General features: G+C 33.6%; 9 protein-coding genes across 36 annotated transcripts in view; 7 read left to right on the top strand and 2 right to left on the bottom strand.

Moving 5' to 3' along the window:
* The window catches only part of LOC121210995 (histidine kinase 4), a 6,766-nt gene extending 2,917 nt beyond the window's left edge, over positions 1 to 3,849 (top strand). For all 4 annotated transcript variants that reach the window (XM_041083100.1, XM_041083099.1, XM_041083102.1 and 1 more), the window contains exons 6-12: positions 88 to 274; positions 359 to 410; positions 516 to 745; positions 1,003 to 1,101; positions 1,484 to 2,196; positions 2,633 to 3,139; positions 3,268 to 3,849. In XM_041083100.1, coding sequence (XP_040939034.1) covers positions 88 to 274; positions 359 to 410; positions 516 to 745; positions 1,003 to 1,101; positions 1,484 to 2,196; positions 2,633 to 3,139; positions 3,268 to 3,529 — 2,050 coding nt within the window. In that variant the 3' untranslated portion in view covers positions 3,530 to 3,849. The remainder of the gene's footprint in view (positions 1 to 87; positions 275 to 358; positions 411 to 515; positions 746 to 1,002; positions 1,102 to 1,483; positions 2,197 to 2,632; positions 3,140 to 3,267) is intronic.
* Positions 3,850 to 9,112: 5,263 nt separating this feature from the next.
* Positions 9,113 to 12,516, top strand: LOC107918098 (receptor protein kinase TMK1). The gene is made up of 2 exons (XM_016847607.2): positions 9,113 to 11,651; positions 11,808 to 12,516. Exons 1-2 carry the CDS (start codon positions 9,383 to 9,385, stop codon positions 12,329 to 12,331), a joined length of 2,793 nt encoding a protein of 930 aa, XP_016703096.1. The 5' UTR covers positions 9,113 to 9,382; the 3' UTR covers positions 12,332 to 12,516.
* A 200-nt stretch (positions 12,517 to 12,716) lies between these two features.
* Positions 12,717 to 20,058, bottom strand: LOC107918099 (anthranilate synthase beta subunit 2, chloroplastic). Its single transcript, XM_016847608.2, has 8 exons — positions 19,767 to 20,058; positions 19,524 to 19,687; positions 18,490 to 18,560; positions 18,307 to 18,344; positions 18,099 to 18,209; positions 17,818 to 17,917; positions 15,288 to 15,423; positions 12,717 to 13,009 (listed from the first exon to the last, which is right to left on the bottom strand). The coding sequence occupies exons 1-8, from the start codon at positions 19,879 to 19,881 to the stop codon at positions 12,902 to 12,904; spliced, it is 843 nt and encodes a 280-aa protein (XP_016703097.1). The 5' UTR covers positions 19,882 to 20,058; the 3' UTR covers positions 12,717 to 12,901.
* Positions 20,059 to 21,735: 1,677 nt separating this feature from the next.
* Positions 21,736 to 27,993, bottom strand: LOC107918100 (uncharacterized). Of its 18 annotated transcripts, none has more exons than XR_005906344.1 (5): positions 27,709 to 27,974; positions 27,099 to 27,205; positions 26,655 to 26,755; positions 26,429 to 26,556; positions 21,736 to 22,570 (listed from the first exon to the last, which is right to left on the bottom strand). XR_005906344.1 is itself a non-coding variant. In XM_016847612.2 (5 exons), exons 2-5 carry the CDS (start codon positions 27,150 to 27,152, stop codon positions 22,532 to 22,534), a joined length of 312 nt encoding a protein of 103 aa, XP_016703101.1. In that variant the 5' UTR covers positions 27,153 to 27,205; positions 27,709 to 27,979; the 3' UTR covers positions 21,736 to 22,531. The 18 variants fall into 18 exon arrangements, 8 of the variants coding, with proteins under 8 accessions (XP_016703101.1, XP_016703103.1, XP_016703102.1 ...); XR_005906345.1 differs by having other exon boundaries at positions 26,439 to 26,553; positions 26,655 to 27,016; positions 27,709 to 27,972; XR_005906343.1 differs by having other exon boundaries at positions 26,429 to 26,553; positions 27,709 to 27,972.
* Positions 27,994 to 29,366: 1,373 nt separating this feature from the next.
* On the top strand, positions 29,367 to 32,381 carry LOC107917559 (cyclin-J18). Its single transcript, XM_016846886.2, has 9 exons — positions 29,367 to 29,564; positions 29,657 to 29,733; positions 29,818 to 29,920; positions 29,992 to 30,090; positions 30,279 to 30,296; positions 30,521 to 30,591; positions 30,692 to 30,818; positions 31,058 to 31,118; positions 32,188 to 32,381. Exons 1-9 carry the CDS (start codon positions 29,478 to 29,480, stop codon positions 32,271 to 32,273), a joined length of 729 nt encoding a protein of 242 aa, XP_016702375.1. The 5' UTR covers positions 29,367 to 29,477; the 3' UTR covers positions 32,274 to 32,381.
* A 15,957-nt stretch (positions 32,382 to 48,338) lies between these two features.
* Positions 48,339 to 60,911, top strand: LOC107918102 (IAA-alanine resistance protein 1). The gene is made up of 11 exons (XM_016847616.2): positions 48,339 to 49,055; positions 50,265 to 50,348; positions 50,494 to 50,543; positions 50,728 to 50,779; positions 51,687 to 51,806; positions 55,531 to 55,760; positions 56,124 to 56,276; positions 56,363 to 56,470; positions 60,019 to 60,120; positions 60,199 to 60,243; positions 60,343 to 60,911. The coding sequence occupies exons 1-11, from the start codon at positions 48,746 to 48,748 to the stop codon at positions 60,496 to 60,498; spliced, it is 1,410 nt and encodes a 469-aa protein (XP_016703105.1). The 5' UTR covers positions 48,339 to 48,745; the 3' UTR covers positions 60,499 to 60,911.
* A 16,314-nt stretch (positions 60,912 to 77,225) lies between these two features.
* LOC107917613 (aluminum-activated malate transporter 4) lies at positions 77,226 to 79,766 on the top strand. 2 transcript variants are annotated; one of them, XM_016846930.2, is made up of 5 exons: positions 77,226 to 77,849; positions 77,941 to 78,078; positions 78,172 to 78,441; positions 78,523 to 78,659; positions 78,731 to 79,766. In XM_016846930.2, the coding sequence occupies exons 1-5, from the start codon at positions 77,507 to 77,509 to the stop codon at positions 79,484 to 79,486; spliced, it is 1,644 nt and encodes a 547-aa protein (XP_016702419.1). In that variant the 5' UTR covers positions 77,226 to 77,506; the 3' UTR covers positions 79,487 to 79,766. The 2 variants fall into 2 exon arrangements, with proteins under 2 accessions (XP_016702419.1, XP_040939030.1); XM_041083096.1 differs by having other exon boundaries at positions 77,227 to 77,849; positions 78,382 to 78,441.
* An 18,947-nt stretch (positions 79,767 to 98,713) lies between these two features.
* On the top strand, positions 98,714 to 101,911 carry LOC107917041 (dol-P-Man:Man(5)GlcNAc(2)-PP-Dol alpha-1,3-mannosyltransferase). 7 transcript variants are annotated; one of them, XR_005906331.1, is made up of 8 exons: positions 98,714 to 99,070; positions 99,167 to 99,201; positions 99,314 to 99,451; positions 99,539 to 99,607; positions 100,041 to 100,103; positions 100,318 to 100,372; positions 101,067 to 101,488; positions 101,597 to 101,911. XR_005906331.1 is itself a non-coding variant. In XM_041083095.1 (7 exons), exons 1-6 carry the CDS (start codon positions 98,902 to 98,904, stop codon positions 100,363 to 100,365), a joined length of 522 nt encoding a protein of 173 aa, XP_040939029.1. In that variant the 5' UTR covers positions 98,721 to 98,901; the 3' UTR covers positions 100,366 to 100,372; positions 101,067 to 101,911. The 7 variants fall into 7 exon arrangements, 1 of the variants encoding a protein (XP_040939029.1); XR_005906334.1 differs by adding an exon at positions 99,876 to 99,949 and having other exon boundaries at positions 98,721 to 99,070; positions 100,041 to 100,372; XR_005906335.1 differs by having other exon boundaries at positions 98,721 to 99,070; positions 99,876 to 100,103.
* A 25,052-nt stretch (positions 101,912 to 126,963) lies between these two features.
* LOC107946306 (zinc finger protein SHOOT GRAVITROPISM 5) lies at positions 126,964 to 129,282 on the top strand. The gene is made up of 3 exons (XM_041083094.1): positions 126,964 to 127,303; positions 127,411 to 127,813; positions 128,305 to 129,282. Exons 1-3 carry the CDS (start codon positions 127,195 to 127,197, stop codon positions 128,933 to 128,935), a joined length of 1,143 nt encoding a protein of 380 aa, XP_040939028.1. The 5' UTR covers positions 126,964 to 127,194; the 3' UTR covers positions 128,936 to 129,282.
* Positions 129,283 to 130,179: the final 897 nt, after the last annotated feature.

Here is a 130,179-nt window from a genome sequence, read left to right as displayed (position 1 = left end):
AGTGTATGACCAGCTACTTATTCACAAGATTCGCAGAACGAAAGCAGTTGTTTTTAGAAGTGCTTACTAGTTGCCCATTTTGAGCAGATATCATCAGAAGGCGCCAACATCATGGACGGCACTCACCACTGCTTTCTTATTCTTTGTTATCTGCTTATTAGTTGGTTATATCTTATATGGTGCCGCAATACACATTGTTAAAGTCGAAGATGATTTCCATGAAATGCAAGAACTGAAGGTTCGAGCAGAAGCTGCAGATGTTGCCAAATCACAGGTATTTCTTTCAAAATACATCTATCAACACTTTGTTGACTACCGATTCCGAGCTAAAACTAATTATGATTTGTTCTTGATGCAGTTTCTGGCAACAGTTTCTCATGAAATTAGGACGCCCATGAATGGCATCCTTGGTATGTTCTGTGTATCTCCTTAAGTTTTTCTTGATGAAGCATACATTTGAGGGCATTAACTGATTTCAATCATCAATGTTCTAATGACTTTTTGAATGGTTTCAGGGATGCTTGCTTTGCTTTTAGATACGGATTTAAGTTCAACTCAAAGGGATTACGCTCAGACTGCTCAAGTGTGTGGAAAGGCACTGATAACATTGATAAATGAGGTGCTTGACCGGGCAAAAATTGAAGCTGGAAAGTTGGAGATGGAAACTGTCCCCTTTGATCTTCGATCTATCCTAGATGATGTGCTCTCTTTATTTTCCGAGAAGTCTAGAAACAAAGGTGTTGAGGTAAGTCTGGATAAAATTAATGGAAAATCTAATACTTCATTTTTCGGGTTGTTTTTAATTCCTATAGGCTATAGGCTTATAGGGTATGCCTGACTGGTAACGGAAAAATCTTATGGTTTATAATGCTTGAACTAATTCAATGTCTTCTTTTTTCCTGCTTTCTTTTCTCGGTTCGATGGATTCTTGACTTCAATAAATGGTGATGTACCTGATGCTGATGATGACTCAAATGCGTTGTAATTGTTTGGGAACTGTAGCTGGCGGTCTTTGTTTCGGATAAAGTTCCGGAAATGGTTATGGGGGATCCTGGAAGATTCAGACAGATTATTACGAATCTTGTTGGGAACTCTGTTAAAGTAAGTGGGTTGCTTTATCTTTATTTGTTTAACACTCATTAGGTAGTATATGTCTATGTTGTTCTGACTTTCCATTTTTCTTGAAGGACTCATGTCCGACACATATCCAGATATAAGTATTCAACCCTCTAAGGACCCTCAAAATACATAGAAAAACTTGGAAACATCGTACATACCCGTGTCAAACACAGATCCTTATCTGACACTCCCACCTGATTCCGAGTAACTTAAGTATATGTTAATTTTCACCATGCCCCTTTTCTTGTGGTTCTTATCTACTTAATTGGTTGAGGTTTTTGAATCCAAAAAGAAATTTTGTTTAGTTTTTTTTTTCTTGGATCAATTTGCATTAATTGAGTCGTTTAAATTGTATGTTTGACAGTTCACAGAACGGGGACACATATTTGTTAAAGTTCATCTAGCAGAAAAATTGAAGCCCATGGCAGAGGCAAAAGCTGAAACTTGTTTGAATGGAGGGTTAGATGAAGTTGTGCTGGTATCAAGTGCGCACCAGTTCAAAACCTTAAGTGGTTATGAAGCAGCTGATGAGCGCAACAGTTGGGATTCCTTCAAGTATTTAGTTGCTGATGAAGAATCGCGATATAATGCCTCGATAAACATGCCAATTGCTGGTGAAACTTCTCAGAATGTCACTTTGATGGTATCTGTGGAAGATACAGGTATTGGGATCCCTTTAATTGCCCAGGATAGGGTTTTCATGCCATTTATGCAGGCAGATAGTTCGACTTCGAGAAATTACGGTGGGACAGGTATAGGCTTGAGCATTACCAAGTGTTTGGTTGAGCTAATGGGTGGTCACATAAGCTTTGTTAGCCGGCCACAAGTTGGAAGCACATTCTCATTTACTGCAGCTTTCGGGAGATGTAAAAAAGCTTCATTTAGTGATACCAAAAAATCCAATATCGAAGATCTTCCTTCCAGTTTCCGAGGATTGAAAGCAATAGTAGTTGACGGGAAACCAGTTAGAGCTGCTGTAACCCGATACCACTTGAAGAGGCTCGGTATGCTGGTTGAAGTTGGAAGTAGTGTAAAGATGGCAGCTTCTGCAGGTGGGAAAAATGGCTCTTTATGCGGGTAAGTCGAATTCTGGTTTAGAATTATTTTCATTTGGAAGGTTATTCATAAATTCAATTATGTCTTATATTTCGGGAATTTTGCATGGTGGCCATCATTTACTTGATGATTCAATTGTTTTCAAACATTTTTGCTGGGTTAGAGTGGGCTTTTCCTGGGAAAGACAGTATTTTAGGGAAATATTAGAGATGTTTTTCATCATTTAGAAGTTGAAAAAAAGCTTACCAAGCAGAATGCGATACTGAATGCATGGCAGTTTTACGACATGAAATACTTGTTTTTTGCTTATAATGAACGCTAAAAATGTAAGAGATGGTTTTAGAAATCGAAACCAACCATCAAATTGCTGTAAGAAGGCCAAATACTATGGATCATTTAGGGGGGAGGGGACCAATATAAATTTTAACTTCAGCTAATTGCTTCATTGAATATGCAGAAGTAAAAACCAGCCGGATGTAATTCTTGTCGAGAAGGATTCATGGCTTTCTGGCGAGGATGGCGGTTTGAGTTTAGGGATGTTGGACCGGAAGCAGAATGGACATGTGTTGAAGTTGCCTAAGATGATTCTTCTTGCGACGAATATTACGAATGCCGAACTTGAGAAAGCAAAGGCAGCTGGTTTTTCAGATACTACAATTATGAAACCAGTGAGGGCAAGTATGGTGGCTGCATGTCTTCAGCAGGTGCTCGGGATAGGGAAGAAGAGGCAGGCAGGAAAAGATATGTTGAATGGATCCTCGGTCCTTCGGAGTCTACTTTACAGGAAGAAAATATTAGTAGTCGATGACAACATGGTAAATCGGAGAGTTGCCGCTGGTGCATTGAAGAAGTTTGGAGCTGCTGTAGAATGTGCCGACAGTGGAAAGGCTGCACTAAAACTGCTTCAGATTCCACACTATTTTGATGCTTGCTTCATGGACATTCAGATGCCGGAAATGGACGGGTACGTAATTATGTATTATCATATCTTTTGTGGTAAGAAGAGTCAACAATCAGGATATTGAAAAGAAAGAAAAAAGAGAAGTCTTATCTAGTGCTATGTCATCAGAATAACATGAAGTTTTATTTCAGGTTTGAGGTAACTCGTTGGATACGAAAGATGGAGAGCCAAGCAAATGAACAGATCAATGGAGGCAGCATAGATGAAGAGTCTGCCCGGAAAGGCAAGTGGCATGTCCCGATATTAGCCATGACAGCCGACGTAATACATGCCACCTATGATGAGTGCCTGAAATGTGGGATGGATGGATATGTCTCGAAGCCCTTCGAGGAAGAAAATCTCTACCAGGCAGTAGCCAAGTTCTTCAAAGCCAAACCAATCTCGGAATTGTAGTCAAAACACCTTGCACCATCATTGGAAAGTCAACAAAACCAAAAGCTGGTTGGACTTTTTCAGCGAAATTTTCCCAATCCTTCTGGTGCATTTTGGTTTTAAAAAAACTACGTATAGTTTCCTGGAGCTCCCGAGAATTCTGGACTGCATCGAAAGCAAACATGCATGCATGTTCGGGGAATTAGAGTTAGAGTATTTGTATACTACCCCAGGAAACTGCATCCCCATCTGTTTGTATAGATCTTTACAAAGGGGATGCTTTGATTCTATTTGGAGACTTGGGATCTTTTGTTCGAAAATGGGGTTCTGATTTTTATGAATTTTGTTGTAAAAGCTTCGTTATTGAGTTTTCAAATCTCAAAAAGAGGTATCTTACAAATTCAACACTGAGGTATCTTACAAATTCAACACTCGGTTTGTATTTATAGTTATATTTTAAAGCTTAATGGCTAAAAAGACTCTAAGCAAAAAATCAAAAAAGATTTACCTCTAATGGAGTTTTTAAAGTTGAAAAATTTATCAATCAAGTACTTTTAATAATAAAATGTGAACGTATTGAGAGATGACTAATAAAAAGGCTAAGGAGGCAACATTGGATATTCCTATTAGCTTTAGGTGCTAATGTGGCCAGATTGTAAGAATAGAGAGTACACTGTGAAATCAAGGTACTTTGCATTAAAGGAGAGTTGTTATGGATATGATGCAAATAGATTCGATATGAATGTATAGGAAGAGATATGGTCTCTAAAGGTACCTAGTAAAATTAAGGCCTTCTTTTTTTGGACTTGTTCTCGTCTACTACTGCCTACCTCTTTGGAAAAGAAAAGGTTAAAAGCTCTCCAATTTGCCCTCTATGTAATGAAGTCGAGAAAAGTGATCTTGAGTTGTGAGTGAAGTAGATGCATCTGGTTTAAAGCATGCATGGGATTAAAATTTGAGAGAAGTGGAATTAGGATTTTTTTTTTCTTATATTAGGATAGAAGGAGAAGGATTAAGAAATAAGGAATATATTATTTCATGTAAGGTATTCTAAAATCTTGTTGCATGCCGGTCTGCGTAAGGATGTTGTCTATGAGAGATTACAAATGTCTGTTTGTATAAACTTTTCTTATATGAAATACAAGTTTTACCTTTCTAGCCCCCCCAAAAAAAAAAAAACTTCAATGATCAAAATATAGTTATGAAAAGTGACCAAAATAAAATTTAACTAAAGATAGATGATTAAAACTGCAATTTACTCGTCTATGATTTCTCATTAATTAAACATGTAGTATTAAAACAAAAGTAAATGAGCACATGTGACCATACATAAACAAATTACTTCATTTTCCAACTACTAAATAAATATCTAATTTATATAAATGGCAATAATGTGAATTTAATAAATCAAATCACGATAACTGCAAATTGCTAATTAATTTTAACAGTCAAATTAGTAGAAAATTTTATTACATTCTCCTTAATTTATGAATAAAATGGATTATCTAAGTAAATAAAAGGATTAATTTCTATATACAATAAAATGGAATTGGGAATATTTGATCACACCAAAAAAAAAAAGTAATATTAATCGAGAGATTCATATTTTCTAGGGAAAAAAATAATTAAGGAAAAGGTTATGTATTTATGCTTCATTTTTTAAAAAAAAAAAGTTTAGTACTACAAATTGAGTTTAAAGTTTTTAAAAGTGATTCTATTAATCATGAACTAATTTTGTGGAAAAATAATTGAGTTTTAAGACTTATTTTATTATACAAATTCAAATATCTTTAAAGAATTTTTTTTAAAGTTTGAATATATATAATAATATATTTGTGACTACCCATATATATATATGTACATGTACGTTTATTTATATAATATATAAATAATTAAAATTTTTGGTCGAGTTGGTGTCATAAGTTAATTAGGCACCAATTTAGTTGAAAAATGACTAAAATATCATTTTTAGCAAATAAATAATATTTTTATAAAGATATTTATATCTTAATAGTTTATGTAAAATCTTTAAAAAAAAACTACAATATCAAAGTTTGAGCATGTAATTTTAAGATATTAATAAAAAAATTCATTTGATATTTCAAGAGGATGTTACGTATAATTTCTCATAATATATATATATATATATATATCGATATTGTGAGTATCAGATAATCTAATATACATATATAATGTGAGTGGACAAAAAGAAACTTAAAATAATAAATATAAAATTCACAAAATAATCAAGTTCTAAAATATGTATATATACATGCATAATTGTTCAATAGTTGTTTTTAAAAATTAATATTGGTAATAAAATTATTTTAGATAAAAAATAAAAATGTTGAATACTAGAATTAGATTTTTGTGTTTTTACCTAAACTTTAATTGGAGAGTTTTAAATCCAACCAACCAACCATTCCATTTATCTAATTAGATATAATAATGTAACAGCAGATTTAAGGCCTACCTAAATCTAATAAATTGTAAACATCATGATTGAAGCTTAGTCAAGATTCAAATTGAAATTTGACATTTCAATCATAATGTTTCCTCTAATTGCAACTAAACTCTTACTTTTTCTAATCATAAAAACTAACACTTTAATTTAATTATCCTTTTTAAGCTTTTTTGTTTACACAAATTTTCTGTGTCTTTCCCTTAAAAATTTATTTACAATTTGAGTTTTAACTTTTTAAAAAAAAAGTGAATATAGGAAAAACAATTCTAAGCAATACCTTAATTTCTAAACAAATGTTTTATAATTGGTTTTATACCTTAATTTCTAAATTTTAAAAAAATGATATTTGAAATATTAATTTTCATTAATAAAAAAAAGTCATTGATAAGATTGAGAAATGTTACATGTTCTTATTGAATTGCATGCATATATATATATATATATATATATCTTTTGAGTAAAATAAAATAAAATAAATAATTTAGAGCTCTATTTAAAAAAAAGTTTAAAAATTGCTATGAAAATTGAGTATAATTTAAGGGTTAACCTATTAAGAAAACCTTAGATATTATTAATATTTTAACAGATATTAATTTTTTGTGTGGATTTAAAGGATGGTTATTGAACTTAGATGTAATTGCACTACTATGCATAAATTTTGAACCAATTTTATATTTATACAATATATATAAAATGATTGATGAAGTTGGTATTATGAATTGAATTGATATAAATTTAATTGTGAAATTATTAAAATGTCCTTAAAATTAGTACTATTATAATAGTTTAACCCACGACTTGATACTTAAGCTATACTATTTTTCTCATTTTGGTTTCTAAATGTTAAACTAATTTTTTTCCCAAGTTGGTATCTCTATTAGCCCAACTGTTAGTCAAGTCTATTTAAAAAAGAAGGTTTAACTTACAAATTAGTACCTAAACTATACTCTTTTACCTGAGTTAGTACCTAAACTTTCTTTTTTAATCACAAGTTATATTTAAACTATTTTTTCGTTACTCATTTTATACTAAAACTTTGTATCCATTAAAAAAAGTTTCAATCCATAATAGATTGCCACATCAAATACTTTTAAAAAATACCTTTTTTAAAAAAAATTGTTTTTGTTTTCATTTTCATTTTCTTTCTTCTTCCTTTACGATGTTTCGCAATGCTAACAATGCTCAAAATTCACCCTCCGAAGTGGAGATGTTGATGATTAATTCTATTTTCAAATTGCACCGCCTGTTTGCTCAACCTAATAAGATCGAATTTTTTTTTCATTGATCAAAATCAATGCTTTCAAAACTGGATCAAACTAGCATGTAGGACCAATTGGACCGAGAACCAGTTAGGGAATCAAACTAGATAGAGCGGCTGAGTCAGTTGAACCGATTGAACCAATTTTCATTATTTTTATTTATTTTATTAATTTTTTAAATAATTCATTTGATTGAATTGAAAACTGATGGCCTGAGTGCTTCAACCACTAGACCAATTCTAAAAAACCTTGGTCAAAACCATAAAGCCTAAAGTACTCACATTTTTACAACGATCTCACAATGGGAGATAAAAGAACAAAGAAAAAAAAATATATATATACATTCATAAAAAGAGAAAACAATACTTTTTTTCCCTTCTTTTTTTTAGACATGGAGATTTTTAGTTGGCTATCTTTTTAAACTACAACTTTTAACGTGTTTGAATCATAATTGGATTAACAAAAGTACTAATTTGGAGAAAATAATAGTTTAAATATCATTTTTAATTAAAAAAATATGTATTAAAATAGGAAAAATGGTATAATTTAGGCACCAATTTGTAAGTTAAGTTTTATTATAATTGTATTTTTATCTTTTAATACTTTTATATAATATTTCAAATAAAACATGAAAAACATGATTTGGGAATAAAATATAAGACTAGCAAGATCAAATAGAAATATTTTACTATTCCACCAATAATCATTTGTTGAATAATTTTATAAATATGATTTTTAATATAAAATACTTCCGTTTATGTGATAAAATTTAATGTATATAATTTATAAAAAATTAAAAATAATATTTTTAAATAATAAATATTAACTCTATTTTAATTTGACCTTATTTAATTATTTTTATTAGTGTAATGATTAAATTTATTAGCAGACTAATTTAATTACGTCCTAGAAGACCTCTAAGATGCAATCACCTAAAAGAAAATATGCTTTCAATTTTTGTCTAAAATAAGAGCAATTTTATTTTGTCCAATAGGAGATCCTTTTGAGAAAAGGAGAGCACAGAGGGGGATTTTCACCTTTTATGGTAGTTAAGGTAGGACCATTTGCATGTGCAAACTAATTTGCTTTCCCTTTCTCAGGAACCAATCACAGGCTTGGAACAAAAGCAACACTTTTTCACTTTTACTTCCAAATGTTAATTAAAGTTCAGAATTTTCAAGTCTAGTAAAAAAGTATAAATTTTAGGAGTAAAATCATTAGTAAATTTATAAAATAATTATTAAATTATTTAAAAGTTTATTTAAGTTGTGAAATTATTATTTTTTAATAAAAAGTTTGAAAAGCGGTAGGATGGATTTATTCCCATTAATTAATAGAAGAATAATAGCCAATGCTGAAAATTGAAGAATTTTTTTTTTAGATTTTGATTAACAAATTTGTAACTTTTAAAATTGTTTTATGAAGAAAAATTAATCTGTAAAAGAAAAAGGGAAAAAAAGCTTTTAATTTGAACAGATCGTGCGAATAATGAAGGCTATATATAACAATGTTTTTAACTACTTAGTAACTTAAATGAAAATTTTTGAATAATTCAGTGATTATTTTGTAACTTTTTAAAGTTGAGTGACTTAAACTTAAACTTACTAATAATTTAGTAACTTTAGGTATAGTTTCCCCAAACTTCAAAAAAGCTTGATTATTTTATTATGGGTTAATATGTAATTTACCCCTAAACTTATACAAAAATACTTAAATGACACTTGAACCTTTTTTTTACCTAATTTATACCCCCAACTTATATTTTATCACATATATTGCTTCAATTTCACATTACCCCAATTTATTAACTGTATTAATTATTAACAATCAGCACAAAAACTGCTAATATTGATGCGAAAATATGAAATTAAATAACAACTAATTCAAAAAAAGAAAGAAAGAAAGTATCGAACCTTTTGTCATTTTCCTCATTCCCCGCCGTTTCACTCTCTCAATCACCCTTCTCTTTTCTTTCTTCTTACGTCTATCCTTTCGAATTTAGTTGATCCTATCCTATATCATCATCAATGCCACCGTAAACCCTGGAAGAAAACCATTTATCTCAATAGTAGCATAAAGCTGGCAACATTCCTTCCAAATCCCCCTCACTTTCTCTCTCTTTTTTCTCACGAAAAACAAAGGATAACTACAATGAAGAAACCCCATTCTCTCGGTTGTCTTGTTTTACGTTTTCTTTCAGTCATTTGCTTCTTCACTTTGAAGGTCTGTTCTCAACCTAGCCCGGACTTGTCAGCCATGGAAAAGCTTAAAAAAAGCTTAAAGATCCCATCTTCACTTGACTGGTCTGACCCTGACCCTTGTCAGTGGGCTAAAGTGGAATGTCAAGAGAATAGGGTCACTAGGATCCAAATACCGAGCAACAATATTGGTGGAACCCTTCCTCCTGAGCTCAAGAACCTGACTCAGCTCACCATCTTTGAAGTAATGAACAACCAAATCAATGGTCCAATCCCAAGCCTTGCTGGTTTAATCCAGTTGCAAGAAGCTAACTTCCACAACAACAATTTCTCATCTTTCCCTTCAGATTTCTTCACCGGTTTAACATCATTGACTTCGATTCACCTTGACAACAACCCTTTTGAACCATGGGAGATCCTAGTGAGCTTAAAGGAAGCAACTTCTTTGAAAACTTTCTCAGCCAACAATGCTAATATCAAAGGCAAATTCCCAGGTTTTTTTGACCCTGAAACTTTCCCATCCTTGACTGAACTTCATTTGGCTTTAAACAAACTTGAAGGAGAATTGCCTGCTGAGTTCTCTGGTTCAATGATTCAGTCTTTATGGGTAAATGGGCAAAGTTTGAATGGCACAATTGAAGTGATTCAAAACATGTCTTCTTTGACAGAGGTATGGTTACATGAGAACAAGTTTTCAGGTCCTTTACCTGATTTTTCAGTGTTAACTCAGTTGAGGAACTTGAGTTTAAGAGATAATCACTTCACTGGTATTGTTCCTTTGTCTTTGGTTAATTTAAAGTCGCTTTATATTGTGAATTTGACTAATAATGAACTTCAAGGGTCAACCCCTCAATTTGCTGATAATGTGATCGTTGATATGAATGCTGGTAGTAATAGATTTTGCTTGGATGATCCCAATGTTGCCTGCGATCACCGTGTTAATATATTGTTATCGATCCTCCAATCTGTTAACTATCCACATAATTTTGCTGATGAATGGAAAGGGAACGATCCTTGTGATAATTGGCTTGGCATTGTATGTGCTCAAGGAAACATTGTTTCCCTTCTTTTCGCAAGAAAGGGGCTTACCGGTACGATCTCTAGCAACTTTTCGATGCTTACTTCATTAAAAACATTGGATCTTTCAGATAATAATCTTACCGGCGTCATTCCTATGGAGCTCGCTTCATTGCCAAATCTCGCTCGATTAGATGTTTCGAACAATCGGCTCTATGGGAAAATACCATCTTTTAGGGATAATGTCGATGTAGTTACTGCTGGAAACCATGATATCGGAAAAGATAAGGCCCCTACACCAGAAGCCAGGTCCCCTGGTGGAGAGAGTGCCGGCACTTCTACTGGAAATGGTGAAAAGAAATCCAATAAAGGTACAGTTTTGGGTTCTATAATTGGTGTTGTTGGTGGCTTGAGTCTTCTTGGTTCGGTTATCTGTTTGTGTGCCGGAACACGAAAGTATACTAGTAAGGTACAAAGTCTGACTGCTGTACGCGTTCATCGTCATCATTCCAGTGACCAAGGAGTTAAGATAACTGTTTCCAGATCAAGTATCACTGGTCCAAGTGAAACTTTCAGCAAGGCAAGCAGTGGACCTACTGATGTTCACATGGTTGAGTCTGGTTGCATGGCGATCTCAATTCAAGTTTTGAAGAACGTTACAAGTAATTTCAGTGATGAAAACGTATTGGGAAGAGGTGGTTTTGGAATAGTTTACAAAGGGGAATTGCATGATGGGACAAAGATTGCCGTGAAAAGGATGGAATCTGGTGTTGTAAGTGCCAAGGGTTTGGCCGAGTTTAAGTCAGAGATTGCGGTTTTTAGTAAGGTTCGTCATCGCCATTTGGTTGCAAATCTTGGGTATTGCTTGGATGGAAATGAGAGGCTTCTGGTTTATGAATACATGCCTCAAGGGACCCTTAGTAGGCACCTATTCAACTGGAAGGATGAAGGGTTGAAACCACTTGAATGGACTCAACGACTTACAATTGCCCTTGATGTGGCTCGAGGTGTTGAGTATCTACACGGACTGGCACAACAGAGTTTCATTCATCGAGACCTTAAGCCATCAAATATTCTTCTTGGAGATGATATGCGTGCCAAAGTTGCAGATTTCGGCTTGGTTCGTCTAGCTCCAGCTGATGGTAAACAGTCAGTTGAAACAAGACTTGCAGGAACGTTTGGGTATATGGCACCGGAGTATGCAGGTAACTTGTTTCGTTTTTCTTTCATTTTGTGATGGCGAACGCCTGCACATTGCCTTTTTTTTTTTTTCAATATTCTGTTAGTTTGTTTTGCTTCCATCGAGGCTTCAAATTTACGAAACCAAAGCATTAGAACTGACATTGCTCACACTTTGACAGTTACCGGACGCGTGACCACGAAGGTGGATGTATTTAGTTTTGGTGTGATCCTCATGGAGTTGATCTCAGGCCGTAAGGCGCTAGATGAAACACAGCCTGAGGAGAGTTTGCACCTTGTGACATGGTTTCGTCGGAAGTACATAAACAAGGACACATTCCGGAAGGTCATCGACAAAACCATTCATCTCGATGATGGAAAATTTACCAGTATTAGAACAGTGTCTGAACTAGCTTGCCACTGCTGTGCAAGGGAGCCCTACCAGAGGCCGGATATGAGTCATGTGGTCAATGTGTTGTCATCACTAGCCGAGCTATGGAAACCAGAAACTCCCAATTCGGCCGACATATATGGGGTCAACCTTGAACTGACATTACCACAAGCAATGAAAAAATGGCAAGTATTTGAGAATAGCAATTTGGATGACTCTTCATCATTGCTAGATAGTACAGGCACTACACAGACCAGTATAACAGGCCTGCCTTCCGGGTTTGCAGATTCGTTTACATCAGCTGACGCTCGATAAAAGAGCACAATTTCTGATTTTTGGATTTGTTCATTTCTAGTTGTAAGATTTGCTCTCTTTTGCTATATCTCTGTAGTCTGAAACAGTTTCTAAGTTTTCTGATTTGTTTAAGTTTTCAAAATGAATTCAGAAAAATGGCAGATCTTAAATTAACTCAAAATGGATAAGAAATGGTTTAATTATTATATTTAATTTTCAATACTTTATTTCAGGTGTAAGTAAATGATTGTTAGTTGGAGCAAATAGCTAGTTATTCATATAATACTAAGATCGATAAGAAGTGGCTGACTAAGATTTTCTTTTCTTCTATTTTATTTTTTCCTAAAAAAAAAGAACTGCAAGAAACATAAATGATAGTCCAAAAGCATAGACATCTGGAAGATGATTTCCACAAAGAAAAGGAGATGCATTCTGAAAATTTTTCAAAACATGAATATGAAGCCACCGAGTTTCAAGTTCTACGCTTACATGACTGAAAGAAAAGGAAATGGAGAAAGGATTCCAGGTTATGTTGCCATGCTGATATGCGACATTCACAACTCGAGAATTTCTATATGCAGAAGAAGACCTCTAATTCTTGGATCCTGCCACCTCCTTTCTCTCGATTAGTTTGATGAAATTCCGAACAATTGTTTTTCCTTCAGAGGTTATGATGCTCTCTGGATGGAATTGAACACCCTACAGGTTTCAATCAATTTGTACATCAAAGTTAATTAGCAAAGAACGTAGAAGAATAAAAAATAATCAAAATATCTGATAAAAACAGCCATCTTAAAGATTCAAAAGACATGGTAAGCAGCAAAAAACCATAACAATCAGGGAAGACATAAATTAAAAGCTATGCTACTTGGATCCAAGGGTGAGTATCGGATATTGATATGACACGGGTGTACTTAATTTTTCCTTTTTTCATATATTTAGAGAATCATACCCCCATATCCATGTCCAATTAGGTGTTTGATACACGTGTCAAATAAGGATACTCCAATCAAAATGAAGAGTCGGAACAACATAGTATAAAAGTATCATATCCAAGGAAGCCTGTTGGAGTTTTACCACAGCCACAAAGGGCCAAGTTTGTATGGAGTTTCTTCTTTCATAAGGTGGTGTTGATACAAGAATACACTAAATCGTAAATTTAATCAATTTATAGATTCTTGATGGCATCTTTTGGGTGGCTTGAACGCATTTAAAAGTGTTTGTTTTCCCAGTGCCTTTTTAGATGGTAATATGGCATTCAAAATAGAATGACACCAGCATATGCTAAAATTGGACGATGAAATGCACATGATATTGGCAATAACATTTGGAATGTTGGTGGAAGATGTGAAGATATAATTGTAAACAACATTATTGGCTGTCTTGTGAAAACGATGCTAGGTAGGCAACAAAAATCCTAGTAGTGATGGGGGGTTGAAGATGTAAAAATAGTTATGCTAGTTTCCATGTACGCTGCAAACACGGGTGTTGATGGTGTTAATTTTAAGACACTGAAATTGTAAAGATCATTCCCATTATGGCATTAAAGATAATTTTTCGGGTTTTGTTGGAACAGAGGACACTAAAAAGATGAGAACTAGCCTTCACTACATGAACTTTTGGATAAATACAGAAACTTGTGACAGGCATGAAGACCTGGTATATGTTGCCACCTTTTAGGGCTTCACCAAGGCACAATACCAAAGAGGATATGTATGGAACTGATGAAAAAAAGGGCCTTTATTGGAGAGGAATATAACTGTCCCGAACAGAAAAGGAAAAGGGTGGTGACATTGTTATGAGAGGACGCTGAAGACAAAGAGAGAAGGAAGAGAATTTGAGAGAAATAAAAGGAAGAGAAGCCTAAAAAACGGAAATTAATTTGATTTCTGAACATTAAACAGGTAGCTAATTTAGCATTTTAGTGCTAATAGTTCTCGTAAAATTTAAAAGGTGCAAATGCTCAACATGCACAACATGACATCATTAAAAATTCAATACCAAAGACAAAAATGTTTGGTATCAAATATCATTTGATAAACTTTAAAAAAAAAAAAAAAACAGAAGATTAGAACACATTGAAGAAACGATAAGAATTCAAGACTCTGATTCAAGCATTCTTAAATCAATTACATAGTTCCAATACTATGATTCTCCAAGATAAATTATGCTCACAGGCTGTTACTCCAACTCAGAAATGAATGCCAGATACGGATATGTATTTAACAGGGTTATGGTTACATATTTCTAAGTTTTTCCTACATTCCCATATTCATGTCTTTCGAACACGGATACTTCAAAAAAAAAAAAATTTGAAGAATGAGAGCAAATTGGGAATTTATACCTAGGTTATCATACAGAATAATATAGGTCTAATTCTGAATACCATTCCTCTACTTTATGAAAACCGAGAAGTTAGTCCCTCTACTTAAATTTGTCAGAATTTGATTCTTGTACTTCACAAAGACTAAAATGTTAGTCCAGTTGTAAGTAAACACCAGAACTTAAATTGCTGATTTTTGTTAATTTGTAGCACATAAATCGTTGAAATGCTGATTTAACTAATTCTTCACATATAAATTTTTGAGTTTTCTGTTAGGAAGTTAATGGCAAGGTTAAGTAGTATTATCTAATTAGACTAACTTTTTTAGTTTTCATAGAAGTATGAGGACCAAAAATTGACAAATTAAAATAAAGAGACTTTAACTTTTCAGTTTTCATAAAGTAGAAGAATAAAATTCATAATCAGACCAATAACATACTCCAATTATTCTAGACACAGGGTAGTTACAGTATAATCACAGTAATTTTTTGCAGTTATTACTGCAACTAATTTAAATGAAGAAATCGGTTCTATTGCAGCAAATAAATTCTGACCAGCCAACCTGTTTAGTAACCAAATTGATGGAAGGCAGACCTTCTAATTCAGCAAATCATAGTGCTAACTTTTTACAAGTAAAAGAGAAGGCAATCTTACCTGCAGATGCTTATAAACTTTGTGCCTAGCAGCCATTATCAGTCCATCTTCTGTCCAAGCAGTAACCTCAAGTGCTTCCTCAGGGAAACTGTCCTTTTCAATCACGAGGCTATGATATCTGCCAGCATTGAAAGGGCTGGAAAGGTGCAATAATAGTAAGAACTGAGAATAACATGGTGTAATTAATGAAAAGAAATTGGGAATTGTTTTAACTTATAAAGTAATTTGACAGATGCTTCACAAGTGTCTAGCAAAAAAGGAAAATAACATAAAAGAAAAGGTAGGTTTTGATCAATGCATTGCATTCATATGGGCACTAAGGGCCGCAATGAGGAGCTATTTGTGATGATTATTTTCTTAATATGAGCAGTGCAAAATGCTCAATTAGAGGTGTAATCAAGCCGAGGCAATCCCAAATACTGTCAAGCTGAGCTTGAGCTCAATTTGAAATTCAAAGCTCAAAACTAGGCTCGAGCTAGATCGAACATCTATTTTTAAGCCCGAGATATAATCGAGCCACTTGAGCTCGAGCTCGAGCTCGATTAAGCTTGTTTACCAATTTTTGTACTCAAGCTCGAACTTGAGCTTGACTCAATAATTAAGCTTAGGGTTAATAATATATACTAAGGGCAATAACATAATTTAATAATATAAAAATATGAAAAGTTCGATAAGGCTCGCGAGCTGTTCGAGTCAAGTATTACTAAGCTCGAATTCAGCTCGATTAGCTCGAGCTCGGCTCGAAAATTACCAAATCGAGCTCAAAATTTTTTCGAGTCAAACTCAAATAGCTTGCGAGTACTAGTGTCTCATTTATACTCCTATTATGAACTTTAATGATTGGCCTTCTTTGTCCGTAGCTTTATTGACTCCCCACTCCCAGATACCCCTTGCCTTGCCTTGCCAATCTCATACCTATAATGCTAGACCACGGCCAGGAAGCAGCATGATGATTTTCATGACAAACATAAAATTTAGTAATAAATAAATGCTGTTCCTTACCTTTCACACATTCCTTTTGCTAATATGAGGTTTTAATGAAGATCAGATTTCTTTTATATCTCTGGTTATTTCAATGGCCACAAAAAATATAGGAAAACAATAAGTACATATTATTTAACTATGCATGTTATGTGCAGCATGCGGTATTGCATGAACAACATGTCTAACTTGCTATGTAAAGAGCTCTATTGACCTTTTTGAGTCCTAAACAGTTGAACCAGAGATCTAAAACATTGATGAAACAAAAGCTTAGAGGCTCTAAACTGCTTTGTCAAGGAGTCAAGATTGTTTATCTCATATAGAAGTAAAGGGAGGCTTATGAAATGACTCCACAAGAGGTAAAGACAAACGAAGACATTTAAAATAAAGATAGATAAAACAATAATTCAAAACTAGGATAAAAGATGATAACAAATATATTTGAATCTTTCAAATCCTAAGCGCAAGATTACTGGTTGGTTGAGCAACAATCTTGGATCAATGATGACAAGAAAAATCCTAAGTACTGATGGGAAAACAACAATCTTGAGCAACAATCTTGGGAAAAATTCTAAACGATTACATTTAGAATAAAGATAAGATAAAACAACAATTCAAAGCTAGGATAAAAGATAATAACAAATATATTTGAATCTTTCAAATCCTAAGATCATTAGACCCCTGCAAAATTGATGGTTTGTTGAGCAGCAATCTTAGATCGATGATGATAAAAAAAATGCTAACAAATGAAGGGACAAAGGTGAAGTTTTCCAATGAGAATGTTGTGATGGTGAGCTCTTATGAGTTATGGCAGAGAAGAACTAAATCAGGAATATTATCAACTAAATTGGGAGCATTGTGATTTTGGATACTATGCATATCGTGATGTATTTGAACATGAACCTCACCACTTTGAACTAGTAGACATGAACCGATGATTGGCTGGTAATTAAGAAAGCCATTTAGTTGGCTTTGGTGAGCACGAGTTGACATTGTTTCAAAGGAAAAAAAGTAAATAGTTGGAGCTATATGAAGATCCAAGAATATGTTCATTTGAGCAAAAGGGTAAAAAAAAGATCAAAAACCATGTCTTAGACGAAGGCGTATGACATGACTCCCCTAAAAGATAATAACAAATATAGTTGAATCTTTCAAATCCTAAGAGTACGTTATTAGAGAGGTACTGGAAGAAATAGTGGAATTTGAAACTCTTTGAAGTTAAAACTAGAATATACATGGATTTTATTTGTCCAGACTATCCTACCCATCGAACTCTTAAGCCTTTTATCTCTTCCTCCTGCTTCTTTTTCCTTTGAGAATGATTTTGATGCCTTGTCTACTATTTTGCCTATAGATCACATAAAATTTCCTCAAGGTTGAAATTTATTATGAGAGAAATGCTGTTAAGGAATATTGATCCTAAAAAAGGTAGAAGAGATATAAAGAAAAAGAAAATTGAACAAATTGATAGTTTGACCAAAGATGGCACATAAATTAAGCACGCGAAAAATTTTAAAACGGAAATCATGTATGAAGAAGTAATATATACTTTGACAATCCAGATAACAAACCGTCTTCCCCCTTTTCGTCATAATATACAGGGGAACTTTTGCCATGCATAACACCATAGGGAGAACGCACTATCTTTCCTGCATTTTGCAATGAAGTCAAACAGATTATTTTAAAATCCCACCAGCAAGCAGCTGAGGTTCCGAGATAAACATTTACAAATATGAATTAATCTCCAATCTAGCTTTCTTAAAATAAACATTGACATAATGTAAAAAAAAGAGGGAATAAAAATAACTTATCGCATCCTAGAACACTCACCTCCAAAAGCCTCACCAATGCACTGCAAACCCATACAAACACCAAACAAAGGTACAGTAGGTCCAAGTTCCAAAACAGTCTGCAGTGATATTCCGGAATCTTGGGGTGTTCCTATAAAAAGGATATAAAGTGTATAACATGCTTAAATATGACAGATTCTTATGCTTCATTTGTTTATAGTTTAAAATGTTATATAGCAAACTATTACCTGGACCAGGAGAGATAAGCACTCCCCTAGGGTTTTTCCTACAATATAAAGAAAAAGTTGTCATTTATTGAACCAAATCTTTAGAGATTTGTTAATAAAATAACCTTTAACCACCTGAGAGATTATCATGTAACACAGCTAAATTAATAAACAATTCCGCTCTTGTCAAAAGTTAATTCTTACATTTTTAAGTCTTCTACAGTTAATTCGTCATTTCGAAAAACCTCGAAGTAACATCCAAGCTCTCCAATATACTACAAAATTACAGGTAAATTGAGAGGATATTCTGCTCGTATTCAAGAATACAACTCGGAAAGTAGTAAGAGATTAATCATACAAAAAATAAAACTTTAGAATAAAGAAGAATAAAGCATTTGGTGCCAGAAAAATCTTTAATTAAGGCGACAATCAAATCTGCCTTGTCTGCTGCTTAAAAGGAGAAAGATAAGAGCCAAATGAAGTCGATTCTCTACATTCAGTGCCAGATGTCACTGTATTCCCTAATGGACAGTTTCTCAGCAGTTATTCTTGTCGGGAGATAAATCGCTTTTGATCGCATGGTAATAATCTCTGATCAAAGAATTTTCTGTACCATAAATATAAAAAATTGTCCCCTGGTATTAACTTTCATAGGTCAATATCATCAAACCGAGTAACCACTGGTATCAAAGATGCTATTGGACTCCTCCCACCATACGATTATTCAGCAGGAATCACTTTTTATATATCATATTTCTTCACATTTGCTTTCATTTGACAATCATAGCCATAAAAATGTTACATTTATGATTACGCACCTCAATTGAAATCTGAATCCTTCCCTCGTAAAGAAAGAACTAGAGAATTATAGCAAAAACAATAAATTTTCTCTAGACCATATACATACATGCATACATATGAATGTATGCATGTATCTTACCTGATTTCTTATCAGAAGGAAAAAATCTAAGCACGACATTTTCTTCCTATTATACTGGGTTTAATCGGGTTTCTTAACTTCAATTAAATTATCAAGTCTTCCCTATCAATCAAGATATATCACATGCAAGTACAATAATCATGTCCAGTTATTCTGTTTTCTATTGTTTTCCAACAGATTTGTAAGCAACCAAACATCAATTCAGAATTAAGTCTTAAACCATAAACAAAACTGAAAGAAAGCAACAGATTGACCAAATAAAATGATAAAAAAAAATTTAAAAATCAATTAATTAAACCTGGCAAAGATTGTAAGTGAAACTGTCGTAATTGTCAATGACGACAATGGGATTCTTGCTGTTTTTCTTGTTCTCCAAAACTGACGAGGTTGAGTCCGATACAGCCGATTTTAATGGAGCTTTTCCAACAATCCCCGTTTTCTTTTCCAGAAAAAAGCCAACCCCTGTAAAACCAACGAATAAATCATTTGATAGTTTTTACACCAACAAAAGATCCAAAAAAAGAGAGAGAAAGAGAGAAACTTGATGGAGGAGGGAGGCCGGATAAGCGATGCAGAGATGGGATTTGAAGGGTTTTAGCAGAAAGAGCAGGTTTTGGCTGAAGCAGAGATGATTGGGTTATAATATTAGCTGCCATTTTTCTTGTGGTGAGAAAATAGAGCAAAGATGGCGCTGAGTTGAGTTGAGTTGAGTAGAGTAGAGTAGTGCACAGTTGTTTCAGTCTTCCAAAGAGAATCTGCTCCTGCGTTTTATTTCTCCTCTTAAATAGGTGTGATCAAAGACGTCGCAAATTGCAACTAGGGCCTAAATGAACCGCGTGTAACGTACACGTTTTTGTTTCTTTCTAATTTATTTAGATGTTTATTTTGAATTTTAAATGTGTTTACTTGGATAATATATAATTTGGTTTTAAATTTGTTGATTTGTATTTAGGATCTGTTGAAAATTACTTTCAGAAAATAATTTCTGAAAAATAATTTATTTTTCTGAAAAAATAAATATTTTCTGGTGTTTGAATAAATCTGTGTAAAATATTTTCTGTTAGTTTGGTAGATTTCTTATTTTTCATTGTTTAATTGAATTTATTTTTATCTATAATTTTATATTTTACATTGTATTTGCATATATTAAACATATTATATTAAATTCAGATTCATTACAACTTTATTTTTAATTACATGACTACTAAGTGGGTATTTTTTATTTAAAAATGTGACATCAACAAAATTGACAAAAAAATTAACGATATCAACAATTGAACTTGATTTTCAAATTTGAAAAGAAAAGAAACTAAATTTTTGAAAATAAAAGTACAAGGACTAAATTATAAATCTGTGAAGTGTATATAGACTTATGACATATTTTAACCTTTATATTACAAAACATTTATTATTAATATATTTATAATTGTAATAAATATTTATTATTAAAATATTGATATTAAATATTTTCAATAATATGTTAATAATATTATTTAAAATTATTATTTTTAAAATTTATTATTAAAATAAAATTGAAATATTAAATAATTTATTAAAATAATAAATTATATTTATTATATTAATAATTTATTATATGACTAAATATAAATAATTAAATATGTATGCTTAATAATATTGAAAAATGTAATATTTTAAATATTTTTAAAAATAAAAATAAAATTTATTATCAATATAATAATATTAAGCTTAATTTAAGTTAATTTTTATATAAAAATAAAATTATCTATAGATAAGCTCTTTCCGGAAAATGACTTATGCTTTTCAAAAGGGTAAGTTATTTTACTTTGACCTGTAAGTCATTTTCTGCTGACCAAACTATTTTTTGTGAAACAAACACAGGAAAAATGTAGAAAAATCTTCCACAAAACCTATTACATGTAAACAAACGGACTCTTAGTTAGTTTCTAAAATATTTTTGACCAAATTGGTTACTGAATTTGTGATCCATCAATCAGGTTGATATATCTGTATTAACACCGTTAATTTGTGTTGACGTAATACTATTAGTCAATCCGTTGATACCATATATTAGTCTCTTAGAATGCTATGTGTCAAATATAAATGAATTAAAAATTTTAATTTAAGTTTGTCATGTGATATTTTTAAAGGCTATTATGTGTCGGATTGATTAATAGTGTTACATTAACACAAATAATGTTAATGTGAAAATATTAACTTAATTGACAGAATATATAAGTTTAGGGACCAACTAAATCAAGAAATTTATAGAGACAAACTAAATATAATTCGACAAATTGAATGGTCAAATTATATGTTATTGATATTTTAATCAATTTCGCCTCACAAGTCTGGAAATCAATCCTTGACTAAGGAGTAAATGAGTTACATTTTTTTTTTGTTCTGTAATTGTACATCTATCTATATTGTTTCAATTTTATTAATATTTTTGAAAAAAATAATATAAAAAATATTTATAGATAGCAAAGGAATGATGTGACTAAAATTAAGTGAAATGAGATAAATCTATGTAAAATAATAATTACATCAATTTATTAATGAAACCGTATGCGTCAGATAAAATCAATGCAAAATCAAATACACTGTCTTGACTATGCAACGTTTGAAATCCGGTCTGATGTTGAGGTTGGTGAGGCCAAACCTCACATGAATAGTATGCAACTCAGGGAGCTTGTGCTCTTTTTTTTTTTGTTGCGATTAAATGGTTTTCTTTTACCTCCTTTTGTTGTAACTTTTATTAATGGGGAATCGATAGGTAAAAGAGATCTACACACTAATGACTGAGGCTTAAGTGAAAGGTGACCTTTACCACTTCTGCTTTAGATCCAGTACAGAATTTTATTTTGATATTTAGGGAAGTGGGTTTAAAACCTCTTGTCTTGGCCTCTGCCCATCTACTATCATATGGACTTAGGCTATTCTAGCACTTCAATAATATTAGTTTCTCGTTTTTTTTTCAGAATAATAATACTAGTTTCTAATATCCTGTGTGGTGTGCATAATTTTATGTATATATTTTTAATTCACTATAAAATATATATTAATACAGCTAGCCACCGCTTAGGTCAAGAGTGCTCTCTTGGGTCTCCTGAAGAAATAGTGTTTTCTGGGGTCGAAAAGAAGAGAAGTGGTGACTTTCGGGGTTATGGACAACAGGAAGGTGTTGAGGAGTGACTTGGGGGCAAAGGACGACAGGAAGGAGATAGCCTTTCTTGAAGAAGAGTTGATCCATTTATCAGTAAAAAGCTCTGTTGTAGATCCGTCTGAAAAGCCAACACTGATTTGTTCTGTTTGGAAGAGGAAAAATTACAACCCGGATAGCCTGAGAGCACAAGTGAGAAGTATCTGGAAAACCAAAAAGAAGTTCGAGATTATGATTGCAAGTCAAAATCTATTCAAGATAATATTCGACGATGAGGAAGACTTGGAGCAGATCATGAACGGGCGGCCATGGTTTTTTCGCAAGCAATTAATTATTTTTGATCGTTTAAAAAAATCAGTTGAGCGGAACAAGATTCGTCTGGTTTCTTCTCCGTTTTGGCTAAAGGTCGGCCCATGCCTACCGGAGTGTGATAGAAAGGATCTGATGCATGTTGTGGGGTCCACGTTTGGTGGAATTATTCATTCTGAGATCAAAGGTGATTTGTCGTATTAGAGTTATCTAGATGTTCAAAAACCGCTTAGAAAAGGGATTTTTGTCTCTCTAAATGGCCAAGAAAAAGTCTGGCTTCCTTTCAAATATGAGTGTCTCCCAACATTTTGCTTTGGATGTGGTCACATGGGTCACGGGATTAAAGATTGTCTAATGTTATTGGAGGGGGATCGCGGTAAGGCGGAGGATGAACTTCCTTACTCAGTAGCACTTAAGGCAGAATCGTCAGCATTAGGGAGGAAGAGCTTACTGCTTGGTTCGTTGCAGAAGAAAATAATAAAACAATGTTACTACATCGGTGAGGAGGTAGCGGGTAAAGTTGATGATGTTTTAATAGATTCTGTGCAATAGATGCATCGAACGGCGAAAGAAGTTGGTTTAAAGAAGTTATCTAATCTTAGGGATATAGGGATTTTGCGGCAAAAATTTAGGGAAAATGAAACAAGTTCTTATCCTCATAATATGTCGAGAGAAGTGGAAGAAAACTCTAGTATGGATCACTGTCGTGAGGGGAATAGGTCAAACGAAAATTCTGAATCAAACAGGCAAATTGAACTGATTGAGGCCCAACAATTGAGTCAAAAGAAAAATAGCTGGAGGCACTTTTCTAGTAAAGAATCTTTTGATACAAACATGGCTGGGACGATAATGGGGAAGCGAAAATTTAATGAGGAGAAATTAGATAATATTGAAGCATACCTTTCGGATGATGTTAAAACAAAAAGGGCAAAATTTGACAGCATATGTTCGGCAGATTTTGCAACAACTGAGCTTTCATGCTTTACTTCAACAGATGTTAGTGACCCTTCACAAATTATATCGGCGGCTGCCAAATGGCAAGCCGACCGGAAACAATGAAACTCTTATACTGGAATGTCTGGGGATTGGGGAATCCCCGGGCTATCAGGAGGCTTCACCACATGTTGAAGCTTTATAAACCCTAAATGGTCTTCTTAATGGAGACAAAGTTGGACCACAACAGAATAGAACGTGATCGAAAGCGCTGTGGGTTCCATAATAGGCTGGATGTTTCAGCTTCTGGTTCACGGGGAGGTCTAAGCTTGGCTTGGAATGGGAATTTTCTAATTCAAGTTCGTAGTTACTCAACTAATCATATTGACGTTGAGGTTCATGAAGACGATGACTCAATTAAATAGAGATTTACTGGGTTTTATGGGAACCCACGACAAGCAAATAGACAAGAATCTTAGAATCTCCTTCGAAGATTACGAGGCACATGTACTTTTTCGTAGTGTGTAGGGGGTGATTTTAACAAAATAATGTACGCTCATGAGAAAAAAGGGGGAGCAGGAAGAGATGGACGACAAATGGAGGAATTTAGGAAAGCTCTGACAGACTGTGAATTGGTTGATATGGGTTTCAAAAGGAAAAATTTTACTTGGGAAAGGGAAATTTTGAGAGCACAAATGTTAGAGAAAGACTTGATAGGAGTGTGGCGAATAGTGAATGGTTAAACCTGTTTCACGATTTCTCGATTACCCATCTTCCTCACTCTTTTTCTGACCACTGTCTACTTTTTATACAAACAGAGCTCAACGAATATCCAGCTGGAAAGAAGAGGTTTAAATTTGAATCTTGGTGGATACTAGAACCGTCTTGTGAAAATGTCATCAAGAAATGGTGGACTGAAAAGTCAGGAGAAGTGCTGGAAAAATTAGAATATCTTCGAGTTAATCTACAAAGATGGGGGAAGATGATCAAAGGAGAGCATGATAAAAGATCGAAGGCTTTACGGAAAAGATTGGCTGAATTAGAAGGTATGAATAGGGATGATGATAATTTAGCTGAGATGATAAATGTAAAATTGGAATTGAATTGGGAGATGGAGAAGGAAGAATCGTATTGGGAACAAAGGGCTAGAGCAAATTGGTTGCGTCAATGGGATAAAAATACGGCTTTTTCCCACAGCAAAGCAACTCAAGGACATAGGATAAACAAGATTCGGGGACTGGAAAAGACGGAAGGAGATCTAAAAACAGAGGATACAGATATGGAAAGCATCATAAGAGATTATTTCATGGGATTATTCTAATCAAGTGGAGTTGGCGATACAAACTGTTTTCTTTCGAGGGTTGAAAGGTGTATTGGAGCAGACATAAATCAACTACTAATAGAGGAATACAAAGAGGAAGAAGTCGTCGAAGCAATCAACAGTATCGGGCCAACAAAAGCCTCCGGACCAGACGGTTTCCCAGCAATTTTCTTTCAAAAATACTGGCACATAGTGGGGAGGGAAGTCAGCAATTTTTGCTTGGAAGTACTTAATAAAGGTAAATCCTTAAAACTGTTGAATCATACGAATATAGTGTTACTTCCAAAAATGTCTCACCCAAGAAATCCCACCAATTTTAGACCTATTAGTCTATGCTTGGTGTTTATAAAATCATATCAAAATCTATCGCAAATAGACTTCAAAAAGTTATTGATCTTTGTATTGACTCTACTCAAAGTGCGTTTGTTCTGGGAAGACTAATTTCTGACAACGTACTTCTCGCCTACGAAATTCTTCACACTATGAGAAATAAAAGGGTGGGGAAAAAAGGTCTTATGGCACTTAAGATTGATATGAGTAAAGCATATGATTGGGTGGAATGGGAGTTTTTAGAAAAAATGTTCACAATGGGTTTTGATGTGAGGTGGATGGAGCGCATAATGCATTGTATTAGCATAGTATCGTATTCGGTGGTTTTAAATGGTGTGTCAGGAATGGTTTTTACTCTAGGAAGAGGCCTAAGGAAAGAGGACCCTTTAAGTCCCTTTCTATTTCTTATATGCAGTGAAAGGGCTGTCAACACTTTTAAGGCTTGCAACAGAGGAAGGAGTATTGAAAGGGATTAAGGCAAGTAGAAGGGGATCTTAAATTTCCCATCTCCTTTTTGCTTATGATTGTGTTTTATTTGGAGAAGCGACCGACAAAGGTACTGCAACGTTTGAAAAAGTGCTCAAGGAATACGAAATCTATTCTGGACAATTTATTAACTATAGTAAGTCAACTGTGTATTTTAGCTTAAATACTACTGAAAATGTCTGGTCTACCATATCGAATCAGCTAGAAGTTAAAAGGTTAAACAATTTTGAGAAATACCTAGTCCTACCGAATATGGTGGGAAGGAAGAAGCGTTTGGCATTCCAACATTTGAAGGATCGCTTAAAGTTAAAGATAGACAGTTGGAGCACAAGATTATTATCGCAAGGTGGAAAAGAAGAGTTCATCAAAGCTGTTTTACAGGCAATTCCCACGTACACAATGGCATGTTTTCTTTTGCCGAAATCAATATGTGAAGAAATGGAACAAATCATTGCAAACTTTTGGCGGCAGAAAGGTTATGGGAAACGAGGTATTCACTGGTGTTCATAGAGCAAATTATGCGAGTTAAAAGAGTTCCGCAATTTAGCAAAATTTAATTTGGCCCTTCTCACAAAACAAGGCTGGAGATTAATTGACGATCCCAATTCCCTTTTGGCTAGAATGTTAAAAGCTAAATATTATTCGAATACTGATTTTTTAAAATTAGGTTTAGGTAATTTACCTTTCTATACCTGGAAAAGCATATGGGCAGCAAAGGGCCTCTTACTATTGGGATTGTGCTGGAGGGTGGGGAATAGACATGACATTCGTATAGAAGAAGATGTTTGGGTCCCAAATGTGCCAGGTCTACTGATTAACAAAAAGGACAGAATGCAGAACATTACAATGGTTGCAGATTTTATTGACAGTAATACCAGAGCATGGAAAACAGAGCTGATTTGGAGTACCTTTGCGAAAGTTGATGTTCCAAAGATTTTGCAAATCCCTTTGGCCCAGCGTTCACATAATGATCTTTTGATATGGAGGGGAGAAGCATCAGGCCAATATACTGTGCGCAGTGGTTACAAACTATTATTAAAAGGCAATGATTACAACAGTAATGGTTACAGTTTGCCTGTAATTACAAAATGTTACAAGAAACTGTGGAATTGTAATCTCCCCTCAAAGGTACGTATTACAGCTTGGAATACCATTCTCAACTACCTCCCTACCCTGGTAAATTTAAGAATCAAAAGATTAATAAATAACGCCATCTGCCCAAGATGTAAGCAAGGGCTGGAAACTAGGGAACATATATTTCGCAACTGTGCTGCTGCGAAGGAAATGTGGAAAAAATTAAATTATGTATGGTCACTCGAATTATCGCATATGGACTTTATGGAGTGGTTTACCTGGGTATTGTTGCACAGTAAAGAGAAGGAATGCTGCATCTTTGTCTGCGCCATTTGGGCTATCTGGGCGAATAGGAATCAATGGGTACACGGAGGTCATAAGAGATCTGGAACAGAAACAGCGCAGTTTGTAATACAGTATTTTCAGGAATTACAAGATATGGAAAGAAAACACCATGCCAAATGCTTAGATTCAGATTCATAGAAGGCGCCGGAAAGTAAGTTCCTCAAAATCAATTTCGATATAAGGGGAAAAATATATCTTGTTCAGGGGTAATAGTTAAGAACTTTAAAGGTGATGTATTGGTTTCAAAATTGGTCATCCATGACAACATTTCTTCAGGATTTGCAGCAGAAGCCTTAGCATGTTTGCAGGCGGTTATGGTGGGAAAAGAACTGGGGATAAAAATATGTTATTTTCGAAGGCGACTTTCTGACAGTTATAAAAAAAGGGAACACAAAAAAAAAGAAGATAAATCGATAATCGGCCTTTATATTGATGATATTCAAGAGCAGAAGGCGAATTATTATGGATGCAAATTCCAGCATGCAAAAAGAACAGCACATAATCTGGCATCTGAAGGGCTAAAAAATGAGGGTGAATGCATACTCTGTTCATGAGTGTGTTACTCAAGATCTCACCGATTCGGAAATTGATAGGGGATGGAGATGAAGGCCACCACTAAGTCAACACCATCTCGAGCAAATGAGAGAGTAGGAGAATTTTTTTTTAGATTTCTATGACTGTTTGTTTCTCCAAGAGCTAGTCGTTTGGGATGCAGATATTTTTCCAAAGAACTATCTAGAAGTCGACAACTCATAAGGCTGGGTTTTTCTTTTTTCTTATCTTAGGCAATATTTTTCAGTTTTACTGGGTTTTTCTTTTTTCTTATCTTAGGCAATATTTTTCAGTTTTACTTTAGGTAACGTTTTTTTAAACTTTGTTTACTAGAAAGCCCTAACTCTAGTTTTGGAGCATGGCCTGTGTTTGGTTCTTAGATCATAATGTTTTTTTAATTATACATAAATAAATACAACTCAGTATTCCTTCAAAAAAATATATATTAATACAATTTCAAAAAATATATATTTACTAATTAAATTAGGATTGATCTAATTTATAATAAAAAATCATTAATTTTGAAAAACAATTGAGAAAATAAAATAAAATTTTAAAAGTGATGAAAATTAAAATTAAAATATTAAATAATTAGATAAAATAAATAAATAAATTATAAATTAAAATGATTGAAAATATAAGGATGTAAAATAAAATAATAATTCTGATAATGATAATTTCTTTCTTTACTTTCATTTCATTTTTTTAAAACGAAAAATTTAGTCTGACAACAAATGCAAAAAATCTATTATACGTTTATTTTAATTTATTGATCAAATTTACAAAATCAAATTACATAAAAAATAATGTTGTAGGACTATATTTTTTATATAATTCATACAACTCCTTTATAATAAATATATTTTTCTTAACGTCATCCACTCATTTGATTATTTAATTATTAGATTAACGAAATTCTGGAGCATGATTGTCCATTATATGTTTATATCATTGCGCTATCAATCATTGTTCAGAATATAAATTCTGCTAAAAATCTATCTTTGTAGGAAATTCTTAAATTTTTCTTCGAGATTCTACGTTAAGATTTTCCTTAATGATTTGTGTTTATGGTAATTTATTATATTTTTCTTAAACTCGCAATAATAATGCAACAAATATTGGTGCGTCAAATGCAGTGTATAAACTACCTCACATAGACTTTTTTTTTATATACATTTTTTGTAATATTCATTTTTAAATATTAACTGTTTAATTTTATAGGAAAAAAACATATTAAAAAATTTAAAATTTCAAAATATTAATTAAAAACAATGTTTAAGATAAAACAATAACTTTTATAGATCTTCCCACCCTATCATCCATTATTCCTTTTCAATTATTTGATGACATTTTAGTAATTTTTTTCATTTCATTAATATATAATTTTAATAATTTTTTTGCTCTAAATCTTGAACCTTGAATGATTTAGGGTTCAAGTTCGAAATTTTGAGTTCGAGTTTTGAGTTTCAAGCTCAAATTCAAGATTCAAAGTTTAAAATTTTGAGATTGGGTTTCCAGATAAAAAAAATAGTAAAAGTATATATATGTCAATATGAAAATGTTGATTAAATAATTAGAAATAATTTCTCCAAATAGTAATGTAAAATAACAATAATTTTAATTATTTTGTAATGTTGATTGAACTGCGGTTTAGCAGTTGGAAGAATAGAACCCATTCCGGTCTTGCTGCAAGACGCTATTGGAGGTTTGGTTTTGAACTTTCAGTAGAAGCCATTCCGCCTCTGTTCCTTTTTGTTCAAATGGCAGTCTCCCGCCAGACTGATTCCTTCAATGAAATGAAGCCACTCCGAAAGAAATCGGTGGAGTTTCTTATTCGATCTTCTCATGTAAGAAATCTAATTAATTATATCTGTAAAAGATTAGAACAAAGCTAAAATTACTTCATTATTAACTTCATTTTGCTGTTGTGATTTGAAAGCAACTGCGAGCTTCTCCGATAGTGAAATACAGTGCCTTATCTCTCTTCGCTGATCGATTTCTCCCTTCTCTCACCACGTAAATCTTCTTTTTCCTCGATTTCATTTTCATTGTTTTCTTTTTAAATATTAAAATTTGTTTGATTCTTTTGTTGCTTTACAGTTTAATAAAAACGAGGAATAAGATTAGAAGCTGGCTTTTACGATCCATGGAAGAGAGCAATCTGCAGTTATTTTCACTTATTTCAATATGGATTTCAAGTAAAGTTGAGTTTCTAGATTTCATGATCGCTATTCTTCTTTTTAGAAGTAATTTTTTCCCCGCTTGCTATTGTAGATACACGATTCTCGTGCTCTCTCCGTAAAATGTTTAAAATCGTTGGGAGACGAATTCATTAAGGATCAGCATTTTACCATTAGAGATTTTGTGGAAGCTGTAAGTTATTTACTTCATGGTTAATTTTACGATTTATCTCTCAATACTTTTCGTCTCTCAATACTTTTCGTTTGATGTTTTAACTTTAAGTTGTTAACCAAAGTTGAAATAATCTTGTGATTGCAAACTTTGAATGATATCTGGTATCATTTGTAATAAATTTGTTAACGTAGTAAAACATTTTGCAGGAGGTGGTCTTCCTTCAGGTAAAATCTATGGCTTTAATATAAGGTTATTTGTTCTGGTTTATACGGGCTAGGTATTAAATAAGCTGTTTTTAAAATAGGGTTGACTTGACATGGATTACTAATTAAAACATTAAAATAAGTTGTATTTTATTATTTTTTGAGTGGCTATCAAATTCAACTAAACATTTACTTTTCTCTTTTTCTTGTTATGTTTTCCGTTTCTTTTTCTTTTTAATGTATAGGTGTTGAATTTTGAAATTGGGATATCAAATGTAGCTTTCATATTCCTTGAGGAGTTTTTTATTCAGTTCAAGTAATATTCTGGTTCCTTTCCAGTATCCAGTTCTAGTCACTTGAAGCACTTAAAAAGTTCTATCATCTTAGTATCAAATCTTTTTTGATTTTGCTTATAGGGGAGTTGCAAAGGTTGGGGGATTGGTGAGCTTTGAAGCATGTATGGATATGATGGATCTTCTTTACGAAAAGGAGGAGACATCACTTCTTTTTAGTGCTCCACGTTCTCTGGCTGCATCAATCTTGGCATGTTTTCAGTCATAGTAAAATAAATCAATAGTTTTCTTTCAGTCTTTAACTTTGTGCTTTAAGAAGAAAATGATAAAAACCTATGTTACATTGTTACTCTTGATCTTTCAAATATATGAAAAACTTGAAAAAAAAAACCTATCCGTGTCAGACGCATAATATCTGTTATTCACCCCAATCCAAACAAAATATACTAAAACCGTTCATTTTTGCTGCTGCTTGTTGGCCTTTTGTAGGTTGCTTCATATGTGGTCACGGTCCCTAAACAACAGTGGGAATTTCCTGTTCTTCCCTGGGGTAATTTTTCAGTTGTCTCTCGTGCACTGCACAAGTTTTTTTATTCTTTATCCCCATGTATTTAAATCATTTTCAGATTCAATGTTTATCTTTTTTTCGGGATAAGGTAACTAGGGCCTAGGGGTTTCCTTTGTATGAACATGCCTACAATAAGTCCCCTTGTATTAGATACTGGCGTCATATTAATAAGGCCATAGCTAGGTTAATGCTGCCATTTGAATCGCGGTATTCTAGGGGAGGGGGATTTGGTAAGGGATCATGGCCTTAAACCTAGCGAAGTTCAAATGTGAAATATATACCATCTACCATCAAGTCGAAAGGCGATTGGTCAAGCATTAGAATTTAGATTTCGAATTTTGCATAAAATGAGGCAACTGTTTTTCTAGATTCAGGAACTAAAAAAGTTGGCTTTAATCAGAGTTAAAACTAGTTAGTCCTATTATAGATTTACATTGATGTAGTATACTTTAGATTATTACTCCAACCCTTCTCCCTTTTCACTCATGTCCAATGAGTAAAAAGCATGTCAGTCTCAAGCGTAAACTCAACTAAATTTAACATTTAAATTTACCATGGAAAATTGCCATATGTAAGCAGAAAGCCCTTCGTTAATGTCGTCTACTTTCACCATAAAAAGACGTGTGACCTAGTTTACCATGAACTTAAATCTTGGCATTTTATTTGATAGAACAATCTTATCTTCATTAAATTTTGATCATGTATGAGCATAATCATGATTTTATATACCCGCTAGAGCATGATTAAAATTTACTAGTTTCTTTTGGTACAAAGAGATTGCAACTTAAGATTAAGTGAAAAAAATTTAAATGCTGGAATTTGAATTGATACTTATTCGTTGTAGACTCTTTGAAAATTTCTTTTACCAAGACCATTTCAGATTTTCAGTCATGCCAATAATGAACTTCCTAAGATATTATTGCTTGATTAATGAATTCTTCTTAAAAGTATTTTATAAAGTAAACCAAAGGCATTCAGTTTTTGAATTAGCATTATGCTATTAAAATTTTAGCACTAAGAAATGTTTTTTTTTTTGTCTTTTTTCTTACAGTGAAGTTTGTAACCTCATACAAAGAAGAGGACATTGGTGAAAAGGTCAAGGACGTTCTTACGCATGTGTTTGAGCCCCATAGCTAGCCAATGGTTTCTATAGTTAAAGCAGCTTTATAGTATGTCTCCACTCAACTGACAGTAAATAATTTTGATGATTGATGATCCCTTTAATGATAAAAATCAATTTTAAAATGTGCAAGTTTTCTTGATAATTTAATGAAAGCATTAACTATATAATTTACTAAAGAAGTTAGATAGGTAGCTTAGGTAAAAATATTGGATCAACCTACAACCATTTTAACTTTTCTGCTATGTTTTGACTTTTCATTTAAAAAAAGAAGAAGTGAATATTTATGTATGATTCTTGAGTTGATTAGATCAATATTGATTGTCTGAACTGGCCAAACAAATTGTTACAATTCTAAATTCACTAGCGTGTTGTGACAGTGATGTTACTTGTTTTAAGTTGACAATTTTGATTTGTAATAACTTTTTATCTTTAATCTCGTGTAAAGTAGCAAATAAAGGATCATTGTGCCACAAGTAAACTAGTTTATCTCTTAAGAGTCCTTGTACTATAAAGATCATCACTTGCTTCATGGTTAGAGCTTTAATACTGGAAACTTTGAAGGTGATAGCTGATTGACTTTGAAGACTTGATAAAGGGATATGATAACGTAGATAAGAGTTCAATTAAGAAGATAATATCTACTATTTTTTCGAGTATAATTTTGAAGAGTTTGAGATGCGTACAAGTTTGCCTATAAAAAGAGCTTGGCATCTCTATTATAAGCACTGATCTTGTGAGAATATCTTGTTGAATTGGAATATACTGAGAGCAGATTGTTTTGTTACTTTCACTTTTTGTTTAATTGATTATTTCCTTTTTCGGGAAGAGTTGTTTGAGTGGCGAGTAAGTACACAAAAATTGTGCAACTTTGAGGGTACAATAATCTTTGATGAGCTTAGGTAGATTGGATTGGTTATCTAAGGTTATATTGTGAAAGTTTGCATATTGGATTTATTCTCCAGGTAATGCCTTATAGATTTAGGTTGTTGAACTGAATTGCATAATCAATTTCATGGATTCCTTTTTGTTCATTCTTTACTTATATTTCACTGTTCTTAATTCTCGAAACTCATTGTTGAAACAGCTATTACAATATCTATTTTGACAGTTCATTAAAATAGTTTCATACAAATTAGATATGTGCACTTTCAATTGGTATAAGAGCTTGACACCAGATGTATTTGGTGAAATCTAGAGTCTAGTTTACATCCAAGAAGGCTATGATGGAAGGTAGCACCATCAAACATCCACCCTTGTTGAATTGAGTGGCAAGTTATACTTATTGGAAATCGAAGATGAGGCTTTTATCAAGTCAATTGATGAAAGGCAATGTTTGGACTTGACTTACATTTATTACTTTTGTGATCCCTAAGACAAGAAAAAAAAAGCAACTACAATATTGAGGAAGAAAAGGGTTGCAAATTGGATTCAAAAGCTCTTAATGCAATATGCAATGATGTTGACATTGAACAATTCGAAATCATTTCCATATGTGAATCCATCAAAGATATTTGGACAAATCTCTAAAATCAACATGAAGGGAATGCAATCAATCTATATGTCTAAACTCTAGATCTTTACTTTCAAATTTGAAAATTTAAGAATGAGTTAAGAAGAAACTATTTTTGGTTTTAAAGTTCATTTATGTGAAATTTCTATTGAAGTAGCTACAACATTGTGAGTTCTAAGACAGAAAAACAACTACGATATTGTGGAAGAAAGGGTTGCCAATTTGGAATTGAAAAGCTCTTAATGTAATATGCAGTTATGTTGTCATTGAATAATTCAAAATCTTTTCTATGTGTGAATTCACTAAAGATGTCGGACAATTCTTTAAAATCAACACTAAAGGAATACATCAGTCTACATGTCCAAACTTCACATCCTTACTTCCAAGTTTGAATTTTTAAGAATGAATGAAGAATAAACTTTTTTTTTATTTTTACAATCATTTATGTGAAATTTCTAATGAAGCCCTTTGTCTTGGTGAAAATTTTTTTCAAATAAAATTAGTGTGGTAAATACTTCAACTATTGTTAGAAATATTTGCAATAAATGTCATTACAATTGAATAAGCCAAAGAAATAACCACCATAAGCTAAATTTTATAAAAAAAATATCATTTTAAAAAAAAATTAGGGATTTAGGTTGGTTTCTGTGACATGTAAGGAAATAGGCTAATTTTGGAGAGAGAAAATGAAAATGCATCTTGCTGGACGCGTTTTTAACTTATATGGTTGAAAGCACGCCCTAACAGGTCCTCTTGCCCCCAACTCCATTATAGGTTTCAGGGAAGTTGGAGGTTAATGATATCGTCTTTAGTGGAGATGAAGAAAAATATTAAGGTGATTATACTGGAAAGCCCCTTTGTTTTTCCTTATAATTGTGATATCAAACTTATGTATTGGGTTTACAAACCATCCTCTTCTGGTGAGGTGGAACTTGAACCCGTTATTGCATAACCGCCGTCAACTAGACTTCCGAGTTATACTCCAACCCCTGACCGCACATTAATGTTTGTTAAGTAGGAGCCCTAGTTATACTTCAACCTGTGACCATATAAGCATCGCGAAGTCCGAGCCTAAGTTGTAATGCGATGGGTTTCTAAGGCAATAGTTCCAGCTCGACACGACAGATGAAATGTATGGGTTCTCGAGTGCCACTGTATCATCGTGAACTTAAACAAACCTTAAAGTTAGCACATTGTGCAACACCCCTAACTCGTATCCATCACCGAACTAGGGTTAAGAGGCATTACCGGAAAAACCGGAACATTTCACAAAAAAATTCACAAGCATCATTCAAACATAATCATATATCATTACAGAGTCCCTTATTTAGGTCAACGAGACCTTAAACATGCTTTAGAAAGGGGTCGGGACTAAACTGAATGCATACAAAATTTTTCGAAACTTAAACATTTTTCAAAGTTATACAGGTTACACGCCTATGTGAATAGGCCATGTGCTTCACACGGCATTAGACACGGCCGTGTGTCTAAGTCATGGCAAAACATGACATACATACTGACTTGTCCACACGGCCACAAGACACGCCCGTATGCCAGGCCGTGTGAAAATTAAGGAGGCTACTGACTTGGGTCACACGGCTTGTCACACGCTCGTGTGTCTAGCTCGTGCTCGAAACTGACTTGGCCCCATGGCCTAGCACACACCCGTGTGTGCAACCGTGTGGTCTGCCTAGGCTCATTTCGAAATGGCCATTGAGCAACATGGCTGAGACACACGCCCGTGTGGCCAAAAATAGGCCATTTACAAGGTCAATTTGCCACCCATTTAGGGTCCTCCCTACAAGCATCATAACCAAACAATTTTCATTCTAATTTTCAACCAATTCACAACCAATACACACATCATATGTACCATATCATTGTCAACCAAATTCATGCTCATTATCTAAACTAAAACATACCATAATTACCTACCAGACACATTTTCAATTATACATGTCCTTATCACTAAGTTTCACATTTATTCTCTTATCAAAATCATTCCATTTCCATAACCAAATCACATTACTAACTTACCAAATTGACCATTTCTCACTAGGTCATATATATACATCAAATATAGCACTTTTGCATCACATATCAAATACCAGAATCACACCATAAATTCAATTATAGTCTTTCCATATCACATGGCATGATATACACTTTACAAAACATATTCACATACTTCTAGCCTATACATGCCATACTTCAATATATACATTTTCAAAAGGTACCAAAATAGAGTTCGATAATGTGGTGATGATCCTTGATGATCCCCGAGCTTTCGGTAGCTGCGATATCTATAAAACGATTGAAAGACACACAAAATAAGCTTTTAAAAGCTTAGTAAGCCATATACAAATAAACTTATCATATAACACAATTATAAACCTAATCATTCATGCAATTCATGACCAAATACTATCACTTACTACATAGTTCATAAACAATTCACATAATCCCAATTCATTTACTCATATAGCATATTTTCTCATACTTATATCATATATCATCACTTGCACATGTATTTACCTTTTATTCTCAAACATAGTATACATTTCAAACGTACCTGATTCTGATGCATATTTCATATATTCATTCTTTTCTCGAAATGCCCGTTGAACTGTTCAGAATCAATAAGGATACTCAGATAGCTCAGAAGGATTGTACAATGCCAACATCCTAGACATGGTCTTACATGTAATCAAATATCGATGCCACTATCCCAGACAGGGTCTTACACGAAATCAAATATGATGCCGATGTCTCAGACATGATCTTACATATAAATCATAAGTCGAAGCCAACGTCCCAGACGTGGTCTTACATGTAATCAAATATCGATGCCACTATCCCAGACAGGGTCTTACACGAAATCAAATACGATGCCGATGTCTCAGACATGATCTTACATATAAATCATAAGTCGAAGCCAACATCCCAGACATGGTTTTACACGAAAACCCATATCAGATCCTATGTCATGACATATGTATCTTAACTATTTCTATGATTCGTACGAGACTTTTCGGATGTCGAAACTTTGTTGATATTTTCTCGGATACCTCATACTCAACTCATATAATCATTCATCATTGTTCAAGAGCATATAAACAATAATAATTCAACTCAAAACACATTTATTTGTATATCGACTTACCTCATACGGATTCGAACGAACAGAATCGACTACTCGATGACTTTCGACTTTTTTTAGTCTAATCCCGTTTTCTTTTGTTCTTGATCTATATAAATTCAAATTTAACTCTTTTATTCACCAAATCATTCAATTCAATCCAAAAACACATAATTATAGAATTTTACAAATTAGTCCTCACATTTTAACACTTTAGTCCCTAATTCATAAAATCACAAAATACACGAAATTTCCATACACACTTGCTTAGCCAAATATACATGGTGTTCATATAAGCCCATATATTTTATTTATTTCACATTTTAGTCCCTCAATTTTCTATTTTTACAATTTAGCCCAAAATACTCAAATTCATCAAAAATTCAAAGACGAAATATGTCAACCCCACACATATCTTTCATTTTCCATCAACTAACATTTCAAAGCTCACAAAATCAACAATGGAATAACTCAAAATCATCATCAAAATCAGAATTGAGACATGGGCTTGATAGAACACAAAGCAACAATCACAAAAACATAAAAATTATCGAAAACTGATCAAAAACGGACATTTAATCAAACTTTAGCATGGCCGAACCCTAGCTCAGGTTTTCTTTCTTTTTCTTTGATGAATTCGGCTAGGATGAATGAAAATAACATAATTTTATCCTTTTGTTTTAACTAAATTAACATTAATAATTGGTTTACCATTTTGCCCTTACATTAAAACATTAATAAACCTTTATATAATGTCCAACTAAGTCATTTGATACATTCTATAATCAAATAACCACATAAGGACCCCACAAATAAAAAGCCATAACAAATAGACACATTTAACAAATAGCTAGCCATTTTTACAATTTACGCGATTAAATCCTTTTTATCAAATTAAGCACACAAACAATCGAATTTTCATACGAAACTTTCACAGATATCAATTCACATATAATAAGCATGAAAAATAATATTAAAATATTTTTTGACTCGGATTTGTGGTCCCGAAACCACTATTCCGACTAGGGCCTAAACCGGGCTGTTACACATTGTCTCCCTCAAACACAAATAAATCTTTTCATAGAAAAAATTCAACACTCAACAAAAAAAAATTAGGAGAGAATCTTTAAGGGTTGAACGGTGATGGCCAAGAGAGTTTATGGAGTAGGGGGAGCAAAACCCCCTTTAATATAGGCAATTGGGTGGGCAATAATTGAAAAAAAAAAAGAGGTAACTGACGAATCTGAAATTATCTCGGGATTCTCGAGATGTCTAAAAACTTATCCTGGGATGGGTGGGCAAGAATTAAAAAAAAAAGATGTAACAGACGAATCTAAAATTATCTTGAGATTCTCAGGATGTTTGAAAAATTATCCTGGGGTTTTAGAAAGTTTTCACTGGTTGGGGTGGGGGTTGTGAATGGGAGGGGAAAACATGCCCCACAGGATGCATTTTCAGTTGAAGTGGTAGAAATGTTTATTGAAAGTGCCTTGTAGGATGTGTTTTCAACTGAAATGGCTGTCATACAAACCGAAAGTGTTAAGAAATGTACTCATATTGTAGTAAACATGTAATTATTTTCTATGTATTTGAACGATGGATAAATAAATAAAGTTAAATTCATATTTCACTATTTATATCTTTTGTGTTTCCTTCTTTTATGTTCTGCATACATAATGAAATTGTGACAATCAAATATTAGCTCATTGATTGTCTAAGTTCAAGCTAATGATAAGTGGCATTGTAAAAGTGTTTACATTGCAAGAAATATAACTTACTTTAGTAGATAATCTAAATAAGTCTGTAATCTCATAAAAGAATCAAAGTGAGCATTTGATTTGAATACATAGAAGGATTATGTCATCTACAATTCCAATTAGAGAGATTTCTAGTTTTAGCTATCAGAGTAGTTAAGTCAACGGGTCGAGACATAAATGTTTTCATTCGAAGAATAATACATTGGACTAGACCCAAGTTGAATTAATTCTGAATTCGTTTGTGAATTGTAATACCCCCTAACCCCGAATTGTCACTGAAATAGGGTTACGAGGCATTACCAGACATATCAGACAACTTACGAATAATTCACAAATAAAATAACATTCATAGTATAATTTAATAACTAAGTCCCTATAATGAACTCTCAAAGTCTAAAATATGTATTAAAAGTGAAACAAGACTCATTCAAGTACTCTGGAATTTTTTTATTATTATAAATTTCAACAACATTTCTACTTATTTTTACATAAAACCTCCTGCAATTAAAACCGTATCCACTTCAAACATAACCAATTCAACCAATTCTTTTCACATACTCATTTTCTATTCTAAATAGCTTCTAATCAAACTCAAATCAATATAATATTAGTTTAAATTTATCAATGTACTAATTAAATTGAAATGGATAAACTTCTTTCATTATAATTCTTAGACTTGTAATACTAACATTTTTAATCATTTATATTCAAAACATAATAACATTTATACACATTCTATGTACATGCCACGTTACCGAAAGAAAATATACATCACCAAAAGTTTGTTGAAGTCGGGCTGGCTTTGGATGTTGGTTCAGTACTTGACTTCTACAACCTGCGCACGGAAACAACCGTACGCTGAGTATGCATATACTCAGTGGTATCACTATAATTCAATTTATAATTAAATACATTAAATCACACACATACTTTTACATTACAATTATCATCACTTAATGAACAATTCAATCTTTTTATGTTATCATTTGAGTATATATATATTTATCATTCTTATTTCTTTAGTGCAATTCTCACTTTTCACATATGCCATATCATTCAAATTTAGTTTTATCAGTAAATTTATTTCATTTGTCCCTATTAACTTGACCCGGACTCGGCGGATACACGGATTCCAACCAACACACCAGTACAGCACATTGTGCCTTAACGGTACACAGTACCTAAACAGTAATCAGTAACGGTAGCAGTAACAGTAATAGTAACAGTATTCAACACACAAAGTGTTTAATCAGTAACGGTAACAGTAATAGTATTTGACACACAAAGTGTCAAATCGGTAACAGTAACGGTAACAGTAATAGTAGCCGGCACATAAGTGCCTGATCAGTAAGCCGACAAGAACCTGTACTCTTCCATATCCTATGGCATGCCAATTATATCCGACTAGTCCGACTAGTTAATAGGGTATTCAAATTATTTTTCAGTACAATTTCCATTTCGATTCAATATTAATTATAATTTATTATTTCAATCAATTTTTCACAGTAATTTAGTAATCCGTTTCATCAGAAATTTTATAGTTCAATGCAGTATACGTAACAATATTTAGTAATTTCACAGTTCAATTCGATATTCAAAACAATATTCAGTATCTCATAATTCAGTTCAGTATCAATCTCAATTTTAATACCCAATCAAAAATTTTATCAGTTCATTAAATACTTACCTTAAAATACTTACCATACATACATATTAAATTAAACACATATTAATTATAAAGCTTGAGTTATAGTGACACAAACCAGAATTCTCTTCGGATTTAATCCTCGATGATCTTTTCTTTTTCTTTTTGGGTCGATGCTTCAGGGTCGATATTAACTACGAACAATTAAAATAATTACACAATCATTAACACAACACAATTTAATTGCTGAAATTTTTATCTAACTTTTACTTTAATTCCAATTTAATCCTAACTCAACTTACTTTCTTAATTTAATTCACTCTTCATTTCTATTCAAATTTTGTCTAAACTCAAACTTAACTATTAAATTTCCAGCATATTTTTCTAATTTTGAAATTTTTTCAATTTAGTCCCTGCATCATAAAACTTATAGCTTCTTATACAATTTAATCCCTTATTCAATTCTAACTTAAAGTTCATTCAATCTAATCCCTAATTCCATAATTTGTCCAACATAAACCCTACTTGAAAACCTATGAACTCTTGAAATATCAACTTAATTTCAATAAAACCTTGCTTTAAAGCTTCTAAAACATCAATATTAACTAAAAAAGACTTAATTGACTTACCAATCGAAGCTTCAAACTTCAAATCTCTAGTTTTTCCTTTTTCTGTTCTTTTCCTTTTTCTTTCTATTTTTCTTCCCTGTTTTCGAGTGCTTTATGTTTCTATTCTTTTTGTTTCTTTTTCTTTTATCTTTTATTTACTTTATTTATTTAATTAGCATATATTATAATATATTTATTTTAAATATCTATTAAGTATTTAATCAAATACATACAAGTGTACACCACCAATACCATACACTTGTCATCAGTTATTTATTTATTTATTTACAAAAAATCTAATAATTTAATTATTTAATTATCAATAATATAATTTAATCTAATTATCTATTACTTTAATATTAAGTAAACAAATTATTTTATAACAAGTGCACATGTATCTATTTATTACAAATGTACCAATGTTTTTATTACAATTTTAATTATTCAATTTGTTTATTATACAAAAATATCATAATTTAATTATTTAATTAACAAATATCTTTATACTTAAATTATAAGTAATTTAAGTATTTAAATTACAAATGTACTAATATTTTTATTACTATACAATTCTCTACTATTTAATTTATTTAATAATAATACTAATAAGAATATAAAACCATAACAATTAATAATTATAATAATCAATTATATAATATAATATATATAATCTAAATAAAATCTTAGATTTTTAATACATTTATGCCGCCTCAGCCATTACTTAATGGCATATTTGCCATTTTGGCCCTTTTTACTTTATATTGCTTTAGATTTAAACTTTTACCTCTTATTTAATTTAGTCCTTTTTGCTAATTACTTAAATTAAGCTAAATTCACCTAATTAAAACCTAACTAGACACACCACTAAACTCATAAATATTTTTAATAATTATTTCTAAACCCGGTTCACTACGTCGAAGGCCCGATAATATACTTTTTCGATGCCCACGGATTTTGGGTCGTTACAGAATTTCACTTGTGACGTTCATGGTATGACTTACTAAATCCTAAGTTAGTCACTGATTATGCATATGTAACTCATGTGCTTTGATATAAGTGGAGGAGATGATCGAGCCGATAACCGGTATGTTGGGTTACATGACTTTACTAGCAATAATGGAATTCATAGCTAGATTAAAAAGTTAACAATATTCTATCATTGGCATTGGGTGGATTGATAAATATAGAACATGACCACGGGTTGTTTCTTCTCGAACGAGCAATTTATTACAGTTATTAGTTGACAATGATCATATTAATCATTAAGAAGATACAATAATGACAGTAAGATAAAATATGATTGTATTGAGTGAATGAAATTTAACTCAAAGAAATCAAGGATATCATATAAGAGTAATACACACCTGACAAGGTCATTGGACAAAACAATTGGATGAATTGCTTTCATAAAGAGTATATGTTAAGGAGTTTTCAATCAAGATACTTCTTGTGGATTGACTTCATGATTAAGTAAATTGCGAATTATTCGAACGATCCTTATGAACATAATTGCAATTACTCGAGCCTAATTGTATATGTCCGATTGGTCCATTTGCTAGCTCAACAAAAGCTTGATTGGACTGCATTTGAATAAAAAAATTCAACAACTTTGAAAATAATTTAATTGAGCCGATTTATTCAATGTGGAATTGAATTAGGCAATCGTGAGAATTATTTAACTAAAAAATTTGATTAAAGAATTATCTAGTGATTTTTGGAAAAATTAATTTTGATCAAGTAAAATTAAATTAATCAAATTATTTAAAATAAATATGATATTTTTGGAAATTAATTTTCAAGTCAGACAATTGGCGCAATAGGTAATTGAACTTGAAAATTGGACCTGAGATTGAAAATTGGAACCGAGAACTAAAAACTAAGATCGAGACCCAAAACCTGTTGAACTGGACTGGAATGTGAAATTAAGCTAGTATATAAAATTCGGTTGACTATCTAACCAACGGTTAGATCGAACCAGCAACACATGAACCGACTTGGGGTGCCGTGAGGGTGTCGCACCTGTGTTGACACCACCGGGCACGACAATGCCAGCGGTTGCGACGATGACATTTCAATGGCTGACAGATGGTTAGCAACAGTGGTTCTTCGATGGTTGAGCAGTGGAAGAATTACACTATTACTAGTAGACTCTACCGGATAATTTGTTTTCAGAATAACTATTCTAAAAATAATATTATTTTAATAAATTTAATATTAAATTTAATTTAATACTTATCTTGATAGCATTATATTAATTTAATATTAAGTTTAATATTAAATTAATATTTATCTTATAGATAAATATTCTATTAATTTAATAGATTTAATATTAAAGTAATTAAATTTGATCTTAGTTGAACTTTCTAAACTCTCCCTATATAAAAGGGGCATTGGGTCCTTATTTGACATGGACTTGAATTTAAGAGAAAATTATAGAGAGAAAATTTTTTGAAGAAATTATTTTAGAAGATTTCTAGAGATATTTTTCTTATTTACAACTTGACTTAAAAGTTTAAAGAAATCGTAAAATTACTCTACTAGTAATTTTGTGATTTTTTTATTCAAAACGAGTTCACACTCGATAGGCGTGACATTGTGGATAGCAGATAAAACTACTCAGTTGAAGCGTTCATCCTAGACGAATCGAAAAGGTACAAATTTGATTAAGTGTTTATTACTTTAAATATTACAACTAAATTCTTGTTTTTGAAAAAAAATCTTAAAATTCTGGTTTTTCCCTTAAACTTATTTTGGTTGCGCTTCCCAAACCCGTTTTTTCAGTAAACCTTCTATAATGAAATTTCGAGTAGACTATTAGTATAAGAAGATTTGCGTAAGGATAAGATTGTTTATGTTATAAAGCTGAAAAATCGACCTAACACACTAAATTAGATCAAGTAAAGTTTGTGGTTGTTGTTATTGGATTATTAGTACTGTTTTTTTTACACAATGTTTTCGTTTTAAACATGTGAAACAAGTTATTTGGTTGAAGAATAGTGGACGAGTTAAAGCCATTATTTATTATGATTGCGAAATTTATAATTTTGATATTGGGGTCGATTTTGCATCAGTCTAAACAACGGAAATGACTTTCAACTGGACTATAATTTGTTGGAGCTTCAGTCAAGAATTAGGTGAAAAGTGAGAAGTTCAAATAGAAGAAGAATTTCAAGCTTAAAATATAGATATCTAGCGTTAGTGAACCCCGTTAGGTACGGAATATTTGAGCTTAAAAGTGACAAGACGATCAAGGTGATGCTCGAGACACATTGCTCTAGTGAATCAGTTATACTAGAGTTATATGTGGAGTTTTTTGACGTTGATGAATGTGGCCCGAGTTCAACAACAGTTCCAGTTAATGCTAAAATAGAATATAAAGTTAAAATTCCAACCACACGGTTATGTGGTGGGTTCACAACATTATTGCAAAGCTCTCATTTTGAAATCTCAGAATCATCAATGAGAAGACAATCATTAGTTTCAATCCCCGATTTCAAATTTGATGCACAGTCCGTTAGCAGTTAGGGTTTGTTGGTAAATGTAACTTCAACACCCCGACACAATATTTGGTTAGTGTTTTTGATTTCAAATTGCAAGCATCGATGTTCAACGTTCAAAACACTTATACGAGTATGTCATTAAGTTATACCAGTGAGCAACTTGTAAGTGAATTTGGTTGTAACTAAAGGTACACAAGAAGGGATGATGTACCCCTTATAACTTGGATCAGCGAAGGGGCATTCAACCTTAGGCTTGCAACTGGAGTTGATAACGAAGAGGGATCTAAATTCAATAACAATCTAATTTAAGAGTCCAGGCCGGATAGTTTGGAATTTGCATTGTTTTTTGAACCAAAGCTGGTTCCTACTGAACTAGAAGATGGTGGTTCCAACTGTGAAGGATCGACTAATACTGGAGGAATCTATCTGGATTTCAAGCCATATGCACCTCCAACCCATATGCATAATGTCAACCTTGATACTGAAGGTGTGTTAGAATTTCTAGAGCTCCTTCATAGAAGACCGGACTATGCGAGTTCTTCATTAAATGTCGACAATTTACAAATTGGCATGGAGTTTTCCTCATAGAAGACCGCTGCAGTGAAGCAGTACAACATCAAGCATGAAGTAAACTTCTATGTTACAAAATTCGTAGATTATAAAAAGAAAAGTATACATTATTGATATCAAATACATTATGGATGAAAAAATTAATATAATATAAATTAAAAGTTAGTAAACTAAATGATGATTTATATGGCAAAACTTTTGCGAAAAAAAATCATCAATGTTGTCGGGCTGAATGTGTGCCATAACCTGGTGGGTGCTCGTTGCAAGATAGAGTTCTTTATAAAAGTTGGGTTCCAGCTCATCATCTTCATCGTCTTCGTCTTTACCTCTAGCTCTATCTCCATCTTCATCTCTTTCCTTTGTGGTTGAGTGTGGTGTCTTCTTATATTGCCATTGTATGTCTTGCGTTCTACTGACAAGTCGTTGCGAAGATGAGCCACTTCTGTAGAATAGTGACACTGTGGGTGTTTGCGACACTATTGACATATAAGTGTATAGCGTCGCATAACCCGATTACAGATTAAATGTTGAAATTGTTAAAGGTGACAAATACGTTGGTGTTGTTGTCAGCATTAGCGTGTAATATAGTGTCAATGACAGAGGTAGTAAAAAAACACTTGTAGATGGTGTTGAATCAAGGTAAGCTGGTGCATAGTGTGGTGCTTGTGTAAAAATAATAGGGCTAGTGAAAGCATCACCAAAATAATATGAATTATGCTGACGAGGAGGTGGTGCAGTTCTCGGTGCCTCGTGTTGGGTTGGAGTTGGTGATGACTCCATTGAGGCATGCACTCTTAGCCTAGGATTAATGTGGTGTCATCTTGGCCTCCTAGTACGATATTGCCTAGTCTTTGCCTCTTCTAACAGAAGATATGGCTTACCGTGATGCCTAAACCATGACATGTAGTCTAGAGAGGTAGTTAATTCCTAGGCAAAAAATGGTTTGTGGCTAGATCTAAAATCGTACCTATGCTCTCAAATGTTAATATATTGCCCATAAAATTTAGGTTAATCTTTGTTGATTCCCCTCCGCAAATCGATATTGTGCAGTGCTTCAATGTCTTGGGGTGATGGTGGAATACTTTTCCTAAACCTGAATTGGTGTATCACTCGATTAGATTTGTGCATCTCCATCATCGTGTAAACTACCAATGACACATTCACATAACGGATGTTAGGGTTAACAAAAAATTTAGCCGAGATGTATGCTTGAATTCTCAGATCGGCATATACATTCATTCAAACTATAGTACAAAATAATAAAATTTATTATCTACATAATATTAAATTTCAAATCCTTAGGTAAATATTATATAATTGAAAATTTTAAAAACTAAGCTCGGCTTTTGATCATTGATCTAACAGTAGTCGGATATCTTCGAGCTCCTCTGTTATGACTTATGCGATTGTCCCACTAATTCAAATAATGTTATTTAACAATATAATAAGGAAAAAATTATGATAACTCTATTATTAAATGAATTTTACCTTGTTACAAGTGAGAAAGTATAAGGGGCGTCGACTCGAGGATATAAAAATGGTAGCCGATACCATGCCCATGACTACAGAAGGAGCATGCAACCTCCAATTTTAATTTTTTGTAGTTGTGTCAGCCGACACATCTCTCATTATAACGTGGCCAACACAACTGATTCCCAATTGAGTCAGCTCGTTTATTTCAAGTCAACGAGTTTTAGTAGCTATCTTAAATGCACCAGATTTCAAGATTTATCAGGCATTACAACACTACCAAATAACCTCAGGATGAATGCTAGGGCGTGTTATTCTCTTTTAAGGGCACTTGAGGTTTCGTCAAGATAAATGAAACCATTTCATCTTTATCTGGCTACCAAAAAACTTGTCTGACACCTTGCCTAATAGTTGCTCGCCAATGCTGCTCCAACCGCCAACGACCATTGATCCTGTAATGACTGGCTCATTCACTAGTAAACCTAGTTGTAAAGCTATGTTCTCGAGTGTGATTGTACATTCACGCATGGAAGATGAAATGTGTGTATCTCAGGTCTCTATCTTTCCACCAACGTGCTGATAAATGTGAGATCTAATCTATACCCCATAGCATACGAGACACATGTAAGAATCTTGCCTCTTGCAAGTATTGTTCAATTACATGTGGTGCCCTTGTTGATAGATTGTGTATGTACGTCTTCAAACTCTGATATTTGGTCTGAAAATAAATAAATAAATAAATAAATAAATTTAATAATGTTAACAACTTAATAATGAACTTAATTAAAATTTTAAAAAAATGTTTTCTTACCATTTGAAATTGAATGTCGGAAACGTGGTTGTCACTAAACGAATAAGAGTATTTATCATTATAAAAACAAATTAAAACGAATAAAATACGAAATAGAAAATTAAAACAACAAGAAATTTAGAGAAATCTAATGAAAAATTAAGAACTAAAAACTTGAGAGAATTTGATTTGAATGTAAAATGGAGAAAATGGATAGGGTTTATATAGCAAATAAATTAATCATGTTATAGTTGTTGGAGTTTTGTGACTATTGTGATTTTACCGTGCTTAAAACGCGCTCTATAGGACGTGCTTTCTTGCCATGCCAGACTAAAGCATGTCCACCAGGGCATGTTTTCCGCTGACATGGCAGGAGGACACACTTTTAGCCACATCAGTAGAAAATACGTCTTACTAGAGGTGTTTTCACTTTTTCTCTCTAAAATCAATCTATTTTCCTAAATATCTCAGAAAGAAAAAAGTCAAAATAATAATAACATTGAGTATGAATTCCATCAAATTTCCCTTACTTGATCGAACAACCCAAAATTTAGTTATTTCAACTACATTAAATGATCTTTTAAATTGGTCGCGACTCTCCAGTTTATGGTCGCTTCTTTATGGTACTAATTGTTGCTTTATTGAATTTGCTTCATTAATAGGCTCACGCTTTGACTTTGATCGTTATGGGTTGGTACCAAGATCCGGTGTTAGACAGGCAGACCTAATTTTAATAGCCGGAACAGTAACAATGAAAATGGCGCCCTCTTTAGTAAGATTATATAAACAAATACCCGAACCTAAATATGTACCTAAAATTCCTTTTTTTTTTAAATCAACTTTTTTCTCAAATTTAGCCCATTTATCATAGCACATAATATTAATAAAATAAACATTAAAAAAATAGACATGATAATTTTTTAAGATTATTTTTAAAATAAAAAAGTAAAAACAAAATACTAATCCTTAATTAAAATTTCTTTTTAAGGGATGAAAATAAAATCCCCTAAAAATTAATTTGGTACTGGATCAATGAGGCAAATTTCAATATTCATGACTCAAATAAGGAAACCTATTTACCGTTTATAATTATAATATTAATATGTCGTACTAATAATAATTGCACAGGAGAATGAATGAAAGTTGTAAAAGGAAAATAAGGAAGATTTTTATTTATCAATTACCCTCTTCAAATTAATTTCATTTTAATTTTGCCAGTCGGAAATTTAATTAAAATATTCAATACACGAAAATGGATGTGGTTACCTTCGGCATCATAGCAGCCGTAATCCTGGTTTTTTTAGTGATTGTTTGTTTCATAACCATTGAAGGCACCTGCAAACGCCGTTCTTAGTTTGGGTTCCCCCCCCCTTTCTTGCTGTTTTCAATTTTTCTCTTTCGCTTCCGCATCAAAACACTTTTTCATTTGCTTTCAATTTCACTAAAAGCCAATAAAAAGGGGATTTTTCTTTTTTGTTTTATTTGGAAGGAAAGAAAATGGTGTTCGAGAAAACACCGATCTTTTTTATGGTGGTTTTGGTTTTGGTGAGTTTGGATCTGTGTTTCGGGAGTGAGCTCGGTATGTCGCCGGCGCATGGTGACCATGGGCATCATCATCATTGTGATCATGGACATGGGCATGACCACCATCATCACCACCGCCATGTGGAGGAGGAGGAGAAGAAGAAGATGATGTTGCCGGAGGAGTTGGCTGAGGAGGAAGATATGAAATTGTACGGATTTGGGCCCTATCTAGACGATCACGATCGCGATCGCGATCATCATCATCAAGACCTCTCCAGTTTAGGTAATTTAGTTGAAATTTATGTTTTAAGTCTATTTTGCAATATATTGATGTCTTTTTAAGTTGAGTTTCAGTGGAAAAGGTGAAGCTTTCTGGAGTTTGACATTAGTTCTGAGGGAAAAGCCTTTCTTTCAAATCTGAGTTGTTCATTTTATCGACTTAAAATCAGCCTTGATTATAATTACCTACTGATATAACAAGCCATGTGTATCCGCTTATCTAGATATATTTTGGAAGTAGGACGGACACTTTATGTAGTCATTGAAGGTTTGGTGTGACTGAATGTGATTGCCTAAAAAGTTGAGATTTATGAGATTAGGTTATCAGTTTTAATCAAAATTTAAGAGTGAAATTTTACTTGAGATGGGCAGAGTTGCCCCTTCTAAAACGGATCTTACTGGCCTATTGCATTTTATTCAGCTAGTGTGACTTTTAGCCAGAAAGTCAATAGTGAAAGTCTAGTCTGTAGCTGGTTTAATGTTGTATCAATTAGTTGCTATGGGTTTTGTGTTTAAGCATCCACCATATGGCTGCTGGTTGGATGGGTAAGGCCTGCCTCCTTATAGTGCTTGAACCTGCTTGACATTTTGGGTTTAATCACACATAATATAAGCTTCTAACACTGATCATTTAGCCATTTGTCCCCGAGGCAAAGTGTCTGAACTGTTTTCCAGCAAATGTTGAGCGGAATTCCCCCTTGCTTTAGCTCTTACTGTGAAGGTCTAATTCTCTTAAAGTTGGCCATGTGTTGTGATAATCTAATGCTACATTATAGTGGAACATATCTTTGCATCATGTGAGCTTAAGTGTGTTAGGTAAATTGGCTCTTGTTCCCTACACTTACCTTTTATTTGGCGTTCTGGCTAAATTAATTGGAGAAGAATTTGCATAAATATCTATTATGGATTTCAGAAACTTCATTCTTTTACTGAATTGGTAGACTTAGTTGAATTCTACTCCTAAAATGGTCTCGAAGGTGTTAAATCAGAAAATCTTTGGTTACTAACCATTGATTTTAATGCTGATATTGGTATGATGCTCTTGGATTTTGTTTTTTCCACTCTGATTGCTTGTTGTGTTGGAATTCCTGCACTCCTCTGGATGCTGCTATATCCATTTATTATGTTCTGATCAACATGTCTCAAGTTCATATAATTGATGCAGTTCTGATATGACGTTTGAGCATTCTTTGGACTGTTTTGTTTTTGACAGGCCTTTGGTTACGCGCACTGGGCTGTTCGCTCTTAGTAAGCTTGGCTTCTCTTGTTTGCCTGATTATTTTACCCGTGATATTTAGTAAGTTAATTCTTGAAACATAACTATTTACATATTTGGTCTTCACATCAGCTTTATTTTCTGCTGAATTGATTAATGCTTTTTTATTCCGTGTTAAGATGTTATCCTTGATAATGGAGCTCAAAATTTGATAATGTTATTGCAGTACAAGGAAAACCTTCCAAGGCAGTTGTTGATTCATTGGCTTTATTTGGGGTTAGATTCTTTAAACCTTTCATTTGACATGTGAATTTATAAGTAAATATTGTCAAGATAGCATCTGTTGAGTACTTGATCGAACTATTGCTTAGTTTTGGGTTTGAGCAGTATTTAGAGTTCATTATTCAAAGCACTCTCTCTCAACTAGTTTTCTACGTTTTGTTGTACCTGGATATTACAGGCAGGAGCTATGTTGGGAGATGCTTTTCTGCACCAGTTGCCGCATTCTTTTGGTATAATTTTTATCATGTATAAACTTATGATTGTTCAACTTAGTAATAAGCCCTGACTTTTGTGGTATATTTGAGGTTTTAATGTAGGAATTTTAGTTCTAGTTCTAGGATCAATATAATCCATGTGTTTCAATTTCCTAGCAATCAGTAAGATGTTTATTTTGCATTTACATTTTATAAGTGGTTGAGTATGTCTTGACAAGGGAGGCCACAGAATTTAATTCCATTCGCAAGCCATTAGGTGGTCTTGGGTGTTCCATTACAGGGCTGCTATTTGAACTTGCAGGCTACTGCTTGCCTTCTGGAACCATATACATCATGCATGCTTTAGAGCTTGTAATGATGTTAGATAGTTGCTGACAAAGGGATTTTTGCATTTTGGATTCGGGAAATGGGGGAAAATGTAAAATAATCAAAGATTGAACGCTCCTTAATATGACTTCACTCAAAACATGTTCTCAATGGACCATGACTTTGGTTTGTTCATGCAACTGCAAGTTACTTTATTTCCCCAACCTAACAAAAAAGCCTAAAACTGCAACTACTACTGGAGCTGTAACTCCTGGGTAGCCTAAGTAGATGTATGGACCTAAGTTTCTTCAGCTTTAGTTTGGGGCTTCCAAGGTGTGTAGTCATATTAGTGATGCATCAAAATTCTTCTTTTCATGAGAATCATGATGTGATCCTATGGAATTTGTGAAATTATAGAGAGATGGGTAATGAAAGCATCATTTTTAGGCTTTCTTTATCTCCTTGTCGATTTTATTAATCTTATTAAAAAGAATGGTCAAATATAAAATTCTGTTGCCAAACAAGTTGACTAAATTTTTGTAAGTGCAGTTTGTACTGTGGTTTGTTGGTTGAATTGTGCTAGTAGACAAGTCACTTACTAATAAACCATTTGCAGGCGGTGCACACTCCCACTCACATGATGACCACGGGGATCATGCACATCATACTCATACTGGGCATGATAATACGCATGCACACTCTTTAAGGGATCTTTCTGTGGGCTTGTCTGTTCTTGGTAAGTAGCAAAATATTAGGAAAGTGTGTTTGTGTGTGTATACATATGAAGATGGGGGAACTTGTTGTTAGGCTGGTTATATCATTTTTTTATATCTGCTGTGATGTAAGAAATTTCTTGTTCAATATCGCTAATTAAAATTTTGAGTGCATATCATAGATAGATGATCTAAATGTTCTATGTTTTCTCAAGCAGTTAGACGTGTATAATGTAGAAGGAATTCCGTTGAAAGTTAGTTGCTACGTTGAAAAGAAATGAGGCTTGGTAAAAGTGTTAGTTTCAATAGGAGTTTGACTTAAGTAGATATGACAGTGAGTATTACATATTTAGGATATGCTCAATGTGTTCATTTGTCTTTGCTTGCGAACCTTAATAAGGGTATGTTTGGGCATTACAGAGTAAATAGATGAATGTGTAATTACTAGGGCAGTTATTAATCCCTCTTGTAATTACATGGAATTCTAATTTTCTAGATGTGTTTGGCTGATAGAGTGTGTAATTAACCGTAATTACTTTGTCATGTTTTGTAATATAAATTGTAATTACATAACTGCTTAATTTTAAATTCAAAAAAAGAATATTACTTATTATAAAAAGTTATCAATAATACTTGATGAAAAAAAACTCTAAAAAAGTAACAAAATCCAAAATTAAATCATAGTATTTGTAATTACAAAATTACATAATTTTAAATTCTAAAAAAAGAGAATTATTAAATTATCAATAATATTTGAGAAAGCATTCTCTAAATAAGTAACAAAATTTAAAATCCAATCTTTTTATGAAATATGTTAGTCCAAAAATAATTCTGCAATATAACTACTAATAAAATTAACAAGAAAAAAAAACATTTTATACAAATTTATCTAATTACTCTAGCATTTAATATGTGTTGGGCTCCCCCTAAACGTATGCTTCTTGTTATCTTCGATTTGTCCTTGGTCAAGTACAAATAATTAATGTAACGTAATTTAGTTAAAATTAGTATAAATAATTTATAATAAATACTATGTAATTTAGTTAAACATTTAGTAGGTCAAAATGTATGATAAATTATCTCTCATCAATAAAATTTCAAATTATTTAGACTAGTTTAGTAAAATAACATATAATTATATTTTAAAAAATAGATGTATTAAAATTAAAGTAATATTATTATACAAAAATAACTTAAATTATGTATGAGTGTGTTTGGAAAGCCATAGGATAATTAGATTTGAGTGTAATTACAAGCAATTGTACTCAAATCCTATTACTAGGTGTCTATCCAAATGCACCCTAAATCTTTGCCACACACTCTAGGAAATGGACTTTGTTGGTTGTTTTAAGCAATTAATGTAAGAATAAATTGAGGAAAGAAATGGCTGAATTTTGCTCCTTGATGTTAGAAGAGTTATCAGGCATTCCTTATCTACTCTACCTAGTTGATTTATAAATAAGCATGCAAGAATGATCAAGTTGATTCTATCACCTTTCATTTTCCTAGGTAGATCACTTCTTCTATGACATGAGTCTCTTGAAATTGGCTTGATTTGCTAGAGATGCTCTTATTTACATAGTTCGGCTTGCGGTTTGGACCTTGGACACGGTTTTTAACACTCTATTTTGTTAATAAATTTTTTTTTCTATTTAATTTTTTTATTCTAAAATATATTTTTAAAATTTTAAAACTTAGCCTTTGTTTTTCTTGGCCATAAAAAACTTAGTCTTTGTTTGGTTTTAGGAAATAGAGGCCATTTCCGTTTTTGTTTTCTTGGAAAATGGAAAACATTAAAGAAAACATGTGTTGTTGAAATTTTTAAAAATGAAAATGAAACTGAAAATATGTGAATTAGAAAACAATAAAAATTTGTTTTCATTGTTTTCCCTAAAAATGCTTTGTAAAAGTGAAAATGATAAAAATTGTTTTTAACTTTTGATGAATTGACTCCGGTATGTAAATGCAAAATATTCTTTTTTTCTAATGTTTTTCTAATATTAAATCTAATATCCTAGTTCGAATTCATATAAATGTAAAAAAAAAATTATTTTATTTTTGCTAGAGAAAAAGAGTTACCAAACATGTTTTCATTATTAAAAATGATTTTTTATTTCTCTTTACTAAACATGTTTTTCAATATTCAAAAAGTAGAAAATGAAAACTGTTTTCTGAAAATGGAAAATGAAAATAGAAAATATTTCAGAAACCAAGTGGAGCTTTAGTATTTATATTTTGTATTTTAATACTTCTAAAAGAATGGGGCTTGGCTTGGCCCATGGATGCTAATTGCTATCCATCATTTCCTCTTAATTATTTAATGTTTTATCATAAGAAAATGCATGAGTGAAATACTAACAGGAAGGGTGTTTTCCAGATATATATTTTTGACAATTTGGCCACATCCTGAATTATTTCTTGTGAAGTTTGCTGATCTCTATTGCATTTGAGTTGGAGCCGAATAGTGATAAATTAAGCTTGTTTCTTAGTGTTACTTTTCTCATAATCCCCCCCCCCAAAATATATTATTTACTTTATGGGTTGCATCTCCCTCTTGCCTGCTTTGAGGTATGAAACTCATGCACATATTTTACAAGAGATGCTTGTAACTTGTTTGGTAGGATGAAGATAGAGATTGTGGTTACAATTATGTTATTTGTCTATGAGTAATTTAAGCAGCTAATGCAATAAAGTTTACAACAAAAACGAAATATCGAATCATTCCAAAGGAGAAATCATCTCTGGAGCTATACTGTTCTAGCATGTTTTGGCGCCTAGTTTGAGATGTGGATTTGAAATTACTTTTGATCTGGATCATACTTTATTATAAAAGGAAGGGAAAAGAAAAAATAAAAAGTTGAGAAACACTATCAGTTGCTTGTTTCTCCTGAAGTTGATAATCTTTCGTTGACCATTTGCACACTGACATTCTGCCATCCCAAGCTTTTTTTTCCTGTAAATCAAGAAAGATTTTGGGGGAAGTGCCTGTGTTTGAACCTAGGTTTTGTTCATACTAGACTGTTTGGTAACTACTAAGCCTAAATGAGGTCAACATTTTGTTTTGAGAATTTTGATTGTTTGATACGAAGTTTTAACAGGTATAGTGTAAGAACCTTGGCACTATGTGCTTGCAGTTAAGGAATAGATGGGATTGGGTGTCTACATGAAATTATAGAAGTTCTAAGTGAAATCCCAAAAAGAAGAAAATAAATAAATGGAAGTGAAGAACTTAAACGATTTTGTCCCTGCATGATTGATGGATTTTACGTCATGGAGATGTAGGCTTCTCTTGAAGTCAGATAACCCTTTTCTATTGATGGAGAAGGGGCAACCTGAACCCGACTTCAAAGAGTATACAGGCACCTACCATCGAGCCAAATATACTTGGGTGTGCCAACTAATTATTTGGCGACAGGCTGAAAGCCCGATGAGAATTTTTTTATAGCTAGATTTGTTGGACAGATTGCATTATGCCTTTCCCCTGAGCTAGAGTTTGTTTTGAAAACCTGTCATTTGGAATATTCTGAACTTTGGTGTTGCATAATATCCTGTGGAATCTGTAATTTAGAGAGTGGAAGTGGTGTTTATTTGCTTTGGAATAGGTGGTGCAGTAATACTTTGTGGGTATGCATGTATTTTGTTTCAAATGACTTCATAAAAGACCATCTCTCTCTCTTCTTTTTCCCCCCTTCATTTTGCTTGACCTTATTTTGGGTGGTTGTGTCATGGTCTTTCTGTATGTCACAGCGGGGATAGTACTATTTCTTATTGTCGAAAAGTTGGTCAGATATGTTGAAGAAAACTCTGGAGGGGCTAGTGGATGGAGCCATGGTCATCACCACCATCATCACAAAAGCAATAAAAATTTGAAGAAAAAGGATGAAGATGCTGCTCACAGAAACAGTTCGCAACCGGTAGGTGACACACCAGACAACTCTTTGAATGCAGATAATGCAACTCAGCCTGAAATCCGTAAGGTAGTCTTCGAATTTTTACACTGGAGGTCTTTTGTGCTAACAGATTTCATACAATTGAGACTGTGTATACATATTTTCTAGCTATGGCATTATTACAAATTCTGGGAGCAGAACTGGGTTGCACCGCATGAGGTGTAGATATGTTTTGTATCATCTATATAACATTTGTTACCTGTAAAGATATTCTGCCCATTTTGGAAACTGAATTCCTTAAACCTTATTTTTGAAAGAAAAGATTGAACTTGAAAAAAAGTGACAACAGTGAGATGTAGAACACTTGAAGAGTTCTGATGACAACATTGTAAATTAGTTTGAAATACATAAATACATGTTCAACATCATCTAACATATTTTATCTAACAGAGAAAGAGTTCTGCTGGTACCAATGATGGTAAATCAGATACCGGTTTTGCAGATGGCTCTGCAAATAGTGTTAAAACCTCGGCACTAAAGGAAACTTCTCATTCACCATCGAACTTGGTGTTTGGCTATCTTAATCTCTTCTCTGATGGTGTTGTAAGTATTTTTTTCTGTTGTGTGTTTGCAAAACCTAATGTTCTTGTCCTTGAATAACAGTTCTTTTCGGTGTTCTACTATTGCAGCACAATTTTACTGATGGGATGGCTTTGGGAAGTGCATTTTTGCTTCATGGATCTGTTGGTGGGTGGTCCAGAACTTTATTTTTGCTTGCACACGAGCTTCCCCAAGAGGTTTGAGTTCTTTTATGATTTGATGAGCATGATATATGTCATTCTAAAAATGTCCTTAACTCACTCCCTGACAACAAAAAAGATGTCCTTACGACTTGAAGATAACAGTGATATTAGGTAATATGCTTGTAATATGGAAAATGGGAAGAAAGTTTGAAAATCAAACGTGTTAGAATCATGATATTATTCATGCGGTGCTGCATCCGAATGGTTTCCATGCCTTGACTATCTTTGTGTCAATGGACCATGGCAACTTTTATCTACTACCGAGCATAATGCTACTGATAATTGAATCTTCTGCTTTGTTTTGGCATGGCATCATTGATTGACATGCCAAGATGGTTTTTGAGCATTGAGGTTTAGCCATATACATGGTTTTTGAGCATTGAGGTTTAGCCATATACATTCTTTTCCATGGCTACTAGGGGTGTAGCCAAAGCGGGGCAGGCAGGGGCCTTGGCCCTCCCTTGGCTCAATGAGATAATTGCATTTATAGTCCCTCTCTAAAATTACAAGATTCAATTTAGTCCTTTTTAACTAATGATTAAATGGAAAAATCATGTTTTTGGTCCTTTTGAAAAATTAATAATTTAATTTAAGCATTTTTAATACAAAAGTATTAGCTTTGGCCCCCCAAATTTTATAATCTTGACCCTCCCCCCTAATCAAAATTCCTAGCTTCGCCCTTGATGGCTACCCTCTTTAGCTCGGGAATGCGAGATGTCATTTAGCATTCCGAGGTCAAGACTTTAATCTTCCTAAATTGTGGCAACTATTAAATTAAGAAGCCGCATTTGAATACGGTCTATTTGATATTTGAGAAATCCATCCAGTTTTGAACCAATAATTACATGTTGAAGCTTAGGGAATGAATTGAACTTTCAGGAGTTATTTAAATGGCAAACAACCATAGAAAGCTGCTAGGAGGTCAATTGGCTTCGCGCCACCGACTAACCCACCCCTTAGGGTTGAGACTTCTAGCAGGTCTAGGGTTCTAGCCCTATCTTCTGCATAGGCACAAAAAAGGGCATTGAGGTTATTCTGTTAGTTCTCACAGTTCAAGTTCACTGTGAGATTTGATTCGATGGTGCTCTGTGAATTCTAGAAAAAGAAAAGTAGTGTTATGAATATGCAAACAGAATCATAGTGTTATGAATACGCGAACAGAATCATGTCACAGGGAAGCCAAAGTCAACTGCCTTGCCCTTATCTCGATTTCTTGAATGATCTATTGTGGTTGACAGTTTGGACTCCTCATAGGGGATTGAAACCTCAGGACTCGTTAGAGAGAGATCCAGCTTTCTTTAGGGTTTTTGATAAAAGAATTGCTTAGGTTTTATTATTCCATACTGGCCTTAGTACATAAACAGAAAACCTATTCTAGAAAGGAAAGAAATCAAGTAAAATCACAATAAAGAAACCTAGGAAAGAAATCAATTGAAATAAACTCACAACCTAAAATCTCAAGCCCTAATTAAAGAACCAAAACTAAATGGCTTTTCCTAACATAGGTTCGGCCACTTGAGCATCCGCAACATTACCTCCTCTCCTGTAGAAAGAGTTTGTTCTCAAGCTTGAAGTCTAATAAACTTGACGATATAAATAAGACTGTCTCAATTTCAATTTCTGGTTGTACTTCATTCAAATAAGCTAATTCTAGCCAAAAGAGTTTCTTATATTTATGCCTAATTGTGTACGGTTCATCACAATTTTAACGTAAGCCTTTTGCCCTTCTGCCATTTTTGCCCTTGATTTTTTAATAAATGGGGTAGATAAATTTACTGAATTTGCTTCAGTAGTTCCTCCTAATGTATTGCTGCTCTCAGAAATTTGGGATGTCAAGACTGTCATATTTGCAGGAGAAATAAAATTGCCCTCATTGCCTTGCCAAGTTCCTCTATGTTTTTTCTTGAACTCTAGCATTTGCTGCTTCTGTTCAAAGGCTCTAGCGAGGCTCATAGCCTTGGCTAAGTCAGGGAGTTTGTGCATATGGTCCAATTGAATGCAATCATCAAGTTCAACCATGAATAACCCGTCATGTTGGTCTACCCGAATGTATGACTAGCCTATGCTAATATTTTCCTGTTATAGTCATTAATACAGCTCTGTGGTTCCTATCTGTTTCGAACTAACCAAATATCCCAAGGGGGTTACGTCCTACTAGAGGACCAAAATGTAGGGAGCAATTATTGTGGAGTTCTAACCGGTTCATCACATGCCCCTCCAGCTTAATCTAATAATATCTAAGTTGTGCCTCACCTAGCATGTGGAAGGCTGCCAAACTTATCTACCTTATTGGTGTGTTGGTCTTCGAAGAACTGTTCACTCCGGTGCAGCCAAATCAATGGATTTTCTGACCCATCAAAAGCAGGAACATCTAATTTTGTGTACTTGGGAACAACTCCAATTGGTAGAACCACCTCACTCCACGGTGGTGGTGTTGCACCTCCTCTAACAGTTGGTGGGAAAGGTGCTTGGTGTAGTCAGGTTGTACTACTGCTTGTGTCACTGTCCCCAATTGTTGATTTACACACAGTAAAAAATTAGTGTTTTCATCTGCTCCAGGATTTGTGATGTCATTTGTTGCAGGTGGTTGTTTATGCAATTTTTTTAAGTTGATAAACTTAGCCTCTGGCTAGGATCTGTAAGTGTTTGATGTTCTTGAAATAATGCTTGTATGTCATTGATCATTGTGGTCGGCTTTGACGCCAGGTAGTTATAAGTACTCGAACAATTTTGTGTCACAGGGTGATTGATAGGGAAGTTGAAGTCAATTGTCTGCCCCTCATCTTGATTTTTGGAATGACATTGTGGTAGACATTTCAAACTCATTAAAGGGAGACTGAAACCTTAAGAGTCGTTAGAGACTAAGGGTGAGTTTGGATGGGCGGTGCATTTACCTGCGGTTAGTGTAAAAACAGCGGTGGCGGTGAAATTGGATATTGTAGTGATACTGTAGCCTAAGACAAAAAGTAAGCTAAACGCACCGCACCGTCGCCCCAAACCCACCCTAAAGAGAGACCTGGATCTTTATAGGGTTTTTGATAAAAGTTTTGCTTAGCTTTTATTATTCTATACATCGCTTTAACTAAGGATCAGTCTTATTACATAAACATGAAACCTATTCTAGAAAAGCTAGAAATCAAATAAAATTGCCATCAAGAAATTTAAGGAAAGAAATCAATTGAAACAAAATGCAATCCAAAACCCTAAGCCTTTATTAGAGACCTGAAAATAATGGCCTTTCCTGACACAGGTTTGGCCTCAAAAGCATCCACAACAGTTAGGCTCTTTGGTTTGTCTTGATTGACAAGAAAACCACATTACCTTCTTTACTAACCCCTCCAAACCATTCCCATCATTCAGCATCCACACACAGGCACACAAAAACCGTCCCTTATAATGCATGACTGAACCATGAAAACTATCCTAACGTGATAAAATGGAAGCACAATATAAAATTTCTTTTAAAAGGTGTGCTTTGAATTTTTGCTTTGGGTATCCTCATATATATCAATTCAATGGCTTGGTTTATTCCCTCTGTGCAGGTTGGTGACTTTGGTATACTGGTAAGATCTGGGTTCAGTGTTTCCAAAGCCCTGTTCTTCAACTTCCTTTCAGCACTGGTGGCTCTAGCAGGAACTGCAATGGTCTGTATTCTCTGCAGCTAGTGCAATTATTACCTCAAGTGATAGGCAGAGTAGTTACAAACTTTTTTCTTTTTATAGGCTTTGCTTTGGGGACAAGATCCTGGACAGTCATCTTTGATTGAGGTAATACAGCAACCTAGGAGTCATGTTCGTTAAGTTAGTTTTGATGGTTATGGTCTGAAGTTCACAGTTTTTTGTTTCTTTTTTCCCCCTTTCTCGCAGGGGTTTACAGCTGGTGGATTTATATACATTGCTGTTGCTGGAGTGCTTGCAGAAATGAATAACAATGGCAAAACAACATTGAAAAATACTGCAGTGCAGTTACTCTCACTAGCATCTGGCATGGCTGTTGCCCTTTGTATTTCACTTGTAGAATAAATAAAAATCCATTCAAGATGAGTTTTGTCCAAATGAACTCAAAGCTCCTACAAGGACTAAGTCACTGCTTTCTTTGGAGTTCGGGTTCCTGCTCGGTTTCAAGGTAAGCTACCCTCTGTTTAGATCTCAGAAATCAGGAGAGAGAAGGATAAAAGCTTATAAGCTTACCCCTTTATTTTTGGACAAATTCCTCGCTCTCCTTGACCCACAGGTGAAAACTACATCTCTGGTATATTCCCTTCGGTAACCTGTAACATTATATTGCCTGAAAAAGGTTAAACAGATGTTTTCTTTTTTTGGTGGAAATGCTTTTTGTCTAAGATTAACTGGATTGTCCCATGCTGTCTTGTTACTTGAATTTGGGTACGAGTGTTAGTCTGGCGCAAGTATATATTTAATCCTTTTGAAGGGCATTTTTTTTTTGGTTGTCTTTGTATCTTTAGGGGTCTCTAGAATTATATCTCTGTACTCATGCTTAAGTATGTGTTTGATGGGGATGTTGGATACGAGTATTTTAAGCAAAATGGAAAGTCAGAAACAATGTAAGATGTTGCTTTGACACTGAATCATTTCCCTTGAAAGAAGATAACCCATTTTCTGTTAAAAGTTAAAGATCACGATTAACGGGGAAAAATGATTATGGGTTTAATACTGCTTACAAGTTTCCATTATCATAACGGATTATATCAGTGCATCGAAGCAGGAAATGACTGGTTTCGAAACGTTTTGATGAAAGCACGAGGCCAGGCAAACTCTAGAAAATTAGGATTTGAGAGAAAATCTAGTTCAAGCTTTAGTATTTGGTTCCTTTTTTTATTGAATTTGATTTGATTTTGGTGTGATTTCGTTTTGAGTAATAAATTAAATCTATTTGGTTTGATGTTTGATTCGTGAGTTGACCCTTGTAAATTTTCAAACAGAATTGAACCGATTTTTATTGTTACTTTTGATTAGCTTAAATTTTTATTATATAAAAATAAATACTTTATTTTGAAATAAATGAAAAAACGTCAATATACAACAATATTATTGTTTAAAACAATGAATCAAATGGCTGAAATGAATTTGGTTTCATTTCAAAAGAAAAATTATGTTTCGGACAGAAATCCAAATTTTTGGAGAAAATAGTTATATGGACCACTGTTCACATGCTGAATTAGGAAAATGTTTGGTTTTAAAAAATAATTTTAGGCTTTAGCTAAGCAGACTTAGGTCAGTTTAGCTAAGAAGGCTTAGGTTGATTTATTTTACTGTTCAAAAAGTAATACAAAATATTTTTATTTAAATTTAATTATAAAAATATAAATATTAGTATATAATTATTTTTTAAGCAATAAAATGAGTTGAGTTGAACTTGCTTAAAGTAAAAATATAAATTTAAACTTAACCCAAAATGTATTGAGTTTATCGCTCGCTTAATTTATGAACATTTTTAATTTCTAAGAATTTTATTTTTTTTTGAGTTATTAAAAAGAACAATTTATAACATTAGATAGGAGTAAGATGATTAGATGGTATAACAATTGTCTTTTAGCCAAGCCCTGAATGCGATCAAAATAAGAGAAAGCTGAAGACATGTATTTAGGTTGAAGGAGGGTCATATAAATTCAAATGTAAATTCAATTAAGGAGCACGGTATTCTTTAGTTTAATGCTGAGAAAATTGAATTTTCCACTATAAAGTAATTATGATGTATGAATCTTTGGACCAAAATCATATAGGTTGAGTGGGACCGCATTCAAGGAGTTAATGACGGTTGCACAAACCCAAATAGTGCGTAGAATGACTTTATGGGGTCAGGCAACAATAATGAGACTTAGGAAGATTCAAACAATGGTCTATTAGGGAAAGGTGTTTGTTTTAAGCCTAATGATAATCTATTCTTCTTCCCTATTTTACCACTCTTCTACAAGAAACTGTTTTTCTTATTATACTCAACCCAATATTTATTGGGTTATTTTCGTTAGTCCAAAACACAAATAATAATTGAGGTTTATTGCTTAAAACTTTTCTACACATTAAAAATAGGTGTGGACAAATAGAATCTTAAAAATATCGGCTTGATATACACATTAGAGCCTTGACCTTTTTATTAATTTTTTATTCAAGTAATTGTTTGTGCTCTGTTCATATCCTCTAGATTTTTTTTACCGACAACTTAAAAGTTTCACACTAACAATTTTAAGGTTCTATTCATTTTTATGATGGCTACTCCTACACATGAAAGTGAAACACTAAGGGAGTTAGCCTCCAACTTTGCCAAGGTTGATCAGTTTGATGGTGACAATTTTCGACGATAGTAGAAAAAGATGCATTTCTTACTAACAACTTTGGAGATTGCTTATATTTTAAATACACTTAAATTGAAAGAGAATGAAAATGAATCTATTGCTACAACCCGGAGAAAAGAAAAATGTGACAATGTTGATTACATGTGTATAAGCCACATATTGAATGACTTATCCAATGGTTTATTGGAAACCTACTAGAATGAGACCACCGATAAAGAACTATTAGACAAATTGGAAACAAGGTACATGATTGAAGACGCTACAAGTAAGAACGTTCTTGTTAGTTGTTTCAATAATTTTCACATGATTGATGGTCATTTTGTTACAGAACAATTTTGTGAAATTAAAAAAAATGTTAAATCAAATTAAACAACATAACATGACAATGAATGAAATGATTGTTGTATCCTCCATTATAGACAAACTTCATTCATCCTAGAAAGATTTAAAAGAAATCTAAAATATAAGAAAGAGCACGTATATCTCTTGAGGCTTTAACAAATCATCTTTTACTTGAAAAAGAATACAAAAAGTGAGATTAGAACCTATATTTTGAAAATGTCAAAGTACATGCTATGGAGGAAGGGCAAATTACTATACCATCCAATAAAAAGTTTAAATATACTGCTAAAGTACTTAAGTTCAAGAAGAAACAAAAGGGTTCATGCTACCATTGTGGTAAGACTGGACATTTCAAGAATGAATTCCAATTTTTAAAGAAGAACATTTCTTCTAAAGCTAACGATATCGAAAAGTTTGTTGCCATGATTTTAAAAATTAATATAGTATGTTGGGGTCGAACCTGAATTATACAATGAGCACGAATGAAAAATGAGAAAATTAGATATAAATATTTAACGTAGAAAACCTTCTCCAAAGAGGATAAAAAACCACGGGTAAGGAAAAACTTCACGAAAATGACAAAAACCAGAAAAATGGAGTACAAGATGGAGAAAAAAATAAGCCTCGAACTCGAATTACAAAGTTTTCCTGAAATTTCCACAAACTCTCTTAATTTTGTTGTGTTATTCTCAACCTTTCTAGGATTTCTATGAGGCCTATTTATAGGTTGAATTTGGTACAAAAATTTGACTAAAACATCATTATAATAATCAGAGTTTAAATAGGGAAAGAACTTAGAGTTTAATTAGGAGAAGAAAACCAAGAAGCTTTGGAACATGTTGCCACGTCGTGACATGGCTGCTGCTTATTCGGGACGTGGCAAATCTTCTTGTAGTGACGTAGGTGGTAGTGTTGCCGAGACAATGCTTCAACTCTGTTTTGGCAAAAAATGTGAAGCACACTCCACAAGTCTCCACCTTGACTCGTATTTCTAAAATGCCTTCTTTGCCGAGCCTTGCCAGGGGCCTAACTCGATCTCTGTCGAATATTCACCAAGTTTAGGTAATGCTTGAACTTGGAAATTGGAAGACTTTTTGTCATCATGTTCGTTAGGTTATTCTTTGTGTTGGTTTTGAGAATCTGAACATCTTCCTGAGCAATCACTTCCTCAAAAAATGGTACTGAATATCTATATGTTTTGTTTTTTCGTGATGCATCTGGTTTTTCATGAGATGTATGACACTTTGACCATCACAATATATGATAATCTTTTTGTTTTTATCAACCAGCTCCTCGAATAAACCTCTCAACCAAATGACTTCTTTTACAGCCTCTGTAATAGCCATATATTTAGCTTCGGTAGTTAATAGAGCCACAGTAGCCTGAAGGGTGGCTTTCCAACTAATAGTGCAATTTTTGAAGGTGAACAGATAACTTGTGAGAAATGTTTTTTTATCTAAGTCTCTGGCATAATCTGAGTCTACATAGCCGGTTAGATCTTTTGAACATCTTCCAAATTCCAAACAAGTACTTGAAGTCCTTCTTAAATATCTCAGTATCCACTTAACAACTTGCCAATGTAATTTGTCGGGTTTGGCCATATATCTACTTACTACACTAACAACATGTGAAATATCAGGACGAGTACAAACCATTGTATACATTAAGTTTTTTATCGCGCTAAAGGAACAAAAGACATGTACTTTCTTTGTCTTTGGTTTTTAGTGAGTCTAAAGTCAAAAGTTTGAAGTGGGAAGCTAAGGGAGTACTAATTGGTTTAGAATTTTGTATTCCAAATTATTCGAGAATTCTTTCAATGCATCCTTGTTGCGAAAGAAATAGCTTTCTGGAGCGTTGATCTTTCAAAATTTTCATCCTAATATTTTCTTAGTCATATCGAGATCCTTTGTCTCAAATTTAGAGTTAAGCATGGTTTTAAGTCGTTCAATCTTGGATGGACCCTTAGCTACAATTAACATATCATCAACATAAAACATTAACTAGATAAATGATCCATCACCTAAATGTTGTAGATAAATACAACTATTGTACTTACTTTGAACGAAACCAATCTCTAACATGAAAGAATTGAACTTTGTGTACCACTGTTGAGGAGACTATTTCAGGCCATATAATGATTTCTAAATAAGACAAACATGATTTTCTTTATCTTCGATCCTGAAGCCTTTGGTTTGCTGCATGTAAATTTCCTCATTTAAGTCCCTATGAAGGAATGCAGTTTTCACATCTAACTTCTCCAATTTAAGATTGTGTAATGGAACAAGAGCTAACAGTGCTCGAATGGACGTATACTTCACAATTGGAGAGAAAACATCATGAAAATCAACTCATTCCACTTGACTGTAGCTCTTTGTGACCAACCTTGCCTTATATCTCATGTTGCCTTAACCCGAGCCTTTTTTATTTTTAAAGACACACTTGCAACTAATGATTTTCTTTTTGGTGAGTGGTTCAACAAGTTTCCATGTATTGTTCTTATGAAGAGACTCCATCTCTTCTTCCATGGCAACAAGCCACTCACTAGAATTAGAAGCCTGAACTAACTATGAATAATTTGGAGGATCAGCTGAGTCGATGCTCTCTGCTACACTGGAGCATATGCCACAAGATTTCCTTCATAGTATTTTTTGGGGGGGTTTAATATCTCTCCTTTTTGTCTTGGGCTAACTTATAATCTCGAATTTGAGATGTTTGGGTCTTTAATTGAGATGGAGAAGCTTTAGAAACCTTCTGTTGCATCAAAGAAATATTAATTTTAGAAATTCTACCTAACGTTATGACGAGTCGATTTTCCTCATCGGAACATCACCTCTATTTGTCACGTCGTTACGACGACGGGCTTTGTGACACAATGATTTCACCGTCTGTTTTGGTCTCCAACTTCACCTTACTCGAAACACTTGTCTTTTCAATGTTGTTATGACCTAAGGACCCTATTTTGGACAAAATCATCGATGTTTCGTCAAATGTAACATTTTTATTGACTATGATCTTACTTGTTTCTAGGCATCATAGCTTGCAACCTTTTATCCTGACTGCAAAACCCAAAAGGATGCACTTTACCGTTCTTGGTTCAAGTGTTCCCTGACTAACTCGAGCATATGCAAGACATCTGAATACTTTAAGATTAGAGTAATTAAGAGAATTATCGGACAAAATCTCTTCGAGAACCTTTTCGTCCAAAACTTGATGCAGAGATCAGCTCACCAAGTAGCTTGCAAGATTAACCACTTTGGGCCAAAACTCATTTTCTAAACCTGTATTGGAAAGCATACATCAGGTTTTCTCAAGTATCGTTTTGTTTATCTATTTAGCTATACCATTTTGCTGTAGGGGTACTTACAACTGTGCAGTGTCTCTCAATCCCTTCCCGTTTGAAGAAATTGTTAAGCTCGGTTGAACAGAATTCGAGCCCATTATCTGTTCTGAATCACTTTACAGACTTCCCAATCTATTTTTCCAACAAAGTCTTCCATTGTTTGAAGATCCTGAAGACTTCATTCTTATGCTTCAAGAAATAAACCCAAACTTTCCTGGGGTGGTTGTCGATAAAAGTTAGAAGATATTTGCTACTTCCTTTGGAGACGAATGGAGTCAGACCCCATAAATCGAAATGAATATAATTGATAGTCCTTTTAGTCTTATGCATTGGTGAATCGAAGCTAACTCAGGTCTGCTTCCCATAAATGCAATGCTTGTTGAAATTTATCTTTCCAACTATGGTGCATATAAGAAGGCCTATTTTGCTAAAAATAGTCATACCTTTTTCACTTATATAACCAAGTCACATGTGCCACAGCTAGGTTGATTCATAATTCGAAACGAGTGGATTTTGTTGAGTTGTCGTAATGTCAGAGGCTTAAGTTAAGCATGACAAGAGTATCAAATTTTATAAAGAGCTTTTGTAGCAATTCTTTAAAGGATAATATTTGAATATTAGAATATGGAAGAAAATAAAGAAATATTTGTTTCTTAATATTTTGGTGTGTCATGGTATATGTTAATATACCATGCAAATGAAATTCCATTCTTATTTATAGTTCTCATGTCTTTTCATAGAGATATGACTATATAATCGATGTCTATTTGTATAGTCACATCTATTAAGAATGAACATAATTATTCATTACATATTACTTGAATAATCATAATTTTTTTTATTAATAATCAAGTAACATAACTTTTAGTAACAAGAAACATGACTCGTTACTTTTGAATAGTGGCAACTCTTGGATGATAATCAAGAGTTGTAACTTTTGGTTACTTACAAATTTTCATTTGCAACTATTGGAATACTATATATATTTTGAAAATGTTCTAACACTGAAGTGTAAGTAAACTAAAGTGAGTCACCTATTTACATTTAAGCTTTCAAGGGAGAAAGCTTTAAAGGAAGGGAATCTTATTTATAGTATAGGAGTGAGGTTGCTATTTGGTGAGTAAGATTTAAATTATAATTTGTACTCATCGAAGTATAGTGGATTGACTCTTTAGGCCTCGTAGACGTATGAGGTATTTGAACACTGTAAAAAATTTCTTGGTGTTCCGTTTCCATTTTTACCTATAGTAATCAGATAGTTCAATTGTAACTTACTTTGTATTTGAACTTGTATCTTTTAGTATTGAAGTTTGACACTCAATATTGTTGAAAGTAGATCGAATTGGATCGGATCGAATCGATCAATCGGATTGGTTAGATCAGAAATCGATTAATAGTATGGTTTGTTGTGTGATAAAAACCGTTTTAACCATGAACCGACAAGAACCACGATTGAATCTGGAACCATTGATTGAAAAAACCAATAAAAAATTGATTCAACTAGTTTTTACATAATAGGACCAAATTGGATTAGGTCGGATCGAAAAAAAAACCCACTTTCAAAAACTCTAAACTAGCCCAACCCAATTTTGTTAAAACAAATGAAAAAAATCCCTATCCTATGTCTCCACGCTTCCCAACATGAAAAATATAGAAAGTAAAAAAAAAACAAAAAAAAAACAAAGACTCACTTACCATCAACACTCAACCCTCTACACAGAGGCAAATCTAGGGGGGCAGTCAGGCCCCGTCCCCCTAAAATGGAAAATTACTATTTAGATATTTTAAATTATTTTAAAATTTTAAATTAGAAAAGAAAAAATTGTACTTTGGTCCCCTTAAAATTATAAAAAATTAATTTAATCCTTTACAAATTATAAAGATATAGACTATTAAAAATTAAAATTTTATTTGGTCCCCGAAAAATTTTCTAGGTTTGCTCTTGCCTCTATAGTATTGGCCTCTCCTTGCTCGCCCTTGTCTATTTAAATCAATGGTTCTTTGCTTGCCAGTGTATCCATCCACTACTATTTTGTTTTAAACAGCTTTGAACCAAAGGAAAAATGGAAAACTAAAAACTAAAGAGAACATTAAGAACTGAACAAATCAAAAAATGAAAATGAAAAGTTTTAATGACTTTTTATTCAAAAAATAATAATATAAAACTTTGAAAATTGAAGAGTGTTGTTGTTGTGTATTTATGGCTCATCTTGAAACAGGAAATAATAAGTTAAACAAATGGTAGAATATAGCATATTTCTTATTTGAAATAATATTTAATTTATTTTAAATAATATTATAGTAGATTTTTATTATGAAGAAGATATTGGACTGGTTGAATCAAAAATTTTATACTAGAAATTTGTAGTCTGATCAGTTTAACCATCTGTCTGATTCTAAAAAAATTGTTGACATTTGACACACTAAATGGTGATCCTGTTGTTGAGTATTGCTCAAGATTAAAGGTTTTCTTTTTTTTTTTTGGTAACAAGACACCTCGGATGAATTTGTTGGAAATTTAAGATGAAAGCCTTCATTAAGCCTATGGATGAGGAGACATGACGCTCAATTCTGAATTTCTGATAATATTGATGGTGTAAAAATTCTAAAGCCAGAGGTTACTTGGATGAGTGAAGAGGAGAAACATGCAAATAAAAATTCTAAAGCTCAAGACAACACATGAGAGAACTAATATACTGAAGTAATCAAAGTTACAAATGTTGACTATCGAGATAGGATGCAAGAAATGGAGACTTTAGCAGATTTGTATGTGAAGTAAGCAAAAGGGTCAATGGCTCCAAGTCGTTCTTTTCTTCTACTTTAGCTCTAGATAAGAAAAAAGAATTACAAACATTGGTGTCCCCGATTATGGTTATAGATTATAAATCGAGAATAGATTAAAGAAAAATAACATGGATCTGTAATGAGAACTGTGAGAAATAGCAGTTGAGAAACTGAGTGATAGTTGTATGTTATTAACTTGAATTAGAATGTACAAAGCTCACTGTATTTATAACACAAAGCAGTAATTGCTAACTAACTATTACTAGAATAACAGCTTAAATTCCAACTACTAACTACCAAAACTGTTTTCATTCCTTAACATGCTCCTATCGTCCTGACTCCTGCTGAGTGATCAGCTTTCGCAGTCACCTTAAGACACGATCTAAACTTTGTAAAACAAAGGCACTGTCAAAGGCTTTATAAACACATCCGCAACTTGCTCCTGTGCTGGAACATGTCCTATACTCAGCTTTCTAGCAGCAACCTTTTCTCTAACAAAAGATGAGTCCAATTTAACATGCTTAAACTTCGAGTGCATCACTGGATTGGCAGAGACCGCAACAACTCCAAAGTTATCACACCATACAGTGGTCTTCCTTGAAGGTGAAACATAGAGTTCAAACAATAGAGACTCAAGCCATATCACTTCAGTCACTGCATGAGCTAGCCCTCTATATTTAGCTTCTGCGGTTGACCTAAAGACTACCTGTTGCTTCTTCAATCCCCAAGCTACAGGATTACCGCCAAGGAACATACAAAATCCCGAGGTTGACCTTCGATCATCAACATCAGTGCCCCACTTCGCATCTGAATAGCCAACTAGTGGCAGCAGGAGTAAACTGAATACCATAGTCCAAAGTACCTTATAGGTATCAAAAGATTCGTTTGACTGTTTTAAAATGTTGATCAAGGGTCGATGCATGAACTGACAGACTTTGTTTACAGCAAAGGTGATATCTGGTCTAGTGATGACCACATACTGCAATGCTCCCACAATGCTGCGATACTCGGATGCATTCCCAATCGCACAGCTAGTGTGCTGAGACAAGATGGAAGAGGTGACCATGGGTGTAGGGGAGCCATTGGCCTGATCCATTTTAGCCTTTCGAAGAAAATCGAGCACACACTAACGCTGAATGAGAAACAAGCCAATAGAGGTGGAAGACACCTCAATTCTAAGAAAATAACTGAGAGGTTCCAAATTCTTCAAAGAAAACTGAGTATCTAAGTTTGTAACAAACTGATCAATACTGGCCTGATGATTTCCAGTAATAATTATGTCATCGACATATACCAAGACATATAAAATCACATTGTCAGTCTTCTTAATAAAAAGTAAACCATCGAACTTGGCCAAAGAGAACTGTGAAGACAACAGAAAATCTCGAAGTTTAGAGAACTAGGCCCTAGGAGCCTGTTTGAGGCCATACAGAGCTTTCTTTAACTTGCACACCACTGGTTTGTCACCATGGTTCTACTCGAATCCAGGTGGTTGAAGCATATAAATTTCCTCAAACAGGTCACCATTGAGGAAGACATTGTTGATGTCCACCTGTTTGAGTTACCAACCAAACTGAACAGCCAATGCCAAAACAACTCTAATAGTTGTTGACTTAACAATAGAACTAAAAGTGTCCTGAAAGTCAACCCCAGCCTCCTGAAGATAGCCTTTAACCACCAGCGACCCTTATAGCGAGCAATGGTGCCATCTAAATGCCTTTTGAGCTTGAAAACCCATTTACACCCCACAGCTCTTCGGTTTGCAAGTAAGGGAACCAAATCGCAAGTGTCATTTTGCAGGAGAGCCTCAATACTCTTTCTGAGTTGCGAGTGCCCACTTGATGAAGTTGGTTCAGCATGCAGCAAACTCGACAGCATGCAGGCCAAGAAGACCAAGTCATGCAGGAGTTGTTGGAACGAGCTGAACTGTTCCTATTTTGTTCATCTTGTAATCTTAAGTTAATGTAATGTACTTTAGTTTATTTAGAACTATGTTAGGTTTATGATTGATGTAATTTTGATGACAATTGAGCTGTTAAGTCAGCTTTGTTTAAGTGTGCAAGCTTAGTTTTTCAAGTTACAATGTATTAGTGGTAGTAGGTGATGATTAGGTATCATTATGCAGATTTTGACAAGCAAATTGCTTGGTTTATGTATTGGCATTATGCCATTGTTCAACCTATGAATAAAGTTCAGTTTGTTCATCAACTTTTCTCTCATTTTTCTTAGCTTTTCTTCCTTCCTCTTGCTCGAATTCTCTTGTTTGCTCAGCAAGTCATGAGACTTGCTTAACAAGTCTGCACTGAATCTATTAGTTTCAGTTACAGCACCAACAATTGGTATCAGAGCCTATTTCTTAAGGGATCTGTTACACAAATCCATGGCTTCATTAAGCTATTCACCAGCTGCACCTCAAGTCTTCAATGGAGAAGGCTATCACATATGGGTGGTCAAAATGAAGACCTACCTGCAGGCTTTCGATCTGTGGGAGGTGGTCAACTCTGATGTTGAACCAGAGCCACTTAGAGCTAATCCAACAGTGGCTCAGATCAGGCAGCATGCTGATGAAAGGACCAAGAGGCACAAAGCTATGTCTTGCATCCAAAACTCAGTGTCTGATGTGATTTTCACAAGGATTATGGCCTGTGAATCACCAAAACAGGCCTGGGACAAGTTGCAGGAAGAGTTTCAAGGGACAGAGAGGACAAGGCAGCAACAGTTGTTAAACTTGATGAGAGATTTCGAGAATTTGAAGATGAAGGAAGAAGAAACTGTCAAGCAATATTCTGACAGGATTATGGCTGTGGTTAACAGCATCAAGCTCCTTGGAGAGCAGTTCAATGAAGCTAGGATAGTGGAGAAGGTTATAGCAACTCTGCCTGAGAGGTATGAGGCAAAAATCTCATCTCTCGAGGACTCAAGGAACCTGTCCACCATCTCCCTGACAGAGTTGATCAATGCTCTATATGCTCAAGAGCAGAGGAGAGCAAGCAGACTGGAGGAGCACCAAGAAGGTGCCTTTCAGGCAAGAACAAATACTGCCTACAAAGGCAAGAAGGCCTGGAGAGACAAGCCAAAGAATGATGCTGCAAGGAGAGAAGGTCAGACTTGCAAGCACTGCAGAAAGGCTGGTCATTCAGAAGAAAAATGCTGGTTCAATCCAGATGCTGTGTGTCAGCATTGTAAGAAGAAGGGTCATGTTGAGAGAGTCTGCAAGAGTAAGACCAAATCGAGGCAGAATCAGTTTCAATAGATGAAAGCTGAGGCTCGAGTAGCCAAGGAGGACAGTGATCAAGAGGAGCAAGTCTTTGCTGTGTCATGCTCAGCTGCTCAGGAAAGGTCCTCATCTGGTTGGCTCCTAGACAGTGGATGTACCAACCACATGACACCTGATGCTGCAATCTTCAAGTCTTTAGACAGAAGCTGCAGAACTAAAGTCAAGATAGGAAATGGTCATTTTATTTAAGCTGAAGGCAAAGGTGATGTGTTGATATGCACCCTTACAGGTACCAAAGTGATTTCAAATGTGCTGTTGGTGCCTGAAATTGACAGAAACCTGCTCAGCATAGCTCAGTTGCTGGAAAAAGGTTATTCAGTTGTGTTTAAAGACCACCAGTGCCAAATTAGTGATCCAAGTGGATCCAAACTGATGGCAGTCCCCATGGCTGATAAGAGCTTTGTGGTTGACTGGACAAAAAAGTCAGACATTGCCTACACAGCCACTTCAGATGAATCCAAGCTGTGGCATCAAAGACTGGGACATGCCAACTTCAAATCGATGGCCCGAATGGTCAGAGAAGACCTGGCTGAAAACTTCATCAACTCAGTGGACCATGATGATGTATGTGAAGTATGTCAGCTAGGAAAGCAGGCCAGACTCCCATTTCCCTCGAATCAAGCCTGGAGAGCCTCTGAAAAACTCCAACTGGTGCATACTGATGTGTGTGGCCCTATGAAGACTGAGTCATTAAGTGGAAACAGGTATTTCATACTGTTCATTGACGATTTCTCGAGATATTGCTGGATTTACTTCTTAAAACAGAAATCAGAGGTGGCCACTGTGTTTTGGAAGTTCAAAACTGCTGCTGAGACTGAAACAAGCTGCAAGCTGAAGACCATAAGGTCTGATAATGGGACTGAGTACACCTCAGCTCAGTTCCAAGCCTTCTGTGATAAGGCAGGCATCAAACATCAACTTACCAACACATATACACCTCAGCAGAATGGGGTAAGTGAAAGGAAGAATAGAAGTTTGATGGATATGGCCAGGTGCTTGATGATTCAGAAGAATCTGCCTAAAGCACTATGGGCAGAAGCAGTTAACACTGCAACCTACATTCAAAATAGACTTCCAACCAAGGCTTTGGATCAAAAGACCCCATTCGAGGCCTGATTTAGCTTCAAGCCATCACTGGCTCATCTGAAGGTCTTTGGATGCATCTGTTATGCACATGTACCTGCTGTTAAAAGGGACAAATTGTCTGAAAGGGCTCGACCTGGTGTCTTGGTGGGGTATAGCACTGTTAAGAAGGGCTATAGGATTTTAGATCCTTCAATAAACAAAGTGTCAGTAAGCAGGGATGTGGTATTTGATGAGAGGTCATGTTGGAACTGGGAAAGACATGAACCTGAAGAAGTTTCTGAAGAACTTGCAGCAGACCAAGCTGAGCCAGACCAAAATGTCCCTGAAATGGATATTGATGATGAACCAGTCAGAGGAACAAGGTCATTGGCTGAGATTTATGAAAGGGCTCATGTAGCCATAGCTGAACCAAGCAACTTTGAAGAGGCTGAGGCTCAGCAAGGGTGGAAGCAGGCAATGGCTGAGGAGATCAGCATGATTGAGAAGAACCAGACCTGGGAATTGGTTGAAAGGCCAGTCAAAAGGAAGGTAATTGGGGTGAAATGGGTGTACAAAGCCAAGCAGAATGCTGATAGTACCTTGAACAAGCTGAAAGCAATGCTAGTTGTCAAGGGGTTCAGTTAGAGGTATGGCTTGGACTACCTGGAGACCTTTGCACCAGTGGCCAGGCTCGACACCATCAGACTGCTGATTGCCTTAGCAGCACAGCTCGAGTGGAAAATCCATCAACTTGATGTGAAATCAGCCTTTCTGAATGGTTTCTTAGATGAAGACATCTATGTTGAACAACCACAAGGGTTTGAAATAGCTGGCAGAGAGCATATGGTCTACAAATTGAAAAAGGCCCTATATGGATTAAAACAGGCTCCAAGGGCTTGGTATAGCAGAATCGATGGCTACTTGACTGATCTGAGATTCGATCGAAGCAAGAGTGAGCCAACACTGTATGTCAAGAAACAAGGGACACAAATACAACTCATTGTGTCCCTGTATATTGATGATCTTCTAGTGACAGGAGGAGATCGAGTAGTGCTGGCTGACTTCAAGACCAAGATGCAGGAAGTGTTTGAAATGTCTGATCTTGGGGAGATGTCATATTTTCTTGGAATGGAGGTATCTCAAGTACAGAATGAGATATTTTAAGCCAGAGAAGCTTTGCCACAAAGATTCTGACCAAGTTCTCCATGCAAAACAGCAAGGCAACTAAAACACCTGTTGCTGTTGGAGAAAAACTATCGAACCAAGGTGATTTTAAGAAAGTTTGTGAAACAACCTACAGGAGTCTAGTTGGTTGCTTGCTATACTTGACTGCCACTAGACCAGACATTATGTATGCTGTAGGATTGCTCTCAAGGTTCTTGCATTGCTGCAATGAGAAGCATTTCCAAGCTGCAAAGAGAGTGCTGAGATATGTCAAAGGCACTTTAAACTATGGTTTGAAGTACAGCAAAGAAGGAAATCTGAAGCTGATTGGCTACACTGATAGTGACTGGGCTGGCTCGATAGATGACATGAAAAGCACCTCAGGGTATGCTTTTAACCTTGGTTCAGCCATGTTTTGCTGGAGCTCAAAGAAGCAAAGTCTAGTAGCTCAATCTACTGCTGAAGTAGAGTATGTGGCAACAGCAAGCGCTGTCAACCAAGCCATATGGCTAAGGAAAATATTGGCTGACTTGAATGTGCATCAAGAGGAAGCTACTGAGATCTTCTGTGACAACCAATCTGCAGTAGCAATTGCTAAAAATCCAGTGTTCCATGGAAGAACAAAACATTTCAGCATCAAGCTGCATGTTGTTCGAGAAATGGAGCAAGCTCAGGAAGTAAAGCTGATCCACTGTAATTCAGAGGATCAACTTGCAGACATTTTAACCAAAGCCCTTAGTGTCACAAGGTTCGAATGTCTAAGAAAGAAGCTAGGTGTTTGCTCCATGCAAACCAAGGAGGAGTGATGAAGTTGGTTCAGCATGCAGCAAACTCGACAGCATGCAGGCCATGAAGACCAAGTCATGCAGGAGCTGTTGGAACGAGCTGAACTGTTCCTATTTTGTTCATCTTGTAATCTTAAGTTAGTGTAATGTACTTTAGTTCATTTAGAACTATGTTAGGTTTATGATTGATGTAATTTTGATGACAATTGAGCTGTTAAGTCAGCTTTGTTTAAGTGTGTAAGCTTAGTTTTTCAAGTTACAATGTATTAGTGGTAGTAGGTGATGATTAGGTATCATTATGCAGATTTTGACAAGCAAATTGCTTGGTTTATGTATTGGCATTATGCCATTGTTCAACCTATGAATGAAGTTCAGTTTGTTCATCAACTTTTCTCTCATTTTCTTAGCTTTTCTTCCTTCCTCTTGCTCGAATTCTCTTGTTTGCTCAGCAAGTCACGAGACTTGCTTAACAAGTCTGCACTGAATCTGTTAGTTTCAGTTACAGCACCAACACCACTCCTTGCTCGCAAGGGCCTCGTCAATTGTAGTAGGCTCTGTCTCACTGAGCTCAGCAGAGAACACCCTGAGCTTAAAAATACCATTCTTGGATCTGGTTGTCATAGGATGAGCATTGTTATGTGAGTTGACAGGAATATTCTGATCGAACAAAACTAGAAGAATGATAGGAGAATGAAGAGGGACTAAAGCAGAAGCAGAAACATTACTGAAGGATGCAACCCTTGGTGAAGTATTAACATCAGGCTGCACTCGAAAACTAGTGGACTCCAAAAGGAGCGAAGCAGGATGGGAAGGCGTAAGACCTGACACATAACCTGGAATCTGCTGAGTTGAGGAAATAGTGACCTTTAAAATGCACCACAACTAGAACTGAAGAGTATTGATGCTGTAAAACAGGCTATGTGTGTAAATAATCACCAGTAGAGCGAGCAGAACTAGCAAAAGGAAAGCAACCCTCATCGAACACCACATGTCTAGATATAAACACCCTTCTGTTGTCATCAAGGCATTCGTATCCCTTGTGTGGAAATATGAATGGAGGGATGGTTACCATTATCAGTACTTGAAACTGCGTCTGTCGCCATTAAAGAAAAAAATTAAGGCTCTGATACTATAGTGAAAATTACGAGAAATAGTAGTTGAGAAACTAAGTGGTAGTTGTATGTTATTAACTTGAATCAAAATGTACAAAGCTCACTATATTTATAACACTAAGCATTAATTGCTAACTAACTATTACCAGAATAACAACTTAAACTCCAACTACTAACTACCACAACTATTTTCATTCCTTAACAATCTGGTTATTTGGTCCATATCGTTATTAGATTAACAAGCCTTGTCAATTCTCACATGCCTAATGACGAAAACATATCTTGAAAGCACTAAGAAAACATGCATCAATTAGTAGCAAATTTAAAGTTGATGAGCTAAGCAAACTCAAGCCATTATCTGTATTGGGGTTTCCTCTCTGATACAATGCAATTTGCCAAATGACAAATGAACATAAAACAGGGGACAATAGTTTTTGATCAGTTTTGATGGATGGTTTTCACTCATCACAGTCAACTACTCATCCAAGCAGTTTGTTATTTAATTAAGAATCAAGTGGCTGGTGACGCGTGGAGGGAGGTGATTTTGAGCCTTGTAGCCCTCCCTCCTCTCTCTTGGCAATCTATTCTGACTCTTTCATAATTTCTATTTTGGATAGTTGTTTTACATCTCCCTTTCCCCTTCAATCAAATGAATCTACCATCATCAACAATAATAATAATAATAATAATAATAGTAATACTATTCTCACGTTAGATCAAGCACATATTCACCACATCTAGATGTATGTTCTTGGAGACTCTTGTACTTGTACCAATAATTTCATCTGATTCATTAAGTTGAATATATAATACAAAGAGAAGAGATTTTTTGATCTATTGATGCAAAAATGGAGAGGGGGTCTTTTTTGCGGAGTACGGAGAGTAAAGAAAGGTTGCTTTCGAAGAAAGGGTGTTCGGGATTAGGTGCTGCTGACGAGGGAGCTAAAAGAGGGTGTTTTCGATCATGTTGTGGTTCCACTGATAACTTTTGGAATGGTTTTCAACAGGTGTCTGCCAAGTTATATAAAATGGGTCGATCAGATCCCCGTAAGGTTTTCTTTGCTATGAAAATGGGGCTTTCACTAACGGTTGTATCATTGCTTATGCTTTTCAAAGAGCCTCTAAGGGGTGTCAGTCAGTATTCTGTGTGGGCAATCCTTACCGTTGTCTTGGTTTTCGAGTTCAGCGTAGGTATATTATATTAGTCGAGCGTTATGCCAATTCACATTGCCTGCTATTTTTAACAGATGTTGATATAGTGAAACCAATTCGTATATTCTAGGTGCAACACTCAGCAAAGGGATCAATCGAGCTATAGGGACTTTTTCTGCTGGAGCCATTGCTTTAGGCATTGCAGAACTATCAATAAAGTCTGGAGAGTACGAAGAAATTGTTATTTTGATAAGCATTTTCATAACAGGTTGGAGTTAATACTATATATGAATGTTTACACATGAGAATTCTTTTATACTGTATTCAATCAACTCTGTAAAAATATTTCATTCTGCATTAGGATTTATTTCAAGCTACTGCAAATTGTACCCTCGCGTGAAACCGTATGAATACGGTTTTCGGGTATTCTTGTTGACATTTTGCATTGTGCTGGTGTCTGGAAACAACTCAAGGAATTTCATCCACACAGCTGTTTTCCGATTGTTGCATATCTTCTTTGGTGCTGGCTTGTCTATGATTATAAACATATGTATATACCCCATCTGGTCAGGGGAGGATTTACATAAATTGGTGGTAAAAAATTTCAAGAATGCGGCTTCTTCCTTGGAAGGTTAGCTTTACGTTTCAACTAGTGCTTCACTATGGAATTTTGAACTACTGTGCTAAACTGATAAATCATATCTTTTTCTAGGGTGTGTTAATGGGTACCTGCAATGTGTTGAATATGAGAGGATCTCTTCTAACATTCTTACATACCAAGCATCTGATGATCCATTATATAGTGCCTACAGATCAGTTGTGCAATCTTCTTGTCAGGAGGAGACTCTAGTATGTTCTCATATGCCTTGGTCTCCATGAATGTTAGAGTTGCTTTAACTAATTTTTATTTTTTTCCCCAGCTAAATTTTGCCTCATGGGAGCCACCACATGGTCCTTATAAATCATTCAACTACCCATGGAGAAACTATGTCAAAGTAAGTGGTGCATTGAGACATTGTCAATTCATGGTGATGGCAATGCATGGATGTATGCTTTCAGAAATTCAGGCACCACCAGAGAAGAGACAAGTTTTTGCTGTGGAGATTAAGAGGGTCGGTAATGAAGGGGCTAAAGTGGTGCGTGAGCTGGGAGCGAAGGTTGAAAAGATGGAAAAGTTAAGCCCCGGAGACATACTGAGGGAAGTTCACGAGGCTGGCGAGGATTTGCAAATGAAGATAGATGACAAATCATACCTTCTAGTGAATTCAGAAACCTGGGCAACCCCACTGCATAACAAGGAACATGAAGAAGAAGCTAAAGATGATGAGCATAAACTGAACATGAAATCCCTAAGCGATATTTCAGTGGACCCTTCGGATGTAGTTATTCCCGAGAGTACAATGCGTAAACTGTCGTGGCCCTGTCTCTCGTTTACTGCAGATGCATTGCTGCCCCAACCTCGGGAATCCAAAATATATCAAAGTGCTAGCTCTTTATCTTTAGCAACATTCACTTCACTCTTGATTGAGTTCGTTGCAAGGCTCCAAAATCTCGTGGATGCATTTCAAGAGCTTAGTGAGCTAGCAGATTTCAAGGTACCCCTCGAACAACCACTTGAAAAAGAGGTGATGGGATGTTGGAACAGATTAACAAGTTGCTTTCAGTCAAACAAGTAAATGGATTCAAATGCAGTTAGCAAGACCAACGTTTTAAGATTGATTTTTGCTTTTGCTTGTAGCTCTACCTATCCAAATGCATTGCATTGATGCGGTTGGGGAAGAAGGCCAAAGGGTGAGCGTAGGAACTCAAATTGTCCTACTCAAAGCTTCTTTTCTTCATGTTTTAATTTTATATTTGTTCATGGTAATGGAATTTTAGAGGGAATATATGGGAAACTGAAACAACGACGTGCTTTCCTTTCTGATGGTAATAAAAGGTCGAACTCCTTTACTATCATTATTATTATTATTTGGCACCAATACAAGCAATTAACTAATCAAGGGAAACCAATAACTAGACTTTAACCACTTCATAGTTTCTTTGAAGTAGTCTTCATGCATTTGATTCCATGCTAGTATTGTTGCTTCAGTGTTTAACCTCTTGATGTCCTCCACAAGAGGTTGATATTTCCAATTGAACAATGTACTCCATAGAAGGGCTCGCAGCTTCTTGTTAGGACGAACTAGATGCCAATTCTAATGCCACTTCTATCGACCTGCCAAAATGCTTCTCTTATTATGTGAAGTTTTGCCTGTAGAAAATCTTCAAATTATAAAGTGATGCAGGGGATTGCTGTTATGCCTTCTCATCTATGACGAATTATGTAGGCAACTTCAATCCTTCTGATTCCTTTCTTCCAAGTTATACAAGTTGTGAACTCTAATGGAACCAATCTACTCTTGTTATACTAGACTGCTGAGCTTCTCTTTGGATCTTGTATATTAATGCTCTTTGGATCTTGTATATTAATGCTATGTAGTTTAGAAATCTCAATGTGCGTTTGAAACGTTTTCACCAAATTATTTCTGCAACACCTCATACTCTATCTGGGGGCCGAGTTTGATTATGAAACATCACATTAGTCGTAGGAGTTACTTGATCAATCATTCGTACAAATAATTCATATAAAACTTGAATTATAAATATGTAAATTAAAGTTTCAAGCACCCAAATATCACCACAAACAAGATTTGAGCTTAAATGAGTCTTAAAACATCAATTTGGGGCACAAATTTCAAAAACAAGGTACTATTTTAATACCTAGGCCAATGTATTGATAATGTCTTAAGGCGGACACCTGGAATGAAGTTTGGTTACTGACTTTGAATGTTTCGAACTATGAAAGCTCAATTTCGTCCAGCTCGGGCCTAGACAAAAAACCAAACAGAAAAAAGTAAATAAAAATTCCAAAATATTAAAAGTCCAGTCTAGTTACAATATTAGCCCAAAATATCAGACCCAAAATCACATGTGGCCCAAATAACCCAAAAACCTAATGGCCCAACAAGTCCAAAACCTAAATAGAAATAGAAACCCTAAATCCCTAGCCTGCCGCCATCGCTCCTCCCATGTCACCGCAGTACTCTAGCCTCTGCCACCGCCAACCACCCCTGCAAAGAAGAAGCAACACACGCAATAGCAAGTACAAAATAGTAGAGAAATTGATATAAATAATAGTGTAACCGGCTATAAAAGCCTAAAAAGAAAAGATTGTTGGGAGTTCTTTTTTTTTTGAAAACCTGAGAAATGTACAAAAAAAATCAAATACAGAATAAATAAAAAAACTTCAAAGGTTATTTTATATATATATAAAAAATAAAAGAAAAAAAAGAAAACTCACCTAGTAGTCATTTTCTGCCATCGAAGTCGAAGGGTTCTTTGTCTTTTTGGCAATTTTTTTGGCCAGTTTCTAAAAAACCAACCTTAGATTCGGGCTTAGAGAGCCGAAATGGCCAAAAAGGAGGTTTCTTTGTTTTTTTCGGCCACAGTGAACGGCGGAGCTGTCGCGGGGTGACTCGCCGAAGCCAAGGCCAGCCGAAGAAGCCTTTGAGAGAAAGAAGAAAGTTTTTGAAGTTTCTTTAAAACATAGGCTGAAATGGATTTTTTTATAAAAAAAATTGACTTAAATAGGCTTGCTAAACGATGCCGTTTTGGGATGGTCTGAAATGCCCTAAAATGACGTCGTTTTGGAGACCGACCTGAGATCCGACTCGATCCTGGCAAGGATCCGCGTGTTTTTTAATGGGAGTTGAATTGCCGCCCCAGTTCTTCCGCTTTTTCATTGTTTCTCAATTTGGTCCTAATTCTTTTAAATTTTTTAAAAATTGTACCATTAATTTCAAACCTTTTTCAATTTGGTCCTTTGACTGTTGACTCCCCGAGGAAGGACGCGTGTCCAGGAGTTTTAGGATATTTTCGATTTAGCCCCTATTATTTTTAGCGTGTTACTTTTTAGTCCTTTTTAATCTTTTTTCATTTATTTACAATTTATACTCCTTAATTTCATTCTAATTTCAATTTGATCCTTGATTTATTTAACTTCAATTTTTTTAAACGAACTGTTTTATTTATTATTTCTTCAACTTTTTTTAATAATTAAAATTCATTTATTTATGTTCCTTTTTGTACTTTTATATTTTATTATCATTGTTATTATTATTAGTATTATTATTATCATTATTATTTATTTTTCCTTTATTATTTAATTAGTATTAGAATAATAATTAATGTGATTATGGCCATGCTATTATTAGTGCATTTTTATTGTCATTTATCTCTTTTAGTTTCTTTTGTCTGTTCTTATTATTTTATTAATTTATTATTGCTTTTATATTTAGACCCTTTCATGTCGACTAGTTGTTGATCATGCATTTTCTATTTTATTCTTATTTCAAGTTACCTTATTTATTTTGTTATTTTTATGATTTAATTATTAATACTATTATTATTATTATTAATTACATTAGTATCACAATAGTATTCCTCATTTACTTATTATATATTATTCTAATGTTCTACTTATATAGCCATTTTACATTATTTCATTATCACTATATCATACATTATATTTAAATATAATTATTTATTTTTGTACTGTGTCCAAACAAGTTAAATGCACATTACTTTAAATGTTACGTTCGTCTTCGTATGATGCATAATTTTTTTTTAAATTAAGGTAATGTTCATTATTTTGGAATTAGAAAAGTCGTGTTCCTAACTTACGGAATATGACTTCTTTCTAAAGCCGAGGTAGTCAAATATTTACTTTAAAACAAATAAAAACGAGATTTAAGTAACGATCAATTGACATTTATTCTCGTTTCCGAGGTCTTAAGACATTGTGTCCTAACTTACGGGATATGATCTTTTTCTCGATTAACTTGAAATAAGCCCTTTTCGCGAAAATTGCTTTAGTTAAGTAGTGCCTTAATACAAAAATAGATCGTGTTTTAAACTCTTTTCAAATTTTCAATTCTCGATACTAAGACATCAATTAATCAACTAGGGACTAATTTTGGGTATTACGAGGGTGCTAATCCTTCCTCGTGCATAACCGACTCTCGAACCTATTTTTCGGGATTTTATAGACCAAAAATCAACGTTTTAGTAAATTTAAACTTTTATTAAAAATGATTAAATTATGAGGTGATCCAATCACACCTAAATAAAAAGGATTGGTGGCGACTCCCATCTTTATTTCAAAATATAAGTCGATTTCAAAATAAAAAGTGTTTCAACAGCTTGGCGACTTCACTGGGGATAAAATAAGAGAGTCAAGCCACTAGTTGACTACTTTTGGTCTTTTTGTCAAAATTGACAATTTGGTTTAAATTTGCTATCCTTTCGTTGCATTTCATACTTCATATTTTTATATCTCAGGTTGTATAACGATCTAGTATATCTGTTTTATTAGTTCAAAAGTTTCTTTTTGTGTGTTTTTCGCATATTGCATTGTATAACCATTCGATTTTGCCCTTCTTAAGTGGGAGTGAGAAGCTATTCTTTCGTGATGTTTTCACTTCCGTATAAGATAGTGGATCGCTTTCGAGATACATCCGTACTTATGTCTTCATGAGATTTTCATCTTCATATAGCTATAGAAAAATGTATTCCCCTGAACCAAACTTGGTCCGTATGAGCCTGTAATGGGTGAGGATTGATGAATCTATTGGTTCAGGTACCGTTACTTTAGAACCGAACCACATATAATGAGCCCTAAGAGCCTACCCTAGGTAGAGCCACACCAAACCCCTGATGGTCACCTGAATAGGTGCTCTATTTATTATCTCTTGCTTGCTTTGAATTCTAGATTTGTATTGACTTGTTTCGTTTTGTTTTATTTTGGTTATGATTGCATTGTATTTTCATCATAGAAAAGGGTGTTGATTTACATTCAGTTGCTAAATAGAGAGCTTGTCATGGAAAAAGGGTTTCGTGATAAAGTGGAAGACAATGCGACCGTCCGAATATGGTCTAAGAAGACACAAAAAGAGAATGGTGATAGCTTAATGGAGGGATATATGTCAGAATTATGGGATTTCACTCGCATTAGTGTGATTCAGAATGATCTCCAGGAGTTGAAAGAAATATGGGACCAATGAGATGACGAAACCAAGCAGTTATTCTACTGTAACTATGGTGATTTGCCTTATCTACTAGATGTCAAAGTGGATAAGCACTAATTCCAAGCTCTTGTCCAGTATTGGAATCCCACCTTTAACTATTTCACTTTTGGGAGGGTAGACTTGGTACCCAATGTAGAAGAGTACATAACTCTCCTCTTGTTGAGGATCCAAGTCAACAAAGCTTATTCTAGAGTTGCCAACGTCCTAACTTTCTTGAAGAGACTAATGAGCATAACAGGGATGAATGAGTAATGGGTCGCGGCCTGGATTAAATAAAAGGGAGATAGTAAATGCATCCCTTGGAAAAAATTACGGGATTTGATCTTGGCACATCCAGATATGAAGAAAAGAGTCGATGTTTTCTCCTTGAGTATTTACGGGTTGGTCGTTTTTCCCAAAGCGCTAGGGCACATAGATGATGTAGTTTTAGACCTATTCAACCGGCTTGAAAAAAGGGTCACGCCCGTCCTGACAATTTTAGCTAAAACTTTCAGATACTTAAATGCATGCTGAAGAGCGGGTGAAGGAAGATTTATCGGGTGTGTGCAACTCTTGCTAGATTGGTTCCATAGCCACTTTTGGTAGGTAGAAAATGTCTCTTATTGAGTATTCTCAGAGAACTACTCTTCATTGAAAGAACTCGTGGTTATGCCAAGGCAAGACAACATTTTGGAAGAAAAATGAATGGCAATTCTCTGGAGTCTCAAAGACAAAGATGTTGAATAGAGGGCACCTTGGGTGATTCTTGATGAAATTTTGTACCGATGTGGACATTTCGACTAATCCCTCTACTCGAGATATATGGAGTTATTGGAGATGCCCCTTCTACTTGTACTAAGACAGTATAGATTGAGGGAGTTCATACCGACAACTCAAGGGTTGGCTCAGTGTGAGTTTGTGTACAAGGGTGATAATTACAAGAAGAAGGTTCGTGAAATATCAAACGCTTGGAACCAAACTCACAGAATAAAAAAATTTACCATAAATCCCATAACGACCTCTGAGTATGATTGGTGGTGGGGTAAAAGACTCAATGGCAATGTCCCTATGTCAAGTCAAGAAAACACTCGGCCAATAGAAGAACACTTACAAGTAAACCTGTCTGAGCTAGAAATTGTAAAGCAAGACTTTGGAAAGAGGAGTTCTGAGTTGGAGAAAAATATAGAACAGTTGGAAGAGGAAAATATGAAGCTAGGATTAGACGTTGATGTCCAAAAGTTAGAAGCTGAGAAAATGAAAAAAGGAAAGAACAAAGCTGAGGAAGACTTGGACAGTTTAAAAAAGATTATAAGAAGTTGCACTTGTCGATAAGGATTGCCGAGTTGGGTAAAACATCGAAACAATGGCAGAAAGAGATCAAATAAGAAAAGATTATAGCTGATCAGTGGGAATAGAAATTCCAAGATGCTCGAGTTCTAGAAGATACTCTAGAAAGGGAATTGTTAGAAAGCTAAAATGAAAAGGTTGTATTAAGAGCTCAGGTAGCAGAATTAGAAAGGTCACTGCGTCAATGTCATTGTCGTAACTCCATAATTGAGTTGAAAACAAGCCTAAGTAGTATTGAAGAGTTGAAGAGAAATATAGAATAGCTCGAGACCGCATTGCAAAATTGTGAACTTTGAGTTGAACTTCTAGAAATGAATAATGAACATTGGAAAGAGCAATTCCAACACACTCAAGGTCAGATTAGAGATAAATATCACATCATGGGCGAAGCTGTGACTTAAGTACGGGAAGTAGCCGACCATTTATAAACCCTTGAGGTTCAAGCTGACATGCTGAGTTTGAAATAAGAATCAGAATTGGATAGGGGCCAAGAATTAGCTTGGCTTCTTAAGGAAAGTCAAGGCTTTAAGTACTAGGGTAAGGCCATATATGTAAAATGTATCTGTTTTATGTAAAAGAGATTCATTTTCTAGTAAAGTTATTATAATAGAATTGAATCAGAATCAACGTTTCTTTTTGCATTCATTTTTCATTCATCAACATTACATTTAATCACATACATTAAGTTTCATAAAAAGACCATAATTAATCAAAATTATGACAGTTACCCTGGAAACCTACAAGAATTTGCCAACCGAATATCGTTACAGCACCTGAGGTAAAACTAAAGCCATGAATCAAAGGTTAGAGAGATTAGAACAAATTCAAAAGGACATGGAAGATCAGTTGTAAGCCTAGCTACAGGAACAATTAGCTAAGGTACAACAAGACATGAGGGATCAAATACAAGAGTCCCAACGAAGCATGATAAGCCAATTGACCCAGTTGCTGGCCGGAGGGACTGAAAAAGGGAAAAGTACTGTAAATAACTCTGGGGATAATAATGAAGACCTTATGTACCCCCAGGCTTTACCCAAGTGAATGTCCAAGCCCAACTAGATACACATCTACGAAGGGTACCCGTTATCATAAGATCTCAACAATATCAAGCTGACACTTTAGCATCGGTGAATTACCCTATGGGTTCAGGTTCCAATCTCGGAGGTAATCCGACCAACCCCGTCCAGATTTAGACAACATGGCAGAAATGGATAGAGTAAGAGTAGAATTGCCGAAATAGCTAAAAGATTGGTGCAAGTGGTTGGAAGAGAAATTCAAGGCTATAGAGAGTGTCGATTACCTCTGCGGGGTTGATGTTAAATAGCTAAGCTTAGTCCCAGATCTAGTACTCCCACAAAAATTCAACACTCTAGAATTCGAAAAATAAAATAGGACTAGTTGTCTTGAAGCTCATATCACAATGTTCTGCCGAAGGATAACGGGATACATCAATAATGACTAATTGTTAATTCATTACTTTTAGAATACCGGATAGGGTTAATCTGCAAAATATAGAGAAGAAGCAAAATAAAAGCTTTAGGTAGTACCCTCAGAGATGGAGAGATGTGGCAACGCAAGTCTAACCACCTCTTCTAGAGAAGGAGACAACAATGCTTTTCATAAACAACAATGCTTTTCATAAACACTCTAAAAGCCTCGTTCATTAACCATATGTTGGGAAGTACTACCAATAGCTTCTCAGATATAGTAATGTTTGAAAAGATGATTGAAAATGTATTAAGGAGTGGGAAAATAGACACGGGGTAAAGCACTAAAAGATCAGCTCCGAGAAAAAAGGAAAAATGAAGTGAACACTGTGAGTGTGTATAATAAAGGTTATTCAAAATCGGTCACTGTAGGCTAACCAAAAACCGTAACATTAAGGCCCTTCAAGGCAAGAATCTAACTCAATGCCAAGCATAGAAAAACTCTAATTCACACCCATCCCGATGACATATAGGGAGTTATATTAGAATTTGTTCGATGTACATGTGGTATTCCCGTTTACTTGAAACTCATGTAACCTCTGTTCCTAAAATGGTATGATGTGAATAATCAATGTGAGTACCATGCAAGAATAACGAGACATTCAATTGATAACTGCATTACATTTAAAAAGCTGATTGAAAGGTTCATCAAGATGGAGATCGTAAGGTTCGACGATCCATTGAGACCTAATGTGATAGAAAATCTATTATCTAGTCATCCAAATCAAGGAGTAAACGCGATAGTTGAGAGTGGAGGAAAGAGGACCAAAATTGATGTGGCGAAAGTAAAAACACCACTAAAATGGGTTTGGCAAAAGATGATAGACGTAGGATTAGTCATTCAAGATTTGGAGGAGGTATCCAAAGGGATGAGGAGCTACTGTAAGTTCCAAGCCAAAGAAGGTCATGAGATTTAGGAGTGCACTAAATTCTAAACTTTCGCGTAACGTTTGATAGATAACAAGGAGTTGGAATTCTTTGAAGATGTCAAAGACTTGGAAGGAGAAGATATCTGCGCTTCAGATGAATGATCAACGGATAAGGTTTACAAGGTCAATCACCCGATAGTGATTATTTCACAACTGAGAAATAATGAATCAGGAACACAAGCTGTGCTGAGAGTCATAATTCAGAAACCTGTAGCTTTTCCTTATAAGGATAGCAAAAAGGTTCCACGGAATTATGACTGCAATGTGATGATCTCAGGAGAGGAGAATCCGATTGGAACTTCAGAAGAGAACCAAGATATTGGTTTCTACACTCGCAGCAGGAGGCGTTATGACCCTACAAGAACCGAGCCCACTAAAGGAAAAACCTTGGCAGTTGAGCAAAAGAAGGAAAAAATGGTTAGGCTTGAATCACCTGTTAATGAGCTAGTAACTAAAAACGAGACTAAAGTATTTCTAAAATTTCTGAAGCATAGTGAGTATAGTGTTGTAGAACAACTACACAAACAGCTAGCACGCATATCAGTACTACCCTTGCTCTTAAGCTCAGAGACGCATCGTCGCGCATTGATGAAAGTGCTGAATGAAATACTTCCAGTGAAATATCTCTGTGAACAAGCTGGACCGCCTGAAGTGCTGACAATTTTATCTTTTTCAATAATGATAAAATACTTCCAGTAGGTATGGGATCCACGAAAGCCCTGCATATCACTATCCGTTGTAAAGGATATACATTGCCATAGGTGTTAATCGACAATATATTTGCGCTGAATGTCTTGCCTCTATCCACACTAAACAGATTACCAATGGATAGCTCTCACATGAAGACGTGTCAAAATATAGTGAGAGCATTCGATGGCACAGAAAGGAGAGTGATGGGAAGGATTGAAATACCTCTCTTAATTGGTTCGAACATATATGAGGTAGATTTTTTGGTGATGGATATCAAGCCCTCTTATTATTGCATATTAGGTAGACCTTGGATTCATTCAGCTAGGGCAGTGCCGTCATCACTACACCAAAAACTGAAGTTAGTAACAAAGGGTCGACTGATGACGATAAACACTAAAGAGGATATCATTGTTTCGTAACTATTAACGCACCATACATAGGAGCGGATAATGAGACAATAAAATGTTCCTTTCGATCACTGAAATTTGTTAATGCAACTTTTATTATTGAAGGAAATAAGATTCAAGTACCAAGAATATCCAAAACCATGAAGATGGGCCTGCAGTTGACAGTTGGAAAAGGAGCCTTACCTGGAAAAGGACTCGAGAAATATCTTCAAAGGAGAGCCGATGCACCAATGCTGATGGAAAAACAAGGCCGCTTGCTTAGGATACAAGCCAGATGCGAGGCAAAAGAAGGAGTTAGAGAAGAAGTAAGAAAGAGAAGAGCGGGACTGAGTGGGAAAGAAATCAAGTGGGAACCAATGACTTTTCACCATATATCCAAAACGTTCGTGTAAGGAGAAACCATTTATCCTGAACAAAATACATCAAGAAAAGAAACTGCGGAAGAAATGTTGGGAAAATTGAGCATTAATGCCATATCCAAAGAAGAAATTAGGGAAAACCTGTCAGGTATTCATCATTACATTCCCGGAAGTGTTCTGAACAATTGAACTGCCGAAGAGATCCCTGTAATTTTTAGAACTAATTCAGAGTAATGTTCAAAACATACTTATTGCTCTAAGCTTGAGAGCAATAAGAATCCTTTTGTGAAAAAAGGCATATGTTTATTATTTTTATTTTAATAAAATACATCTTTGTTTCTAATTTTGGCAAATATTCTTTTATTTTTTCCATTCCATTCATACTCATACCACACAGATAATTATTCTTAGATTCATTTATTTTTTGGGTCTTCCTTCGTTCATATAACAGGTCTCTAAATATCAATGATATGAGCAACGCTACTACTGATTCAGAATCTCCTTTTGAGCAATATATGTGTCTAGAGGAACCTCAGGATTTTAAAGATGATTGAGATTGTAACTTATCTTCTGATTTGTTAAGGATGGTAGAATAAGAGGAGAGATAGATTCTATGTAACAAAGAATCATTAGAAATTGTGAGCTTAGGAGACGAACAAGAAAAGAAAGAGGTGAAGATCAGAGCTTGCATCACCACAGAAAGAAAGTGAGACCTCATTGAGTTACTCCAAGAATTCAAAGATGTTTTTGCATGGTCGTGTCAAGACATGCCTAGGCTAAGTATTGATATCGTGGTACAACAGCTCCTCATAAAGGAAGAATGCAAGCCAGTATAGTCTTTTTGAAGGATGAGACTCGACGTCCTTTTGAAAGTAAAAGAAAAGGTTAAGAAGCAATTCGACACTGGTTTCTTACAAGTGGTTAAATATTCAAAGTGGGTAGCTAATATAGTCCCCGCCCCTAAGAAAGATGGGAAAGTACGAATGTGTGTAGACTATAAGGATTTAAACAAAGCCAGCCCAAAAGATAATTTTTCGTTGTCTCACATCGACACCCTAGTGGATAACACGGTAGGTTATCCACTATTCTCCTTCATGTATGGCTTCTTCGGGTACAACCAAATTAAGATTCATCCTAAAGATATGGAAAAAACCACATTCGTAACTGTGTAGGGAATATTTTGCTATAAAGTGATGCCATTCGGATTGAAAATGCGGGAGCAACGTATCAAAGTACTATGGTAACTTTGTTTCATGATATAATGCACAAAGAAATTGAAGTTTACGTCGATGATATGATTGCAAAATCCTGAACAAAAAAGGAGCACGTACAAGTCTTGAGGAAACTGTTTTTAAGGTTGGAAAAATTCCAGTTACAGCTCAATCCAGCAAAATGTACCTTTGGGGCTAGGTCGGGAAAATTGCTAGGATTCATAGTCAGAGGAAAAAGAATCTAGATCGACCCAGACAAAGTTAAGGATATATAAGAGTTGCCTCCACCACACACTCAAAAGGAGGTTTAGGAGTTTTTAAGGAGATTAAATTACATCGTCCGATTCATTTCACAATTAACCGAGAAATGCGACCCAATATTTTGTTTCCTTAAGAAACATAATCTAGGTGTATGGGATAAAAAATACCAAAAGACTTTTGACAAGGTCAAACATTACTTGTTCAATGCCCAGTACTGATGCCACCTAGTCTAGATAAGCTACTGATATTGTATTTGGCAGTATTTGGGAATTCTATGGATGCGTGCTTGGCCAACACGATAAGTTAAGAAGGAAAGAAAGAGCTATCTATTGCCTTAGTAAGAAGTTCACTGAATGTGAGACAATATCCTTGTCAATTGAGAAGTTGTGTTGCGTCTTGATCTGGATAACTCGAAGACTGAGACAGTACATGCTATACCACACAACTTGGCTCATCTAAAAAATGGACCCTTTAAAGTACATGATGGAGTTAACTGCTATAAATGGAAGAATGGCCCGATAGAAAATTCTACTTTCTGAATTTGATATGGTTTATGTGAACCAGAAGTCATTAAAAGAAGTGCAATAGCAAATTTTCTAGCTAATAGAGCTCTAGACAATTACGAGCCTTTGAATTTTGATTTCCCAAATGAAGATCTGATGTATGTTGCAACCATTGAAGAAGATGCTCAAGAAGAACATCCTTGGAAACTAAATTTTGATGGGGCTTCAAATGTTGTAGATAACGGAATCGGGGAAATTTTGGTATCCCCAAACAAATATCATTATCCCTTTACTAGTAAATTGGGTTTTGATTGTACAAACAATATGACAGAATACGAAGCATGCTTCAAGGCTATTCGTGTAGCCATAGAACATAAGATCAAAATACTAGAAGTATATGGGGATTCTGCACTAGTGATTTATCAACTCAAAGGAGAATGGGAGACAAGAGATCCCAAATTGATCGAGTATAGAAGGCTGGTCCTGGAGTTAATTAAAGAGTTTGATGACATCACCTTATGTTACCTTCCGCTAGATGAAAATCAGATGGCTGATGCCTTAGCTACTTTAGCTTCTATGGTTAAAATGAACAAGCAAGAGGATGTAAAACCTATCCAGATGAGTATTTATAAGGCTTCGGTTTATTGTTACAATATCGAGGAAGAGGAAAAAGATGATCACCCTTGCTACTACGATATACTGCAATATGTAAAAAATCGTGAATACCCTGATCAGGCGGCCGGGAATGATAAAAGGATGCTGAGGAAACTGGCCAATGACTATGTCTTAGATGGAGAGATCCTGTATAAAAGAAGAAAGGATCAGGTGCTACTAAGATGTGTGGACGTCATTAAGGCTAAGAAGATTTAAAAAAAAGTCTATGAGGGCGTTTGTAGAGCGTATGCTAATAGTTTTATAATGGCCAGGCAAATCATGAGATTCGGGTATTATTGGTCCACCATGGAAGGAGATTGTATCAATTATGCTAAGAGATGCCATAAATGCAAAATTTATGGAGACAAAATTCATGTACCTCTTTCATATTTTCATGTTATGACTTCTCCATGGCCTTTCTCTATGTAGGAAAGAGATGTCATTGGGCTGATCTTGCCAAAAGCTTCCAATGGGTATCAGTTCATCTTTGTGGTCATTGATTACTTGACCAAGTGGGTAAAAGTCATTTCTTATGCCAATGTTACGAAGTCAGTAGTTAGCAAATTCTTGAAGAAAGATATCATATGTAGGTATGGGATGCCAAAGAGGATTATATCAGATAATGCATTGAATTTGAAAAACAGTGCGATAACGAAGGTCTGTAGTCAATTCAAGATCAAACATCACAACTCGTTACCATATCACCCAAAAATAAACAGTGTAGTAGAGGCAGCCAATAAGAACATTAAAAAGATCGTGGGGAAAATGACAGAGATTTATAAAGATTGGCATAAGAAGTTACCATTTCCCCTTTATGCTTATCGAACGTCTGTCAGGACCTCTATTGGGGAATGCCTTACTCATTGGTTTATGGAATGGAGGCAGTCTTGCCCATTAAAGTCAAGATTCATTCTCTCTGAGTTTTGTCAGAATTGAAGTTAGATGAAGCAGAATAGATCCAATCCCGATATGATCAGCTGAACCTGATTGAAGAAAAGAAGTTGAAGGCAATCTGTCATAGTCAAATGTACCAAAAATGAATTATGCAAGCTTATGAAAAAAATATTCACCCAAGAGAATTCCATGAAGGAGACCTGGTACTGAAAAAGATCATTCCTATGCAAAAAGACTTTAGAGAAAAGTGGATGCCAAATTGGAAAGGACCTTATGTGTTAAAGAAAGCCTTTTCTAGAGGAGCGTTGATTCTGACCGAGATGGATGACAAAAACCTGCCTAATCCAGTGAATTCAGATCCAGTTAAGAAATACTTCACCTAAAGAAAATGAAGAAGAATGAGAGGTCAAGGCGAAAACTCACAAAAGGACATGTTGAGACTAAATGGGTTTTGAGTTGAAAACCCAATAAAGGGCAACTCAAATTTTGATCGAAGATGGGGCATGTGGTAGTCTTGTCCTCTCAGAAATAATAATGAGGAGCAACTTTACATCTTGGGGCATCAACAAAGTACTCTAAATCTCTTAGACACATATCAAGCTCAAAATGGTCCTCAAAAAGTTTTGTGCAGAGAAGCTTATGCTACGATATTTGGGGCACCTAGTTTCATCTTACTCATTTTGTATTTTAGCAACGTTTGCTATCTTGATTAATATATTCATTTCGAGCTTTACTCTCAATAAATTTCAATCTTGTCCATTGTTATTATCTTTTTCAAGCATTTTTCATTGAAATAACGATTAATGGACAAATAATATTCAAGTGAAAGGATTTTTGCGTATTGCTCTGAAAGATTTTCTAAATAGTATAAGGACCTAAAACAGAACTAATGGTCAGAACTAACCAAATCTAAGAGTTGGAAATGTTTGGGAATGAATAGTTTAAATTGTGATTATTTCTTCAGGTTTTCTGTCAAAGATACCAGCTGAACAAGAAGGCAGGGTGATGCGTCAGTGATAAAATCTTGACGAACAACGAGCAAAGTCAACCTAAGCATTAAAAGGGGATCATTCTCGAAAAATGACATTCTGCATTTATGCAAATATCATTCATACACACCTAGTTAGGAGCATTTGATTCATTCTGATCATAACATCCTAATCGCTTGGCATAAATATAGGCCCGCGAAATGGATTCTACATGTCATGTTCCCTATAGAACGGTGTAATAGATCAGTAAAACCACAAATCCTATACCCTTAAAGTTGCAGTGGGATGGATTGAAGTCACTGTGGTGAATCTTATCTTCTTGAAGTCACAGTGGAGTAGATTGAAGTCACAAATCTTATCTCCCTGAAGTTGCAGTGGAGCAGATTGAAGATAGCAAATCTTATCTCTTTAAAGTTACAGTAGAACAGATTAAAACTAGAAATCTTATTTCCCTAAAAGTTATAGTAGAACAGATTAAAGCTACAAATTACAAATCTTATCTCCTTGAAGTTGCAGTGGAGCAGATTGAAACGATAAGTTATATACCTCTAAAGTTGCAGTAGGTCGAATTAAATCTACCATAGCAAGTCTTATCTCCCTGAAGTTGCAATGGGATAGACTAAAGCTACAAGCTACAAATCTTATCTCCCTAAAGTTACAGTAGAGTATATTGAAGATATGAGTCTCATCTCCCTAAAGTTGCAGTGGGTTAGAATGAAGCTACTTGAAAACGAGGAGCACCAAAGAGGTCGAGATTCGGTGAGACCAGACGAAATTGGTCCTTCTTAAAATTCTTTGCTCCATTCTCATTACACGACAGCGAGCAAAGAGGGGCAGCTGTGAAAGCCCAATTTCATCTAGCCCGGGCCCAAAAAAACCAAACAGAAAAAAATAAATAAAAATTCCAAAATATTAAAAGTCCAGTCTAGTTACAATACCAGCCCAAAATACCAGACCCAGATTACATGTGGCCCAAATAGCCTAAAATAAAAACCTAATGGCCCAACAAGCCTAAAACCTAAACAAAAACAAAAACCCTAAATCCTTAGCCTGCCGCCGCTGCTCCTCCTACGTCAGTGTCGCACCCTAGCCTCTGCCGCCACCAACCACCCCTATAGAAAAGAAGCAACACAGGCAATAGCAAGTACGAAACGGTAGAGAAATTGATATAAATAATAGTGTAATCGGCTATAAAAGCCTAAAAAGAACAGATTGTTGGTGATTCTTTTTTTTGAAAAAAATGAGAAATATACAAAAAAAATCATCAAAATACAAAATTTAAAAAAACTTCAAAAGGGATCCTTGTTTTTTTATTTTTCCTCTTTTAAATTTGTTATTATATATATATATATATGAAAGAAAAAAGAAAAGAAGAAAACTCACCTGGTGGTCATTTTCTGCCGTCGAAGTCGAAGGGTTATTTGCCCTTTTGGCTTTTTTTTGGCTAGTTCTAAAAAATCGACCTTAGATTCATGATTAGGGAGCTGAAATGGCCAAAAATGAGGTTTCTTTTTTTTTTGGCCACCGTGGACTGTAGAGCTGTTGCGGCGATGACTCGCCGGAACTAAGGCCGGTTGAAGAAGCCTTTGAGAGAATAAAAGAAAATTTTTTAAAGTTTTTTAAAAACATAGGCTGAAATGGATTTGTTTTTTTTTAAAATTAACTTAAATAGGCCTGCTAAACGACGCCGTTTTGGGATGGTCTGAAATGCCCCAAAACAACGTCATTTTAGAGAGTGACCCGACCCTGGCAAGGATCCGCGTATTTTTTAATGGGGGTCTAATTACCGCCCCAATCCTTTCGCTTTTTCATTGTTTCTCAATTTGATGTTAATTCCTTTATTTTTTTTAGATTGTACCATTAATTTCAAACCTTTTTCAATTTGGTCCTCAGACTGTTGACCCCCCAAGGAAGGACGCATGTCCTGAAGTTTTGGGATATTTTTCCATTTAGCCCCTATTATTTTTAGCGTGTTGCGTTTTAGTCCTTTTTAGTCTTTTTTCATTTATTTACAATTTATACTCCTTAATTTCATTTTGATTTCAATTTGATCCTTGGTCTATTTAACTTGATTTTTTTTAAACAAACTGGTTTATTTATTATTTTATTTATTTATCTATTTATTATTTCTTCAAGCTTTTTTTAATAATTAAAATTCATTTATTTATATTACTTTTATGTACTTTTATATTTTATTATCATTGTTATTATTATTATTAGTATTATTATTATCATTATTATTTATTTTTCCTTTGATATTTAATTAATATTAGAATAGTAATTAACGTGATTATCCCCGTGCTATTATTAGTGCATTTTTATTGTCATTATCTCTTTTAGTTTTTTTTGTGTTCTTATTAATTTATTAATTTATTATTTTGGCACTTTCATGTCGACTATTTGTTGATCATGCATTTTCTATTTTATTCTTATTTCAAGTTACCTTATTTATTTGTTATTCTTATGATTTGATTATTAATAATAATATTATTATTAATTACATTAGTATTACAATAGTATTCCTCATTTACTTATTATATATTATTCTAATGTTCTACTTATATAGCCATTTTACATTATTTCATTATCACTATATCATAGATTATGTTTAAATATAATTATTCGTTTTTGTATTGTGCTACTTTAAATGTTACGTTCGTCTTCGTACGATGCATAATTTTTTTTTAAATCAAGGTAATGTCCATTATTTTGGAATTAGAAAAGTTGTGTTCCTAACTTATGGAATATGACTTCTTTATAAAATCGAGGTAGTTGAATATTTACTTTAAAATAAATAAAAACAATATTTAAGTAATGATCAATTGTCATTTATTCTCATATTCGAGGACTTAAGGTATTGTGTCCTAACTTACGAGATATGATCTTTTTTCTCAATTAACTTGAAATAAGCCCTTTTGGAGAAAATTACTTTAGTTAAGTAGTATCTTAATACAAAAATGAATCGTGTTTTAAACCCTTTTTCAAATTTTCAATTATCGACACTAAGACATCAATTAATCAACTAGGTACCAATTTTAGACGTTAACAGGGTGCTAATCCTTCCTCGTGCGTAACCGACTCCCGAACACATTTTTCAGGATTTTATAGACAAAAAATCATCGTTTTAGTAAATTTAAACTTTTATTAAAAATGATTAAATTACGAGGTGATCCAATCACACCTAAATAAAAAGGATTGGTGGCGACTCCCATATTTATTTTAAAATATAAGTCGATTTAAAAAAAAAAGGGTTTTGACAGAGACATGAGCCATGTCTCGAGACATAGCTCACTTTATCTCAAGACATGTACATGGGAATGCATGCTTAACATAATTTATTTGTCCTATCTCGAGACATGGTGCCCAAAATTACAAAAATAAATTAGAAAAAGTGCAAAAATTTTACACACAAACATGTCAAAATGTCCTAAAATACTACCAAATGTATATTCAACATATTTAACACATCATAACACATCTATAATGCATTCTAAACATATCAAACAACAACGCGTACAAAATTTACCTATCCAAGTAAAAATTATTAAAGAACATAACTAAATAATTTATGAATTATAACCGATGCCTAAATAAATTAATTTCACTACCAGCGTGGTACCAACACATTTTAATTACCATTGCATGCTCAATACACCGACACACTTTCACCATAATCAATTTCTGCAAATTATAACATATTTGGTAATTTTAAACTCCTATTCCTAACAGCGTACATACTATCACTACAGGAAAATAGGGCTTTAGCGATGTTTTATCAAAAACGCCGCAAAAATTTTAAAATACAGAGCAATAGCGATGTTTTACAAAAAACGCTGCTAAAACCAGGGCATTAGCGGCGCTTTTGGTAAAACGTCGCTAAAAACCAGGGCATTAGCGGCGCTTTTGATAAAACGCCGCTAAAAGTCATATAACCCCTAAACCCCAAAAAAATCATAAACACTAATTTATAACCCCTAAAACAATAATTATTAAAATTTATGGTTATACAATATATTAAATATTTTCTTATATAATCGTAAAAGAGATAGTATTGAATTTAAAATATTAAATTAATTATCATTATAGTTTAAGGTTTATGGTTTAAGATATATGGTTTAGGGTTTAAGCAGGTTTATGAGTTAACTATGGTTTAAGATGTACGGTTTAGGGTTTAAAGTTTAGGAGTTAACTAGTATTTGAAGGTTTATGATGAATTATGGGTTTAGGGATTATGATTTAGGTAGGGTTGAAGTTTACAATGGGACAATTATTAACTTCTTAAGAGATAATTTCCTTTCCAGATTCTTACCTGGGACGCTATTAAGAAAGGGTGATTTTGATTGTGGCAAGCTTAAATATTAATTAGCATTTGTTGAACTATGTATAATTTCCAAGTTTATATAACATAGAAATATCTTTAAGAGTGGACGTTATAACTAGAGTGTTCCAATAGAGAAATTGTTTTATTAAATTTTATTAATAGTTTTTTGTTTATACTATTTTAATATTTATCTATACTGACTAATTAAAATATATATTTATTAATTTATACGAAAATCCTCTACACTCATTTGTGTCTCCACATCTTTTTAATTGTAACTCATTTTCTTTTTATAAAACATTCTTTTATTCGTAAATCAATCTTCTTATTAAAAAGTTGCAACTCTTTTTTTGTTTTTTGTTTGTTTTAAAATAAGTGTTGTTTTAGTTCAAACTTGTTTTATAGAGTATTTTTTTATTCTTTTAAGGTTGGTGGTTTATGTTTTATGATTTAGAGTATGAAGACTATAATTAAGGGTTTAAGGTTTAGATAATCTCTTATATATTAAATAAAAAGCTTAAAAATTTAATATTTAATATTTTAGTCCATATTTCAGTTAAAAAGTTCAATATTCAAAATTTAAAAAAAAATTCAAAAAATAATAATCTCAGCACAAAAATTTTAAAAGAAAAACTAGAAAAAAATATGTTAAAAATAAAAATAAAATAAAATTGAGCAATAGTGGCGTTTTTGGGTAAAACGCCACAAAAAACCATTATTTTTTATCCCTTTTTCAAAATCCCGCTCACAATTTTTTGGTTACCCGCTTCTCATCTTCTTCTCATTTCCTTTTACTCTCAAAATTTGCCCCCAAATATCCCAAGTGTACCCAACTCTTTCATTTACCTCCGTTTGTTCTCTGAAAACTCAAGCATTCCAGTTTCTTTCTCCTTCATTAATCCAACACCAAATTCAACCCAAAAGCAAAAATATCCATGGCAGTAAAAAATTCAACCTCTGCTCATGCCAAACGCTCTCGGAAAAAAGCTGCTGCTTCATCTTCTTTGATCCCCAAATTCATGAAAAACCCCAAAACAACAATGGCGTTGGCTTTACTCATCATTGACTCCCTCCTCGTCTCCTTCATCATCGTTTACGTCCCTTGTAAGATAACCAAAATCCATCTTCACTGTTTTTTTTTCTTTTCTCTTCCCCGTATAATTGAACTCACGGTGACTTCTCACGGATTTTAATTTTCAGATACGAAGATAGATTGGGACGCTCACATGTCTCAGGTGTGGTACTTTTTTTTCTATACTAATCAAGCTAATTTACTTCATGGGTTAATTCGGCTATTCGTTTTTATTTGATGGGATAATGTGGAATTAGTGTTTATTAAGATGACAGGTAAGTGGGTTTCTTGGAGGAGAAAGGGATTATAAGAACTTGAAAGGAGACACTGGACCGCTTGTTTGCCCAGCTGGTTTCCTTTATGTTTATTCTGCTATTCAGTATGTTACTGGAGGACAAGTTTTTCCAGCTCAGGTGATCTTAGTGCTTAGTCAAATTGAATTTTCTTGTCTGTGATCTGTGCTTTATTTATGCTTACTTCCATTTTGTTTTTGGTTGCAGATTTTGTTTGGGATTTTATACATCATAAACCTGGGCATTGTCTTATTAATCTATGTAAAGACCAATGTGGTATGAAATTTGCTTTTGTTTACCGTTCAGGCATTAATATACGGCTATTTTTTCTTTTTGTTACTGATTAGTTATATGATTTGGTATGTAAAATTCGTAAAGCTGATAAATATATTTCTTTGTCTGAGTGCTCTGAAAGTTCGAAACTAGTAAACTCGAGATTGGTGATTTAAATGAAAATATTCTTGATTGTTAATGTTTCTTACTCTGTATTTCGTTGTCTTGGTTTTCTATATTATCGTTTACTGTTCTTAAAACATCTTTGCAGCTTCCGTGGTGGGCTCTTATCCTGCTTTGTCTTTCAAAGCGAGTTCACTCAAAGAAAAAAGCATGAATTTTGAAGTAGTATTCGGTGGATTTGAGATCTAATACAAAATTTTGGGTTTTTTTTTCTTTCAAAATGTTCTTATTTTTTATTGGGGGTGATGTATAGGTACTGAAGCAGCACCAAGGAAGAAGGTTGCAGCAGCTTCTGCTTAAAAGGCAAATTGTAATGGTATGAGGTTTTGTTTTGGATGAAGCCATGTTTATGAGGAAACATTTAGTGATGAAAAGTGAAATTATGTTCCATTGGATGCTTTAGTTATTTAGTTTTTATTTGAATGTAGCTGTCTTAAATTTTGAACAATTATTGGAGCTAATGTTTGACCATTAATTTCTTCATTGTCTTTTTTTTCTTTAACTTGATCAATGTTTTTGTTTCGTTTAAGATGCCCTTAAATCAAAGGATCAGAAACGGGTTCATGATTTCATTTTAGATAAAAGGTAATGCAGGTTCGGATTTTTAATCCTTTTTCTCATTTATTTTTCTAAATTTGTAAAATAATATTCTGATTTGAATATTATAGTTATTGTATTTTAGGTGAAATTATGTGTTTGAATTGGATTACTTATCAGCTTGGGAGCATAATTTTATTAGGCAAAAACTATGGGTGAAGGATAATTACCTTAGCTGATTTGTAGACTTGTGGATTATTACCTCTTTGAATGTTGGTACAAATTTGTTTCTAGTGCTAATATTTAAAAGAATCCTGCAGCTGTTTTTGCTACTATGGGTGTTCTGGTTTCAATTTATTGGATGTTGATTAGTTTCTAGATTTGAATTCTGGGTATGTTCAGTTTTTAAGCTTAGATCAATTTTGGACCCTAGTATTTATGCTTTCTGTTTCTTATGTCAGCTGAGAAGCTTTGAGTATTGACCTTGAAGGGTATCATTCCAAATTCTAATTTCGTGTTTTTGTTAAAAATGGAGATGAATGAGAATTTGCTACCTTTAATTTTACAGTTTGCTTGCATGAATGTTTAGCCTACCTATTCTTTTGAAATTTTATTCTAAGTTGAATAAGAAGATGTAACAATTGTGTCTGGGGAAATAATAGAAAGTTGGTTGTTTCAAGTGTACTTTTGTTCTTAATAGCAAATTTTGTTTCAAACTGAGTGATTATGTTGGGGTTAACAGCGCAGTGGGAAAAATGAACTAATCTCTATGGAACTTTTCTTCTACTACAAGATGATGGCCAAGTTGATCATTTGAAATTGGGACGAATTGTCTTCTGTGATGCCTCCAAACGTCAACTCATTAATCGGTTGATTTTTCATTAATTTCATCCTTTTCCTTTTTAAATATTTTAAACTCAGCTTCATGTTTGGAATAGCTTAAAAGCTTTGTTTCTCTACTATTATACTTATCCGGTAGTCTATACTAGTCCTGGAGGTCAGAATTTTATCTCCAAATTGCAAGTTTTATTAGTATTTTTAATGTAAAATTTGGTCTTTCTTTAGTTTGTTTTGTATGCATGATTTTGTCAATGTTGTAGCAAGTTGATATCATGATCTCCTAGGAGGTTGCTTTTTAACGATTTAAAGGCTATTGTTCTTACGGTGAGTCTCAAGTTTTTAATCGAATCATCATTTTATTGCATGTTGAGTCTTCGAATTTAGCTCACTGACTTCTGTTTTTGTTTTTTTTTTTTGAATTGGTTGACGAAGGCAAGGGAGGAAGGTTTTCCGGTGGTTTTAATATCAATGTTTTCACGAAAGTTCATGGAACCGGTATGAGTTTATTAGTTAGGCAATTTAATTTAAGTGTGAATTTAGTGATTATCGAGTTAATTACTTAAATTTAGTGAGGAGTGGAAATTTAGAATCTCTGATTGTGTATTTGTTTGGTGGTTAAATAAGTGATTATCGAGTTAATTTGTCTTTTATAAAAGACCTTTCAATTTTCAATGTTGTTTAGGTTCGCAAACAAGATGCTGTATTTGGACTTGTTGTTAGTAAAAGACTTGCTGTATTTTATTTATATCTTTATGTTTAATCTAATTTTTATTATTTATTTTAGTTTTGATTCTATATTTTTATTTTTATTTTAATATTTAATAACTTGAGTTCTAACTTTTGAATTTTAATTGTGTTATTAATTTATTATTTTAAATTCTAAATTTGAATTTATCAAATTTTATATTTAGTTTTAAAGTTAAAATTTTCATAGAAATTTTAATTTGATAATGAATTTCAATAGAAAATTTTTATATTTATATCATGGATATTATGCTCCTCAATATTTTGATAATGAATTTTAATTTTTTAGGACCTTTATAATATTTTATATATATTTTTTAAAATTTCATGACCTTTAGCGGCGTTTGTGGGAAAAGTGTCGCTAAAGGTCGCGGCTTTTAGCGCGTCTGTGGGAAAAGCGCCGCTAAAGGTCGCGGCTTTTAGCAGCGTTTTTGGGAAAAGCACCGCTAAAGGCCATGACCTTTAGCGGCGTTTGTGGGAAAAGTGCCGTTAAAGGTCACGACCTTTAGCGACGTTTGTGGAAAAAGCGCCACTAAAGGTCATGGCCTTTAGCGGCGTTTTTTTTAAATAAACGCCGCAAACTTTTGTGGCGCCGTCTATAGCGGCCTTTTTTGTGGCGCTTGTAAAAGCGTCGCAAAGAGTTTTAGCGGCGCCTAAAGGCCTAAAAAAACGCCGCTAAAAGTCAGTTTTGTTGTAGTGTATAAACTTTAAAACATTTGAATCTCTGTATATAATCAACCAAAAATAAAAAAATGAATCAAAATAATAGTTCAACTTAAAACTATGCCAATGTGGCCAAAAGCATTATGAAAACAAATCAAATCAAATTTTAAAACCTCTAGTGGTCCTCAGTAAATGCCTTAACAGAAATGAATTCAAAAACGCTTTTACAAAATTAAAATTGGGTGAAAACTTCAAGACAAGTTGTTGTGAACAAAAAACTTCATGCTTTACCTATGTTCGGAAAACAATTTGAAACATTGAGTTTTTACAAGTTCAATGGTGACTTAATACATTCTAACCATTTCGATATGCAAATAATTAACTTAAAAGCATATTATTCATACATACATTAATAAAAAAAAATCAAACAAAGTTCCAATTCACGACAATTATTAATCAATACTTTTTTAGCATATATATCACACTATTTTCATGCTTATTAGATGCCCAAGTAACACTGTGTGAGAAGTTGTCCAAACACATGGTTATCTAACTTACTTTTTGTACAAACGAGGGAACTTGCTTTACAAACAGAAACTGTGATTAAAATAGTGTTTAGAATTGTAACCACAGTTTCAACCACGCAATTAAAAATGCAAGAAATGTAAAGTTGAGCACCAAGATTGTTTACGCAGTTCGACCTCAATCTACCTCTGTGGGGCCTTGACCAGAGCAATGATCCATTATCTTTCTCACAATACAACTAATGATTTAAGTCTTATTATCAATTTATCTCTCACCAATTTAGTGACCTCACCGTTGTAGAAAAACTAGATCACTCTCTCACTAAGCTTTTTCCTCAAAAGTTTAGTTTTGCAATATAAGGGACTCTTGATTGCTTACAAAAATAATACACACATAAAACGTTCTTAACTTGAACAAATTTATACTCTCTCAATCTCTCGATTAATTTAACCTAGGTGAAACTTTGAGAACATTTTTTTTCCTATGAAATCATCCCAAGTCCGACCATCGGCGCCGTCGTTCATCCGCCGTGGCCACCGATCATCGACAATGGAAACCGCCATCCCTAATGGCCGAAAAATTTCAAAACCCACCTTTTTACCCTTTTTTTTTATCATCTTCAAAGTTCTGAGGTTCTTCTGGACACATATCATGCTTAAAAAGAGACTCTGAGTCAGCAGTAGCGTCGTTCATATCATTGATATCTGGAGACCTGTTGGAGGAATAAAGGAAGACCCAAAGAATAAATGAATCTAAGAATAATTATCTGTGTGATCTGAGTATGAATGAAATGGAAAAATAAAAGAATACTTTCCAAAATAAGACACAAAGATACATTTTATTGAAATAAAAATATTGGACATATGCCTTTTTCACAAAAGGATTCTTATTAATCTCAAGCTTAGAGCAAAAAGTGTGTTTTGAACATTACTCTAAATTAGTTCTAAAAATTACAAGGATCTCTTCCGCAACCTAATTGTTCAAAACACTTCCAGGGATATAAGGACAAATGCCTGATAGTTTCTCCTCAATTCCTTCTTCGGATATGGCATTGATGCTCAAGTTTCCCAACATTCCTTCCGGGATTTTTTTTAACCTCCTTTGCTTAAGGTAAATGGTTTCTCCTGACATGAACGTTTTAGATAAATGGGGAAAAATTATCAGTTCCTATTTAATCTCTCCCCCACTTAGTCGTGCTATTCTTCTTTCTTGTTTCTTCTCTAGGTCCTTCTTCTTTTGCCTTGTATTTGGCTTGTATCCTAAGCCAAAGTGATCTTGTTTGTCCATCAGCATTGGTGCCTCGACTCTTCTTTGAAGATATTTTTCGAATCCTCTTCCAAGCAAGGTTCCTTTTCCAATCGTCAACTGCAGAATCATACTTGTGGTTTTGAATATTTTTGGCATTGGGATCTTGTTTCCTTTGACAATGAAAGTTGCGTTAACAAATTCCAGTGATAGAAAAGAACATTCTATTGCCTCTTCATTCGTTCCTATGTATGGTGCATAACTAGTTATGGATGTAATGATATCCTCTTCAGCATTTATCATCACCAGTCGACCCTTCGTTACCAACTTCAGTTTTTAGTGTAGTGACGACAACACTGCCCCAACCGAATGAATCTAGGGCCTACCCAACAAACAATTATAAGAGGGCTTAATATCCATCACAAAAAAGTCTATTTTATATGTGTTCGGACCAATTAAGAGAGGTATTTCAATTCTCCCCATAGCTCTTATTTCTGTACTATCGAATGCTCTCACTATATTTTGGCACGTCTTCATATGAGAGCTATCCACTGGCAATCTATTGAATGTGGATAGAAGTAAGACGTTCAGCGCAGATCCATTGTCAATTAACTCCTAAATTTTATGACATTCCTCAGTGTGGAACTCATAATAGCTCCTCACCCCTTTGGGCATCTTCTCTGAATCTTGAAGGATTAATCCTACATCTATTATCTTTTTTCAAACCCATTTTAGTAGGGTTTTTACTTTTGCCACATCGGTTTTGGTCCTCTTTCCTTCACTCTCAATTATCACGTTTACCCTTTTATCTAAATGACTGGGTAACAGATTTCCTACCACATTAGGTCCCGATGGATTATCGAACCTTACGATCCCCATCTTGATGAACTTTTCAATCAAAATTTTAAATGCAGTGCAATTCTCAATTGAGTGTCCTTTTATTCTTGTGTGGTACTCGCATTGAGCATCCGCATCATACCATTTTGGGAACGAAAGTTCCATGGGTTTTAAGTAAAACGGGGATACCACATGTACATCAAACAAATTCTAATATAACTCTCTATATGTCATTAGGATGGGTGTGAATTGGAGTTTTTCCGTGTTTGGCTTTGAGTTAGATTCTTGCCTCAATGGGCCTTGATGGCTGGTTGTTACGGTTTTTGGCTGGCTTACAGTGTCTAGTTTCAAATAACTTTTATTATACAAGCTTGCGGTGTTCACTTCATGTTCTTTCTTTCTCGGGGCTAATCTTTTAGCATTTTCCCCCGCATCTATTTTCTCACTCCTTATTGCGTTTTCAATCATTTCTTCGGACATTACTATATCTAAGAAGCTTTTAGTAGCACTTCCCAACATATGGTTAATGAACAAGGCTTTCAAAGTATTTATGAAAAGCATTATTGTCTCTTTCTCTAGAAGTTTTGCTGAACTTGTCTTGCCACTTCCTTCCATTTCTGAGCATATTGCCTAAAGCTTTCACTTTATTTTTTTTACCATATTTTGCAGCATAATTCTGTCGGGTGTCATGTTAGTCACATGGTTGTATTGTTTCATAAAAGCCTATGCCAAGTCTTTCCATGAGTTAACTTTGGCATGGCCTAGCTGGTTGTACCACTTGGTAGCCGACCCAATCAAACTATCCTGAAAGTAGTGGATTAACAATTGGTCGTTATTGATGTATCCCGTTATTCTTTAGCAGAACATTGTAATATAGGCTTCAGGACAACTAGTCCTATTATATTTTTTAAATTCTGTAGTTTTGAATTTTGGTGGGAGCACTAAATTTGGGACTAAGCTCAACTCTTTAGCATCAGCCCCGTAAAGGTAGTCAACATTCTCCATAGCTCTGAATTTCTCCTCCAACCACTTACATCGATCTTTTAGCTATTTCGACAATTCTACTCTTGCTCTATCCATTTCTGCCATGTCGTCTAAATATGAAACGATGGGGTTGGTCAGATTATCCCCGGGATTGGAACCTAAACCTGTTGGGTAATTCACTGGTGCTAAGGTGCCAGCTTGTTATTGTTTAGATCTTATGGTAATGGGTACCCTTTGTGGATAAGTATCTGGTTAGGCTTGGACATTCACCGAGGTAAAGCCTAGGGGATATGTAAGGTCTTCATTATCATCCCTAGAGTTAACCATAGTATTTTTCCCTTTTTCATTCCCTTCGACCTGCAACTAGGTCAACTGGCTTATCATACTTCATTGGGACTCTTGTATTTGATCCCTCATGTCTTGCTGTACTTCAACTAATTGTTCTTGCAGTTGTGCTTGCAACTGATCTTGCATGTCTTTCTGAATTTGTTCTAATCTCTCTAATATTTGATCCATTGCTTTGGTTTTGCCACTAGTACTGTAACGATATTCAGTTGGTAGATTCTTATTGTTTTCAGGGTAATTATCATAATTTTGATTAATTAGGGTTTTTTTATGAAATCTAATGCATATGATGAAATGTAAAGTTGATGAATGAAATAGATGTAGAAAGAGACATTGATTCTAATTCAACTTTATTAGAACAACTTTACTAGAAAACAAATCTCTTTACATAAAACAGGTGTTTTACATATATGAATTTACCCTAATACTCAAAGCCTTGACTTTCCTAAGAAGCCAAGCTAATTCTGAGCCCCGATCTGATTCTGATTCATATTTTAAGCTTAGCATGTCGGCTTAAACCATTAAGGTTTGCAAATGGTCAGTTACTTCCCGTACTTGAGTCACAGCTTCACTAATGATTTGATCTCTATCCCTAATCGGACTTTGAGAGTGTTGGAGTTTCTCTTTCCAGTGTTCATTGTTCATTTCAAGAAGTTCAACTCGAAGTTCACAATTTTGTAATGCGGCCTCAAGCTCTTCTATCTTTCCCTTCAACTCTTCAATCTTATTTAGGCTTGCTTTCAACTCAATTGTGTAGTTGTGACTACGATATTGGTGCAGTGGCCTTTCTAATTCTACTATTCTGGCTCTTAATCCAACCTTTTCATTTTGGCTTTCTAACAAATCCCTTTCTAGAGCATCTTCTCGAACTCGAGCATCTTGGAATTTCTTTTCCCACTGATCAGCTCTAATATTTTTTACTTTGATTTCTTGCCTTTATTGTTCTGATGTTTTACCCAACCCGATAGTCCTCATCAACAAACGCAGCTTTTTATAATTTGTTTTTAAACTGTCCAAGTCTTCCTCAGCCTTGTTCTTTCTTTTTTTCATTTTCTCGACTTTTAACTTCTAGACGTCGACGTCTAATCCTAGCTGCATCTTTTTCTCTTCCAGTTGTTCTATCTTTTTCCCCAGCTCCAAACTCTTCTTTTTAAAGTTTTGCTTTATGATCTCTATTTCAGACGGGATCACTTGTGGGTGTTCTTCTATTGGCCGAGTGTTTTCTTGAATTGACATAGGGACATTGTCATTGACTCTTTTACCCTACCACCAATCATATTAGGGGGTCGTCATGTGATTTACGGTAAATCTTTTCATTTTGTGAGTTTGGTTCCAAGCATTCAATATTTCATGAACCTTCTTCTTGTAATTATCACCTTTGTATGTAAACTCAAACTAAGCCAAGCCTTACGTTGCTGGCATAAACTACCTCGATCTATACTACCCAAATACAAGTAGAGAGGCATATCCAATAGCTCACCATATCCCGAGTAGAGGGACCCAGTCGAAGTTTCCATATCGGTACAAAATTTCATCAGAGATCATCTAAGGGGCCCTCTATTCAACGTCATCGTCTTGAAGACTCTAGAGAATTGCCATCTACTTTTCTTCAAAAATGTTGTCTTGCCTTGGGGTGGCCATGAATTCTTTCAACGGAGAGTAGTTCTTGAAGGATACTCGATAAGAGACTTTTTTTACCTTCCAAAAGTGGTTATGAAACCAAGCTAGCAAGAGTTGCGCACACCCGATAAACCTTCCTTCACCCACTCTCCAACATGTACTCAAAGATCTGAAATTTTCAGCCAAAATTGCCAGGACGGGCGTGACCTTTTTGTCAAGTCGATCAAATAGATATGAAACTGCCTCATCAATATGCCTTAGTGCTTTGGAGAATATGACCAAACCGAAAATACTCAAGGCGAAGATGTCGAATTTTTTCTTCGGATTCGGATGTGCTAAGATCAAATCATGCAAACTTTTCCAAGTGACACATTTGCTATCTCCTTTTTGTTTAAATCGGGCCGCAACCCATTGCTCGCTCATCTTAGTTATACACATTAGCTTTTTTAAAAATGTCAGGACGTTGGCGACTCTAAAATAAGCTTTGTCAGCTTGGATCCTCGGGCAACGGAACAGAGTTGTGTACTCTTCTACGATGGGCAACAAATCCACCTTCCCAAAAGTAAATCAGCTATAAGCGAGATTTTAATATTGGGCCAGAGCTCGGAATAAGTGCTTATCCACTTTGATATCCAGTAAATAAGGCAAATCACTATAGTTACAGTAGAATAACTGCTTGGTTTCGTCATCCCATTGGTCCCATACCTTTTTCAACTCTTGGAGATTATTTTAAGTCATACTGATGCGAGTGAAATCCCATAATTCTTTCAAGTACCCCACTGTCAAGCTGTCACCCTTCCCTTATTGTGTTCTCTTAGACCATATTCGTACGGCCGTATTGTTTTTCACTTTATCAAGAAATCCTTTTTCCATGACAAGCTCTCTATTTAGCAACTGAATATGAATCAATACCCTTTTCTATAATGAAAATGTAATGAAATCACAGCCAAAACAAAACAAAACAAGTCAGTACATTTCACACAAAGCTAGAATTAAAAGCAAGAAATAATAGAACACCTATTCGGGTGACCACTGGAGGTTTGATATGGTTCTACCTAGGCTAGGTTCTTAGGACTCATTATATGCGGTTCAGTTCTAAAATAAAGGTACCTGAACCTGCGGATTCCTCGATCTTCACCCATTATAGGCTTATACAGACCAAGTTCAATTCAGAGGAATACATTTCCCTATGGCTATACGGAGATGAAGATATCACGAAGACATAGGTACGGATGTATCCCGAAAGTGACCCACTATCCTATACGGAGGTAAATACCTCAAGAAAAAATAGTTTCTCACTCCCACTTAAGAAGGGTAAAATGGAACGATTGTGCAATGTAATATGCGTAAAACATACAAAAAGAAACTTTCGAACCAATAAAATAGTATACTAGCTCGCTATATAATCCAAGATATCAAAAACAAAACATGAATGATAAAATGCAATAATGAGACCGTTAATGTAAACCAAATTATCAACTTCGACAAAAAGACTAAAAAGTAATCAACTCGCAGCTTGACTCTCTTATTTGGTGCCTAGTAGAGTCATCAAGCTGTCGAAACATTTTTTTGAAATTGACTTTTATTCTTTTTTAAAGAACTAAAATGGAGTCGCCACCAATCACTTTCATGAGGTGTGATCAGATCACCTCATAATTTGATCGTTTTAATAAGAGGTTTGATTTACTAAAACAATGTTTTTCGGTTTACAAAATCCAGAAAATGGGTTTGAGAGTCGGTTACTCCTGAAGAAGGATTAGCATCCTTGTTACGCCCAAAATTGGTACCTAATTCATTACTTGATGTCTTAGTATCGAGAATTTAAAATTTGAAGAGAATTTAAAATACGATCCTTTTTTGTATTAAGACATTACTTAATTAAACTAATTTTCATGAAAAGGACTTATTTCACGTTAATCGAGAAGAGAGGATCATGTCTCGTAAGTTAGGACACAATGCCTTAAATTCTTGAAGACAAGAATAAACGTCACTTGTGCGTTACTTAAATCTCATTTTTTTAAAATAAATATTCGACTATTTCAGTTTTAGAAAGAAGCTATATTCCGTAAGTTAGGAATACAACTCTTCTAATTCCAAAAATAATGAACATTGCCTTGATTTAAAATTTTCTTTTTTTATGCATCGTGTAAAAATGAACGTAACATTTAAAGTGATGTGCATTTAACTTATTTGGGCATAATATAAAAATGGATAAATGTTTAAACATAATGTATGATATAGTGATCATGAAATAATATAAAATGGCTTTGAGGGTAGAATGAGAAATAATAAGTAAATAAAGGAATGCTATAATAATATAATTATAATAATATTAATATTAATAATCATATTATAGTAATAATAAATAAATGAAGTAACTTAAGATAAATAAAAAACGGAAGATGCATGATTAAAAAGATAAATGGACATGACATGAAAGTGCCAAAAATAATAAAAGAAATAATAAAATAACAAGAACATACCAAAAAATAATAATAATAATAATGACAACAAAAAATTAAAAAAAAAGTACCAATAAAAGCATGTATACAATCTAATTTTTAAGTATGTATAAAAAATAAAGAAGTAATAAATAAATAGATAAATAGATAATAAAATAATAATAATAAAGGCGCAAAAGAAGAAAAAAGGAAAAAAAATAAATGCTCGATAAAAAGAAAATAAAAAACCAATTTTAAATATTAAAAAAGTGAATGAATAATAAATAAGTAAATAAATGAATAAAAGAATTAAAATAAATAAAGGGCTTAATCATAAATTAAATGATATTAAAAGGATAAATTGAGATAAAATAAATAATAAAGGGGCTAAAATGTGATGCGCGAAAAGAAGCAGGGACCAACTCAGAAATTATTCTCTGATCTATTAAATGCTCTGTTCTTTTGGCAAATCGAAGGACTAAATTGAAAATAATTTAAAATTAAATGGTGTGATATAAAAAAATAAAACGGGAATCAGGACCATATTAAAAAGATTCAAAAGGGGAAGGACTAAAGGAATAAATAGACCCCATGCCAAAAACATGCGAATCCTACGCGGTTCGGGTCGGGTCTAGGGTCGCTCCTCAAAACGACGGCGTTTTGGGGTGTTTAGGGCCTGGATGAAATGGCACTGTTTCACCATGCTTATTTAAGTTAAAAAATTTTTTAAAAAAAAAATTCATTTCAGCCCCCAGTAAAATTTTTTTTTGAGAACCCTTTTTTTTCCCTATGAAATCATCCCAAGTCCAGTCATCGGCGTAGTTGTTCATCCACCGTGGCTACCGATTGTTGGCAATGGCGACTGCCGTCCCCAGTGGCCGAAAAATTTCAAAACCCACCTTTTTAACCCTTTTCTTTTCAGGAACCCTGTTTAGGGATTAAAATTGTCAAAAAAGTGTCAAAAATTGAACCAAATGTCAAGAAACCCTTCGGTGTCTCTCCCCTTCGACGAACGACCCAGGTAAAAAAAAATTCCTCCTTTTTTCATTTTATTCTTATTTGTTGCAAAAAATAAAAAATAAAATAAATAGAGAAAAAATGAATCACCTTTTGTATTCATTTTTTTTTTATATCTTTGATTGTCTATTTCTCTATAAAAATCAGATTAAATGGTGGCCATGGCTTTTATATCCGAATACGATACATTTTGTTTTTGTTTTTTTATTGTTTCACTACTGTCCTTTGCAGTTGTTCTTTGTGTGTTTGTCTCTGTCATTGTATTTCCTTTTTGCAGGTGGCAGTGGAGTCAACGATCGTGATGGGAAGCACACCTTTGTTGTTTTGGTAAGATGGTGGCAGACTTCGAGTGGCGTTCGTGTTGACTTGGCGAAGGCATAAGAGCGGCAACTAGAGTCTAAGGTTTAGTTTTCTAAAAGAAAGAGTTTAGGTTGTTGGGCCACTAGACCATTAGGTTTTTTTTTGTAAATGGACCCTCTTCTTTTTCTATTGGACTTTATTATTTTTGTTTTAACTTGGTTTTTGTTTTATTTGTTTATAATTTGGGCTCGAGTAAAATTGTGCTACTACAATTCTAATTCTAAAAAATGTTGTTCAATGTAATTATTTTTTTCAAGTTTTATTATTTGGAATTTCTAATTATCTTTAAACTTAGTATAATAGCATGTTCTAATAGTTTTACAAATTGAAAAAGAAGCAAGGAAGGTTTATTCTTCCTATATTATCTCGTATTTCAATCTTGCATTGTCAAATTTATAGATATTATATATATTGTTGTTTAGGTTGAAACTAGTTTGAATATACATGTTTTTTTTTTTTAAATTCAAATTGTTGCTTCTTATTTTTATAGTCATATTAATAGTTTACTTAATATTCTTACTATAGTTTTTTAATAATTAATTAATATAAAAATTATTTGTGCATTCTACATGGATAAATTAGTTATTATATATATATACGGAATAATATTTGATATACTATTAATTAGTAAAGTTTTTAGACTCCAACAATAGGGTTAAAGGGTTAACAAGCCTATAAGAGTTTAGTAAAACTAAAAATGAATATTTAAAAAAAAAACAACGTATTTTTAAGGTTACTTGTGGAATAAAAAATATACTATCAATATATCAAACACTAATCTTATATATTTATATATTATATTATAAGGTTTAACACCCAAAGCTGATATGAACAGCTTACTTAACTAACATGCGGATAATTATTATTATTTTAACATTTTTAAATAAATAAAATTTAAAAGGTTTAGATAAATTTTGAAACATTTACCTAAACTTTTTATGTAAAAAAATATAAATATATAAGATTGTCATAAAGATAAATAATAGTATCATATTTATAACTATTATTTAATTATCATTGTGATAAATATTATTTATTTACTATTTAAATTTGTTATCATTAGATTTATAAAAAAATTAATATTATAAAATTAATTTAAATTTAAATATCATTTAAAATTTATTTTTAAGTATTTTATTAAATTTAAAAATTATCATAAAATATGTATTATTTAATTTAAATTTAAAATAACTAGATATATAAATGTTTAATTTTTAAAAATACTAAAAAAATCTATTTAAATATCCACTACAATTGTATAAATTTATTTTAAAGAATGGCATTTTAATTTATTATTTTTTAACAAATTATTTTCGATGTTATTACTTTCTTTCTTTTTCATGTCCTCAATTCTTTTAAATTCTTTAGTATTAAATTAAAAAATAAACTATATTTTAATTAATCACTGAGTTCTTTTTAATTCTACGAGCAAAATTAAAAATTTATTAAGTCCTTAATTAATATTTAAAAATAAATTCTATGAAGTTAGAAAGGTCAAAGAAAAATTGTACCATCATTATTTTTTGTTGGAATTTTCTTTTGGTTGGATTATTATTCATTTGTTTGATTGTCTCTCAACTCTTTATGCTGAAGGTACCAATCTTTCGATACCAAACAAAAATAAAGCAGACAAAAGGCCTCAGGTTTTTCAGTGCAATAGACAAGGCGCATTAACCATTTTCCTTCCAATCCTCACTCCATGCATGTTAGTTTTAGGATACTCAGAAAATTACAAATTTATTCGGTTTTTGAAATAATTTTTATTTTCTCAATATTATTTTTTTAAATTGAAAAACACCAAAAAAAATTAATTTCAAATACCTATTTTCCTATAATAAAAATAGAGATAATAGCATATTTGGTACTTAAACTTTAACAAATCCTTTATTATGGTATTTGAACTTCGAAAATGTTAGATTTTAATATCTAAACTTTAACGCCATTCATTAATATGGTACCTCCAACTAATGATGTTAATTTTTGTCCATTAAAACATGTGGCTCAATTAAATGATGACACATATCCTTTTTTTTAGTGTTTTTTTTTCCAACATGTATGAGTGACTTAAAAATAAATAATCCTTTCTATATATTTAACCCCCCAAAAAAAAAAGCCACTGATATTTTTAATTGAAGAAAATGAACCCAAAAAATTAACAAAGCTGCTCATCTTCTCCATTTTTACACCGATCACTCCTATCATCACCACCATCATTAAACCTCCCAACAGCTTCTTTCACGATTTTTTCTTTCACCCAAATAAATTGATTTTTCTCTCCAGTATTCTTTTCTCATCAAGAACACAACCCATTATTTTTTTTCCAGACTAAAAGTAGGAATAACAAAATCATAACCACTTGATCAATTTCAAATCAACCTTATTCGGAGATTTTTTTTCTAAAAAATAGATACAGGGTGGAGGTAATTTTTTTTCGCATAATGAAATAATTGCAAAATTACCTCCACCCTGTATATATTTTTTAGAAAAAAAATCTCCGAATAAAGTTGATTTGAAATTGATCAAGTGGTTATGATTTTGTTATTCCTACTTTTAGTCTGGAAAAAAAATAATGGGTTGTGTTCTTGATGAGAAAAGTTGGCTTAGTTTCACAGGAACAAACCACAAACCCTTTAAATCTTGCTTAGAGACAAAAACAGAAGTTCATTCTGATCTCCAGTGTTGGCGGTCCGACTAGACTTGTTTCGGTCTAGGGGTGTAAATGAACAGAACGTTCAATAAACTGTTCATGAACTGTTCGTATAACATTTGTTTATGTTCGTTTATTAAATTAAATAAACGAGTACGAACAAAATTTTTATGTTTGTTTAATAAACGAACAAACACGAACAAATGTGTGTTCCGTTTGTTTATGTTCATGAACAAGCTCATTTATAAGCTTGTTTATTGACTCGTTTATTACTTATTTATTAATGATTATTTTCTTAAAAAATTCTATTAGTATATATTAATAAAATTATCTTGGATTGTATTTTTTCATTTATAATATAATTATTAATATTTATATTTGACTATTTTATATCTAAACAATATATGTGTGTGTATGTATTGTTTGTTTGTTTGTTTATTATTTATTAACATTGTTCGTGAACATGTCCAATTAAGTTAAATGAACATGTTCGTGAACATTAAACAAACGAACATAAACACACATAATTTTAAATAAACATCATTAGTCGGAGTTAACACATTCATAAAGGACATCAAAATTCAGGTACTAAAACCAATTTTTGAAAGTTTACTTACTACATTAGAATATTTGTCAATGTTAAAGTACTAATGTCATTATCCCATAAAAATATGATAAATAAAATTAGAAAGTTCCTACATTTATATGGATGTTATCCTGGGTAAAAAATTCAATATCTAAAATTTGTTGAAGGAAAAAAATATTTTTACATTTGAATCATAATTAATTTATTCATTAAATTTAAAGTTAAAAACTCTTAGGGTGAATTTGGATGGGCGGTGCGTTTACTTGTGATTAGTGTAAAAGCAGTGGTGGCGGTGAGATTAGATCTGTAGCGATACTGTAGCGTGAGACAAAATTACTCTTAGGCATTTTTCAGTTTTGCAAATCATTTTTTAATAAAAACAATGAAAATAACTTTTATTGTTTTGTAATTTTCACAAATTTTATTTTTTAGTATTTTTTCTCTTTCTATAAAACATGAAAATGACTTATATTTCCTGAAATCAAATACATCCTAATTTTTTATACAAGTTTTACACTATTCTTCACCTTCTCATCATAGAATGCAAAAGTTTGATGCATGTACAGATTTTTTTTAAAGGTTTTAGTACTTTACCAACCATATAGAATGCAAAAGAGTTATTATTATATTATTATTATCAATCATATAAACAAATTATTAAAATTGATTGCGATATAAATTGATAAAATCAATTTAGTCAGTATCAAGATAATTTGTATTTATAAATAGAAAAAATCCATAGGATAATATCAATTTTCTTTAAAAAATCGTAAGTCTTAATGAATTAAACATTTAAAATGAACTGCAATATATAGTTTAATGTTATTATTTCGCTTCGTCATGGATCTTATTGAGTGTCCATCTTCTAAAGTCTCAAAACCTCATCAATAACAAAACCCCGTCATGTTTCATACGCCACTTACCATCATGTAAATTGCAAGGGCTTGGTAAGGTGAGACATGGCTTAAGAGATATACACTAGCACACGTGTCAACAATATCTCATGACTTGTTTCATGAACACCAAAGAGAAGACACTTGTTTGGGAGTGATAAATCATAAATGTAACATATTTTAATCTCATTCTTAATGTGTTTATGGATGATTAATGATGTAAATTAGTGAATTTGATGCTCTTAATCCCTTAAATTCATGTTTCTATACTTAGGAGAGCATTTGGGAGCAAAATGAGTGAAAAAGGGGTCAAAATCGGAGTTCTCAGGATCCACACGGGCAGGCCACACGGCTATGTGATCCACACGAGCATGCCACACGCCCATGTGCCAGCCCGTGTCAATATCGCTCCCTATTTCCCAAACACGCGGAAAAAGCCAATTTTTAAAGTTTCTGAGCATTCAAAAGTCTATAAATACATACTAAAAGAAGACCTAAGGGGAGACGTAGAGCAGAAAGCAGAAATTACTTGAAGGAAGCCGTTGGAATCGTCTTAGAAGCAGATCCACGTCAAGATTGAAGATCTCTATTCAAATTTCTCTCGAAGTTTTTTTGGGTTTTTCATGTCTTGTTGTTTTTCTAAATTTGAGATGTCTTCCTTTTATATTATGAAATAAATTCCCTAGATACCTAGGGAAGATGAAACCTAAGACGGATCTTATTAGTTAATGTTCTGAATTTAATCATAAATATTTGTTCTTAATTATGTGTTCTTAATACTTGTTTTAATATTTTCAGGATATTAATTCAAGTTGATGTGCTTATTCAGTGGAGCAAAAGTCTCTGTTTAAGAGTGGATCTACCATAATTAAGCAGAGTTGCATGCAATCCTAGAGATAGGACGACATAAATATGCCAGATTAGAGTCAAATCTAATAAGGGAGTCCATAAATCGAGTTAATGCGCAATAGAGGTTTTAATTAGAAAGAGATTTCAATTAATCAACCTAGATTCAGTTGTTCTTAGTCTCGAAAGAGATATTAACATAATTTAGGGATTTCTACGGATCAAGACAAGTGAATAAATCATTTGATTCAGAGTCAGAATAATAAGTGAAGTCTAGGTGGATTCTTCCTTGGATATTGTCTTTATTATTGGTTTATTCAATTATTCACTCTCTGTCACGTTTAGTAGTTAATTAGTTAGTTAATTTTAGATTAAAACAAATCTCTTATATTTTAGGCTAAACAATAGAAAGATAGTTAATACTAGTACTTTTAGTCCTTGTGGATACGATATTCTGGACTCACCATAGCTTTATTACCATTCAATAGGTACGCTTGCATTTGTTGTGGTCGTAGTCTAGTTTAGTGAACCATAAAACTATCATCAGGGAGTACGTATATATAGTCTCTATTCACTGGGAGAAGGGGGTTCTGACATTTTTACTGTTAGACTCTCAACATTTCCTTGTGTAACCTTCCATCACTCACCAAATCTTATCTCTCCTCTCCTTTACTCTTCTCTTTTCCCAACATAGAATACATCAGCAATTGATGCACTGAGTGTGGACTTACTACGCAACTTTCAAATTTCTAATATTACAATGGCAAATTTCAATGAAGCCACCCCTAGTCACCAACCCACACATAAAATGCATCCTCCACTAACACTGATTATCCTCCAACCACAAAATAAACTTTATTACCTATTAGATTCTTATGACTAAAGAATCTTAATCCTAGAGAAAATGTTGTAGCAAATCCCAAGGCATTTTCCTATTATCACTGGGGATTTGACCATATTGAACATGATTGGGCATTGAAAGACTTTTTTGAGATTATAATGACTTTAGTGCTATATTTTGATCATGAGGTATAACAAATAGATGTCAAACTATGTTTCTCAACGTGGAAACATTGATAAGATGATTTATATAGTGCAATATATAAATAAAAAACTTTGTTTCTGGTGATACAAATTTAATGGTTTACAAATTAAAAAAAGAATATCTACAGGCTTAAGAAATCTTCTCACCAAAGGTATTACAAATTCAACCAAATGATTTTCTCATTCAATTTTGAAATGAATTTGGTTGATGATTTTGTATATATAGTGAAAATAAGTATTTTTTTGGGTTTATATATTGACGATATACTACGTGCCAATTACAATATATGCATGTTACATGAAACCAATAAATTTTTAACAAGAAATTTCAAGATGAAAAATCTTGGTGATATAAATTTTATTTCAGGGATTTCGAGACACAAGATTGCTCTCAAGGTATCCTTGAATTATCACCAATGGTCTATACCCAAAATGTATTAAAGAGATCTAGCATGTAAGATTGCAAACTAAGCGACACCCCTATTGCTAAGTTCATTCTCGATTAATGCCTTAATAGTGATGTTGATATTAAGGAAATGAAAAATATTTCCTATGCTTTAACAGTGGAGAGCCTAATGTATACAAAAGTTTGAACATGTCTGGATATTGAGTATATTGTTGGGATGCTGGGCAAATATTTAAGTAATCCTAGTACATATCATCAAAAACATCCACATGAGTCATGCGGTAGGAATGAATGAATGTGCAAGTGTACATAATCGTGACAAGTAATAAAGTGAGAAGTATATCAAGTTATCGTCTCCATAGGTACTGAACAAGCAAATATTTATGAAATATATACTTACGCAAATTGGTACTGGAAAAATATTTTTGAGGAAAGTGAGCTATTACCTTGACTAAAAATTAACTAAGTAACAAATTAAATTAAATTAAAAAAACAAGGTGAAAGCAAATCTTTTAATAAATTTAATCAATATGACATAGATGTGTTAGATTAATTTTATTATTTAACTTAGAAATATTAAAACAATATTTATGATGTTACGAATAATTCCAAGCAACTTGGTCCTTTGTTAACTGATGCAAACATATTCATTAAAATCAATTAATCTTTCTAGCATATGTCTATGTTTAATTAATTAATTAATTTTCATAAGTAGGCATAAGACAGAGTGAAGTAACAATATATTTCTATACTGAAACAAATTTAATCAAAATAATAATTTTTAGGTTATGCAAGGCAATAATATTGTTTAATATTATTACTCATTTAATCTAATTTTATACTTAAAAAGAGTAAACATGCACCATTTAGATAGTGTATCAATTAATTATAATTTCAATCCGATTAAATAATTAATTCTATTGCAATCTTACAATGATAATGCAAGAATAACATAAGCATGATTCTATCTAAACAAACAAATTTACCAAGGCCCATAACATCACAAACACAATTTTAATATTTTAACTGGGCATAATTTGATTAATCTAGCAATAAGTCATTTAATTAAATCAAAAGCATCAAAACAATTAGCATTCATGTTTATAATCTTAAAAGAAATTAAAAAGAAATAAGAGAAGGAAACTAGAAGACAAATCCAGTGTTCTCTGGGGTTAGATTAGTGTGCATCCCTTTTTTCTTCTGCTTTGTTTTGCTGACCAAGGGCCTTTAAGATGTTGATTGCTGCTGCTCAAAGGATTTGCATGACTCTTTTTCAAGAGAAAAAATCGAAAATGGGAGAAGGGAAAATGGGAGAGCAAATAGGAGAAGATGGATGAGAGGAAAGGATAAATGGTGAGTGAATGAGTAATGAAATGAAATGCAAGAAGGGTGGCCATTTATACAAGTTTGAGGTGGCTAAAATAGCATGGGAGAGACTTTATTTTATCTTCCCATGGCTGACCCTTGATAGTAGGAAGAAGGGTTGAGATGACTTTGCTAAATTTAGCTTGGTGCTATAAAGTGAAGGCTTGAAAAGTGGAGGGGTTGGAATGTAACACCCCTTCCCCGTATCCGAGGCCGGGATAAGGTACGAGGCATTACTGGACAAACATACAAACATTAAACTAAAATACGGGCCATAAAATTTCATTCATATTTCAAAACGTTCATTCACTTACACATAGTCCCTTATTTGAGTCTACGGAGCCCAAAACATACTTTAGAAAGTGTTTGGGACTAAACCGAGAACTTACGAAAATCTTGGAAATTTCATGCTTTAAGGCTCCACACGCCCGTGTCTCAAAGTCGTGTTCTATACATAGCTGAGACACATGGTCGTGTCTCTGCCTGTGTGGAATATACCTAGCCTATTTTCCAAGCGTTGGTCAACCTTAATCTCTTACACACTTATACATTTGTACCAAGATTATCATCTTACCAAATATCTTCAGCTTAATCATCAAGCATTCATATTTCAAGCTAGATCATATCTTTATAAAATACCACAATTTAGATGCGCAAAATAACATGTTTGTCTGAAACATTTCAATTCAACTCCATACCCAACAAGCATTACATTGAGACTAGTCATATATATATATACATGTCATGATACATATCATTCTCTTTCTGTTTTCTTATAAACATATATCATTTATTTCATTATATCAATATTTCATATACCATAGTTTCCATGTATTCCACATATATTTATTTTCCTCCTCCTCCTCTCCATTCCACATCGTTAATGTATATAGCATTCTTGTAAGTACGATTTCACAATTTACTAATAAATGCTCACATCAAACTGTCCACACGAGTCATAGTCACTTACTTATTTATAATTCAAGCTACAGAGCTCCAAATTAAGATCCATAAATTTCCTCTGAAACTAGACTCAAATATCTTTCCACCATAAAATTTTCATAATTTTTGGTTTAGCCAATTAGTACAGTTTATTCATTAAATTTCCTCTAATTCACTTTTTGACAATTCTAACCTCTCTTCACTAAAAATTAATTATTTCACAGTACAGAACTTGGATAATGTTCTTGTTGATTTATCTTGAAAATAGACTCATTAGTGATTTTAAAAATATAAGTTTGAGCCTCTAATTATTTTTCTCCAATTTTTTTTGATTTTCCAAAGTTAGAACAGGGGATCATGTAATCATTCTGAACCAGTCTCACAAAAACATAAATATATCAAAATATAGAACTCCTTTGCTTTCTCTGTTTCTTTTATATGAAAATAGACTAATTAAGCTTTAATTTGATATCTCATTTAGTCTCTGATTCAATTTATACTATTTTTGATGAGTTTTCAAATTCACATCACTGCTACTGTCCAAAACAGTTTTATTGCTAATTCACTCTTTTACATTTTCTTTGTATTAACCTCATTTTAACATACATATCACAAATCATTTTCACCACATTTCATACATCACAAGTATAGGCCCATGATCACAAGGTCACCATAAAATCATCCTCACGTATAACTTACTTGTTTATAACCTTACCACATCCCGGTCACTTAATGTACACATCATTTACATAACTAAGTTCCTGCACTTATTCATCACAAAACTCACAAAGCAATACATAGAGAGTCTCCCATTGAACACTTCGGATCTATCCTCGATACTTGGTGGTTTCAGCACATAGCTCCACCCATCATATAGTTCGACTCTCTTGTACACATGGTGAACACTTAGTACCACCCATGTGGCCTAGCAAGTTTATCTCGTAACTCTCTTGTCTACATGGTGTCCTTCACCTGGAACCACGCATGCGACCTAGCTACATATATCCCGTAGCTCTCTTGTCTACATGGTGTACACATAGTATCACCCATGTGACCTAGCTACATCATAATGTCTTGTAGCTCTCTTGTACACATGATGTGCACTCAGCACCATACATGTGACCTAGCTACATACCATCTGTATCATCCAATCTTTCCGAAGGTTCAACCAGGATTTCTCTCTCTTTCCCAACAATTTCACCAATCAAGTAATTATCAACAAACATATTTCCAATAGTATTATAAAATATCATAATACAAGTAAAATTGATGTATTACTTACATATAAACTTACATCTCATTTAATATCAAGGCAATAACATTAAATTACACATTGCCTTATTAAAAATCATATGAACTTACAATTTCCCATAATATCCATAATCATAGAAATCACATTTATGTATGATAATTCAATGCACTTCATGTACCATAAACATATTTTTAAATCAATTCATAAACTGGGCACCATAAACATTTAATTTACATAATTAAATTAATTCAATAAATTTAACTTTCAAATATAAATTACAGCATTATTGCTGTATTATTATCACACCAACTTACATACTTTCAACACCTCGGCAATCATAGTAAATATATCAATTTTACATTAAACATGCATAAATTTATGCTTATTATACCTATGAACTTACCTCGATACTAAAACGGTCATTTTACCAACTTTCCCAATTTTCGATTTTTCTTTCATTCTAGGTTCAAATCTCATTTTTCGGGATCTAAAACATCATATTTTACTTATTTAATTAATTTAATATTCAAAAGAGTCCTTAACTCAAACTTTGGAAAAATTACAATTTTGCCCCTAAACTTTTGCATATTTACACTTTTACCCTTAGGCTCAGGAATTAAACTTCATCCTTTATTCTTATGTTTTATGACATGCTGATCACTTTTACCTTCTATGGAAACATCAAATTCTCACTCTAACATATACTTATGACTATTAGGTATTTTACTCATTAAGCCCTTTTACTCGTTTTCACTCAAAACCGAGTAGCACAAGTTGTCTAACATAAAACCTCATATTCTATCATAAAAAATCAAAATAAACACATTTCACCTATGGTTATTTTTTTGAATATGAACCCTAACTTAAATTATTGCTAGAATAAGCTTAATCAAATTATCGGGATTCCAAAAACGTAAAGAACTTGAAAAATAGGGTTAGAACGGACTTACTATTGAGCTTGGAAAGCTTAAAAACCCTAGCCATGGCTTCCCCCATGCTAATTTCAGCCTCCATGAAAAAGATGAGTCAAATTTGGCTTTATTTTCCCTTTTTATTTCTTTTAATTACCAAATGACCAAAATGCCCTTCCTTACTAAACTTTCAAAAATTCCATCCATGTCCAATTTTTGCCCATAACTTAGAAATTGGTCAAATTTCTATTTAATACCTCCTAATTAATATTTCAAAGCAATTTCATACTAGAAACTTCTAGAATGCAATTTGTAACTTATTCAATTTAGTCCCTAACTTCAAATTGAGCACTTTATGCATAGAATTTCTTCACGAAATTTTCACACAATCATGAAATCATATCATAGACCTCAAAATAATCATAAAATAATTATTTCTATCTCGAATTTTATGGTCCCGAAACCTCTGTTCCAACTAGACCCAATTTTGGGCTATTACATAGAATGACTTTCCTTTTAACCCATTTTCCCCAATTAACAATATCCTTCCACGATTTCCTTCCTAGTTGCCCAACCATGTTTACTACCTCAATGGACTATCTTCGTTGCCATAGTCAAGCCACGGTCTTTCAAAGTGTACTCATTTTAATGTCCTGGCGAGCTCTATTGGTTGCCATAGCCGAGGCTATGGTCTTACACCTCAAAAATCCTGTGTTTACTGTTCCAACAGGCTATTCCTTGTTTAATGTCTCGTTAGACTATCTCGTGTTTAACGTCCTGTTGGACTACCTCGTGTTTAACATCATATCAGACTACCTCATGTTTAACGTCTCGTCGGACTACTTCCTGTTTAACGTCCTATCAGACTATCTATGATAACATTTTTCAGCTATGGTCTTATATAATTTAACCCCATGTTTACCATCCCGACGGATTACTAGGATGTCAAACCGTTTTTCAGCCATGATTTTACTCATTTATATCATGATGTCATAGCATCTTTCAGCTATGGTCTTACTCATCTTAATCATGATGTCATAGCACCTTTCAGCTATGGTCTTACTCATTTTAGGCGTATAGCCTTCGATTGGTTCCATGGCCTAGCCATGATATTTTATTCACCCTCTCTATCACATTCTATCCATTTCGCCATTCCTGTACCTTAATGCTCGAACATCGCAGTGCACCCTTCGTAAGTCCCAGAGCTTTGCCCCTCATGGTTTGCATTTAGCAATACCATATGGTGGTATCTAACAGAATCATTCCTTTTTCTCATTTATAACTTCTTCTAATCCTTTTTTTTCTATATATATTTTCCCCTTATCATGCATACTAAACTAAAATGAAGGATACTTAAAAATTAGGAAAACATGCATCATACTTTGGCAGTTCTAGGTTTGAGTATAGAAACTCAACTGATACTTCTTTGCCTCTCCCCTTGCTTAGCCTTTCCGAATGCCAGAGCTTCCATTCTCTTAGCAACTAAGCACATCAACTAGTTCATGAGTTAAACTTAGTAATCCCAGTCTAAAACTTAGTTTTCCAAAAACATGCATAATCCTTAAAATGGTTTCTGGAAACTCTTAACTTTGTTTTTCTAAGTCTTACGTACACTGAAGGGCTCAGAACCTTACAAGCTTACTAGTTTCTCTACTTTCCCGATTTAAACCTCACAATCGTCGCTCCATGCAGAGCTTCTTAATACCATTGCTTCCTCGGAGATGGAAGATGAAGAAGAGGAAAGAATGAAATAGGCTAAGAGGAATTCATCTGAGGATTCATTTCTTAGCTATTTATAATTCGTCCTATGTGGTCTCCAACCGTAAATCAACTATTCATCCATAATTATTTTGTCTCCCACTAAGAGACTAACTGGTTATATCTTAACTGGACCAAGATTAGTTTTCAACCATATTCTATTTCGTTCCTAACTTTTCTTAATTTTTTAATAGAGATCGCTAGCTTTTGATCCTTTTCAATTTAACCCCTAAAGTTCTATATTTAAAGAATTTCTGGTGTGACAACTTTTATATGGTGAAATTGTTTTATCTCACTTGCAATAACACTTTTGTCAAAGATATGAATTACGTAATTTTGTTGAGAGCTAATTCATTAGTGTTGTCAGGTCTAAATTAAAGAAGACCACCAATAAAGAAAGATTAGTTGAGTTTGAAGTTGTAATTTCTTAAATTCCAAGTATACATTTTGACTGTTCATCGTCTAACTTTATTTACCTGCAAATGTCATGTTCAATTCTAATTTTATCGAAGAAAAACTATGCATAATTATAATTTTATTGAACATACACTTTGTTCAATTAATTCATATATTCAACTTTTGTTTAAAATTTAAATTGTAACACTACAATCTTTCTATTATTCCAAAATACAAACTATAAGCTTCAAGAAAAAAAATATAATTTATCAAAAATAAATTTATAAATATGATTTAAATAATAAATTTATCATTATAATTTTTTTATTTTCAACTCAAATTCAGATAAAAGAATATCATAATAAAGTAAATTTTTATTTAAATATTTTGTTCCTTTTAATTTTGCTGAGGAGAGGCTAATTTTATCGAAAGAAATATATCAAGTGTCATCCATCTGACACTAGTAAATCCCTCAAAGAATTGAAATTGTTTTCAATAAAAGTTTTATCTCGCATTCTGTAAATTTATTGTCTTTTCAAACATTTAAATTTTAATTAAATCAATAGATAAAATCTCTAATAAAAATAATACTAAATTTATTGAGGAATGTATATACTTTCATGAACAACATTTTACAAACTTCTAGCCATCAATACTTCTCTCAACAAATTTCTTCATCTACCATATTTTAATACTGAAAATCTCACTAGCTTTTAAAACTGTTAGTTTTTTTCCCCTAAAGACAATTATAATTTATTAAGGATAAAAGAGTCTAAAAACAGCAAAAATAAAAAAGAGAAACATTAATTACAAGTTAAAAAAAGAAGCCAATTATTAAGATTCCCATCCTTTCTTTTTAATTATTTTTTCCCTTTATTGAACAAAAGAGTTATTATGAAGGAATAGCAAATGTTTACTGCAAAGTTGAAAAGTTGGGGAAAGGATTGAATCATGAAAGACATACCAAATTTCAGCCATATTAATATTCGATAGTTTCACAATTAAATTCAGAATTAAAAGGGGTTAAATTCATAAAAAAAACAATTTTTTTTCAATATTATTTTTTTATTCATAAAATTTAAACTTAATTATTGATACAATAAAGTGAATTAATATATAGGTAATCTTATGTCCTTTCACTTTTAGAAAAGTTGTCCACAAAAAATATTATGATATTTTTATGTTTAATATAATTATTCAGATTTGGTTATATCAATAATTTATATCAGCTTTTCAAAAAATATATATCATAAAAATTTCAATATATTTATATTTTAGTTTTCTTTTTTTATATAGATTATATAAAAAAAACAAATACTAATAAGTCTTAAACAAGGTTGTCGGAATCAAATGAAACTAATTAGTTGAAGTGGTTAAATCAGAAACTAATAAGTTGGATAATTCAACCAGAAAGATAAAAAAAAAAAAGTAAATCGAGCAATTTAAAAAATTTATTAGAATTGAATTGAAACTAATTTAAATATTTATTTTTTGTTAGAATTTATAAAATGAATGTGCATCTATTATTATTTGATTATGTGTTAATTTTTTATTTATTATAATCAAATTTAAATAAAAAATTGAAAATTAAACTAGTCGAAGTTTTCTCAATTGTTTGAAAAACCAGTTTTGCTTAATTAAACAAATGAAATGATCTCTTTTCCCTATTTCTTTTTTTCATAAAGGCAAAGAGAAGTTCACATGCAAGAGATGTGTGGCCAGCACTTCACATATATAAGATTATTTCATTATTGGACTAATTTTAGTTTTGATTATTTTTAAGTTCTTTTACTTGGATTTTTAAAAAAAAATAAAATCCGTAGAAACTTAAGAAATAAAAAAATAAATTCCCTATCCATTATTTTTATTAAGATAAAATATATATTTTTGTTTAGAGATTTCTTTGAAAAATAAAATAAAATAAAATAAAATATTGATTTCTTTTATATTTATCCGTTAAAACTCTCCTCAACCTTACCTGGATCAATCAAAGAAAAAAAAAATCATTAAGAAAGCTGATAGCAGGTATGAGTAGCTTTTCATCTTCTTTCTTTCTTTATCAGCCCATTTTCCTGTTATCAGTAAAACTGAAGCTAAAAGGGTTGATTGATTGATTCTCTTAAACTTCAATTCAATCCATCAACATAAATAGATAGAGTCCATAATTATTCCATCAAAAGGATCCAACATCAAGAGCATTAATATGTTGGATAAAACTGCTACTGTTTCTGCACTTCCATTCTCCTCTGATCTTCTCAGTCTCACTCCTCTTGATAATGGCAAAAGAAAAAGAAAGCCACCCGGTACCCCAGGTATATACTAAACCTTATGTGTGTAGAATTAATACCCTTTCTTTCTGGGTTGTTTTTAATTTGTTTTCTTAATTATAGTGTTGATCTTTTTTTTTTTTAATATATAGATCCAGAAGCAGAAGTGGTTTCTTTATCTCCGCAAACATTGCTTGAATCGGACAGGTATGTATGTGAGATCTGCAACCAAGGGTTTCAACGAGACCAGAACCTTCAAATGCATAGGAGAAGGCACAAAGTGCCATGGAAGTTGGTGAAAAGTGAAACACAAGAGGTGGTGAAGAAGAAGGTATATGTGTGCCCCGAGCCAAGTTGCTTGCACCACAACCCTTGCCATGCCCTGGGAGATCTGGTTGGGATAAAGAAGCATTTCAGAAGAAAGCATAGCCTTAACAAACAGTGGGTTTGTGATAAGTGCTTTAAAGGCTATGCCGTTCAGTCTGATTATAAGGCTCATCTCAAGACTTGTGGTACCAAAGGTCATTCCTGTGACTGTGGCCGTGTTTTTTCCAGGTTGGTCTGTTGAACCCCCCCTCCCCCCAAAAAAAAAGTTTTTTTTTCTTTCCTTTCTGATTCAAACCCTAAAAATACTCGTAAAAACTTATCCTAATAAAGAAACTCCTCCCCCCCCCCCCAAAATTCTTTATTTATTTTATTTTTATTCTTTAAAGTTTTATACTGTTAACTATTCTTTCGTGATATCCTTTCCTGAAAGTACTATAACAAATCTATTTAATAAAAAAAATGAATAATTTACTGATTCCATCTACAGTTCAAAATGACCTCGTGTTTCAATTTGCAGACACACAAAGACCCCAGACCCCAGTTCATTTCTTTTGTTTAATTTAGTATTTATTTCTCCCCTCCAGCCCTACATGAACTAGAATACAATTGCTTCCTGGACATTCCTATTATCCAAAGTCCAAAAACACCATGAAGAATCAAAATCCTCGTTGAGCATGCTCTCTTTTCGAAATCATTCTTTTTATTCTTTGTCGTTTCAGGGTGGAGAGTTTCATTGAGCACCAAGATATTTGCAGTGTTAGAGGAATTCAACATCAATTCCAGGCGTTGCAGTCTCGACTGACTTCAAGCACCACTCCGTCGATCGATGCAAACTTTAGGTTATCCCCACCATTGCCGATACCAAAATCAACTGGGACTCTTGAACTTCAGCTTCTACCATCATCAAGCACTCACTCGTGGTCATGGAGGAACTCAGATAGCGCGAGTCTTTTAAAACTATCTATAGGGTCAACTGAAGGTAATGGGCGTGAAACAGCAATGGAAGCGACTAGGTTGAAAGAGTTTGCAAGTGAGCAGCTGAAGTTAGCCATGAGGGAGAAAACACATGCTGAAAAGGCTAGGGAGGAAGCGAAAAGGGAGATTGAGATGGCAGAGCTTGAGTTTGCAAGTGCTAAGAGGATAAAGCAACAAGCGGAAAATGAACTTGAGAAAGCTCTAGTGTTGAAACATCAAGCCACAAAGAAGATAACTGCAACCATCATGCAGATCACTTGTCAAGCTTGTAAGAATCGATTCATAACATCAATGGCAGCGGTTCCTGCAGCTGATGAAACCTCGCTTGCAATGAGTTATATGTCGTCAGCCACAACAGAAGGGGAAGGAGAGTGATTATATAAATTTTTTCACGCCATGGAAGAAAAAGGTTGTAAGTCAGCGCTTGAATCTCTTCGTTTTTGGATGTACATGTTGAGCTTTTTCTTTGCTTTGCTTTGGCGGTATTTGTAAACAGTTCCTGAATTGATTTAACGGAAAAAGGTAGATGGTGCAATTTAATGGAATGCAGTGAAATGATTCCCATATGACAAACAATGATCACGCTTTGGGATTCCCTCTATGGCTCTATCTTTCCTACACCCGCACAAGGATACCATGTGTATCAGTGTATATATGTTTTCACTAGAGATGTATTCGAAATTTTTAGCTTCGTAATTGCCAATTTCCTTTTTATCTTTTTATCTTTCGATTTCAATAGTTACCAATAGTTACCAATTGCCAATTTTTAGCTTCGTAATTGCCAATTGTATATTGTATTTAAGGAATCTCTTTTTATCTTTCGATTTCAATAGTTACCAATAAGGTATTATATTATAGAAAATATTGATTTAAGTTTGGGCACGTTAAGACTTTAATTGAGATTCATAAAATTATAAAGTTGAAAGAATTTATTATTATTTTGTTTTATAAAAAAAATTAAAGTTAAAATTTTAAAGAATAATTTAAGACTTTTTTATAAGGAGGAATCCATTTACACTTATGGTTTTATACCCATTTGTAATTTTTAACAATCCAATCTTTAAAATTATTAATATATTTGCATTTGTTATATATGTAAATTTTGAATCGATTTCATATCTTTATCATATTAATTGATTATATTAATATATTTAACAGTTGAAATATTATTACATTAAACAAATAATTAGAAACTTTTAATTTTTACCAAATTTAACATACATATTCTACATGAACAAAGAATAAAATATGATGGTTAGATTATTAAAATATTAATTGTATAAAAAATTATTAAATTCTATATAATCCAATTATTATCTAAAAAAACCCTTCAAAGAAGAGTAATATGTAGAATTATTTGGAAAAAGTTATAAATTTATGTTAGTTTAAAAAGGAGCAAAGCATGTTGAAATGAAGGAAAAAAGGATTATGAAAGTGAGGTGCATTGAGTTTGGGATTTACATTTATCGGGACCATTGATTTCAGCTAGAAAATAGGAAGCAACCATTCAATTCAAGGATACTGACACATATAAATTCAACCCAAATTCAATGTTAGGGAAAGGAATGTCGTTTTCACTTTTCATTGCATTTGTATGCTTTATAAAATAAAAATAATAC

This window comes from Gossypium hirsutum, chromosome A12 (assembly GCF_007990345.1).
Source record: "Gossypium hirsutum isolate 1008001.06 chromosome A12, Gossypium_hirsutum_v2.1, whole genome shotgun sequence".
NCBI lineage: Eukaryota > Viridiplantae > Streptophyta > Magnoliopsida > Malvales > Malvaceae > Gossypium > Gossypium hirsutum.
Note: the sequence above shows the minus strand (reverse complement) of the source record. Positions and strands in the feature narration are given on the sequence as shown.

Coding starts and splice junctions, on each gene's coding strand:
- LOC107918098 (XM_016847607.2), top strand. CDS start 9,383: ATGAAGAAACCCCATTCTCTCGGTTGTCTTGTTTTACGTTTTCTTTCA. Junction 11,652..11,807: donor TATGGCACCGGAGTATGCAG/GTAACTTGTTTC, acceptor ACACTTTGACAG/TTACCGGACGCGTGACCACG.
- LOC107918099 (XM_016847608.2), bottom strand. CDS start 19,881: ATGGCAGCTAATATTATAACCCAATCATCTCTGCTTCAGCCAAAACCT. Junction 18,561..19,523: donor TCACTTACAATCTTTGCCAG/GTTTAATTAATT, acceptor GTAATTTTGTAG/TATATTGGAGAGCTTGGATG. Junction 18,210..18,306: donor GCTTATCTCTCCTGGTCCAG/GTAATAGTTTGC, acceptor TCCTTTTTATAG/GAACACCCCAAGATTCCGGA.
- LOC107918100 (XM_016847610.2), bottom strand. CDS start 27,919: ATGAGTTGTCGACTTCTAGATAGTTCTTTGGAAAAATATCTGCATCCC. Junction 27,206..27,740: donor CCCTATCAATTTCCGAATCG/GTGAGATCTTGA, acceptor TTTCTGTTCCAG/ATCTCTTATGACCTCCGTGT. Junction 26,756..27,098: donor TACTGTGCAACAATACCCAG/GTAAACCACTCC, acceptor CACTGCGCACAG/TATATTGGCCTGATGCTTCT.
- LOC107917559 (XM_016846886.2), top strand. CDS start 29,478: ATGGCAGTCTCCCGCCAGACTGATTCCTTCAATGAAATGAAGCCACTC. Junction 30,819..31,057: donor CTCTGGCTGCATCAATCTTG/GCATGTTTTCAG, acceptor GGCCTTTTGTAG/GTTGCTTCATATGTGGTCAC. Junction 31,119..32,187: donor ATTTCCTGTTCTTCCCTGGG/GTAATTTTTCAG, acceptor TTTTTCTTACAG/TGAAGTTTGTAACCTCATAC.
- LOC107918102 (XM_016847616.2), top strand. CDS start 48,746: ATGGTGTTCGAGAAAACACCGATCTTTTTTATGGTGGTTTTGGTTTTG. Junction 50,780..51,686: donor CCAGTTGCCGCATTCTTTTG/GTATAATTTTTA, acceptor AACCATTTGCAG/GCGGTGCACACTCCCACTCA. Junction 56,277..56,362: donor ATCTCTTCTCTGATGGTGTT/GTAAGTATTTTT, acceptor CTACTATTGCAG/CACAATTTTACTGATGGGAT.
- LOC107917613 (XM_016846930.2), top strand. CDS start 77,507: ATGGAGAGGGGGTCTTTTTTGCGGAGTACGGAGAGTAAAGAAAGGTTG. Junction 78,442..78,522: donor TGCGGCTTCTTCCTTGGAAG/GTTAGCTTTACG, acceptor ATCTTTTTCTAG/GGTGTGTTAATGGGTACCTG. Junction 78,660..78,730: donor CTTGTCAGGAGGAGACTCTA/GTATGTTCTCAT, acceptor TTTTTTCCCCAG/CTAAATTTTGCCTCATGGGA.
- LOC107917041 (XM_041083095.1), top strand. CDS start 98,902: ATGGCAGTAAAAAATTCAACCTCTGCTCATGCCAAACGCTCTCGGAAA. Junction 99,202..99,313: donor GGGACGCTCACATGTCTCAG/GTGTGGTACTTT, acceptor TTAAGATGACAG/GTAAGTGGGTTTCTTGGAGG. Junction 99,452..99,538: donor GACAAGTTTTTCCAGCTCAG/GTGATCTTAGTG, acceptor TTTTGGTTGCAG/ATTTTGTTTGGGATTTTATA.
- LOC107946306 (XM_041083094.1), top strand. CDS start 127,195: ATGTTGGATAAAACTGCTACTGTTTCTGCACTTCCATTCTCCTCTGAT. Junction 127,304..127,410: donor AAAGCCACCCGGTACCCCAG/GTATATACTAAA, acceptor TTTAATATATAG/ATCCAGAAGCAGAAGTGGTT. Junction 127,814..128,304: donor TGTGGCCGTGTTTTTTCCAG/GTTGGTCTGTTG, acceptor TTGTCGTTTCAG/GGTGGAGAGTTTCATTGAGC.